Below are 126492 nucleotides of genomic sequence, written 5' to 3'. Positions count from 1 at the left end.
GGCATGGAGGCTCTAATCCCCTGTTGGGCTGCCTCTAGCTTAGATATAAGATGTGATACAGGCGGGCATGGAGGCTCTAGTACCCTGTTGTACCGCCTCTAGCTTGAATACAAGATGTGACACAGGTGGAGATGGACGGTCTAGTACCCTGTTGGGCCACATCCAGATTGGCTGCAAGATATGATACGGGCAGGAATTGGGGCATACAACTTCCGTATGGTACCCTGTAGCAAACAGTTCCACATTTTCTGTAACTGAGCCTCTAAATTGTGCAAACTCATTGGCTGTCGAAGTTTCTGTTCCAGATGGTCCCATACAGGGGTGTAACTATAGAGGATGCAGCGGATGCGGTTGCATCCGGGCCCAGGAGCCTTGGGGGCCCATAAGGCCTCTCTTCTCCATATAGGAAGCCCAGTACTATGAATAAAGCATTATAGTTGGGGGCCCCGTTCCAGGTTTTGCATTGGGGCCCTGGAGCTTCAAGTTACGCCTCTGGTCCCATACATGTTCTATTGGCAATTAATCTGCCAAACATGCATGGCTATGGAAGTGCGGTAATGTTGTGGAGACATTCCTGTGACACTCTTGTGTGTGCGGCCAAGCATTTCCCTGAACACGAGGCTTCAGGATGTCCTGAACATACCACTAAACTGTCATTGCCTCTCGTACCACTACTAGGGGTGACCGACTGCCATATGCGATGCCCCCCCCCCCAGACCATCACACCAGCAGGGGGCAGTGTGCCACTCCACAGCAAAGGAATATATTCAGTTATAAAAATCCTGCGCTCACAGGGCCCACCATTCCCATGGAATAATATAGTCAATAATGCTTTCAAGTAATAATGCTTACTTTGGAGGAGGGGGTTACGATGTCCACAAAGCCACCTCCTATTCCTGGTTATCTCAACAGAAGTTAGGCGTCAGGTCGCTAGGTTTGGATAAACGTCTTCTTTATTCAATCTAAAAAGCACTTGACACAGCAAGGCAACGCGTTTCGGTGCTACAAGCACCTTTTTCAAGCCATGATAACACATACAGGTTACAAGTATATATAGTATTTACCTGCTTCTAGATATCGCGATGTCTCTCACTCTTCCCGGTCCCCAGGAGGGGGGAGTGGTTTTTGGCGTGCGCTTCATCGCGTCGCTCACGTGTGACGTTTAGGAAGTCATCACGTTGTTGACGCGATTGACACGTTGTGTCAAGTGCTTTTTAGATTGAATAAAGAAGAAGTTTATCCAAACCTAGCAACCTGACGCCTAACTTCTGTTGAGATAACCAGGAATAGGAGGGGGCTTTGTGGACATTGTAACCCCCTCCTACAAAGTAAGTCATTATTACTTGAAAGCATTATCGACTATATTATTCCATCGGAATGGTGGGCCCTGGGAGCGCAGGATTTTTATAACTGAACATAATCCTTTCTTTGTACGGGGGCACCCTCCATGTGGTGGACCCCTGTAATCCCTGCAGCTATCCCCTGAATAAGTGGATGCCATAAGACTACACCGAAAGTAATCTCCAGGTGAGACGGCTGGTACTCTAGGGTGCCAGCTGTCTATGCCAGGTGAGACTTCTTCAAATTTATCCTATATCTGGCGCTTCCCTGACGGCATATACTCCACAGCAAAGGCAGCCTTGAGATGCTCACAACTAGGTCTGCAGACATAAACACGGCCGTCATCAGTGCCCAAACTAAGCCTGGATTGATCACTGAAGACAACCCAGTTCCACTCCGTAGCAGTCCAGTTTCATCGTTCACAACACCACTGCAAATGGAGGCAACGGTGGATGGATGTTAAAGGCAGTACATGTAATGGGCTCCATGAGACCAAATGGCCTTCAGCCAAGCACCTGGAAATGGTTCTGACAGACACAGGGGCCTGCAATGATGGTGTCCCCTGTCTTTGGATGGTGAACAACAAAACAGTTAGAGCTGCTAGTGCTTGTCGGACAATTAGGTAATCCTCTCTACTGGTGGTCTGTCAGGAGTCCTAAGCCTGGTCGCGTTGTGTGTCCTCATGCATCCACTGGTCCCAACAACTCCTAACAATCTGATCAGAACGGTCCAGTTGTTGGACAATTTGTCCACCATCCAGCTAATTACATCCCAATAATGCGCCCCTCTCAGACTCTGGTAACGGGGTGACATCTCTTCTCTGCGTCGTAGACCCGTCTAGTGATCAACAAGCTCTATACAAGTGGAAAAAGAGGTCACACAAGTAGCATCCGAGGGCCTTTTTATAGGCCAAGCATGGAACTACTTTTATGTTTAAAGGTGGCAAGATCGTTCATCGAATCACCCCACAGCTCTAATCATTTGTATATCTGCCTGAGATGTAACTGTATGACGAATTTTACAGCAAAATTATGTGCTTGTTTTTTGTTGTTTTTGTTTTTTTTTACAAATAGTGTCTTCTAAAAGCAGAACTCACAACATAGTAGGTCAGGAAGGACAGCAGTTAACTAGACTGCTTCACCCCATATTTTTTTTTGCACTGTTCCAGGAAGCCAAGATATGAGGAGTTGTTTGGTCTATGCCTGCCTGTGATATGGAGGGAACATAGTGGTCCCAGTGATATTATTGTTCTTAGTAACTCGGTGAATCCGCAGGAATCTTGTTTTGATTCTTTGACCCTGCAAATCTGCCCTTTTAATAAAAAGAATTGATCAAAGTGTTCCCTCAATATCACAAGCAGACGTAAGGACAAGAACATCTGCTCTGCAGTGTGAGGACCCCATCAAACTCCTCATTTGTCAGAGTACTGGTGTCTGGGAGTGTGGCATAGAGGGAAGGGGGATTTAAATCCTATAAGCTCTGCCATACATTTACAGCACTGGAAATAAGTTAGGGCCCATTTAGACACAACGATTATCGCTCACAATTCGCTCATCTTCCATCTTTTGAGCGATAATCGTTGTGTGCATTTACAAGGCAAGATGATCGCTCAAAGTCCACTCAAACAGCAGTTTTGAGCGTTCGTTTTGCATAAGCTGTTAAGTAGCTAATTAGCTATTTAACAGCTTATTAGTGTGTATATGAAGGCTCACGCTGTATACAGAAGAGAAGCGGGTCCGCTATCTTCTATATCCAGCTGTTCTCTTCTCAGAGTGCTCAGCTGTTATACAGCTAAGCGCTCCGAGCGGGGTATACAGAAGACAAGCGGGGCCGCTTGTCTTCCGTATACAGCTGTTTTCTTCTCAGAGCTCACAGCTGGTATACAGCTGAGCACTCCGAGCGGGGTAGGCAGAAGACAAGTGGGGCCGCTTGTCTTCTGCATATTTGTGATTTGTTCTCAGAGCGGGATACCAGCTGAAACAATAATATCAGCTGTATCTCGCTGGGAACTCAGCGTGCGGCACTGATAAGGCTGATTGCTGACTTTTAGCAAGCTAAAAGTCAGCGATCAGCGAAAAGTGTACGAAGTGTTTAGACACAACAATTATCGCTCAAAAGATGGAAGATGAGCGAATTTTGAGTGATAATCGTTGTGTCTAAATGGGCTTTTACCAGCAACTGGCAGTATATGGCAGAAGAGTCACTTGCCCTCCCACTGCATCAGCCAAGATATAACTATGAACTTAGCCGTTTAACACCTCATATGTTGTGGTTCTAAAGTTTATACAGGTTCAAAATTCTTTTTTCTTTAAAAGAATGTTTATTGGGCAAATTACGCAGTACAGAAAAAGAATAGGGAATATGCAAATAGAAAAGCAACAATCTAGAAAATTTCCACAATACCAGAAAATTGCTGCAGAACAATAGAGGCATACACATAATCCTCTACAATACAGAAGCCCTTTTTATGTTTAGTATGAAGAAAAAAAATAAAAAGATACTAGTGATTCCCAAGTGGGGAACCATAACAAACAACCCCCCACCACCACCACCACCACCACCACACAACTGCTAATCAAAACAAGTAATTGGTATCTTTGGGATAAGGTTTCCACCGTTTCTGAACAGGACACATTAGTCAGATGCACTTGGTACTGTATTGGGACAATCAACCCATCGGCATCACACCTTATCAAATTTGTCAGGATAACCTCAAGCCATATATGTCAGTATGTACATGGATAGAATATTGTTAATTTCATATATCTAGGCAGCTCTGGTACGTTTCTTAGGATGCTTCCAATTAAGCAGTATTCTATAGAACATGGGTTACTACGTTAACCAGAACATCTTCAAGGCCAAAGATGCATGGCGCTCCCAGATAAGACTCCATGGACTCAAGGTCGTCACGCCAGTAGTCCCGCTAAAGAAGGCACTCCAAGAACATGTGCATGACCGTACCCATGAAGCATCTCAGACAATGCACACTAGGGGACAAACCTATAGTATACAGTTGAGAACGAGTGTAATAGATCCTATGTATAAATTTAGCTTGTATTCGTTTATCCCTGGTACTAATTAATGGAGGACCAGAACCAGCTAGCAAATCTCTCTGATCATTCAAGTCCTGTTCCCTCAATGGGACAAAGTTTTGTGTCAATATCTATAAAAGCTATAGAGAGAGAGAGAATGGTCTCAGAAGACTCTCCATCTGAGCCAATCCCTCCAACATTGTCAGAGTAAGGGGGACAGCCAAATGTTGATCTGGGCCCTAATGGTATGACAAAGTTGAAAATATCTAAAGAATGAGTTAACGGGCAAGTTAAAGGTAAATGTAGTTGTGAAAAGGTACAGACGTTACTTCCTTCCACAAGATGTAAGAGGATAGTAACACCACAGCATCGCCAGAACGTGGAGTCTGAAAAGTACTGCAAATTTGAAAGACATGGATTGTACCACAGGGGAGTATGGAGGGACCATTTATTTGCCTCATCAGGAGGGCAGTATTCCAGATTTGTAATGTAACCCTCATCAGTATGGGCACAATAACCACTTGGGAAGCAGAATCCCTCCACAACAGGCCACTCGGACTCTGGTTAGGGCCCAGCACTCTGAGCTCCAGGCCCACCCCTTGGGTAAACTCTGAGGAAGATAGCCACTAATCAGCATACATTAGATGGCTAGCAAGATAATTACAGTTGAAGTGGGGAAGGACCAATCCTCCGTTCTCCGTTGGCAATCAGAGAACTTATTTAGTTCCTGAAGTAGAGTCTATCCACGTTATAATCACATTTCCGCGGCCTACTATTATCAATGGGAGGGAATCCCAGTGAGTCTGTAATTCATCCGCCTAATGTAAAAGTGGAGCAAGTCATCATTCTAAAAATTTTCAGCAGAGCTGCATGCAATTATCCCCAAATAGGTCACCTTATCCGCCAGCACAGGGGAGCAGGTAAGACCAAAAAGAGGCCACAGACGGGTCATCTGCCAACAGGAGAGTCTTATCCCAATTACCTTATATTCCAGAATATATTCAAAATGAATGGAAAGTACCAAGATCAAGGAAGACTCAGAATCTTGTAAGAACAGAAGAGTATCATCAGCATATAATGCTATATATTCTTCATAAGTCTGTAACTTAAACCTAACCACTGACAGGGACATACACGTTCAAAATGCTTTATAAGGACCAGAGCTCCGTTTATTTCTCATATAGACCTCAAATATCCTGCTTTTACTTCACAAATCTATTGAGTTGAATTATCATTTTTTTCTGCCTGTAGCTGCCACTAGGGGGAGCTCACTGCATGAAGATTTATACAGCACCCACTCAATTCAGTAATAGGTCCATATGCAATGAGCTTCCACTAATGGCAGCTAAAACAACTTTACAATTTTACAACATCTCAAAATAAACATAAAATGCAATAAAACAGATATAACAAAATAATGGCTCAGACAGAGGTGTCTGCGTGCTGAGATCCCCAAACTCCTGCTTGGACCTCTTCGTTGAGGCATCCCAGTTCCCAGATCATTGAGCTGATAGAATTTTCTGACAATATGGTCTTAAAAAAAAATTAATTAAAACCTTTAAATACTTTTCAGCTTATACATCACATACCCCTCTGTGTAGATTGTAGAAGATTGCACAGACTTCCCCATCAGAACTTTTTTTTTTTTGCATATTTTGTAAATGACATCTCATGTGGAATTTGCGGAACACCCTAAACTGGATTCCCTTTAGTCCTTGCTCATTGAAATTTTGCATTTATCAAATACATTATTAAGCTGTTGACTGGAAGAACATTTCTTTGGAAGCTCTTTATTGTGACGTAACCACCACTGATGATACTGACAGAATGAAACGCGGCGCGTCAAGGATAAGTGCAGAGAGGGTGGAGGGCTCGTGTGTTGAATATCTTCATATTACCCCTCCCAAACTAATTGTGACACCTCAGTCAGTCACCTCTGATGGGGACATTATTTCGCGATGATAAAAGATTGTGTAAAGTCATCATCTACTCATTCTGTGGAGGTTCATTTATATTAATTAAGGGACTAAATGATGAAAAGCAGGCAAAACAGTCTGGAATATGACTTGCATAAACCGCAAAATGGTCATTACATTCTGAAACGGTCACTGACCTTTCAAACAACTTGCACTTATGGATAGTCAATGTGATGAATATCAATACTGCGGTGTTCTATAAGAGCATAAAACGTGGGACAACAAGTATAGATTTCTCATTGAAATGGTGTTTAATTTGTTACAAATGTGAAAACTCTAGCTTCTGAGGTGTACTGCTGGTACCAGTGGGCCCCCAACATCTATCCTGTCTGTGTGTACCCGAGTGGGAAATCTGGTAGTTAGCAGCGCGGTTATCAATAAGTGATAATATTTGGAAAGCCATTGGAATTAGACATATAAGAATTGTTATTACTTATCGGTATATTACGACTTGGATTATTTAATAGAGATGAGCGAGCATACTCGCTAAGGACAATTACTCGATCGAGCATTGCCCTTAGCGAGTACCTGCCCACTCGGAAGAAAAGGATTGGCTGCCGGCGCAGGTGAGAGGTGGGTTGTGGCAGTAAGCAGGGGGAAGCGGGAGGGGAGAGAGAGATCTCCCCTCCGTTCCTCCCCGCTCTCCCCCGCCACTCCCTGTCGGACGCCGGCAGCCGAATCTTTTCTTCCGAGCGGGCAGGTACTCGCTAAGGGCAATGCTCGATCGAGTAATTGCCCTTAGCAAGTATGCTCGCTCATCTCTATTATTTAACCATGCATAGGTGGTGACTTCTGATTCAGGATATCCTAACATTAATTATTTTAGTAGGTATTCAATAAAGTGAGATTTTAGTATAATCTTTGAGTGTCTTTATATACCTCCACTTTTTTGGTGGTAATGTTTTTGATATCCTTTCTTCTCTCTGGTTTCAAAACACATGTCCATGCATCCGGTGTTTGTTTCGGTTTTGTTTTGCTTTATTCGATGTATGTTTTACTCTCTAACAAAACAAGTAGTTTTTTATTATTTTTTTTAAAAAGGGCATTTTACCAGAAATTTGGGGGTCTGTCTTCCCAGGTAGAATGGAGTTGTACAATTTAGGATTTCAATTTTGGCAAGTGGGAAATTGCAGATCTGCCTAATAATGCATTCATTCATACTCCCCTCTCATATTGCCTCACAGGACTGGTTTTAGAGGATGGCAACCACACAATTGCTCAGGGCTCCCACAGATAAAGGCCCATTTAGGCACAATGATTATCATTCAAAATTTGCTCAAAAATAGAGATGAGCGAGCGTACTCGGAAAAGCACTACTCGCTCGAGTAATGTGCTTTATCCGAGTATCGCTGTGCTCGGGTCTGAAGATTCGGGTGCCGCTGCGGCTGACAGGTGAGTCGCAGCGGGGAGCAGGGGAGAGCGGGCAGGAGAGAGGGAGAGAAAGATCTTACCTCCGTTCCTCCCCGCTCTCCCCTGCAGCTCCCCGCTCCGTGCCGGCACCCGAATCTTCAGACCCAAGCACAGCGATACTCGGATAAAGCAAATTACTCGAGCGAGTAGTGCTTTTCCGAGTACGCTTGCTCATCTCTACTCAAAAACCATCTTTTGAGCGACAATCGTTGCGTGTAAATGTGACCACTTTCACTTTTGCCACGAACGATGTATTTCAGTTTGGCATGAAATCCATGGTTCAGCAGAACAACTGATAAGCGGACCGCAAGCTGTGTTCTGCCCGGGGAGCGCTTATAACAACTGATTACATTGTCTCAGCTGTGAGCCCCACCAGCAGAACAAAGGGAAAGTAATCAGGGAACAACAGGTAGTCTGTTCTCTGAATATAGCTCCCAGCGGCTCACATGCTACTAATTGGTACTAATAGGCATTAGTACCAAGTAGTAGCTTATGCAAAAATCTTTGTGTCTAAATGCACCTTAAAGGGGTTGTCCCGCGCCGAAACGGGTTTTTTTTTTTTTTAAACCCCCCCCCCCCGTTCGGCGCGAGACAACCCCGATGCAGGGGTTAAAAAAACCACCCGCACAGCGCTTACCTGAATCCCGGCGGTCCGGCGTCTTCATACTCACCTGCTGAAGATGGCCGCCGGGATCCTCTGTCTTCATGGACCGCAGGGCTTCTGTGCGGTCCATTGCCGATTCCAGCCTCCTGATTGGCTGGAATCGGCACGTGACGGGGCGGAGCTACGCGGAGCTACACGGAGCCCCATTCAGAAAAGAAGAAGACCCGGACTGCGCAAGCGCGGCTAATTTGGCCATCGGAGGGCGAAAATTAGTCGGCACCATGGAGACGAGGACGCTAGCAACGGAGCAGGTAAGTATAAAACTTTTTATAACTTCTGTATGGCTCATAATTAATGCACAATGTACATTACAAAGTGCATTATTATGGCCATACAGAAGTGTATAGACCCACTTGCTGCCTCGGGACAACCCCTTTAAGTGAAAATTGTGTTGGAGTCTGATGAAGATGAAGCAGGAGAGGTCATTACTATGTACAATTCAGCCCAACATAATGGGTCGTCTAAGAGACACTGATTCCCATGACGTCTATGATGTCAGGCAACCGGTAAGTAAATGACACAGCTCCAACGGAGAGTAAGGGGTCAGTCAAAACATGTAATAACCAATGTCAGGCATGATGAAGGAAGGGCTGTAAATGATGCACCTTGCTGCCGTCATTCGGAAGAAATGATTAGGAGATGTAAATGCCAGTGTGGAAAAACGGATAAATTAGTAGACATATAATGGTTGAACGTAATTGACTACTGTCTCTTTAAGGGTTTATGCCATGAGTTATCTTGAAGCAACGTTCAATTATAGATACCTGCTTATGGGGCAAAATGTCATTTATAGTACCAAGTATTTTTGTCCCCAGTACACCATAGTACTGCCAATGACCTTGCTACAATTGCATCTAAATAAAATAACCCTTTCAATCAGTAACATATACCGTATGCTTAACGTATTCAATAGAGTTCGTGAAATGTTCTCATAAGTGGACTAGCATGTATATTCTGCTCAGGCCACGTGGGGAGTTAGTCATAGTAATTGTTGGCCGATACACCAAATTGTCTACAATAATAGCATGAAAAGTACTTAAAACTTTCTCATGGCCAAATGTATGCATATTACATCATAGGACAAAGCCTCCTCCAGTGTATACTGTAAATGATTTTATAAAGCTATTTAGGATATACAACTCCGCTTTATATTCCTAAACAGTCATCATTATTGTTCGTATGTAGGAAAACTGGATTATACAGTCATTTTCTGTTCTCCAAGTGGCGTAGATCTGGCACAATGCCTGTAAATTAGGAAATCAGAAGTCAGAGCAGTAGCTAACTTTTAGCAATTGAATAGAGCAGTTTAACCCATGCCACAAATTTCTCACCAAACCCCTCCTATGAAGAACAGCCCACAAAGAGTTCCACTCAACACTGTCAAAAGTTTTGGCAGACTAGAGTGAAAAATCAGCCCTACTCCAACAAACTCAATGATCCGCCTGAAGATTCAGACATAACCTCCCTAAATTAATAGCAGCTGATTTGTTTGGTATGAATCTGGACTGATCTTCATGTATTAAATGAGTCATTACTAAGAGTAATCTATTCGCAAGCGTCTTCGCCAAGATTTTATCAGCGGTGGTCAACAGAGATGATGGACTATAGGAGTCAGAAGGTGACACAGCCTTTCCCAGTTTAGGAGTTGAGACAATCACAGCCTCACTCACTGATGGTGGAAGTATACCTTCATGCAATGGCTCATTAAACACAGTCAATAAATGTGGGAACAGCATATCCTGGTAGGGCTTAAAAAAATTCATTTGGAAGACCATCCAACCCAGATGACTTTTCCTTAGGAAGTTTTGCTACTGCATCCCTTAACTCATTCAGTGTCAAATGAGTCTCTAATATCAATCTCTGATCAGACAAAGTTGACAATTGCACCAGAGCCAAATATTCAGGAAGATTTTCCCAATCCACACTTAATTTAGAAGCATCCAGGTTTTTAAAATAGAAAAAGGTCTTCAAAATTTCATCCTCCTTTATAACCAAACAATTATCAGGCCTTCTCAAACCTTTTTCACGGCCAGCTGATGTACGCTGTGATCTGATGCATTGGATTCTAAGGCATCAGGTCACATGGGCGTATTTCTGAGACGTAAAGCCGCCAGGCAAGGCCAATATAGCACCGGGCGTTTTTACGTCGGGCCCAAAAGATAGTCCTGGAACTACCTTTTGTGCCGGAATACGTCTGCCGCTGCAAGGGCTCCTATGGGAGCCTATAGCAGCGGCCGTAGGTGGGAGGGAGTTTAGCATCGTGGCTGCTAAACTCCCTCCCTCTGCTCTTCTCCTGCCCCTCCCATGCAGGCTTACCTCTCGTCTCGTCCCCGCTCGTTCTGTACAATGCAAGGGGGCAAGATGGGGGCAGAGCTAAGCGCCATCCCGTCTCGCCTCCTCCAATTGAAGGCTATGGACAAGGGGCAATACATGGGTGGAGCTAAGCTCTATAAAAAGATGCTAGTTTTTACAACACCTCTCAGATGATCTGCATGTTGAGACTGTGCCTCTTTCCAATTAATTTCCACCTGGCTAGAGGGAGAATAGAATGAAGTTCTTTTAGCAGACGGGAATTTAAAATCCCCGCCTGCTGAAAGGGCTGCATCTGATTAGCTGAGCGCTCATTGAGTTCAACAAATGGCCGAGCGCTGCCTATGATTGGCTGAACGCTCGGCCAATCAGATACAGCCCTTTCAGCAGGCGAGGATTTTAAATCCCCGGCTGCTGAAAGAACTTCATTACACTGCCGGGAACAGAGCAGAGAAGACGTGCCGAGCTCCGACAGTGCAGGAACGGTGAGTATTTATTTATTTTTTTCATTTTTTACACCAGCTAGGGATAATTTTCAGGGAAGGGCTTATATTTAAAGCACTTCCCTGAAAATCACTGCAGGGGTTGCCGGCAGACCATTGCTTTCAATGGGGCCACAGGCAGCACCCAAGCCCCCATTGAAAGCAATGCTGCACGGACCTGCATTTATGCATGTTAGTGCACATATGTGGGCACGCCGGTTAGTGCGCACCTATGTACGCATCAGCACACGCTCGTGTGAATGAGGCCTAATTATACTGTACACATAATATAAAGGTTGTGCCCATACAGTATGGTGAAGCAAGTGTACAGTATCTTTTGTTAATTGCATTAGAAGAATGATAAAAGATGCTGATATATTCAAGTCCCCTAGTACGGCAAAAATAAAAAGTTAAAGTATTAAAAAAAATAAAAAAATGTAACAAATTGCATATGTCGTTGTGCTGTGTTCATAACGACCCAGAGGAAAACATTAGTACATTATGTAACCCGCACAGTGTATGTCATGAATTTTTTTTTGCCTATAAAAAACGGAAGAAAGTGATCAAAAAGTCGCATGGATCAACAATCGGTGCTATGAAAAAGTACTTGCAAAAAAAACCAAAAAACTTTCACAGCACTGCTGACAAAAAAACAGGAAAATGTTAGGGGTGTTTGAATGCAGCGATAAGCAAAAAAAAAAAAATTTTTTTTAAAGTGTGAAAAAGTTGCCAAAACACCCTATGTCAAGTAGGTATTAACTAACTATATAATTTAACATATTATATATACTATATATAATCGCGATTGTGCCTGCCTTATGGCGATCGTGCCTATGGCGACCGTGTCTGCTTTGCAGACCTTCAGGTATTGTATTTTTGGCTTTTTCTGTGAATAAGTAGCTAATTAGCTACTAAAGAGTTAATGCAGGCGGAGCAGGATACTGCTGCAATAGCTCCGAGAACAATGCAACTGTTTTGTATATGCAAACAGCTGCTTTGTTCTCGGGGCTTTCAGCTGGTGTCCCTCTGCGATCAGCCAGCGGGATACCAACTAAAAAAAATACTATCAGCACTGCCCGCTGGGATATCAGTGGGTGGCGCTGATAAGGCTCATCACTAATTTCTAGCTCGCTAGATATCAGGAATAAACGAACAGTGCACGATGGCCGCGCTGTTTGACGCAACAATTATTGCTTAAAAGATGGCTTTTGAGCGATAAACATTGTGTCTAAATGGGCCTTAAAGGCAATTGTAATTAAACTAATAAAAACTTGCATTAATTTCATTACTAGTGCTTACAAGTAAGTATAAATAAAATAACAAAAAAAAATTTTTATCAGAAAAAATGAATTTCTGGGTGAAAATTTCAAAACTTCATGGTCAATGAGGGTCACATCGCTGTTGTCCGATTGAGCTAAAATTTTGCACAGAACGTTTTTTGTTGATTGGGGAGGGGGTAAGGGGAGCTAACCTTTTAGAAAGTTGAAAAATAAAGGCCAACCTACACCCCCCCTTCTGGAGGAACCTAAAAATTACCAGTGTGTTCCCTACTGTCTCCATATAGAAATCACTAATGACAGGGATCTAATGTTAACAGACCATTAGATCACTGAAAGTAGAGAGCTATATGCAAATGTAATGGATGAAGGAGGACAAGCAACAAAATCACTAAGGTGGTGGCTGCAGTCAACTGTTTCTTTGCTGTAGATTATGCAGCAACCAGTACAGTAGTGCAACATGCACAGTAATATTAAATTGAATGCAGATAGAATTTGACAGTCTCTGTATACTGCAAACTTTAAAATACGGCAATAGTCTTTTAAAAAGTTTGTTTTGGCTGTTTAACAGTAATATCAGCATCAGTTACTTCTTACACCAGGTGCTCTTGCTCTATTAGACTCTTATCACTGATCAAATCTCCAATATAAGGCCAGGCTTTTACTTGGGTTGCTGCTCTGTTTTACAGCTGTCTCTGTTTCAATTTCATCACTCCCATAAGTGAACAAGTTCCCCTTCTCAACATAAGTAGCTGCTTCTGCATTTGTGCACCTAGCACTCTATTTAAAGGGGTTGTCCCGCGCCGAAACGGTTTTTTTTTTTTTCAACAGCCCCCCCCCGTTCGGCGCGAGACAAACCCGATGCAGGGACTTAAAAAAAAAACCGCACAGCGCTTACCTGAATCCCCGCGCTCCGGTGACTTCTTACTTACCTGGTGAAGATGGCCGCCGGGATCTTCTCCCTCGGTGGACCGCAGGGCTTCTGTGCGGTCCATTGCCGATTCCAGCCTCCTGATTGGCTGGAATCGGCACGTGACGGGGCGGAGCTACACGGAGCCGCTCTTCGGCACAAGCGGCCCCATTCAGAAAAGAAGAAGACCGGACTGCGCAAGCGCGTCTAATCCGGCGATTAGACGCTGAAAATTAGACGGCACCATGGAGACGAGGACGCTAGCGCCGGAGGAGGTAAGTGAATAACTTCTGTATGGCTCATAATTAATGCACAATGTACATTACAAAGTGCATTAATATGGCCATACAGAAGTGTATAACCCCACTTGCTTTCGCGGGACAACCCCTTTAAGTGCCATGTTTAAGCCCAGGAACAGTAATACAGATTAATGGAGCTGAACTTATCCATTTTCTTTCGAGATACAGCAAAAAGGGATACCTTGGTGTTACTGCTATCTGCTATCCAGAACTGTTACATCCTCTCACATGAGGTGCTGCCCTCATGTTATAGCCCTGTTTTTACTAAAGTCTATGATTGGCTTTAGATACGCCAACTCAGCAGTAAAGTATCCATGGAAATTTATTGAACTAGATGCCAACTGTGCCAGTGACCAGAGACAGGATGTGAAACTGCTGTACCACCCACGTTGCTGCGAATTCTAAGCAATGTCTATAAAGTAAGCGTCTGTAACACGGCAGACATGAATATTTATAGCAAGGTAACGTCAATGCATGAATCAATTCACCTGCAACATGTTAATATTTTACATTGAGGTTTAAACCATAAATAGTGGAGCCTTGAAGGTGCTTAACTCAACGTTTTACTGTCTACTACATGCTGCTCCTCAAAATGTTGGGTCTGTTTGCATGACATCTTGGTAGAAGACGTCTGCATGTCCTAGGTGAAGGGATAAGTGGAAGGTGGTTGTCGTGGTCAAGTAGTGATTTACAGTGGTATTCACAGAAGAAGCGACTATGTCGGTACTGACGAGTTAGAAGGTAGCCAGTGACGTGTCTAGGGTCTTAAAGGATCAGGCGTACAAGCCCCAAGACATATGCCCACCCAAAAAATATATACATATATCTTGGAAAGAGCATATCTCTAAGACAACTTTTATAACACGTCAGGCTTAGATATAGCGGCTCTGCTCCAGTATATGTATTAAAAGTGCCAAAATTGGGGAAATTTTGAAAAAAGTTGTCATTTTTTCACATTTTCAACTGCAATATATATCAAATATATACAAACATGCTGCACAAATCTTTGATGAGATATATATTTCCATATGTTTACTTTATTCTAGAAGCACATTTGAAAAACTTTCTTTTTTTTTTTTTAAATCATTTTAGGAGACGTGAAAATTTAACATTAATTATTAAAACTTTGAGAAACATTTTGTTTTCCTACACCAAACCAAGTTTGCAAAGGCTCATAGGCGAGGTTGGGATGAGCACAGGGGGCAATAAAACCGGGTATCCCTCCTCCTCTCATGTCTGCTGCGAGCCTGACACTTTATTTTTTTGGGGGGAGGGGTATTTCTTGACCTCAGTGGCAGGGATGGGGTTTAATATCTGGTGCCCTGTTAGCCTTTGCACCTCCTCAGACTCGGAGGCTTGCTGAGCTGCGGTGGTCTCGCACAGAAGGCGCTCAACAAGCTGCAGGAAAGTAAGCACTCCAAGGGATGCTTTGTAAATTACGCAGGCGATCTGATCCATGAGGGGAGATGAAGCTTTAACTTTTTTAAAACTTTTATGCACACTGTGGCTCCCGATGACACTTCCAGGCTCTATGCTAGCCCATAGCAGGGAGCTGTCACACTACTAAAAAGGGCAGGCATCTTTTTACACATATGGGTGGTCACTAAGGTGTTAAGTTGTTTGGGTGGGGTAATGATATGTTTTATATATATTATGCTTATGGCCGCCTGCAGACGAGCGGGTCGGATCCGGCAGCGAGAAATCTCGCCGCGCGATCCGACCCCAGAGCCTGCAGGGGCGAGCGCGTACTCACCCGCGCCTGGCGGCCCCGGCTCTTTCATGTGCCGGCTGCCGCGCAGCCGGCGCATGCGCAGACCGGAGCCGGCGGCCAGGTGAGTGCGTGCCCCGCAGAAAATTAGAACATGCCGCGGTTTGTTTGCCGCGCGAGATTTCGCGCGGCCAAACCGCGGCTGTCTGAATAGGAGTGCGTATTGTAATGCACTCCTATGCAGACTTTCAGCGGCGGAAATCCCGCGGGAAATCCCGCGGCGGGATTTCCGCTCGTCTGCAGGCGGCCTATGTATGTATAAAAGTGTAGAAGTTAAGGGGTAATTGTATTCAAAAATATAATCTCAATAAAAATAATCGGATTTAACAAATATAGATATATCATAAACTGCACTGAACTGAAGCTGGTGCGACTGCAAGCAATCTTATCAGGGATTTGCCTCTGAAGGCTCTGGTCCGAAATCTCACTTAATTTGTTTGGATGAATTCTAGGTCACCCATACACAAGCCTTCATATTCTTTTTTATATTGTAATAGTCTTCTTGTAATACATCATCATTGTATTAAATGTTAGTGGACTGGAACGGGCTGCAGTGAAGTAGGGCTATTTAGTAGCAGTAATGAATATCCAATTACACCCCATGAGGTAGTGTAAGGTCAAAGCACTATAAGAAACCACTTACTAACTAAGAAGCGAACATATTGTGTCTCTTACTATTGTCTTACAAGTGGTTAATTGACGTTCTTAATAATTCTTTACACTGGCTATCTCATCGATACAGTGTATTCCGGCCAAGCACTCTTAATTCTCCTAAGTATGGCTACTTACTTGGAAGAAATACAGTGTCCATACTGTTATACTTTATGGTTTTAAAGAAGGTCTCACCACTAAACAGGAACATGCTGAAATTATAGAGGAATGTAGGTCCATGGCCAAACAAAACAAGCTAAAGTGAAGGAACGCTGCAGAACTCAGCGGCAATGATGGGATCTAGACTTTAAACCTCCCCACACATTTTAATTACTTTAGTCCCTTTTCCATGGCTGCCAATAATACAGGTATTGTGGCAAAACATCAGAAAGGTCCTCTGCATGTTTCACTCTTGGGTGAAGTCTCCATTATTACTTTCAAGACTACAATTTTCTAGTTGGCTCTTTTTCTAAATATGGTTCTTGCTTAGTATAAAGCTCCCTATAAGGGATGCAAATCAAGCATGTTACATTTCAGCAGACCCAACTTTATATTAGAGGGTTTCCAGGACCATACTATCTGTTGGCACGCCCCTATGTGGGCATTGTCATACCATGCCCAAATAATGGTGGTGTATATTGGCCACATAACATTTACATACAGCTGCCTAACTAATAATGCTATACCGTGTCGTCACCATCATGTGCTGCAAAAATATTAGTAAGTACCGCACAGTGATCAACTAATGCAGACAAAGAGAGAATACATAAAAGCTTCACACATAAATATATCTAATAATGGTGCTACACAATCATTAATTCCACTAGCCATGCTAAGATTTGTGGTGATCAGAAGACTCCTGCCAAGATGCACAGTCCCTTCCAGAATGTGGGGCCTAGTGCGAACAGTGATCCTGCACTCGGCGATCAGCAGATTTAGCTAAGAGAAACCACAGCCTGCTACACATTTCCCTACAGCGGCCGCTGCAGGGGAAATGTAATACTACAAGGTTGACTTTCACATGAATGGCTGTCCTGTAATATTAGAACAGCAGAAAGTCCCATAGAATGAGAGCTCCTCTTACTAAGTGGCACTTAGTCATAGAGGAGGGTCCCAAGTGGGGGTTACTGCTCCATGGCCTTCATATATCCTAATAGGGCACATAAATAGGAATATTGCTTTAGGCACAACCCCTTTAAAGAAGCTTTCTAGGACAAGAATACTGATTGTCCTGAGGCCGTGGCACTCCTGGAAGCATGGTGTCCCCCTTCGTTGTTTACCATTCACATCATAATAATAATCACCTTTATATAGTGCATACATATTATACAGCACTTCATATCACTAGATATTGGGCTCTGTCACAATCTATACTCCTCAACATTGGATTTTTTTTCTAGGCTTAGTACTGCTCTAATAAGTCTGTTTGGAAACAGTACAGTGCAGAGAAAAAGTTAAAATGGTAATGATGACCCCTCACAATCTACACTCCTCAACACTGAACTTGCAACACCAAAAACGAAAAGCCATGGAATTATGGAAATTGATAGTCCGGTTTTAGTCGTGGTATAGAATGGATCACTTCTAATCTGATGATCCATCAATGAAAAAGATTTAGCTTTGTGCACCTCTTGCTGTCATTCAAATTTATTGTTGTCCTCCCAACCCCTAGGACAAGCAACTTTGAACAGTATTGACATCTCTGTATACACACTGAAGGGGTGCATTACAACAGAATGATCTGTAGAGGGTGATAGACAGGCATTCTGACACCTGAGGTGAGAGAAAACACGTAGGGGTGAGGGAGGAACTAAATGAAAGATCAGTTCCTGTCACACTCAGGGGGAACAGACAGTGCAGCAGAGCTGAGGTGCGGCAGGCTGGTGGTCCAAGGTGGACTAGCAAAGGCCTGAGTCCAACAGGAGCAACAGCCCTGGACTCTCACCCTGGCGGGTTGCATAACAAACTTTATGAATGCTTTATTTTATGTTTGATGTGGAATGTTTGCTGTATATGCTAAACCTATAATGTATTGATATTAGAGATGAGCGAGCATCGCTCTTCTCAAGTAACTGCTTAGTGATCCAAGCAGGCTCGGGTGGGCTGCAGGGGTGAGCGGGGGGAAGCGGAGCGGAGCAGGGGGAAAAAGAGAGAGAGATCCCCGCCCACCGCAGCCCACCCGAGCCTGCTCGGATCACCAAGCAGTTACTCGAGAAGAGCGATGCTCGCTCAAGTAACTGCCTTACCAAGTAGGCTCGCTCATCTCTAGTGGAAATGTTCTCCTAGCCACAGCAAGTCTATACCTGAGATGTCAGAGTAATAAACCAAGGTCTCTTAGTTCAAAGATTCTGTTCCTCTCAGTTTGCAACAAGGGGTGATAACGGTCACATCAACGATCAGAAGGCATCACACAATCGTACCACAAAAGTTTATCTGATTTTAGGGTCTCATGTGGCTGAAAAAAAATGGCTTTTAGAGATGAGCGAGCACGCTCGGTTAAGGCAGTTACTCTAGCGAGCATCGCTCTTCTTGAGTAACTACATACTGGTCCAAGCAGATTCGGGGGGGGGGGGGGCAGCGGGGGTGAGAGAGATCTCTCTCACTCTCCACCCCGCTACACCCCGCTCCCCCCCGCCACCCCCAAATCTGCTCAGACCAGTATGCAGTTACTCGAGAAGAGTGATGCTCGCTTAATTAACTGCCTTAACTGTGCTCGCTCATCTCTGATGGCTTTCAATCTGGCTTTGGTATCACTGAAGTCTCTTCCACATGCCATAGATTGCAAATTTGAACATTTCCATATCTTAACAACACCTTCTACCGCCTCAATTTGCATAACTTTACATTTTGTCCTTTTTGGTGTTGCAATTTCAATGTTGAGGAGTGTATATTCACCTATGTTTATGTATGTTTGTGGAGTGTTAGGGGAAACCCATGCAAACACAGGAAGAACATACAAACTCTATACAGAGATTGTGCTTAGCCAAATTTGAACCTGGGAACCCAGCACTGCAAGGCAACAATACTAGCCACCATACATCATGTAAATACCTATAGCATTTTCTCCACTCCCCTGTCAACTCCATATAGGGTCCTGAGTAGAGATGAGCGAACGTACTCGGTAAGGGCGATTTCGCAATCGAGCACCGCGATTTTCGAGTACTTCACTACTCGGGTGAAAAGTACTCGGGTGCGCCGGGGGGCGGGGGTCGCCGTGGCGGCGTGGGGGGTAGCAGCGGGGAACAGGGGGGAGCCTCTCTCTCCCTCTCCCCCCACTCCCCGCTGCAACCCCCCGCGCCGCCACGGCGACCCCCAAATTTTTTCGCCCGAGTACGGAAGTACTCGAAAATCGCGGTATTCGGGCGAAAAAGGGGCGTGGCCGAGCACGTTCGCTCATCTCTAGTCCTGAGTTACATTTTACAGTTTACTCATAAATGACTATAGACACAGTTTAGGGCTGGGTTCACATCTGCATTAGAACCTCTGGTTGGAAGTTCCATCGTAGATCTGGAACAAAATGCTAGAAGAAAAAGTGCTTTCTCTTCTGGCAAAATGCAAGGCAGCTGAGCAGAATCCGAATGGACTCCATTATAGTCAATGGGGTCTGTTCAGTGCTATTCGGTTGTTATAACACAGCCCCCTTTGACCAGGGGGTTCCCCTTTCCTTCTCCCATAACGGAGCAGGAAAACAGAACCTCTGATGCAGATATGAATGCAGCCTAACTGGTTCTCCAAAACATCACTTTCCATCAGATATATTATGTGTTTGGTTACGTCCCCCCATGGACCTGATAAGTGCTTCGGTCACCTCCTGATTATCTTGTAGCCACAACCCTTGTTGTCTAATATATTCTCTCATAATCAACAAAAGTATATCAAAGTTTTCAAAAATTGTAAAAGTTATACTGTATATACAGTAAGTCACTACACCTTAGCTACACTTACAGTAGCTGTTATTAATTTCCTTTAGCTTTGACTATCCACCGGTACAAAGTAAAAATAAGAATATTAATACTAAAACCTGCACTGGAATGTTTTTTGTCACTATTTTTGCTGAAATAAAAAAATTAAAGGCTAATGTATTTGTACCAAAATATGGCATCTACATAATGTATAAGTCACCCTACAAAAAAAGAAAGCATCAGAAGTCAAACAACAAATTAAAAAGTTATAACCAACAGAATGTAAAGAGGAGCAAAACTTGTTTATGGCTCCACGGGGTTAAGAAGCACTAGCAATAAAACAGACAACATTTGGACCACGTTGTGATTCCTCCTCATAATTTAAGATAACAATTTAAAACATGTATTCCTATTTTGAGAGACAAGAGCTAAGAACAATTGTAAATGAATCTGCCCAGAGATCAAGTCTCCTGCCAGGGGCGCAATTTATGTCAAGAAAGGACAAAATTGTTTATAAGACATTTAATGGGCACACGATATTTTCCATTCCAGGCAGTGCGTGGTAATTACCGGGTCCAGGTTTCGGAGATAGATGTCCTTACGGCGAAAATGTTGTACTGATCTGTATCAGATAAGTGTTAGGGTTGTACCGTGTCTTGCTAGTTCCATGCTGTTCCTGGTGGTGTATTGTACTGTGCAATCCGGGACCAAAACGTCTAAAAAATATTCTATATAAACTGTACCTGCAGGCTTGTCACTTCCCTTCTTCTAGATGGATGTTTGTATGAGCAGCTCTGCACTCTAATATAGGCTGGCCCATACTAGGAACCCCCTGATTAGCCAAAGTGGAGAGCCACCACAGCGAACGTCTCCCACATCATAGCACATTAATTACAATGGATGCAATAATAGATGTATCATTTTATGGCCACTGCTGGGGAAATTTGCATTGATTGCAGTTTCTATTGACTGAAAAGCTGGGACTTCCACTAATCCACAAGATAAAGGGATCATTATCATTTAGACTTTTTCTCTGCACTATACTGTTTCCATACAGACTCTATGTAGAGAAGTACTAAGCCCAGAAAAAATTCCAAAGAGCTCTGTTTCTGCTTACAGCTAAGGCCCAACTTAGCCAATGACCACTGATTTCCATTAAATAGACACCCACTATCACATCCATGCAGAACACAAGCACCACGCTCAGCACGGATGCAGGGTGACATTCGCAATCACTGCAGTTGACAATACCATGCACTGTAGAACAGTGCGCACAACGCTATGCTGAATAGTAGCACCACTCCAGGGAGAAGGAAGCCTGGCCCTAACCTAGCAGGGGGTGAAGGGTCCCTGCCTAGAACCGGAGTAATTGTCTTGATAGAGGCGGGCCCACGGTCTTCTTCCTGGGCCCTGATTGTCTCTATAGAGACCCCTGGAGATATAAACCAAACAGCGAAGCAAAACAGAAATGAAAACAGAAATACAATCTGAAAAATAAACTGCAGTAACTTATCTGGACATAGCAGTACACCCAGCACAGAGGAACTCCAAACTCCAATACTCCTCTATCAAGCTGAATAAGCAGCATTGAGCAAAGGGAGGGGTGAAAATATAAAGCTCCTCTACACCTGACGACTGGCAGAGCAATTAGAGAACCCCACCTCTAACCTTCTCCCAAGCATGACTAATCCAGCATGCATCCACGCAGCAAAGGGAGATTGCCCCCGACAGTTTCTGCACATGGTGCATTAACCCTTGTCCTGCATAACAAGGTGACAGGTCTTGGCCTGTGTTGAGGCCACCATGCCACTACACTGTCGCGACCGACAAGCAGCGACACCCACCAATCAGTAAGTGGCATATCGTAGTATTAGGCAATTAATGACTATAGTGAAAAATCCCATCTATGTTGTAGGTTAATTTCTTTATTTAGATTTTGCATTTACAAGAAAGGAAAAAAAACATTGCATCAAATATCAACTATGTGGAAAGTAACAGAACAAGTAACAGCTCACCCGAAAACAAGAGCAAAAACTAAATGAGGAATGGATCATATTGTAAATGAGGGAAGGAAAAGAGAAAAAAAAAGGAAAGGGGGAGGGGAACCTCCTCTCTCAGAGCCAAGAACCTGGACAAGTAGTACAACAAATGCCATGACTCCAAAAGGCAGAGGCCCCATTACAGAGAAGCTAGAGACCTGCTGTTTTGGAAGGGAAAGATGTCTTCTAACTGTTGGTTCTAGATTCTTAGGAATTTGTTATATCTATCAGCTATAATGGATGGTAGCTTCTCATGAATCATGTACTAATTTGGGCGTATTTTTACCTCGGAAAGGTCCAGTGACGTTACCATCACGTCAGAGCAAGGACTTGTTTAGTAGCAAGAAAAAAGAAAGAAATCAATCGCCGAGAGTCTGGAGGGCGAAATTTGGTTTATTGTGAGCAGAGACCAATATACACTATTTCAAATTCTTGCAGACCGCCACAGATTATAACGGTCTGAGTGGTCTTTATTTCAATTTATACACCTCTGTTTACATTCCCAGGAAAAAAATCTGTACATAACTAGTTCTGAAGTATGTACAATTGTGTCCAGTCTAGACATTGCTCTGTGAGCTAAACATCCTGAACTCTAGACTGATACATAGTAACAAACTAATTGAGAGATTTGTGCAGCTGCTGCTGATGTGTTTAGCTCTCAGAGCATTGTCTAGGCTGTATATAGTTGTACGCACACACTGGCATAGCAATAGGGGTTGCAGGGGTCACAATTCCGACCCAGCCCCTAAGCTAGGGGGACCCCAAGGCTCTCCTCACTCCTTATATCTCTGTGACGCTCCCCTGCACCTCCATCTGGCCAAACAATTGATGCACAGTAATATATCCGCTTCACACACACTCACGCTGCTTGTCGCTCGACTCCTCCGGGTGCAGTACTACACATCCTTATTATGCCAAATGTATAATACTTTATCAGTATTAAACCATATTAAATTGCAAGAGCAGGACTTTGAGTAAGAAATAGACCTACAAGTGAGAGTTCTACCTAGTGTCTGGCAGGAGCATAGGGTGCAGGTCTGTTATTATAATCAGAAGTTTTACTAAACATATGTATTAATTAGGACATTAGAGGGTTAACTATTCAATGCTTCCTTTCACTAAAATATAGGCAAAGCTGGGAGCCAGTGGCATAAAGACTAGGTACTTTATGTGAAATGCGGGCAAATGCATAAAGTCCATCCCTGCTTATTTTAAAATACAGCCCTAGAAAATAGAGATGAGCGAGTATACTCGCTAAAGGCAATTGCTCGAGCGGGCATTGCCTTTAGCAAGTATCTCCCCGCTCGAGACAGAAGGTTTGGGTGCCGGCAGTGGGCAGGGAGCTGCGGGGGAGAGCGGGGCGGAGGGGAGATCTCTCTCTCCCTCTCTCCCCCCGCTCCCTCCTGCTGACTGCCGCTACTCACCGCTCCCCCGCGCCGGCACCCGAACCTACCATCTAGAGCGGGGAGATACTCGCTAAAGGCAATGCTCGCTCGAGCAATTGCCTTTAGCGAGTATACTCACTCATCTCTACTAGAAAACCTTTCAATGTTTGCACGTAGTAGAGTTGGTGCGGAGTTTCCACAGTGGAAAATGTGCACAAAAAAGCATCAAAATCCACACCAAACACAAAATCCACCCTATTGGTGTGGATTTTGATGCGGACCTGCAGCAGACTTCAAACCTTCAATTCAAAGGGTGAAATCTGCTAGGGTTCCACATCAAAAACCCACGTCTCCACCAAATGGTGCCGATTTTGATGTAAATTTGCACCAAAATCCACAGCACAAAATATGCTGCAGATTGACACATATCTGTACCAAAATAAGTACGTGTGAAGCACTTTAACAGGAAATCAATGGGGAGTATGTTGTGTTCACCTTGGTGTATAGGAAGTATGAATATGTGCTACCAGGAGTAGATTATAGGGAGGGCACACAAGAGCAGACATCCATCACTTTTAGTAGTTAAGGGGCTTCTGCCGCCCACCTTCCATGCCAAGGCTTGTTCTTCAGATGCCCTTATTAAGATCACAACCAGACTGCAAGAATCATTTTGCTGGATGCCAATCTGACTAAAACAGGGAAAATCAGGTCCCAAAAGTGAGATGGGGGCCTAACTTTTTGCCCATTGGTCTTCAGAATGTGGATATCTGGAGTTTTCCTTAATACAGTAACTAAGCTTCCAGTATTTAATCACTTAACAGAAACCTGTAGAAGTATTCACTGTGAGCTCTGGGCCTTGAAATCCCTTGCAGATGTCACCATTTCATGACACAATAAACACTGGGAGTGAACTCCAACTGTATCTAACGCTAAATATTCCAAGCATTCATGTGTTTTCTACATCATGGCACCAATTAGGAGGCTCGTGTGCCTCATCCATGTAGCCGAGTACAGAGCAAGTAAGAAAGTTTACTGAGCATGGAAAGAATGAGTCACTCCCCACTGCCCCGCGGATGAAGAAATCAGAAGGTTCAGTTCATCTGGTTGGAGGCTGCAGGGTTTTATAAGGCTTTAATTCTGCGAAGAACCAAGAGTGCATTTCAGGTTCAATCTACAAACATAAACTTCCTAAAGATATCACAGATCCAGTACTACATAATATATCATGGCCTATAGTCATAGTCTGGCTGCGGGCTCCCTATGGAAGCACAAGTTACAATAAGACACACTGGTGTAACTATAGGGGATGCGATTGCTCCTGGGCTCAGGAGCCATAGGGGTCCATAAGGCCTCTCTTCTCCATATAGGGAGCCCAGTACTATGAATTAAGCATTATAGTTGGGGGCCCCGTTACAGATTTTGCATTGGGGCCCCGAAGCTTCAAGTTATGCCTCTGTGTTAAGGGGTTAAGAGAAGTTGGGGGGCCCCAAGATAAACTTTTGCACCCGGGCCCATGAGCCTTTAGCTATGCCCCTGATAAGACACCAACTAGTACACAGACAGGCAGGGCAATATTGTCCTTATTTCACAGCATGTTCTGCTGTAGTTGGGCATGGATAATAATTCTACATATGGCCGCCTGCAGACGAGCGGGTCGGATCCGGCAGCGAGAATTCTTGCCGCGGGACCCAACCCGAGAGCCTGCAGTGACGAGCGCGTGCTCACCCGCGCCTGGCGGCCCCGGCTCTTTCATGTGCCGTCCGTATTTTAATGCACTCCTATGCAAACTTTCAGCGGCGGAAATCCCGCGGGAAATCCCGCGGCGGGATTTCCGCTCGTGTGCAGGCGGCCTATGTCAAGTGGGTCAGCAATATAATTTTCTTATCTTGAGACAACTCACAAACACACAGGAAAGACATGCAACCACTATACAGATGTTATCCTAATTGGATTGAAACCGATTCATATTCCTATAGGGGTGCAGAGATGGAGGGGGTATCAGGCTGAGGTGTACCCCTATCCTCTAGAGGAGGTTGGGCTGGTAAGTTGGTCTGAGCTTTTCTGGGAGCACGAGGCTTACCTGCATTTGCATTACAGACTGAGTCATTATGGTGCCAGGCTCTCATCAGGCCACTCCAGCTCAGGACTAGGCCAAACATATTGGTGACAAAAATAGGCCCAGGCACAGCAATATACCGGGGGCTTCAAGGCTGGGTCACAAGCATTTTCTCACTGCACATGATGCTTAAACAATTTTAATAATAAAACAAAAAACAGTACAACAAAGGCCGTATCCGGGCCGAAAACCTAACTAGCGTTCCTGGGGAATCACATAGATAAAGTTCAGTCTCTCAGTCCTAAGCCCGTCAATCAGAGACAACAGAAAGTACTTTAACGTCCTACTTTTCAATAGTCAACAGTCTAAAATCTGCTCAGGTTCAGGGTATTAACACAATTTCTAATACAGTCTTCCAAGGCCGAGTGAAGCAGGTTACTCTCTGGCAGCAGGTAGAGCAACAATGGAGGATCCGCAGAGGCAGCTGACTCTGGCTGTGATGCAGAAACATTTTCCTCTGCACAGAGGGCATCTATATTAACTTTCTGTACCAACGCTCATAGAGCAAAAGACACTCTCCGGTCTTCTCCTTCGTGGAACTTTTTTGCACACGTCTCTACTTGCTCACTTCCACCATGCTCTGCTCACTTATGGTTTCTGGTCTATGGTGTCCCGCCAGAGCCAGCGACTCCCTGAGCCTCCCCTATCATCATTAAGGACACAGGAACATATACCTATACAAAATACTATGTATAACTGTAGTGGCCCAGAGTTTGGGGTCCCCTCCAGCACCTCAGAATGCATGATTTATGTCTGTCTAGTGTCCCTATCTTAAACGTAGAATGCATCAGGTTTATGTGTACTGGAATTTTGCAGGCATAAAAGGGTTAATGTCTGGTCATGTCCAGTGTTGTCTGGAAAAAGTATTGTTTTGTCTTATGTGGTATAAAAGCAGGTTCACGAGTCAGTCAGAAGGAGAGAAGAGAAAAAAAGGAGAGAGAGCAGTCAGTGAGTTGGTCGGTCGGTCTGTGAGTTGGTGAGACAGAGCAAGTTGGTCTGAGAGACAAGCTCAGAACTCCAGAGAGAATGGAGACAGACAGCAAGAGCCAATAATAGAGCAAGCAGAAAGGCGGCCTGCAGGTCGTATCAGGAACCCTCCCTGTTGATCTGGAGAGAATGAAGGCCCGGACATGTTGGGAAACACATGGGAGTATGCTGCCAGTACTGCATGTATTGAGAGAGACTAAAACCGCTACTCAGCGGATAGTACAAGTGAGTGCATGTCGGTAGAGAGAGTTTTGCCGGGAGAAAAGACCTGCAGATAACTTTGACTGTAGGGGTACGGATGCCCCGCGAATCTTCACTGCTAAACCATTGTACAAATGGTGATTTGTTACGTGCTGAATCATTAAAGTAAATAGACAGGACCGAACATTCCTGGTTCTTGTCCTTAAAAAGTACTCTGTGTGTGGACTACATTAGTGCACCTGGGAGATCTGCCGCAGAGGAAGGAACGTTGGCATCACGAGTGACAAACAGGACTACAGGTAACCACGGTTACTAATTTGTGATCTCCCCCTGTTGCTAACGAGGTCGGGTCCCGATCTACCCTGAGGGAGGAGATGGCAGAGCCCCTGTAAAAAGGCATTTCTCTGCCCCACTGTCTCCTCGGCTGAGAGCCTGCTCCTCGGATTCTGCATAACTACATGAGAATGACCAAACAATCCCTTATACAGGTTTATGAATGACACAAGGGAGGGGTCTCTCTATTAACCAGAGTGGAGAACCACTACATAGTGTCCTCTGCTAAGATGTCATCATGACTATATAGGACATGATTGCCCATTTATTTTAAGTGCTATATTATACCACATTACCCCTATAGGGGCCGCTGTAGCTGCAATCACTGGGATCACAAATTACAACATTCAACAGTCAAAACTAGATAAAACGTTCAGTAATTTTGTAAATACTTTATTTATCTTGTACTAAGTTTGAAGTGATACTAAGTCCTCCATTCATGCCCAACCAGAATTCTGCTGGTCTCCTACTAAAGAACACTGTGTAATAATTAGTTAATAGAATGTTAATTTTAACAGCAAATATAATCATTTTATTGTATTTCTATTTTGTTATAATTAAAGGAGTTAAAGGAAAATAGAATATCTACCAAATGATATTGCAGTGTACTACGTCCAGCCTGCAGCCGCGTCGTTACCTCATGCTTACTACACCCTCACTCCCATTTCCTGTATGAAGTTAGTTTGACTTCAGATGCAATGATTGACAATAATGACTGAAATGTTGTATTTTCCTCCTCGTATTTGTCTTGGCTGCTATATTATCATAGTTTAGGCTCTACTGGTGCGTATCTGAGGGTGTGGACCGCAGCTGTAAAAAAAAAAACAGGAAAAAACAACTATGCGATTACACTACAGACTCATTTTTCAAAACTGTCTAAGGGAAAAACAAGCTTTGCTTCCCAGAGCGACCAACCAAAATGCAGCTTACTGTGCTTTCGAAAAGTTTATTTGAAACATGTTGGACTCACACTTTCCGCCGCGGACTCTGAGGGGTCCCATGTGGAAAATGTGGCACAAAAAAATTCACTTTTGGTCAGAAGACCATAAACTTGCAGTATGAATGCCTCGGTGGGTCTTGATGGTAGTCAATCACTACTCACATCCTATCCAAAGGCAGGGGTTCTACACCTCCATCCCTGGGCATGCTGTGAATTCTTGGTATGTACAGTGCATCCAACTTCTACAGTGGCTCATCTCTAGCTTTCATGGATACTAATCTCATTTTCAGTCATTAACTTGTGTGAACAACTCATGATTTATAACCCACGGCACATGGAAACAGTCACAGGTTATTGTAAATGTAACTGTAGTTGAAGATTAGGATCCTGTGCCGCCTCCTTGAACCATACCCTGCCAGCACCATACACTTATATGACTCGGTTAAACAGCAGGAACATAATGTAAGGGACTCATCCAAAATGGGTTAATGCTGCCTCTGAAAGAACTGGCCGTGGGGCAATGACTAGGGTGTACTGGGCTGCTCTAAAATGAGCTAAGCATGTCCACTGGACTCCTACTGGTTGGCTGATGCTGTGACTATAAAAATTTTAATTTGTGATGAGTAGAGAGTAAAACAGGACAGAGCAGAGCTGAATTGAAGTGTGCTTATGCAGGAAGGGAGGCTGAGGAGACTGGAGCACAGAGAAGCAGTTACTCCACTGGCCTGAGTGAGCAGAATGCAACAGCTGCAACAAGTGCTGCCAACCCCTGACAACACTGTGGAAGAGATTGAGTTAGTAGAAACTGCAACTACTGAGCGTTGAACTGTAAGTGAGCCCGGCTTCATCAAAGATATAAGTTGTGCACAGCAATGGAGTTGAAATATCCAGCAGGCCTGCTGCAGGGAGCGACAAAGACTACACTGGAAAATAGGTCTGCTGCTAAATTTCCATAGATCAAGTCTGAGATGTTTGTTTTGCTATCTGGGGTGAGCATTACATAGAAGGGCACCTAAAGAGAAATTCTGCATTATTTTTTGTGATATGTATTTAAGAAAAATGGTACCGATGTTAATGAAGAGTTATTTAAATTGTTTACTAGGTATTACCATAAGGCCAGGCTCACACGGGTGAACTGGATTCTGCATGCGGGAGGCCCGCAAGGGATCCCTAGTTGGCGACCCTGCGTACCTCATTTTCCTGTACAGTAGATGACCACAGAGTCCCACAGGCAGTCATGTGCAATACTGTTTTTTTCTGAATATTTGTATTTCCCACGCCATTACTAAGTGATGGTGTGGGTACCCGCAGCCCATATGTAGTGTTAATTACGCATGGGCTGCAGGTCAGTCGGCCTCTAATTACTTCAATAGACGCTGTCCGCACAGAGTCCATGACAAAATAGAGCATGCTGCGATTTTTCCTCCGTGAGTGTGAGCAAAAAAGTGAAAGTACATGATTTTCATTGCCTGCGTTTTGCCGCAGATCCTCTGCGTGGACATTGATAGTGGATTCTGCAATTGGAATCTGCCAGTGTAAGCCCAGCCTTACTGTGCTCACAAAATATTGCCAATTGTACGTTTTAGTTAGCAGTAGATAGCAGCTTGGAATTCAAGGGTAAAAGTTCAACTGTTATTATTATATGGTTCACCTTTTATTGCTTCATTCTTAAATATGGTATATTTTGGTTACTCGTATCGTACCCTGAACCCTAAGTCGTTTCACCTCCACCCGTGACAATAACATGCACTCAATATGAGCTTGTCGTGAGCAGCACAATAATCTTTTCTCAGAACTTGGAAAATCTTGTCAAAAACTGCATCACTTCCACATCAAAATCCACATAAAAATCCGTACTATTGGTGCGGATCCACAGCGGACTTCACCCCTTTTATTGAAAGGGCAAAAGCAGCAGCGGATCCGCACCACAATCCAGGATTATGGACCCCAGGAATCTATTATAAGTGCAACTTCTGAGGAAAAATCACAGAAGGGGAATATTCAAAACAGTCATAGAAAGCAACCCTATACTTACTGATAAACTAATCCAAAAGAGCAGCTGTGTAACCCCCAACATATATACCTGCTGTTTTGAATCAGTTTATCGGTGAGTATAGGTCTGCTTTCTGTGAATCTTTGAATATTCCCTTCTGTGATTTTAAATAATGTTATTGTATGGACCCACACTATGCGAGGTCCCTTGAAGCAAGTTGTGGGCTCACGTATTTTGGCCAAAATATGAGCTTATACCTCATACTTTCTAATATTTATCAATAACATGCAGAGCGGCTTTGAATGCTAGGGAAGCCCAGGGTGCCAGTGCTGGTGTGGTTCACCTTTGGGGTGCAGGGAAACCTGATGGCGTCATTAATAGGCTGTAAGCCTGCATGGTGCACTACACGTATCATGTGACCTGACACCCTGTATCTTCTTTTCCATGCAGGAATTATTATTAAGTAGCCACCCCCTGCAGTATAAGGAGAGCTTGTGAGTGGCTGTTAATCTGTGTCTAGCACATGTGTTTGCTGTTCCTTCAAGTAGCATTCTGTCCGTCTGCATGTTGGGGGTTACATAGTTTATATACCTGCCCTCTTGCATCAGTTTATCAGTAAGTATGTGGCCACTTTCAGTGACTTTTTTTGAATATCCCCTTTCTGTGATTTTTCCTCAGAAGTTGCACTTATAATAGATTCCTGGGGTCCATAATCCTGGGTTGTGGTGCAGATCCACTGCTGCTTTCAACCTTTTAATAGAAGGGGTGAAGTCAGCTATGGATCTGCACCAATAATACAGATTTTGACGTGGTTTTTGATGTAGAAGTGATGCAGATTTTGACAAGATTTTCCACTGTGGAAAATCTACTGCTATTTGCATTCTTATAAACAGTGAAATAAAGGATTTGTAACAGTTCTTCAGTTGACCTAACAGAGTCCTTGTTCAGGATCTTTATCTTCTCATCAGAGTTGCAAGGAGCGTCTCTTTCTCTGGAGGACCTGTCCTGTCCTGCATTATATAGGCAGCCCATTTATAAGACTAGGCACTGTGTTATGCTTAATTTCCTCTGTGGAGGCGCTGCAGGGAAATCGAACATCTCCTGCCAAATTCCCCCATAGATTACAGCTGGTTGCTAGGGGTCCCAGTATTGAGACACCATATGATTTTTGCCCCAATGGCAGCTATGTCTCCAGCCACCTGACACACTTCTCCCTGTTGCGGCGACACTTTGTACTGCAGCAGCAGCTTTGCCGGTCCTGGCCACAGCTCTGCCACTCTCCATTCCCAACTGTTTTCAGGTTACAAGTGCAACCAAAAGCCCATTGAGGACACCAATATGTCTGCCTATATTAAGGTACATTCTTAGCCTGGTTCATCTTTCTGATAACTATTCATTCGGATCCTAACCATGGCTTTTTACTGGATTCGACTTCCCCCTTGGATCTCTTGCCTGGTATCTGTTCTTGGATTCCTAGTTCCGACCTATGGCGCATCTTTTGACTATAGCTCCCTCTTATTCCCCTGGCTTTTGACATCCTGACCACTTTCCTGATGACTTTTATCTTAAGGGGGAAGCCCAGACGGGGTGGATTTGCCACGGAATTTCCGCTTGGACCTTCCGCAAAGGAATTCTGCAGCATAGCCAGCCTAAACCAATTGTGGCTTAGAGGGTCTGCATCTCTGGTACCAAACATAACAGTGGTTATTATCAGGAGACCCTTCTACATTCTATATTGCTGTGGAATTTTGGCATGAAATGCCAAACGTGTGAACGTACCCTAAGGCCAGTCTCACACAGGCATTTGTAAAACGCCACATTTTTAAATACAGCAGCTTTTTCAAACAGTGTTTTCAAACGTGTTGGATAGCGTTTTTATCGCACCCCATCATTGCAATGGGTGATGATGTGCGTTAATTAATTGCTGAAATGCAGTAAAATAGAATAGACAGTGTTCGAAACGTGCGGCGTTAGAAATGCAGCACTCAAATGCTCATCTGAGAAGCCCCATTGAAATCAATGGAGGCGTTTTACAGTGTTTTTAGCCGACATTACAAACACCACTCTGCACGCTGTGTGAGAGCGGCCTATGACACTTGCAGGCTGTTTGCACTATTGTTCATCATATAATTGTATATTATGTAAAGAATTAGGTTTGTGGAACTTTTTAAAAGTTACATAATCATATATATTGGGACATAGGAATGACAAGAAAAGCACGAAATACACCAACATCTTCCATTAGTTCTGCCAAATCTGTGAGCATAAGGGCTTCTCCCAATTAGCGTTTTTTTTTAACGCTGCGATATCGCAACGTTTTTTTTAAAAAGGAAATGAAAATGGGACTTTCTAATGTTAAAATCGTATCGCACAAAAATCGCAAGTTTGTGCGATGAGTTTTTTACATTAGAAAGTCTCATTGACATTTTGCATTTAAAAACACAGCGATTGCTAAAATTGCAGCGTTACAAAAACGCTAGTGGGTAGAAGCCCTAAGGGTGGTTTCACATTTCAGTTGGGGATTTCGCTTTTCTGCTCCATTTCGGGAGCAAGAAAAGGGAATCCCAGCAGCCGTATGGCTCCGTCTCAGGACAGAACTGAACAGCGCCGAATGGACCCCATTTACTACTGTTTCAATGAAAATAAGACACGATCTTATATTCATTTTTGCCTCAAAAGAGGCACAGGGTTTTATTTTCGAGGGGTGTTTTATAATACTCACCTAGTAAACGGCGTGCTGGTTTCTGTCGCTGCTGCAGGCTTCCGTGTCCTCCTGCATGCCAACAAAGCAATTCTTTCTGGTAGCGGGGCTTGAATACCCCGCCTCCAGCAAGCTAATAATCTGATTGGTTAATCGAGTGCCGCATCAGCCAATGAAAGCCGGCACTCGATTAACCCCTTAGTGACGAAGCCTGTTTGCGCCTTAGTGACAGAGCCAAATTTTGGAAATCTGACGTGTCACTTAACTTAGCATAACTCTGTAAAGGCTTTACATATCCAAGTGATTCTGACATTGTTTTTCCGCCACATGTTGTACTTCATTTAGGTGGTAAAAATAGACCAATAGAACCTGTGTATATTTATTAAAAGTGTCAATATTGGGGGGAAAATTTGGAAACATTTTCATTTTTTCACATTTTCAACTGTAATATTGTAATATCAGTCTCAAGTATTTTGAACCCACAGATTTTTTTCAGGATTTATTGCAATTTAGAGGAGAAAAAATAAAATTTCATATTTTTGCAAATACGTCATTATAAAGACCTATTTGTTTTCTATAGTAGACATGGAAATGAGGATTGACACCACAAAATAGATACCCCTGTTTCTCCTGTGTTCAGAGACATACCCATTGTGGCCCTAATATTATGTCGGGATGCACAACGGGGCCCAAAATGAAAGGAGTAGTCTGTGGCTTTCAGAACAGAAATTTTGCTTGAAGGCCTTTTAGGCCCCATAGTACACTTGTAGAGCTCTTGAGTAGCCAAAACCACAGAAAACCCCCCAAATGACCCCATTTTGAAAACTACACCCCTTAACGAATTTATCTAGGGGTGTAGTACCCATTTTGACCCCACAGTTTTTGAATGAATTTAAGCAAAGCAGAAGGAAAAAATTATGATTTTCGTTTTTTTGGCAGTTCTGTCATTTTAAAAACAGCTTTTTTTGTACAGCACACACAAAAATGAGGACCTGCACCCTCACACCCGTGTTCACAGACATACCAATTGTGGCCCTAATCTTATGTCTGGATGCACAAAGGGGCCCAAAAGGAAAGGAGTAATCGGTGGCTTTCAGAACAGAAATTTTGCATGAAGGTGATTTAGGCCCCATTGCACACTTGTAGAGCCCTTGAGCTGCCAAAACCATAGAGAACCCCCACAAATGATCCCATTTTTAAAACTAGACCCCTTAACGAATTTATCTAGTGGTGTACTGTGTAGTTTACCCTACATTTTTTTGAATAAATCTAAGCAAAGCAGTAGGAAAAAATTACGATTTTCATTTTTTTTGGCAATTGTGTCAATTTAAAAACTGTTTTCTTTGTACAGCACACATATAAATAAAGACTTTCACCAAAAAAGGGATCCCCCTGTTTGTGCCGTATTCAGAAACATACCTATTGTGACCCCAATCTGCTTACAAGACACATGGCTAGGCCTATAATGGAAGGAACACCCATTGGATTTCAGGGTAGAACTGAATTAATTCCAGGCAATTTTTTGGCAATTGTGTCAATTTAAAAACTGTTTTTTTGTACAGTGTACATAGGAATGAAGATGTTCACCCCAAAATGGATACCCCCGTTTGTCCTGTGTTCAGAAGCATACCCATTGTGGCCCTAATCTACTTAAAGGACACATGGCTAGGCCTATAATTTGGGGGAAAAAATTGACTCCTTAAAAATAATCCCCCCCCCCCCACACACACACACTCCACGCCCTTTTTGACCTTCCCCAAATCTTAGATAAAAGTAATAATGTAAACTGTGTGGGTTTTTTTGAAGACAGGGGTAATTATGGAGGCCGGGTTGGGATGGGTACATGGGGCAATAAAATCTGGTATCCCCCCTCCCCTTATCCTTTTAGGGGGATATCTCTTGACCTCAGCGTCAGGGACGGGGTGTAAAGTGGCGCACTGTGAGTCTCCGTAAGCTTGATGAGGTGCAGCGGTCTCACACAGAAGGCGTTCAGCAAGCAGCTCCTGGAACTGCAGGAAGCCGAGCGTTCCCGGGGCTTCATGTACATTACGTATTACAGGTAGCGATCTGAATAACGCCGGGCTCACATGGTCGTATGTGGAATCCACTTGCGGACGCCTGCAGCGGATCCCAGCTGTGAGCCTGGCCGTGGCGCTGCATATGGCCGCGTAATGTACTGCACATAACTGCCTACTCACACAGGCGGTCATGCGCAGTATACCTTTTTTTTGTTTGTATTTCCCGCGCCGTCGCTTACTTGTAGTTGTGTATGGTCTGCAGGTATATCCGCAACCATGGAGCACAATGGGCTCTGTGTTACTGATATCCACAGTAAAATAGAACCTGCTGCTTTCTCTTTTTTGCGAGTGAATTACGCAATTCCAACCCGCTAATGTGAGCGGAATTGTGTAATCCAATGCGATTGATCTGCATATTACCGTGAATCAGACGAATACGGGATCCGTAATTCCTATACGGTCATGGGAGACCGGCCTAAGGTAGATCGCTTTTTTTTTATCATGTGACCAGGGACCGCTCACTACTCTAGGCTCTCGGCGACCGTTGGGCGCCAGGAGCAAGGAGATTTTAAGGTTCCTAGGCTCCCTGCCTCCTGCGCATGTGTCCGGCATTTTGCCGGCGGTTGCATGCACAGAATTTCGGGAAGGTCTGCGGAGGAGGAACGCGTCGGGGTTCAAATACGGAGGGCTCCGGTAAAAAGTTTCATCTCCTCTCACTGATCGCATCGGTAAGGGGAGATGAAACTTCAACTTTTAAAAAACTTTTATGTGATCGCCATTATCCATTGGATAACGGCGAACACGTGATCAGGAACCGCTCACGGCGGCCCCCTGTGAAATCTCCAGGCTCTCGGCTAAGTTTTGTAGCCAAGAGCAGGGAGATTTTAAATTACCCTGGCAATCAATGGTTTTGCGCATGCGTCTGCTGTTTTGGCGACGGGCGTGTGCGCAAAATGTGTGGTAAGGTTCGTGGATAAATCCAGGGGCCTTAGGTACATAATTTAATCCTCCCTCACGGATATGATCCGTGAGGGGAGATGAAACGTAAGCTTTTTAAACTTTTTTTTAAACTTTTTCAAACTTTTGACATTTTTTTACTTTTTTAGACTTTTTTTTAACTTTAAATGATCACTGTTATCCATTGGATAACAGTGATCATGTCCCCAGTGACATCTCTCTGCTCCTGGTTACACATGGTAGCCAGAAGCAGAGGGATTGTGAATTTCCCGCCGCCTGAGCCCCTCTGTGCGCATGCGCAGAAGGTTGACTTCAGGTCCCAGGGGATCGCAACACCGCTGAGGACCAGGGGTGAGTATTTTTACCTCCTCTCATGGATCCGATCCATAAGGGGAGGTGAAACTAACTTTTTGTAACCTTTTTTTTTTAAACTTTTTCGTGATTGCCGCTATCCATTCGATAGCGGCGATCATGGACTCGGGGACCGGTCCCTGGTGACATCTCCTAGTTCCCGGCTACGTTCAGGAGCCGGGAATCAGGAGATCTTAAAATATCTGCGGCTCCCGTCCTTCTCCCGGAGGACCCCTTCACCCAACACACTTCGGGGAATGGGGGGGGGGGGGGGAAGTAATTTCAGCTGCCCTGATGGATCCGATCCATCAGGGCAGCTGAATCTTTAACTTTTTAAACTTTTTTTCACTTTATTGCAATTGTTGCTATCCATTGGATAGCGCCGATCGCATTGCCCGGAGAGACTGCCTGCTGCCCAGGATGACAGCTCCATGCTGTCGGCTACCCACGGGCACTGACAGCATGGAGCTGTCACGTCCTGAGCCAAGAGAGCCTTAATCCAAAGAGGATGTATGTTTTTACGTCCTCTAGGATTAAAGCCCACTTAGCTAGGACGTAAAAAGGCAATGGGCTGGCAAAGGGGTTAACCAATCACAGCCATTCATTGCGCATGGGACGCAAATGTGGGCTGCTAGGTGAGTGTTGTTGTTTTTACATGTAGTGTGGCTAGGGCTTATTTTGGGGGTGGGCTTTTATTTCAAGCCCCCTGAAAATCATGGTAGGGCTTATTATCAGGGAAACACATTATAATAGTGGGCCTTTCAGTTTCCGCTCAGCTGCCCGGCTTATAGATGAAAAAAAAAAGTGCAGCACGCAGGACTTTTTCTTTCATTATTTTGAGCCAGATCTGTGGGATAACCTCTGACCGGAGGTACCAACGCAGATGTAAGACCGGTCTTACTGTTTCTAATTGTTCAGGTATGTGTTTAATTCAATGAGTTGAAACAGTTTCAAATAGGAATGATATCTGAATAATTGTATTTTAATTTCATCATAAAGTTACACATGATGATTATTTACGTGCCAAAAACCTTAAAACCACCACTGCCCCCTAGAGGTTGAAAAATGTAATTATAATGTAGTAACCGTGACGGACTGAGGTGCTGAGGGCCTACCAGTAAAATTAATTCTGGGGTCCCCTGTACAGCAACATGCAAATATTACCCGATCCCTGTTCACAAATACCAACATGTGCAGATTGTGTGCAGCTCATGTAGGGTTGTGGGGGGTCCTTCCTGGCTCAGGGTCCACCAGGGAAGTCACCCGTTTCCTTGTTGGCCAGTCCGAGCATGTGCAGTAATACTGATGTGTGCAAGTGGTCTTTCTTATCTTGGTTTCACACAAGCGTATCACAGACCCAATTCTGCATCCATACTGTATGTCCTAGCCAGACTGTGGAGTTTACTGACCCCAATTTATTGTAGGGTCCGATGATGCTTGGAGTTCAGCTCAGTAAACCCCGCGATCAGGCCGAACACACGTTCGAAATACAGATGCAGAAATGCAACCATAATACTCTCGTGCAAGGCCAGCCTTAGGCCAGTTTGACATAAGTGTATTATGGCCGCTTGGATGAATCTATGATGGTGACAGTTGGGGTCAGTAAACCCTGCAGTCTGGCCAGGACACATCCGTATTATGGATGCAGAAATGGGTCTCTGATACGCTTGTGTGAAATTGTCCATATACTGATCTTGGGTTATATACTGTTCTTCTCAAATCATATCCAAATGTGAATGACAGATTCTGCCTTCTTCAGACCCCGAGGTGCACAACATCTCACTGTAACCCCTGCTGGTTCAGGGTCTTTGATGTCCATGCTATGGTTTACTATTAGAATCAGGGCCGATTTTAGATAAAGTGTGGCCATGGGCAAAGTAATAAGTTGGGCCCCAAATTCTAGGTGGATTCAATACCAGAACTAAGCTTACTACAGCAATATCTACAGAGAATCCACACCAAAATTTATGACAAATCCAAATCTAACATCTGTGGACTCGTTGTGTAATCACAGCAAATTCTGTGTTTGAGAGTCGACACAGTGGACAATGCATCCTATGTGGACGTATCCTAAAAGTATATTCACACTTAGCAGATTTTAGTGCACATCCACACCTAAATCCGGGTCAAAATCTGTAACACTGATGTAGATTTTGACATGGTTTTTGAGGTAAATCCACAGCTGTTTTCAACCTTTCAGTTGCTGTGGATTCACATCAAACTCAACATGGTTTTTGATGCAGATTTTGGTGCAGGTTGTCCACAGCAGAAAGCCCGCACCAATCCTGCTACATATGAAAGTACACTTATACACATATAGGCATAGTTTTATATATACTACGCAGTCATACTCTTACATACATACACACACATGTATGTATATATTGTAGGAAGACAGTACCAAAGGTGGCCTTTAGGGGGCTTCCTAAGGACGTATTTGGCAGGTACAGGGTTGGTTTCACCTGTTGATCAGCAGTCACAGGTGTCGGTGTGGGTGCAGGAGAGAAATCTTTCAGAACTTTCTATGGATAAATGTGTTGCAATAAAGAGCCAGGATGGCTGAAAATTGAATTCTACATGTGAAAAGTCTTGTGATGGGCATTACAGAGCTTTAAAGGGCCGGAAGCCCAAAATTTCATAGACTGTCCTTACTGTGGATACAAGACAGCCACTGCTGTGGGGGTGAGCTATGGAGAGACTCCTACAGACATTGCTGCAGCAGATGGTTAAGCAAAAAGAGGTCAATGAAAAATTCTGGGCATGGTTGGAAGCTGACAGCGTGTCTATGAGGGCACAACAGGAGGGGGACCCACCAAAAGGATTATGACAAAGGTCCAAGATGCTGTTCCTCTGGAGGTCAAGTGGAACAGAGTGCTGTTGCTATGGGAGACAAGCGACAGGAGTGATGTTGGGGCTGTTTGCAAGTGGACATTTTTGGATGTCCAGTTGATGGGAAGCCAAGTCATTCCCACTGGAGTGTGCAGCAGTCTACAAAGCCCAGTGGACAGAAAAGGACGGTTGTGGTTGTGGAGGGTAACAAACATCAACAACAGCTAGCTGCCACAAAGAAGCAAAGAAACTTCTGTTGGAGGTGCCACAATGTGGAGGATTGTGCACCTGAGTGTCCTCTGGCCAAGGGGCTAGTGAAGCTAGAGACAAGGACATGTGGGTTGCTGATGGGTGGAATCCCACTGTTTGTATTCCAAACCAGGAGGTTTCCAGAGTCATGCCTGAAGTAATGCCATTCCTTAAGACAGGTTCTGAGACTGGTAAGACAGTGCTTATCAATTTTGGAACTGTATTATATGAACTCACTAAATGTGAAGATCAAAAAGTTGAGTTCGTTCTGGGCCAAAACTGTCCGTATTTTGTCGTGGGAGGGAGAGGATCATGTGCAACTGTACTGACGTGTCGCACCCCCCAGACCGGAGCAGAGAAGAGCAGGTTGAGTAAGGCTGCCTTCACATGTGCAAGAAAGTCGCAGGAGATGTATGCATTGCGAGATGCACAATATGAACCCTATTCTTTTGAAGGGGGTCATACACATGAGCGATGTTTTCCTGCATGGCATCACAATACTATGCAGGAAACAAAACATGGCATGTTCTATCTTTGTGTTCTTGCATCGCAGCCCTGTTGTTTTCAATGGGGTTGGCAGCAGCATTGCACCACGTGCTAGGTGCATGCGATTTGATGTTTCCCATTGAAAACCATGTCACAGTGCCTCACTGTTTTGTCGCCTCTTCGTGTGCCTCCTGCTGTGCTTTTCTGCTGCAACACTGCCCTCCTCTGGGTATAAGCAGTGCGGCAGTAGAACAGCAATGGCAGCGCAGAGGGTAGGGGCCCCTTCGGGGATGGGGGGGCCTGGGAAATTACCCAGTCTGCCCACCTCCATCTAACTGGAATATCATTTTTAAACCAGGCACTGTAATTAAAGGTGTTATCCAGGGCTTTTACTATTGATGACCGATCCTCAGGATAGGTTATCAAAGGTTTATCGTTGGGGGTCCAACCTAGCAACAAGGGTTCAATTTCTCTACACCGCCACCACAGGGGAAATAAAGCATTACACAGTGTTCATTTAAATCAATAGGCTGTCTATACACTGAACGATCACTGCAATAGTAACAGCTAGAGTGTGATATTCTCTGATCAGTAATGGGGTACCACGTGAAGGGTGCATCATAGTCTGCTCTCAGATAGGGTGCGGACCTCTCCTCTGCACAGCAGAAGGCAACATTTTGCAGTCATAGGTAACGGTGGTGACTTGAGTAACTTTGACCACGGGCAGATTGTTGGTGCCCAGAGGTGTGGTGCCAGTATTTCTGAAACAGTCTTGTTGGTTGTTCCCAAACCACAGTATGAAGACCGCACAAAGACTGCTTGTGCAGCGACCGAGACACGAGGCCCACGCTGAGGAGCTGATGGGGTAGAGGAAGCACTTGTCACGGTGGCTCTACCAGACTTCTCCCCGAAGGGACACAAGGACCCCCGGCCAAGGCACGGCTAGGCCTCTTCAAGGCAACGCTGGATCTGCAGTTATTTGAATATGTGCAGTGGACTTGAAGGTGTCACATTTGACGCCACCGTTCCTTTTCACACTGGCAAATCCTCGGCGGTAGAAATAATTAGAGTCCACACACTGATAAACTTGCAAACTTCAATCACTGGGAATTGGCAGTAGCTGGAAACGGGACTCTAAATAACTCCGGAGGGGGACACAACACTCCGCTGACACTCACTCAGAACTTGTTTGTAGAGCACTGCATGGCAAACTTCTTCACTCCTCAGAAGTGGTTCCTAGAATGGTGGTAATCTGGTTCTCTCTCCTCTTCCTCCATACTTCACCACATGATAATTGAAGGCACCCTCATGTGGCCGGCACTCTCCCTCCTTTCACTCCCGTTGAAGTAAATAGAAGACCACACCTTGCTCTCAATCACACATACTTATAGACATCACGTGAGGAGACAAACTTGTTACTTTTTCCAGACATATTCCAGCCACTTTCAGACATTAACCTCTCACATGCTGCAGCTGTGCAATACACATAACAGCAGGCAAGACACTTTGCACAGTGCATCCACATTAAAGACATGACATGTATCACAATTATGGAGGGGCCAAATATACAGACTTTGGGCCACTACAGTTGAATCATAGACAGACATCTGACAGAAGGTCAGACAGCAGCAGGCCGTCTGTTGTTGATCCTAGAGGTGAGTGTCGGGAGGCACGTCTGGTATCTCAGCAATCCATGTCACAGTGGTCCAACTGACCCAGCAGTGCAACAGCAGGGCAGTCAGACAAATGTCCGCAATGACCATGCGGTGTACCTTGTGTCAACTGGGGTTTAATAGCCAAAGGATGACAAGAGTGACGCTGATGAACCTGCATCATCACCAACAACACCTCATATGGAACCAGGAAAGACGTCATATGAAGCAAATGGGTCATACATGTACGGTGCGGGGGTGACAGACTGAGGAAGAGGAAACAACACTTTTTTAAATAACTGAACTTTTACTTAACAAAAGTAACTTTAGGCATGTTTTCACTCCAGGGGAAGGGAAGGGGTACTTGAACATTGCATAATAACATATTGTTTCATACTCTTAAAGCGACAGTCCACAAATGTCCAAAGTCACGTGACAAATATGTATATGTGAATGAAGCCATTGAATCAATGTGTTCTATTCACTGCATAAATACGTCCCTGTGAACGAGCCTTTAGATTTATTGTCAGTGGACAAAACTGAGGTGGTGTTTTAATTTTAGTGAAAATGTATGATCCCCAATCTCTCGGTTGGTGGTCTCAGACAGTCCGATGCAACCCTAAACCAACACAATGGATGCATCAATTGGCTTTAATACAATCAACAAAGTGCTCCTGTTTTTTTGCACATTTTAAAATGGGAAATTCTAAAAACCTTTTCATATAAAATATTGGCGCTGCCCGGTCAGTAGGTGTAAGTCCGCTCCTGGTTTTGGTGTTGCTGCCCAGGAGACAGGTTTATTCTTCGTACATTTAGTTCTGTGGCAAAGGTCCGGGCTTTCTGATAAAAGTAAAGTGACTTTTCTCTGTCAACTAGAAAATTATGGTAAATGACGGCAAGTCGGGTGTAAATCTTCAGCTGGGACTTCTTGTTGCCTAAATCCATGGCGGCGGCCAGGGCGAGATGATAGTATCCAGCGGCATCATAGGGATCCTACAATACATCACAGTGGCAATATGCATTACATCCCGACCCTCATAACCAGCTTGTAATACAAAGAATATTCTACATCTTTTATGGCCTTTCACACAGCCGTATATTGAGGCGCGTAACATCCGGGCCCTCCGCACCGCAATACCCTATAGGGCTCTTCAGGCAAACCATTGTTCACAAAGACAAATAATTGTCTGTGTGAAAAGGATCATTGCATGTCCCATTCTCATCCATCCTCACGGATAACAGAGGATGCAATGTGCAGGGTCCGTGGAGATCGGATGAGTTCTCCCAAGTCTGAAATGGCTGATAACAGAGCACAATAGCATGCATTAAATTGCACAGAACAATTATCATTCACTTTATTGCTGGATTGTGTGAAACTGAAAACGATAATTGCTCAGTGTAAACGCTGCCGGCGACTGAACAATGAATGATCATTTACTTATTGTTTGACATTCAGTTTGTGCAGGCATAATAAATAAATCAAACGATGATTGGCCCAGGTAAGCAGGCAGTTCATCATTTATGAACGACGGACTGTGAATGGAAGTGGGTGGTTGGAGTGATCCCTGAGGAGGGTGGTTGGAGTGATCCCCTGCCCGCTCCACCTCCATTCACTGAGCGAGCATCTTGTGTGCAAGCACAGGAGCAACAATCTGCGGGACAACTGGCAGGCACCTGGGGTACTTTTAAACGGAGATCTCTTCCAGCCCCTGGCCTCTCTTCATCTGAGTACTGCCCGCTCACTGTGAATGACTAAGAAGCTTGGTTGATAGTTAACTCGTGTAAAAGTACCCTTAGGGCTCATTCACATGTCCTTATGTAGTTTCGGTCTGTGTTGCTGCATGGGGTTTTAATGCATGTGCATGTTTTTTATGTTCATATTGCATCTGTCTTCACTGAATTTTTAACACACACACACACCAAAAAAATGCAAGTAGGCCCAACTAATGTCACTTCTTTTTACCCCACTGTCTCCTAGCAACATGCGTGACAAACCGAGTGAATTGAGAAGGGTTCTTCTGTCTTCAAGGAGAGCACTTAGGTGTGTGAAGACACCTAGAAAGTGAATGAGGAGGCTTATAAGGCCATGTATGCTCCTCTGGGAAATATATGCAAATAAGGCCGATTTCTCAGGGGACAAAATCATGTGATTTTTTTTTTCGTTTGTTTTTTTTTTCTTGCGATGTGACAGTGCTACGAATCGCATGTATATATAGCCTATACCTTCCTATGGGTTCCTTCATATTAGCGATGTTTTGTAGCCTGCGACATTGCGAGAGAAAAAAAATTGTGGATTACTAAATCTTACCGAGATTTGCGATGTTTTGTAGCCCATGTTTCCCTATATCGCATCACACGAAAATGCGTTTTTTGTGTGGTGCGGTACAACGTTTACAGTAGGAAATCCTACAGTAAAAGCTCTAAAATAAGCCCTAGCTGCATAAAAAAACAAATCCATCACCTAAGATCTGCTGTCAGCTCCACCACACTTCTTCTCTGCAGGTCCCCAGCACTTGTCTTCAGGCAATGCGTTCTGGTCAGGAGTTTGATAAACCTCGCCTCCAGGAAGCGCAGCCTCTGATTGGCTGAGCCACGGTGCTCGAGAATCAATCAGAGCCAGCGCTTAATTAACCAATCACAGCCATACAATGAACCAATCACACAAATATCTCTGTGATTTTCTTGCAGTGATATCGTGTTGCCCATGTTGAAAGAGGCCTTAGGAAGATGGAACAATACCTCTGCAGCGCCACCTATTGGATGGCAGCATACCTACAAATCAATACCAGACCCTCTAAACAAGTCTTTAAAACAATGATTGGTAATTGAAAATGCAGTGAGTACCATGCAACTCCACATTTGCAGCATTTTTAAGTGATCCCATAGACTTTAGGGCTTATTCAGACAGGCATATATCGGTCGGGTTTTCACACCCGGCCAATATACGCTGCCCCTCTCTGCAAGAGGAGGAGGCGGGATGGGAGTTAGTGGACTGAGCTCCCGTCCCTTCTCTGCCCCTTGCCACTGTTTGCAATGGGAGGGGCGGGATGGGTGCGGAGCTACGTTCTGCTTCCACCCTTACCCTCCCATTGCAAACAGTGGCGAGGGCTGGGAGCTCAGTGCACAAACTGATGTAATACGGACAGAAAATCCGCCTGTGTGAAAGGCCTTTAACCCTTTCCAATCCACTGTCTCACATCTAAAGACATTCTGATTCAAGGCTGTACAGCTCCAATGTCGGAAGACGTCCAGCAGGGTATTCTTACTGTATATTTCTGGCTGCTCTGTTGTCGGGGGCCTCTCCAGCATGTCACATACCACAGTACTAGCTCTAGCCAGCAGATGGCACCATTGTATAATGGCAGAAAGAGCAAGCCCCTAGGAAACCCTGAATCCAAAAATGGATCGCAAAGGGTTAATGTCCTCCACTTTGAACGCCGCGAGCTAACTAAGGAGGCGGCGCATGACTGGGAACAGGTATAGCAGGGGTTAAGTTGAGCGAGCAAAAGGGGGGTGGAGTTTAGACAGGAAGAGAAAGGGTGGGGGGGGAGCGGAAGGAGCTCAGTCGTGAGACAAGAAGAGACGGGAGAAGACTGGAGAAGAGACAGCAGCAGAAAGAAGATTGCAAAGGGCGAAAAGTGTTCCCAGAGAGAGGAGAAGAAGTGCGGAAAAGGGAAGGAGTATCTAGCAGAAGAGGAGAAGCGGCGAAGAAATACCTGCAAGCGGCGTGGAAGAAGAGAAGGCAACCGCGTTCGGCGATCCAGAAGTCCCAAGATCGGAGGATGGAGGAGCTGCGAGCCCAGATTCGGGAGGCGATCCAGACGGACGGCGCGGAATGGCTGGAGGAGATCATCGCAAGCTGCAGATCGGGGTCGGAGTCCGGAAGGCCAGTCGGGCCGGCGGCGGCTTTACCGGCGGCTGCCGAGGGAGCGGAACAGCCGGGGGATGCCGGGCGAGGCCGCCCGAGGAGAAGACGGAACCCCCCTGCGAGGCTCAGTCCGAGCCCCGCCGCCAAGAGGGTCGGCCGCAGGAGCGGCCGCAGCGGAGAGATGTTGCAGGGCGCGGGACGCGCCACGAGGGCGGAGGCGCGAAATTCGAATCGCGCGGCGGTTGGAGCGACCGCGGAGGAGCGGCGGGAACAGCCGGGCGGCAGTCCGCAAAACAGCAGAGGGGCACCGGCAGCATCAAACAGGGGCTCCGGGTCCAGGAGCCAGCGCGCAGTCGGGCGCACGGCAGCAGGAGACACCGGCAGCATGGAGCAGCCAAGGAGGCACGTGCCACGTGCAGACGCATGGCGGGAAGGCAGCCAAGATGGCGGCAGAGCAAGGCAGCAGCGCCAGGTACCGGGGAGGAGGGGGGGAGGAGCGTCCTCAGAGGGCCAGGTGGCCAGGCACTTAAATCCATTACCCGGGAGGTATAACCCTGGGGGGGGGAGGGATAGGGGTTACAGCCCGGCCACCAGCTCTACCGGCAGTGCAGCCACCAGGGCAGGGAGCGCTCAGGGAGTTAGGGAAAGTGGGGAGCTTATAGGAGAAGCGGGGATCCCATTTGTTTCCCTTGTCCCGGAGGGTCCATCGTCCGGGCCTTATGCGAGTCACCCTATCCATGAGCCACGACATAGCCGGTACGTAACTTACATCCCGCCCGCTGGCACCGGGTACGTAGTCGGCACCCAGACCCGTGAGCATAGCGGTCGCGCGGCTCACAGATATCACCTTCCACAGCAGCTAGCGATAGCGGCCCCTAGCTCACAGAGACTTTGTTATGTCAACCCACGTTTCGTGGTGGCAACATCGTCAGGTGGGGGGGATTCCTCACAGGGCTACGCCAGTCGCGCAAGCGGCAACAGGCAAGGTTTGGGTGCCAAGCGTAGACAACGCGAGAGAGCTAGGAGGGCAAGGTATCAGCAAAGGCGTGAGAGTGAGCTTGCGAGAGTAGGAGCGCAAGCAAGCGAGAGCATAAGGAGGCCGAGCGGAGAGTCTCTGGGCGACGGATCCAGGAGTCCAGGTGTACGGCACCACCAGGATACTTACCGCCATGCGGAACCTCCGCCAACACCTTCAACAAGCAGGCACAACATACGCCACAGGAGGCGGGATACACCCCCGGGACGGCCAGAGCGGGGCCACCTTATGATAGCGGGAGGATATGCGACAAACGACGCTCCGCATGTGAGTTCGCGGCAGCCATCGAGCAGCAGAGGCAGGAGCCCTGGGAGAAGGACGGCAGGGACCTCGCCCTTGGCGATGCCGGAGGACGGTCGTGCCGGTGAGTCAGACTGTTTAAATGCTTGGAAAAATGTAATGGATCCCGCCAAGGTGGCGGAGAAAAACGATTTGGTGTTGGTATTAAAATCGGTTTTGAGTAAAATGGATAAAAAAGAGGTTTTATCGGTGTCCTGTGGATCCCCGGGGGGCGCGGGCCCACCCGTGGGGCAGGAGGGTGGCTTAACAGCCGGAGGTGAAGTGGACCCGATGGAAGGGTTGAGATACGCAGACTCGTTGTTCTGCGGGGTTGCCCCCTTGGGGGTCGGTGTGTCGGATGATCTCCTCGAGAAGATCCGGAAAGGTGTGTATGTGGATATTTGGTCTCTGTTGTCTCCGGACCATGTGACGGTTGATAAAGAGAGGGTCTCAGATCGTGTGGATAAAAAATCGAAGGTCGCTAAGACTTTCTGTAATTGGGTTCAAGCGTTTACGATTTTGGCGTACGTGACATGTCAACAGTACCCTAGGAAAGGTCCCGAGATGTTGGTCTATCTTAACACCATTTTCAGTGCATATAAGTTGCACGGAGGCACCGCGTGGTGGCGCTATGACGAGGACTTTCGTCGGCGCGTGTCGGGTACGGCCGTGAGTTGGGCGACAAAAGCGACCGATGTATGGTTGCAACTCATTTTAGCCCAACGCCCACAGAAACCTACCTTTCAAGGGGGGGCCGCGGGGGGCGGGCAACAGCCCCCTGCGGCCTCTCCGCGACAAAACGGGTCATGCTGGCTCTATAATGAGGGCCACTGTCGGTTTTTCGCGACGTGCAAGTTTAGGCACGAATGTTCGGTCTGCGGAGGACAACACTCCGCGGTGCGCTGCTTCAGAAAACAGAGACAGCCAGTTGCCGGGGGCGGTGCCAGTGGAGCACCGAACCCCGGTGAAAAGCAAGTACCTCTTCCAGTGGCTCGACAGATACCACAGGAGGGAGGAAGCAAGAATCCTTAGGCAAGGTTTTACCGACGGTTTTTTAATCCCCTTTTCTTTTCAACCTGCTTCCACCTTGTGCGCAAATTTAAAGTCGGCCCTGGATAATATAGTATTGGTAAGAGAAAAGGTCAACAAAGAGGTGTCGGCGGGCCGCATGGCGGGCCCCTTCGACGAACCACCGTTCGCGAACTTGCGGGTCTCACCGTTGGGGCTAGTCCCTAAGAAAGAGGCGGGCAAGTTCCGATTGATCCATCATCTATCCTTCCCAAAAGGGGAGTCGGTAAATGATGGCATTACAAAGGAACAAGCATCGGTGGTTTATGCGTCATTTGATCAGGCGGTCGCTTTGGTCAGAGCAGCTGGTAAGCGGGCACAGTTAGCAAAAGCCGACATTGAGTCGGCTTTTCGGCTACTGCCAATTCACCCTGAGTGTTTCCACTTGTTGGGTTGCAAGGTAGATAACCAGTTCTTTTATGATATGTGTCTGCCGATGGGCTGCTCGATTTCATGCTATTACTTCGAGCTTTTCAGTTCATTCCTGGAATGGATGCTCAGGTTCGAAACGGGCATCACATCGGTGACGCACTACCTTGACGATTTTCTGTTTATCGGTACGGAGGCATCGGGCGCCTGCGAGTTTTTGTTACGCACATTTCGGTCATTGATGCAGGAGGCGGGAGTCCCGTTGTCTGAGGAAAAGACCATGGGCCCGGTGACAAGGTTAACTTTCCTAGGAATCGAGATCGACACCGAGGAAATGGTTTTTAGATTACCGATCGAAAAAATTGCCCGCCTCCGGCAGACGGTTAACGATGTCGTACGGAGTAAAAAAGTTACGCTGCGTCAAATACAGGTCCTCTTGGGTTTATTGAACTTTGCGTGCAAAGTGATACCCATGGGTCGCGTTTTTTCACGGAGGCTGTCGCTAGCGACGGTGGGTGTAAAGGAGCCGCATCATTTTATTAGAGTCACGCCCGGGATTCGAGGGGATTTACACACATGGAAAATCTTCTTGGAAGCGTTCAATGGGCAAGTGGTGTGCTCTAAGGAAGAGTGGTCGGGTACAGGTCTTAGCCTGTCCGCGGACGCTGCAGGGTCTACCGGATTTGGGGTTATTTTCCGGAACCACTGGTGCAGGGAACCATGGCCAGTATCCTGGATAACTAAGCGGTGGAATCAAAACATTACTTTATTGGAGTTTTTCCCGTTGGTGGTGGCTGTGGAACTATGGGGTGAGGAGTTACAAGATCACAAAGTGTGTTTCTGGTCTGATAATGCTGCGGTGGTGCACATTATTAATCGGCAGTCTTCATCTTCCCCACCGGTGTTGGCACTCGTGAGACATGTGGTCTTGAGATGTTTACAGCGTAATATATATTTACGGTCAAAGCATGTGCCGGGATATAAAAATGTGGCAGCTGACGCGCTCTCTCGTTCGCAGATGGAGCGGTTCAGAGAGCGGCACCCTCAGGCGGATGCGTTGGGAGTACGCTGCCCGCTTTTCTTATGGGATCTGGCAGAACAGAGCTGCTGAAGCTTGTCGAGTCATCCGTGACAGTGGGAACTTGGAAAAACTATAATGCGGTGTGGAAAAAATGGTTGTGTTGTACGGATGGCAGGGTAGCTGGGGGCGAGAGGGCCCGGTCAGCGACCCTGGATATGTTAGCGTCCCTACGGGCGGGACGGGCGTCGGTGGATGCGGCGAAAAAGCATCTTGCGGGCGTCGCTTTTTTGCTAAAGTTGCACGGGTTCAGAGACGTTACAAAAGAGTTCGTTTTTCGCCAGATAGTGCGCGGGTGGAAGAAAGAAAAGGCCGGCTCTGATGCCCGCCGCCCGATTACTTACCGGTTGTTGTGCAAGTTATTGGACACGTTGGAGGTCACGTGTTGCAACGGGTACGAGGTTTTACTGTTTAGGACGGCGTTTTTGCTGGCATTTTTTGCGGCGCTCAGGATCGGCGAGTTAGTCCCGAAGAGCAAGTTTATGCCGGGAGGTCTTATGTTTGACGATGTGGTACAGGTAGTCGACGGGCTACGGGTCAGGATTAAAAAATCAAAAACCGACGTTTTCGGTAGAGGTGAGTGGGTGCCGATCTCGCGGCTAGGCGCAGTGTGGTGCCCGGTAGATTCGGTAGCCAGTTACATGGCAACAAGGCCGGCGGGGGAGCAGTTTTTGGTTCACGCATCCGGCCTCCCCCTCACCAGGTTTCAGGTAACGGCGGGGTTAAAATCGGCTTTGAGGTCTGTGGGCCTCGATCCGAAGGAATTCGGAACCCACTCCTTCAGAATCGGTGCGGCCACGTCGGCAGATGCGGGTGGAATGAACGAAGACGGGTTAAAACGGCTTGGGAGATGGAAGTCCCAGGCATATAAGTCTTATGTGCGACCCGATCTGGCGGTGGGAGATTTAAGTTAGGGGCAAAAGCCTCCTCGTTTTTCTGTAAAGGTGAGGCAGTGTCCTTCAAGTTGGTTGCCCTTGTTTTGTTTTTTCTTGTTTTTTATTTTGCAGCAGCAGAACCGTGGAAGGTACACATAGTCGGGCATTCATATATTCACTGGGCACAAAGGAGGGCAGCAGTGCGCCCGTTGGGATCGGAGCTAGGCCTACCCGGAACATCCGTAACCTGGCACGGAGTCCGGGGGCTAAGATGGCCCGACATGTGGAAACTGGTGGTGGACATAGCCAGAAGTACCCCCCGGAAAGTGGTGTTGGTGGTTCACGCCGGGGGGAATGATCTCGGGAAAGCAAAGACACGAGACCTGTTGGTCATCATGAAGCAGGACTTACTGCGTTTTCGGGAATGTTTTAACGAATGCATCATTGTGTGGTCGGACATTGTCGCGAGGAGGCTCTGGAATGGAGCGAGGAGCCTGGAAGCGGTGGATAGAGCCAGGAGGCTGATTAACATGCGGATGTCGCAGTTCGTCCACTCTATCGGAGGGGTGGCGGTGCGCCATTGGGAGCTGGAAGAGAAGGAAAAGGGGGCATTGAGGAGGGACGGTGTTCACCTCAATGACGTAGGGTTGGATACGTTCCTATCCGGCTTGCAGGATGGGGTTGAGAAAGCTTTAGCTCGGGTTGGTGGGGTGGGGACGGAATGAGCCGTAGTAACGCGGCACATCCCGTGTGGCCCGGATTTTTTGTCCATGCTGGGAGGAAGTAGAGGAGGGTTTGCAAGCCGAAGGAACGGGGCTTACAAACGTCCTCAGTGGACTGTTTACGGACTTTAAAGTTTTAGCATACGGACAGCATGGACAGTTTTTCAATAAAGTTTTTCAAGAAAGTTTTTCAATAAAGTTTTGATATCCGTTAATAAATAAAAGCTGTGGCCTACCCCACAATTGGCAGAAACAAGAAGTTGTAAGTATTGGTTATTTAGTAGATAAGTGAGCGGGTAAAGGTTTGAGAGTGTTCCCAGTCTTGAATGCCGCGAGCTAACTAAGGAGGCGGCGCATGACTGGGAACAGGTATAGCAGGGGTTAAGTTGAGCGAGCAAAAGGGGGGTGGAGTTTAGACAGGAAGAGAAAGGGTGGGGGGGGGAGCGGAAGGAGCTCAGTCGTGAGACAAGAAGAGACGGGAGAAGACTGGAGAAGAGACACCCGCCCACCCGCCCTGGAGGGATAGGGGAGAGGTGGGACGGTTATGAAGGATTATCGTTGGAAGTTGTCACAGCTGTGTTGGCCCGGATTTTTTGTCCATGCTGGGAGGAAGTAGAGGAGGGTTTGCAAGCCGAAGGAACGGGGCTTACAAACGTCCTCAGTGGACTGTTTACGGACTTTAAAGTTTTAGCATACGGACAGCATGGACAGTTTTTCAATAAAGTTTTTCAAGAAAGTTTTTCAATAAAGTTTTGATATCCGTTAATAAATAAAAGCTGTGGCCTACCCCACAATTGGCAGAAACAAGAAGTTGTAAGTATTGGTTATTTAGTAGATAAGTGAGCGGGTAAAGGTTTGAGAGTGTTCCCAGTCTGTTTGTGCTCTCACCTTCAGGTCGTAGAATATGATGTCCCCCAGGACCTGGTAAACTTTCATGTAGTAAACTGACTCCTCTTCCAGTTCCAGGGGAGATGAACAGAGAGAAAGCGCCTTCAGGTAGAAATGCTCTGCGAGTTCTGACTGCTTCAGGTGGCTGTAAATCCCGCCTAATCTGTGATACGAGACCCGTTCATTCAGCTGATTTCCTGGAATGACAGACAGACCTCCCACTATTACCAAGGAGCTGACAATTAGGACACTACTTCTCCAGTGCTGTTAACACTTCCTATTCCCCCTTAATTGCCGGGCTGCCCCCAGACTAGTAACAGCAGCACTGCAATTATTGGTAAGTCACAAGCGTTAGTGGCAGCTACTTACACTCATGTAATAACAGCCTTATCAATCATGTCATTAGTTAATGGAACAGTGCGAATAGCATTAATCAGGAATCCTAGCTGGAGAGGAATATTACATGAAAACTATAACAGTAGTACCAGCCTTAGTGATTCAATAGAGAGTATTATAGCGCTGATTGTACAGCATATCACATGTCAGGAGAGATTTATTACTGCAACTAAAGAAGTATTCTGACGTGTCAAATTAACATAGTTTGAGTTAAACTTTGTAAAACGTTCAGTTTTGCGTCCACCTGAAGCTCAAGGTGGTTCCACTTAACAACCCTCTAAAAGTCTTCATTAGAGATGAGCGAACATACTTGTTTCGGGCGTTTTTGCACTCAAGCACCGCTTTTTCCGAGTAACTGACTACTCGGACGAAAAGATTCGGGGGGAGTCGGGGGTGAGCGGGGGAGTGGGGGGGGAGAGAGAGAGCTCCCCCCTGTTCCCCACTGCTACCCCCCGCTCCACCACACCGCCCCCCCGAATCTTTTCGTCCGAGTAGTCAGTTACTCGGAAAAAGTAGTGCTCGAGTGCAAAACCGCCCGAACAAAGTACATTCGCTCATCTCTAGTCTTCATCTTTTTTCTCCTTTTTCATTCTTGTAAAAAGAAAGAAAGAAAAGGAACAAAAAGAGAAAATCATTTTTTTTCCTTCTGTTAATTTTTTTTCATTTTTAGTTCCTTTTCCTTATTAGCTTTCCTTTTTCTTACGCTAAATTCACACGGGTGAGCGCAGCATCGGGCTGAGAAACTCTGCCTGATATCATGCTTGCCAACGTGCATTCTTCACGCAGCTGCGAGGAGCTTTTCATTCCAAAATGCCTTGCATCATTGATTTCAATGGGAAACCTCATATCGCACAGGATGCGAGTGCCACGCAATGTCTTTAAGGTCCCATTGAAAACAATGGGCAAGGCATTGCAAGGGAACACCAAAAAATAGAACATGCTGCAATTTTTATCCAAAGAATGAAGTTAATTAAAATTAACTTTGCCTTATAAACAACAACAATATATGCTACATTGGGGATGAAAAGTCTGGTGAACGGGCGCACAAATCAAAGGTTTGTGCACCCATTCATATGGCCTGGTGATTCCAGCGCAAATGCACAGAGCTCACCAGACAATTGCCCATTTCCCCTCCCTCCCCATCGCAGGCTCACCTCTCGTTCCTCCCCGCTCGTTCTGTGCAATGGGAGGGGGCGGGACAGGTGTGGAGCTTAGCTCCGATCGACACCGCCCCCTCCCATTGATGGCAAGGGGCAACCGCCCACATCCCACCCCTTGTCTATAGCCATCAATGGAAGGAGGTGGCGTGGGCTGGTGCTTAGCTCTGCCCCTGCCTCCACCCCCTCCCATTGAACAGAATGAGCAGGTAGAACGACAGGTGAGCCTGCATGGGGGGGATGCAGAACAGAGGGAGGGAGTTTAGTAGCCATGCTGCTAAACTCCCTCCCACCTACGCCCGCTGCCATGGGCTCCCATAGGAGCCCATGCAGCAGCAGTCATATTCCGGCCCAAAAGATTGTTCCAGGAGTATCTTTTGGCCTGACGTAAAAACACTCAGCGGTATATTGGCTTGGCTGGGCATTTTTACCTCTCAGAAATACGCCCAATGCATCAGATCACAGCACATATCGGCCGGCCGATATGCGCTCGTGTGAAAGAAGCTAAACTCCCTCTACCTCCCTGCCCCTTGTCGGCGGGGCAGAAGATTAGCACACTAGCTCCTGCTCCCTCCCCTTGCTGGAAGTCGGCAAGGGGCGGAAAGGGGGTGGTAGTTTAACAGAGCTAAACTCTCTACCCCTATCCAACGGTATTCGGGGCTGCAGCGTATATACGCCGCACCGGCCTGTCTGAACGGGCGTTAAAACGGGTGATGCAGCTGCGACTTGGTCTCGGCTGCCTCCTGTTCATGTGATTTCTGTTCGCATTGCAGCTGAAAATTGCATCGCTCGTGTGAAGGAGCCCTAAGGACGAGGTGTGGCACTGTTTCTGGAAAAGAGCAGCCATGTTTAACTAATCTTGCTCAGTCTCCTTAAATCTTCCCACCTAAGATTCAGGGTGGATTCAGACTGTCCGGCAGCTCTCGAGACTCCCATAGGAGTCTATGGGACCGGCCGACATACTTCAGCCAAAAGATAGATCCAGACCTATATTTTCTGGCCCGTGTAATATCGGCCGTCCGGAATGCGCATGTGTAGATAAGCCTACATGACTATTATGGGTCTGTGTGCTGTCTACTGGACACACAGACAGCACACGGATAATAAAGCGGTTATCACACTTCCAACTGTTTTGATGCAGGAAGCAGACAGCACCATACACTGTACAGTGGCCCAGGTTGGTACTGCAGGCTTTGTGCTATTGAAGTGAATGGGGCTCAATCTCCAGTACCAACCCAGGGCACTACGCAATGTACGGAGCTGTCTGCTTCCTGCAGAAAAACAGGTAGAAGTAGGACAACCCCTTTAATCACACACGTGTGAATAAACCATTTGGCTACATTCATACATAGCATAATGTGATACTATACACGTGACTTTAGTATATTCCCCCTTTAGGGTAGTTACAGAAAATGAATGGGGCTTATAGAATGGAGTATAGTAGTTCTGTTACTTGTCACTAGTAACTATTAGGCAGAAGTCTATAGCATTACTGTGACAGTACAGTCATGTCCTGTCTATTATCGTGGATGTTGCTATTTACATATTTGCAGAATTGTAAAAAAAAGTGTTGTTTTTTTTACCTAGATTGACGCTCAGGGCCAGCGCCATTTTGGCATGTTCCAGTGCTTCCTGGTAGTTTTCCATGCTCACCAATAGCTCTGCAAGTTTGTTGCATAGTCGCAGCTCGGCCGTCACATTCTCGGTCTTCACAGCAAGTGGCAGAGCACAGTCCTAAAGGGTAAGTCACATATCATATGTCAGATAATGCAGATTTAGGCTGCTTTCAGACAAGCGTAATCTTACTCCGTATTTGGCCGTGTTTTGCAGACCGTAACACAGAGCTAATGTAAACCTATTTAGGCCCCCTGCACATGGGTGGAAATTCCACGGCGGGATTTCCCACAGAATTTCCGCCCGTGGACGCTGCCATAGGATTACATTCGAAAACGCAATCCTAGGCAGACGGCCGCGATTTGTCCGCGTGAAATCACACGCGGAAAACAAATCGCAGCATGCTCTAGTTCTGTACGGGTCTTGCAGAGGCCCGCACAGAAATGTCACTCCCGGGGCGCCGGCTCCGCTCTGCGCATGCGCCGTCCAGCCAGCACGTCAGAGAGCCGCAGAAGCAGGTGAGAGCCACACTGTTCCCTGCAGGGGTGCAGGTCGGGGCCCGCTGCGAGAATTCTCACAGTGAGATCCGACCCGGACGTCTGCAGGCAGCCTTACTTACATGACCGTATGCTTCACGGCTGTGTTTTAAAAAAGGAGCATACACTATTTTTTGTCACTTTTTGCCTCTGTATTTGCATTTATTGGTATTATTTCCTATTGGCTAATTACGGATCTGTATGTACCGTGTTTCCCCGAAAATAAGACAGTGTCTTATATTAATTTTTGTTCAAAAAGGTTTAACTTTTTTACAGGTATAGCTGCCTGGACACTATTTAAATTGACTTTTTAAATTAACTGTTAGCAGGGCTTAATTTTGGAGTAGGGCTTATATTTCAAGCATCCTCAAAAAGCCTGAAAAATCATTTTGCATCCTCAAAAATTCTGGAAAATAATGCTATGTCTTATTTTCAGGGTATGTCTTATTTTCAGGGGAACAGGGTACTGAGTAGAAAATAAAACCAAGGACAGCAAACAAGAAGGCAAATACGGATCAAGCAATGATGACATCCATTTGCATTATATAGACGTGTTACTATACGCTCTTTTGAAACTAGTTTAATTCTGACATCCTCATCAATAGCACTTGAGCGAATCTTTTTCCCAGTTTGCTTTCCAGCAATGTATCAGACGGTTCACCATTCATTAGGTGAATTGATTTTGCATGTTATATATTACTTCTTGATGATTTTGGGAGAACAGTATGTGAATCATTTCTCCCATTCTATCCTATGGCTGGAAAATATTATACTGTTTTGCAAATTATGCAAAAAAAATGTGCTCTCCTACTAATATTAATAGAAACCATGGTAAAGTATCGTAATACAGAGATCATATACTAAAGGTTCTATCTCCCCCTGCTGGACGGAGACCTTAATTACTAGAAAATACATGTCTTAGATGATAACCAGTCTCATGAACCACCATTTAAGATTATTACACGATTTGCAGCAAATATACCTCGTGGGTGCGGTCCTCTTTTGCATATCTGCTCCATAACTCTCATAGGCTTCAGTTGAGAACACCAGCTCAATACATGTCCACTTCTCCAATATGTGGCTGCTATATGAGGTCAATAGTGGTCCTGGTCATGGTTTAATGCAATTACTCTATAACTTATCTCCAAATATCGTTCTGGGAAGGAAATATCCCAGTTGTCCAGTACATCATGCAATAACGAAGAAAATTATTTTATACACACCCTGTAGAAGGTTGTTGCCTTATTTCTGTCACTGGCTCCATTGAAGAATATATCTCCACTAGCTTCATACAGTTGCATGCCTAGTTGTGGATCACCCGTACACAGAGCGGCATTCTGAGCTACCTGAAAATGAGATTATTCTTCATTAATATGTTGCATCATATATACATAATAGCCATCATGGAAAGCAAGGGATGATGTCCTACATAAATCTGCAGGTGGGTCACAATTTTCCACAGACCCCACTACATAGGTCCATATAGAAATAATGGGAAAAGTTAAATCTATAGGGAAGTGTTCATTAGAAGAAAGATTGAAGTATCTGACCTATAAAAAATATCTTGTATCTATGGAGAACTACTTAAAGCAAGCCTCCGGTACTGGACAAACAAAGATGGCTCCACTGCTCCTGTGACTACCTGATGTACACTCTGTATAGTATGCATCTAAGACACTGCACGCTACTCTGCTGGCAGCACTACTTATGTGGGTGGCATTGGACAACCAAAGCCGGTGTAGTGTCTTATACTAATGATGCATGCTAATACAGTCTGTGTCATGGAGTCAAAGAAGCTACGCGGCCATCTTTGATTCTTCAGGTGCGGAGGGTCGCTTTACTGGCCAATGAGACAATTGAGCGTTCAAAATGGCATGTCAAGAAGGTAAGATGGTGATGAAGTCATGTTTCAAAGGAGAAAAAGAGTAGTGCAGAAAAGACAAGGACAAATCTTAAGGGAGTATGATCAGGCTCAGACTGGCCTACAGGTGAATCCCCGGTGGGTCCTGAGTCAGGAGTGGGGCCGCAGTCCCTCACCCTCTGCACAAGTCGTACACACAGATAGGCAGCATATCAGCCAACCCATACATCCATATAAGAAACTGACTAGTTTGTTTATATAGGTTGGCTGAGATGACATCTAGGTGCATCGGGAAGCCGGCCACTATCCTCCCTTCCTAGGTCCTGCCTTTTCTTATCTGTACAGTTGGCCTCCATAATTAGGTTTACTGGTGCGCCCCGGGTACTCCAGTCTAACAAGGAGAACCAGAAGTGAAGAAAAAGTATAGAGAAGAGAACTTTTCCTTTCTCCATGTTCTATGTACAATAGATACCTGGATATACAGATCCACCAACTCATTCTGGCCCAGGATATGATAAATCTTCCCAGCCATTAACCAAGCGTAGGCTTCTCTCTCTTTAGATTGAAGATCGATAAAAATTCCCAGACTTCTTTTGGTATATTCCAGCGCTGATCTACAGGCTCTAGACCGATGTAAGAGGCAACAATCAGATATGTTGAAAAAAAATAAACTACCAAAGATCAATGGACTAAAATGTCAAAACAATGTAAGGGCAGACTTCTCATTTGGCTCATTAAGGAAGCATCTTTGTCAGCGTTATGGGAGATCGGCTTATGACTTATGTGTTGTTGTTTTTTTGGTTTGTTTTGTGTTTTTTAGAGGTTTCTCTGGATGAATAGGGTGGAAACTTGTCAGTGCCATGACTTCTGGGTTCTCTGTTGGGTCAAGGGCGATGTCAGCATGGCACTTCGGACCATGTGATGCGCCGGGTGGCTCATGTGTTGTCATTCAGCACTGGACACCGAGGGAGTAACAACTCCCTCTGATGCCAGCATTGATAGGCTGGCTAGGTTGTCTTTTAATCTAGTCATCCTATCATCTGTAACTGTAAAATAAATAAACCAGTCTCTGAGTTCTCAGGGCAGCAGTTATACTGTTTTTTTACTGGCCACACATTGTGCTTAAAGGGGTTGTCCCGAGGCAGCAAGTGGGTCTATACACTTCTGCATGGCCATAATAATGTACTTTGTAATGTACATTGTGCATTAATTATGAGCCATACAGAAGTTATCAAAAGTTTTATACTTACCTGCTCCGTTGCTAGCGTCCTCGTCTCCATGGTGCCGACTAATTTTCGCCCTCCGATGGCCAAATTAGCCGCGCTTGCGCAGTCCGGGTCTTCTCCTCTTCTCTATGGGGCTCCGTGTAGCTCCGTGTAGCTCCGCCCCGTCACGTGCCGATTCCAGCCAATCAGGAGGCTGGAATCGGCAATGGACCGCACAGAAGCCCTGCGGTCCATGAAGACAGAGGATCCCGGCGGCCATCTTCAGCAGGTGAGTATGAAGACGCCGGACCGCCGGGATTCAGGTAAGCGCTGTGCGGGTGGTTTTTTTAACCCCTGCATCGGGGTTGTCTCGCGCCGAACGGGGGGGGGGGTTTAAAAAAAAAAAAACCCGTTTCGGCGCGGGACATCTCCTTTAAGTTTTCTCTAGTATAATTTATGGTTATTCTAGTGTTCAAAAGTAGTTTTTTAGCAAGCTTTATACTTTTTGGTCCATTTAGTCTCTAATTTAGTGGTTAGTGCAGTAGTAGCCAGTTTAATCTCTGGTTTCTTTCATGTAGTGGGGTCACTCTTTTTAGGGCGGGTGCTCCACTTCACAAAACAATCCAATTAGGGCAGTTCTGATTAACTCACCCGTATAGTCTTCTGTACTTTACCATGCTTGGTACTAAAAGAGCCACATAACCTGTTACTGGTTTAGTTCTGTCTTCATATCTGAGACTTGTTACCCACAGTATTGCAAACTAGTCATATCTCATGTGACAAAATGAAGTTCTAGAAGTCTCCCCCACTCTACCGTTTACTTTATTTCATCCACATCCTCACCATTGTTAGAACTGGAATTTCCACTATTAGTTATGACATGTATGATAAATTAGAGGGAAATATATTTATTTGTACTTTTACAGCTCCACTTACCTTTCTGTACCTAGAGATAAATACAGCTGGCTAATTGTTTCGAGCACTTGACCCTCCAATACTTTGTCAGACGCGTTCTTGGCTAAGGACAGCTGGTATTCATTATAAATAATGCACTGGGCCTCATTAACTACAAGCGTGTTGTAAAAATGGCATAAGAGCTGGACGGCACGAAGCTGACCTGTCCAAAAAAGAGTTGGGTACACTTATACATCATCAAAATACTCAACATCTATTTCTTGGTGAGCAGGTTCTTCTTTGAAAGTATAACACAGGCTATTAATCCAGTTTATATCAAATATTGTGCATCCGTTCTAGTAAGAAACTCAATTTGAAGAAGAATATTGTAGGTGTCTCAGGATACAAGTCCTGAGAGCCACCAGTCAAACCTATCTACATGTGTAGAACATATTATAGTGCAGAAGAAGGGAGATTCCATTGATGTTTTTTGGGAAAAGATTCCAAATGTCTTGAAAATGTATTTATTTAAAGGGGTTGTATCAGAATTAACTTTTATTACCTATTCCTATGATTTAAGTCTGATCAGTGGGGATTTCGCCACCAACCCACAACCTGTGTCCCCCTCGACAGTGGGGTCATTTTTCTGTCACACTGAATGGAGCAATGGCCGCGATGACCCTCATTCTTAGGATCGGCGGGGGTTTCAGTTGTGCGATCTCCGCCGATCAGACTTTTATCATCTATCCCATGAATAGGTGATAAAAGTTAATTCTGGTACAACCCCTTTAAATCCCTGCTGAGCGCTATCCTCGAAGATCTCATTGACATGAATAAAGAGACCGTGGGCATGTGTAATTGTCACTGCTTTTATTGTGGATCCCCCTGGCCCACCATTCTTAGGATCATTGTGGACCCCAATGGTTGGAACCCCACAATTCAGCAAGTCATCCCTTATGGTGTAGATAGGGATAACTTTCTTTTGTGGGACAGCCCCTTTGGGGGTTGCAAGGTTAGTAATCTTTTTTTTTTTTAGCTGTGATCTCATGTAAGATGGTTGTATTCTTCTGTAGACCTGTGTTTTAGGATTAAATGGAAAGTGTCCTAATAAGATTTGGTCAGTAAAACGACCTTCTGGTTTCAAGACAAAATTATGTCCTGGGACAGGAGAGGGAGAGGGTATATTACCTACACTTGTTCTCGGCCACCCCTTCAATTTGCCAATTTTGGGCGCTGATTTTAGCTGTCCAAGATGGTTGCAGCATTTTTCTAACTACAAAATGACCACTGTGCACAGCTTTCTGATTGATCAGTGCTGGTCACATGAGCAGCTCTGGCCAATCTGTGAGCAGGTATAGTCTATTGGTAGTCTAACACGATCAATGAACTATGAGGATTAAGTAGTCAGAAGATTGTGTCTGTAATCTTGCACTGTCAAAAGCAGGACCAAGAACTGGGGCATCGGAGGGACAGCAGAGAAGAGCTGCAGATTATATACCCCCTCTTCCACTCCAGTCTCAGGACAGCATTTTGTCTAGAACTGGAGGATTATTTGCATGACTTAACATCATTGTTAAATCACATTATTATAACTTACCTTCCAAATGATTTGTTGCCATTGCAATAAGAAGCGCCCATTCATAATACGATCTTCCCTCTTCTTTAAGACCTCCTGTGATACAGTAGTTTCCAAGCATTAATAAGACATATATAAAATTAGCACCATTTTCCATCATTGGAAGTCCAGAATAAAGAGTCACAGATTTAACCAAGAACACTTCTGCCAGAATCCGAGCATTTAAGTGCAAGAATAACATGCCAAAGTTAGCCAGCACTGCTGCCTGATTCTGCAAATTGTCCATCTCCCGTGAGATCTGCAAAGCTATGCAGTAGTGTCTAGCAGCTTCTTGAATTTTGCCTCCTCCTCTTAGAGCAATACCAACAAGGTTGTGTGCAATCCCAAGCTGGTGTTGTGTACAGTTAGGTAATACTACCACTCTATTCAATATATCAAGAGCAACACTGTTCTCTCCTTCAAGCATGTAGAGCCAAGCAAGTGATACCAAGAAGTCTACCCTGTGCTTCATATCCATAGGTACAGTGTCCATTGCCTTCATGATATATGACTGAGCCTCTTTGTACAGCCGGTGACTTGAGCACATGTCCGATAAGCTCAGATATATGAAGCAGCAGAGCTCCTGGTTTTCCTCGGTGACCACTGATTTAAGGGCATGCTTTAGATGATATGCAACTTGAGATGGAAATATCTGCCTCTGCCTTTTCACTCCACAAGGCTTAGAAGAATTTTCTATGATGTAGCTAATCCTTCTCAAAGAGTCCATGATGCTACAAGATGTCTGAGAAGCAACTTTAACGCAGCTTAAAGTCAAGTGTGGCAAACACTTTTTAGTATAAATATCAGCCAACTGGAAGTAATACCCTGATGAAAAACTCTCACTAGAGTCCATTGAGTTGTCCAAGGCTTGTAACCTCTCCATGAATGGCAAAGCCTCGTTGTGTTTTCTCAAGTCAATGAAAGTCTTGGCCAGAAGTTGACACACTTTTATTTCACTCTTAAGATCTTGACTCAATATTGCTTTTTTCATGGCATATTTCAGAATTGTGCATTCCATGTCTGTGCTGCTTACATAGTTTTGTAGTCCGAGGAGTAAGGATGAAGACTTGTCGATCATTTGACAACTTTTGTCCTTCAATTTTTGTTTTAAGTAAATGGCATTGAGGTTCATGTGGACAGTGGCCAAAAGGAAAATATCAGAGAAATCCCCATTAATAACTCCCATGGCTTCTTCAAAGTAAACACGAGCTTGGGAAAACTTGTTTTTCTTGGTGCAGAGCCTGCCCAGAAGAAAGCAAATTCTTGCCAGAGCCCATTTCATACAAGACTTCTTAGCTGTTCCTCTTGCTATACTAAGGTAGCGAACCAGCTCTTCTTCTTCGTTGTATCCATGAAATGAGGTTTGTAAGAATGCATATGAGACATGATAAAGCTTTTTGAAGCTTGGTTGATACTGTTCACTGTTTAGAAATATGAGCAAAGGTTGTAATGAGTCGTGATTCTCCTCTTCTACACAAATACAGAAGTTTGGGTCCTCCTCTTCATCAAGAGTGGTCTGGATTTGGGAAGGAATAGAACTCGTATCTTGTAAGTCACTGGAGGTAACCAAGCAATGTGCAGACATGGCGGGCACGCTCAGAAATGTCTCCAACTTTTCTTTTAGATCATTGGTATCGTTACTTGATGTTGCATGTAAATTTTCTAAAATGTAAGCAGCAAAATCTTAATTAGTATTACAAATATGTAAAATGTGTTGCCTATATTAAGACTTTCCTCTAAAGTACGCAGAAAGCATTTTATAATTGAAACAAGGTAGAACAATATTTATTTCTGTGTATGCGATTCAACATGTTTGGTGTCCAGGATAAGGCTTGCAACGGCCTTGGGCTGTATTCACATGGACAATTATTCTGTGCAATTTCTGTCTGAGTCCGAGAAGCACAGAATTTGCACGGTAAACAACCAGCTTATTTGAATGGGTTCATTCACACAACCAATAGTCTGAGTTTGAAAAATCGCTGCATGCCCTACTCTTGTCTGATTCTTCGATGAGATAATAACATGTAAAAGTGCAATATCCCGCATTGGGTGTCCATGCAATGTCCGACGGTAGTTGTGCCTGAGAACTTTGGGTGTAACTTGCTCTCTGGTATGTAAATACAGAATATAAGGGATTTTTCTTGGTGGGTTGTGCATGAGGCTGATTTTTGCTGGGAGCAGACAGCTCCGTTCTATTGCAATGGCCAGGCTTGGTGTTGCAGACAAAGTTCCAGTTGAAGTGAATGGGAACTTTGCTTGCAATACCACATTAGGCCACTCCTGTGGGAACGGAGCGGTCTGCATCTGACAGCAATCGGTTCCATACCCAAGAACACCAACCTGGTGAATAGCCCCAGTTTTTGGCTCCTCCCTGCCGTGACGTGCCTGTTTTGGCTCCTCCCCGCCGCAACGCAGTGCGTGCATCAATGGCAAATTTTTTGGCGGGCAGGGGAGACCGAGATCAAGGAGAAAAAAAAAAAAAGCTCAGGACCCGGCGTCCCACATACAAAATGCTCGAGTCTCCCATTGTAGCCAATGGGGTTCGTTACTCGAGTAGAGCTCTCAAATTTTACGAAAAGCTCAACTCGAATAATGCGGACCCGAGCATTTGGGTGCTCGCTCATCTCTACTTAGTATCCACCTGCTGAGACCATATTTACATGTCTGAGCAGTGTACAAGATGTATATCTGTAATGACCCAGAATGGTCGCTACATAATAAGAATATAGTTCTGGGGAAAACTGGGTATGTGTCTTTTAATATCTGCATTTAATTGTATTATATATTGTAAGGATGCTGCTTTAGTTGTGCTATATCCTGTAATTGCCTTATTTTCATGGTGTAATATATATTGTATTAATAGTCATACTTAAAGCTGGTAGTTTGAAGATAATAGAGTACTTTTAGAAGGGACAGAACAACCCAGTGACTCAGTTCTTCCTAGACTTAAATCCAAGTCTGGATTTGGAAACTGGATTGGGGGTATCTCACCACACTACATTAACATCACACCAGGGAGCAGAGACCAGCACCTCACCATCAACCCTCACATTTCATTGTAGTGTAGCAGAGTTGAAGACAACTAGTCAATGTGACCCTAACCTCCTACTTTGCACACTACATATCCAACGTATTATCACTTTGCATATTGAAGTACATGCTGTATTGATGAAGGCAGTAAAGCTCCTGAATTCTTATGACAATTTGGTTAATTGGACTATATTTTATAATACCAGAGGCGTAACTTAGAGCTCCCAATGCAAAATATGAAACAGGGCTCTAACTATTATGCATAGTTTACAATACTGGTCTCCTCATATGGGGCAGAGGGGCTGTAGAGCTCACGCAGGCGGCAAGTCCAGGGGCAATAGCTAATCTTGCACTCCATATAACTAGACCTCTGGATAAGACATTAACAGTCTCTCTCTGCATCAAAAACATTTGATATGTGAAATAACATTTTTGGAAACTTACCTTTACTTCTGCAAATCTGTATTTCCTCAAATTGATCTGTTATGAAATACAAGAGTGGAGTTATTAATTTCAGCACATTATTTTCAGAGCTTCCTACACAATTCCCAGACTCAGTTTTTCATTAACTTATTTGTTACATTTTATTAGTAAAGGTAAAGTGAAAAACTGTTCTTTTTTTCCCCCCTGTTTCACCCTCTGTGTCACTTATGGAAGCTGTAATACTACAATGGAGAAAGCCATACACAGGCGCACTCTCCTTGTGTCCAGAGTGCCAAATTGGAGAGCAGGGAATCCCGATTGTCTCAACACATGGAAGTAGAAACTTCATGTATCAGACATTTAAGGAAAAAATATGTCATCAATGTGTCAGAGGGCAATACCCCATCAATGCACCACTTCCATACATACAAAATGAGGCTATGGGTATTAGCAACCAATGGATATGCTGAGATATTTTGTTGTTGCTGCATTTCTAATTCAGAATTGGTCATATTATAAAATCCCATTAAGGAGGATGAATAATAAGTATAGGAGATGTGCCAGCTACAGAAGGGCATTAGTTGTCTATACTGCCTATGACACATATGTAATCAATAAAAAGGACAGTTGGACTGACCCACCCTCTTGCTGGGGCCTACTGTATTACCAAGGCTTACCAAGTTTGTACAAATGGCAGACATCAGATTGTGAGATCCTTTGCAGTAAAGTCTTTGCTGCTTCAAAGTCATAGTCGTCTTCTGTGTTTTTTCTCCTCAGTTCATTGTCATCTATGGCAAAGTATGTGCTCTTCTGTCTGGGTAATGAGAGGGAGGAAATACTGTCAGGAAAATGTAATTAGAAATAGATCCAGCATAGTCACCTAGTAAATATACTAAGAGACCCTCTGGTTTTGGGAACCAAATTCTGTCCCAGGACCGGAAGGGTAAGGGGGTATATCACCTGTTATTGGTCTTCTCTGACAGCCCTCTGATCCGCCTTTTCCGGGTCCTGTTTTTGGGCTGTCCAAGCTGGCCAATGCAATCTTCAGGCTACCTAATTTCCACAGTGCATTGATAGCGTTAGACTACCAGTGCCCTATACCTGCTCTCTGATTGGCCACAGCTGCTCATGTAAGTAGTGCTGGTCAATCAGAAAGCAGTGCACCATGTGCGTTAGGTAGTTAGAAAAATGTGGTGGGCGCATTGGATGCTGAAAACGGGACCCGTAAGCAGTCGATCGGAGGGTTAGCAGAGAAGAACTACAAGTAATATTCTTCCCTTCGGTCTCAGGACAGAATTTTGACCTAAGACCGGAGGTTTGCTTTAAAGAGGACCTTTTCAGCCCTCTTGACATGTCCGTTTTAGTCCATAATTTTGTTCCACATGAAATAATTCTGGGGCATCTTTTCTTATCACTCTATGCTTTGCCATTTCTCTCTTATTCCTCCTGGAAATGTAGTGAATAAGTTAACAACTCCATGTTACCATTTGGGGGTGTTATCCTACAGTCTGACATTGTTCATAACTACATTCAAAATGGACCCCTCTCCTGGTGGGATGTTGTCATCAGGCCATCTCCTCCTCCTCCAACCTGACTCGGTCCTGATGAGTATTTGCCCCTGTTTCCCCTCCATGATGACCCTTGAGGCCAGTTCCTTCCTCTCCTGTATGCCACCATTCCACTGACTGTGTAGAATAGGATTGCTGCAGAGGTTGACTCTGCCCATTGGGAATGGTAACAGCCCCCATACAGACCCAATAACATCCACATGGACTTCCACCATAGGCCATACTCCCATGGGAGGCAGTATCTGGAGCGGAAACCTCCATAAAATTGTGGTCTCATCTTGATTAAATCATGATGTCTCTATCATTTGGACGCACTGGGAGAATGCAATAAGTGTCAGTGGATCATACTAAGTGTTCAATAAGTGCTCTTGTGTGTTTTGGTGAAGCCCATAGTATAGCTGTTGGCATGTATGTAGGCAATCTGTCGCCTTATACCAGGATCACACATAAAGTTTTATAGTTCTTCTATGAAAGGGTACACTATATTTTTGCCATATTTCTTACCCTTTGTCCGGTATAACAGGTTTCATATTACAGGATTTTACAAATCCAACCCTTCCAGTGGTTAAATTTCTTCCCACGAACCACTCCATGCATTCAATATAAGTGGTGATTATTTCTATCATGTCTCCACTGTGGTAGCTGATCTCATCTGGGACTTCACTTTCATGATTCTCTATGGCCTCCACCCAACCTGTAGATACTAACAGATATATAAAGATCATGTGCATGACTAATATTTCCATTTCCAGTATATACAATTCATGACGTTTATTCAGCACCGTACAAATGTAGAGGACAATCATAATAAGTGATTTATGGAGAAAATATAATTAGCTACAGCAAATAACTTATGACTTATGCTCATACCCCAGAGTTGTTCTAGCCTTGTAACTAAATACTCCGGACAAGACAGAATGACTTGTTGGTACCCCCTGGCACCCTAGATCAATGCTGTAGTAACTCCTCTTTCACTGTGCCCCTGTCATATGCTATATATACAGTATATTGCTCCATTTTTAGCAAGAGGTAACCATGGCAGGCCAACCCGTGCAGTCACACAGGGCACTGGCAACTAGCTTGTAGGTGAAGCACAAGGCGGATGTAGCATGGGGGCGAATGCCCCCTCAGGTCCTCCCAGCCAAGTGATCTTCTTCTTCCATGCAGCAGCGTCTTGTGGAACTACATGAATCATGGTTCTGTTTCTCCCCCTCCAATATTCAGAGGTACTGCTGTTAGCCCATCTGTGCCCTAACACAATTGTTTAAGCCTGGTAATGTATTAATGTACTTAGCTTGGTTCTGGTGCTGTATGTATGTTATGGGCTTGGTTCAGGTATTGTATGTATGTACTGAGTTTGGTTCATGTGCTATTTATATTATGAGCTTGGGTCTACTGCTGCATTTATTGTATGAGCTTGGTTCTGCTACAGTATTTATTCACTGAGCTGTTCTGGTGTAGATATGCTGTTTCTGCACAAGCAGAATACTGGCAGATCACGAGAGGGGTGGGGGATTTTGCACTGGGTACTATCTAACTTCAGTTCTGCACTGGTAGTAACAGGGGCACTTGACATACTGTAGAGGAATCAATGATATCAGCTCTTTTTATATAGCACCGAAAGTGCTTCCTCCCAAGAAGACATATTCTGGTAATTGAGCTGGATACAAGAAAGTATCAGCACAGTAACACCAGACGATTGGGTCTTTGACCCATGTATTCCCTGCAAGAAATAGGAAAATGATTCAGCACAGATGCAAGCCCAATGGTTCAGAGGTCTATTCCAATATCACATAGGGGGAAAAAGCAGCCGTATGAATGTTTCCAAAAACATGAGGATTTTTTGCACCCGTAATGGCACAGTTTTAGCCCAAATAAATCCCTTTACATTTTTGGTAGACCTAGTAAATAAACCTTCATTAAGCCATACCCTTTGGCCAGTATTGTGTAAGTGCCTGGGCACAAAACAGTAAGTAATGTTTCATGATGACTAGAGATGAGCGAACGTACTCGTCCGAGCTTGATACTCGTTCGAGTATTAGCGTGTTCGAGATGCTCGTTACTCGTAACGGATACCACGCGATGTTCGGGTTACTTTCACTTTCATCTCTGAGACATTAGCGCGCTTTTCTGGCCAATAGAAAGACAGGGAAGGCATTACAACTTCCCCCTGCGACGTTCAAGCCCTATACCACCCCCTGCAGTGAGTGGCTGGCGAGATCAGGTGTCACCAGAGTATATAAATCGCCCCCTCCCGCGGCTCGCCACAGATGCGTTCTGACAGAGATTAGGGAAAGTGCTGTCTTGCTGGAGTTGCTATAGGGAGAGTGTTGGGGTTCTTGAAGCCTAAAATACTCCTAACGGTCCTTCTTAGGGCCACATCTAACCGTGTGCAGTAGTGTGGAGGCTGCTTTTTGCAGTGTTGCACATTTTTTTTTTTTTGTATATCGGCCGTGCAGAGCATTGCGCCCTGCAGTAATTATACATAGTCCAGGGCCAGTAGTGGTGGTGAGGCAGGGACAGAAGACATATTTATTGAATATAGGCAGTGGGCCTTTCCAAAAACATTTGGGAAAAAAAATCTATTTGGGCTGCCTGTGACTGTCCTCAGTGTACTGGGTCTGTGCTGGGGGTAGTTGTCCTCCTAATTCATACGCAGCCAGCTAAGTGTTACAGCAGGCTTGCGCAAAATTATTTCCTGGCTCTGCTGTGCGTTCCGTAGGCGAAGTCAGCCTCCAACCACAGGCCAATAAGTGGCACATTTAATTACAGTGTTCTGTTTCTGCACTACTGGTAATACAGCATGCTGAGGGGTAGGGGTAGGCCTAGAGGACGTGGACGCGGGTGAGGACGCGGAGGCCAAAGTCAGGGTGTGGGCACAGGCCGAGTCAGTGCGGTGGCCAGGGGTAGAGGCAGGGCCAGACCGAATAATCCACCAACTGTTTCCCAAAGCGCCCCCTCGCGCCATGCCACCCTGCAGAGGTCAAGGTGCTCTACGGTGTGGCAGTTTTTCACAGAGACGCCTGACGACCGACGAACAGTGGTGTGCAACCTTTGTCGCGCCAAGATCAGCCGGGGAGCCACCACCACCAGCATGCGCAGGCATATGATGGCCAAGCACCCCACAAGGTGGGACGAAGGCCGTTCACCGCCTCCGGTTTGCACCACTGCCTCTCCCACTGTGCCCCAACCTGCCACTGAGATCCAACCCCCTTCTGAGGACACAGGCACTACCGTCTCCTGGCCTGCACCCACACCCTCACCTCCGCTGTCCTCGGCCCCATGCAGCAATGTCTCTCAGCGCAGCGTCCAGACATCGCTAGCGCCAGTGTTTGAGCGCAAGCGCAAGTACGCCGCCACGCACCCGCACGCTCAAGCGTTAAACGTGCACATTGCCAAATTCATCAGCCTGGAGATGCTGCTGTATAGGCTTGTGGAAACGGAGGCTTTCAAAAGCATGATGGCGGCGGCGGCCCCACGCTACTCGGTTCCCAGTTGCCACTACTTTTCCCGATGTGCCGTCCCAGCCCTGCACGACCACGTCTCCCGCAACATTGTACGCGCCCTCACCAACGCGGTTACTGCCAAGGTCCACTTAACAACGGACACGTGGACAAGCACAGGCGGGCAGGGCCACTATATCTCCCTGACGGCACATTGGCTGAATTTAGTGGAGGCTGGGACAGAGTCAGAGCCTGGGACCGCTCACGTCCTACCCACCCCCAGAATTGCGGGCCCCAGCTCGGTGCTGGTATCTGCGGCGGTGTATGCTTCCTCCACTAAACCACCCTCCTCCTCCTCCTCCTCCAACGCAACCTCTGTCTCGCAATCAAGATGTGTCAGCAGCAGCACGTCGCCAGCAGTCGGTGTCGCGCGGCGTGGAAGCACAGCGGTGGGCAAGCGTCAGCAGGCCGTGCTGAAACTACTTAGCTTAGGAGAGAAGAGGCACACGGCCCACGAACTGCTGCAGGGTCTGACAGAGGCTCTGCAGCTCGGCAGCCTCATGCACGTGCCATGCCTGGCCCATGTCTTTAATTTGGTGGTTCAGCACTTTCTGAAAAGCTACCCACACTTGTCATACCTGCTCGGAAAGGTGCGCCGGGTCAGCGCACTTTTCCGCAACTCCAAGACGGACGCTGCCACCCTGCGGACCCTGCAACATCGGTTTAATCTGCCAGTGCACCGACTGCTGTGTGACGTGCCCACACGGTGGAACTCTACACTCCACATGTTGGCCAGGCTCTATGAGCAGCGTAGAGCTATAGTGGAATACCAACTCCAACATGGGCGGCGTAGTGGGAGTCAGCCTCCTCAATTCTTTACAGAAGAGTGGGCCTGGTTGGCAGACATCTGCCAGGTCATTGGAAACTTTGAGGAGTCTACCCAGATGGTGAGCGGGGATGGTGCAATCATTAGCGTCACCATTCCTCTGCTATGCCTCTTGAGAAGTTCCCTGCAAAGCATAAAGGCAGACGCTTTGCACTCGGAAACGGAGGCGTGGGAAGACAGCATGTCGCTGGATAGTCAGAGCACCCTCATGTCTATATCTCAGCGCATTGAGGAGGAGGAGGAGGGGGAGGAGCATGAGGAGGAGGGGGAAGAGACAGCTTGGCCCACTGCTGAGGGTACCCATGCTGCTTGCCTGTCATCCTTTCAGCGTGTATGGCCGGAGGAGGAGGAGAAGGAGGATCCTGAAAGTGATCTTCCTAGTGAGGACAGCCATGTGTTGCGTACAAGGTACCCTGGCACACATGGCTGACTTCATGTTAGGATGCCTTTCTCGTGACCCTCGCGTTACACGCATTCTGGCCACTATGGATTACTGGGTGTACACACTGCTCGACCCACGGTATAAGGAGAAGCTTTCCACTCTCATACCCGAAGAGGAAAGGGGTTCGAGAATGATGCTATACCACAGGGCGCTGGTGGACAAACTGATGGTAAACTTCCCATCCGACAGCGCTAGTGGCAGAAAGCGCAGTTCCGAGGGCCAGGTAGCAGGGGAGGCGCAGAGATCAGGCAGCATGTACAGCGCAGGCAGGGGAACATTCTCCAAGGCCTTTGCCAGCTTTATGGCTCCCCAGCAAAACTGTGTCACCGCTCCCCAGTCACGGCTGAGTCGGCGGGAGCACTGTAAAAGGATGGTGAGGGAGTACGTAGCCGATCGCACGACCGTCCTCGGTGACGCCTCTGCCCCCTACAACTACTGGGTGTCGAAGCTGGACATGTGGCCTGAACTCGCGCTGTATGCCCTGGAGGTGTTTGCTTGTCCTGCGGCTAGCGTCTTGTCAGAGAGGGTGTTTAGTGCGGCTGGGGGAATCATCACGGATAAGCGTACCCGCCTGTCAACCGACAGTGCCGACAGGCTAACACTCATCAAGATGAACAAAGCCTGGATTTCCCCAGACTTCTCTTCTTCACCAGCGGACAGCAGCAATACCTAAGCAATACGTAGGCTGCACCCGCGGATGGAAGCATCGTTCTCTATCACCATCAAAAACTGGGACATTTTTGCTTCATCAATCTGTGTATAATATTCCTCCTCCTCCTCCTGCTCCTCCTCCTGAAACCTCACGAAATCACGCCGAACGGGCAATTTTTCTTAGGCCCACAAGGCTCAGTCATATAATTTTTCTAAACAATTTTTATAGTTTCAATACTCATTAAAGCGTTGAAACTTTCACCTCCAACAATTTTTATTTTAACTGGGCTGCCTCCAGGCCTAGTTACCAATTAAGCCACATTAACCAAAGCGATTAATGCGGTGGCACAGGATTATATTTTTCATTGCTTCTGTACAGCATTGTGGGCTATCGCCCCGCCCCTTTTAAAGAGGGTCGCTGCCTAGCCGTGCCAACCCTCTGCAGTTTGTGCCTGCGGTTCCTCCTCATGGCAGACGCACTTATAAATAGACATGAGTGTGGCGTGGCATGAGGGCAGCTGAAGGCTGCGCAGGGACAATTTGGTGTGCGCTGTGGACACTGGGTCGTGCAGGGGGGGGGGGGGTTGGGCAGCATGTAACCCAGGAGAAGCGGCAGCGGAGTGTCATGCAGGCAGTGATTGTGCTTTGTTGGAGGTAGTGTGGTGCTTAGCTAAGGTATGCATTGCTAATGAGGGCTTTTCAGAAGTAAAAGTTGTTGGGAGGGGGGGGGGCACTCTTGCCGCTATTGTGGCTTAATAGTGGGACCTGTGAACTTGAGATGCAGCCCAACATGTAGCCCCTCGCCTGCCCTATCCGTTGCTGTGTCGTTCCCATCACTTTCTTGAATTGCCCAGATTTTCACAAATGGAAACCTTAGCGAGCATCGGCGATATACAAAAATGCTCGGGTCGCCCATTGACTTCAATGGGGTTCGTTACTCGAAATGAAACCTCGAGCATCGCGAAAATTTCATCCCGAGTAACGAGCACCCGAGCATTTTGGTGCTCGCTCATCTCTAATGATGACCATTTTGCAAAATTCCAAGTATCCGTTTTCATTTTAGATGTATTGGGAGCATTAAAAAATGGTTGCCATGGAGGAAGTAGCCTGTAAGTACTGTATGTTACAATGAGGAAGTAATAAGCGGAAGATGATGTCCTGAACTTACCAATCTGATTTCCCCGTCCAGACTTAGCTGTGCCTATGATATCAAAAGCAAAACTTGTTTTCAGAAACCACCTAAAAAATACAAAAGTAGGACATTAAGCAGAGTTGTGGATGGGCTTCCCTTCACCCAGGGCAAAACTTCAGTTTGCAGTCTGTCACATATAAATACACTTGCAGGTGCAACGGAAGACAATTAATTCCAAAGCTAAGCATGGCGTCAGACAGGTGGACTGATGAACGAGATATCTATGGCCAAACGTAGGTGACTAGAATGGACTACTACAACAAACTGTTACAATGGTGACAAGATGTCATCTGAACCCAAACCAGATTAAACCAGACTGGTCGTTCCAGCAGAGCACTCGCCCCAAAAAGGGTAACCCTGCTGCAGGAGAGAAGCCGACTCCAGATCTGATATGAACAAGTGACACGGACCATGGAAGAGAAGTGGAGCACTAAGGCACAAAACTCAGGGAAACTGAGCACTAAACTAATTTATACAGAATCTCTGCGCACAGGTCCACTGGGTACAGAACCACGTAACACGGGTCCGCAGAACACTGGCCAGTATAACCAGCATCCTTTGCACAATGGAGGCAGTTTAAAGGGAACCTATCATAACTTTTGAGCCATGTAAATAAAGGTATTGGGTTTCGAAAGTTCAGGGAAAGGGGAGTCTGGAAAGAGCAGTTTTATACTCACCGGGCACCTCGTTCCTGCGCTGTGTCCGACTGAAACCCGCGTGTGGCAGTAGTGTGACTCCTTTCAGTCCACTCTGTGCATGCGGTCTATCATAGAGATGAATCACAAGGGGCATATAATCAAGTAAAATAGAAAAGAAACCACAGTCACTTTTCTAATTACCTCCGCCATCCAGCACTGCCGCTTTAACTCCTCCCCATCCAATTCTAGAGCTGACAGCAGTGGGCATGTGGCATTCATTGCTCACGTGCCTGCTCAGCCAATCACAGTCCTTAGCAATCACATGCCATCCAAGCACAGATGTCCCCCGAGGTCAGTGATTGCTGAGGGCTGTGATTGGCTGTGCAGTCACGTGAGAAATGAACGCCACATGACCACTGCTGTCAGCTCTGGAATTGGATCGGTGGACAGCGCTTATACAGAGCGGGCTGAAAAGAGTCACACTGCTGGTGTATGCAAGTATAAAACCGCTCTTCCAGGACTCCCTGTTCCCTCCCTTAGTATATAGTACTCAAAGATCGTGAGAGGTTCCCTTTAAATACCCTCACATACAAATTGATAGGTTGACTGGGCTGAAAGACAACTTAAAGGAGATCCCTCAATTTCCAGCACTAAATGACATTGCACAGATGCCACCCAGCGCATCATGTTGACTTTTTGCATCCACTGCCCGTTACCTAGCACTTGGGCACAAGTGCTCAGAGTAGAAAATTTAACAATATAGATACATATAATTCCATACTGAGGAATGCTTAAGAATGAAATAAAATGAATCAATGGATGAAAGAAGCAGCTACCTACTGATGGAATGGACATAGCGGCTCAGTGATAGTCCTTGGGCTTAATGTTGTATCATCACTTGTGGACGGATCTGTCTCTGTCCATTGAGTATTCAGACCCTCAGCAGCACCACTGGACTGTATTATCTGCACAGTACCATCGACAACCATAGCCTGCTGTATAGAGTTGTCAGAACACAGGACAAGGTACATCCCTACAGAAAAAAAGCATTGCATGCAATATCAGATAATTTATGCTGGGCAGATTTACAGTAGTTAGCGCTTGTGTAGTAAACACTACTAATTTTGGATATGAGAAGTGACAACTATGTGAGCTACAACAAAGTTCAAAGCAGATGATACTTCCCATTTCCTTTTAGCTGCTTGTACAATGTATATTCAAATCCTTTGACATGGTTCTAGGATTGTGTGCAAACATTCACTTGAGCGTTTTTCGGCTCAGTTCTAATAATCAGCCCATCTAATATGCTAACGATCAGCCAGTGTCAAGCAAACACTCATTCGGCGGCTGATTGGATCTTTCATGCCAGAATAAAAATGATTTGATGTTCGGCAGCATATTTCACCTTGCAAACAGAAAGATATGTTTCAGAGTATGGGGATAAACTGTCATGCTAGCGCTCATTCGTGCTCATATCAGCAATTCTCTGTCAGTTTGAACGGCAATATGCTATTTATTCATTGGCGCTCATTATAATACGCCAATTCTCGGTGGGGACAACAATGAGCACAGGGGAAAACTCCTACCAAAACAGATAATTAGAGATAATTAAATCTGCCTACTGAGTAATCCCTTGGCCCGTTGTTTGCTAAGTGACAGCACAAATATGTTCTGGCTAAAGCAAGTCATGACCACATTCATGACCCATCCAGATCTCCACTTTTGATGTAAAGAGTTTTTCCCTTAAAAGTTTTCAGAACTTCAATGTTGTCCATTCTTCTCATAGAGCCTCAGCAACCGGCAGTGATGTAGCATCTAATTCTTTACTGATAGGAGTTGGGGTGGTTTCACATCTGCAGCAGGAATTCCATTTTCCTGCATCGTTTGGGGAGCAGGAAAGGGAAATCCCGATTGCCAAATGGGTCCGTCCTATGATGGAACTAAACAGTGTTGAAGGGACCCCAAGGTTTCCGCTCAGCTGCCTGACATTTTACTGGAAGAAAAAGCGCTGTATGCAGCACTTTTTCTCCTGGTATTTTGTGCCGGATCTGCGACGGAACCTCTGACCAAAGGTCCCAACTCCGATGTGAAACTGGCCTCACTTGACCCATTATAGTATCTTGAGGTACTTTTATGGAGAGTCTTACCAACCTTCCTCCATTAAAAGACTCTTGTAAATGTGACTGAGTGAGCCTTCATTCAACAGGACTTGAATCCCTGCATCTTCGTCGTCCCAAGAAGTCAGCCAAAAAGACTGGTCTAAAAATATGTTCTCCATGCAGTGATTCAGGAACCCTGTGTGTAAAGACAATTTAACAATGAGATATTACACTAGTGATAATTCTTAAAAAATAAAAATAGTAGAAAATGTTCTGAAATAACAAAGAATAGCTCTCTGATTTCCCTCTAATTCAGCGGTAGGTTCTGGTGGTCCCCAGTGGCCAACACATGACCAACACAGCCAATCAATGCTCCCAGCTGTCATGCGCTTTACTACTGGCATCACCGCTCATGCTTGGGATAATGAGTACCTATAAAATATACCCTAATGTGCGTACAGTATATCTGCTAGAGTACATTATATTAAGAACTCAATATTAGGGCTCCTTCATACGGCATATTTTTCCTCAGTATTTTGTGAGCGAAAACCAGAAGCGGTACAAAATACGGAAGAAACACAAGTCTTTCCATTATTCTTTTTCTCTGTACGTTCCACTTCTGGTTTTGGCTCACAACATACTGATAAAAAATACACCCATATGAAGGAGCCCTTAGGGCTCCTGCACACTTGTGTTTTTCTTGCGCATTTTTTTCACGCGATATCGCTGCGTTTTTTTCACGAGATTGTCAATGGGACTTTCTAATGTTAAAAACGCATCGCACAAAAATCGCAAAGCACAAACTTGCGATGTGTTTTTAACATTAGAAAGTCCCATTGACAATTGTGTTAAAAAAACGCAAGTAGGTGTGAGCCCTTAGAGAGATATTCTCTCCTTAAAAGGATTTCAACCATTAAAACAAATCACAGGGCAGATAATTGTGTAAAATAGAAAATAAGCCATACACACTTTTCTAACTGCCTCTACCATCAGCGCTGCTACTTCAGTCCCTTCCCATCCAATCCTGGAGCTGACGGTAGTGGTCATGTGACATTCATCACTCATGTGACTGCTCAACCAATCACAGTCCTCAGCAGTCACGTGCCGTCCAAGCACTGATGCCCCCTGAGGTCAGTGATTAGTATGCAGTCACATGACCAAAGAAACGCAGATGACAGTCTGATACAGTCTCTTTTGGGATCGGAAAGACAAGGACCAGAGAGGATAGTGGATAGCGGAAGCCTGAATTTTTAAAAAACATTTTACACCATTATCTGCCGCATGTGATTTATTTTATAATGTCAGAAGATTCTTTAAAAACAATACTTCTAGGGGACACAACATTTGTAATCCAGTATGCCGGGCAGGCACATTTTCCTGTTGGATTCATACAGAATCTGAAATTTCTGCCATTATAGAAGTAAAGGCAGACATTTCTATACTGTAGGGAACATATTATGTAGGTATGGTACTGTAGGGACCATATTACAACTAGAGCTGTAATACATGAACCCAAAGGATCATATAATATAAATACAAAGCCATTTTGACTCTCTTTACATAATAAAAAAATCCTAAAAATTGTTCACTTACCAAGGGAATAGTAGGTAGAAAATTTCCATATCTCTTCAAATGTTCTGAAGGTCACAGTTATTAAGTCCTTATCACTCTCAATAGACAGCAGTCGAGCTGACAGCTCCTAAAAACAGCAACAGACAATATTTTCTGGTCCTTCTTTAAGAAACTGAGTAAATTAGAAACCAAACTGTTTATTAAAGGGGTTTTCTAAACTTATAAAAATACAGAAAAGTGCCTAAAAACACTGGATGCTCACCAGAAAACGCCAGCCTCAGCTTGAGGGCAGCTTCACACGGCCGTATGCACAACTGCGCTCGCCTCTATGCATCATAGCGCGTTTTTGAAGAAAACAGCAGGAAGATGGGTCCTGCCTTATCTTTCCCACACGTAGTTAATACTACATGTGGCAAACAATAGGGTAAGTCCTATCTTTTCTTGCTCGTACTATTAACGGGCGAGAGCCGAGATAGTGAAAACGAAATGGTTTTCTTTGTTCCATTATGCGGCTGTGATTATCACCTGTGAAAGGATGCACTGTATTTACATAATATGGGTGCTTCGAATTGGCCAAAGGATCATTAATACTTCCACCGTTTGCTAATCATAGCCCAAATATGATGGGCACCTAATGAAGGAAGCTGCTGATAACTCTAGAACACATTTCTCTGGTGCATTCACATTTCCTACTCTGAAGTAGGTGAGGTGACATGTCTTAAAGGGATCCTTCCACCAGGTTCGTGAAGTTTGACTCTGAGCTGAGCCCCGAGTCATGGAGGCGGGCCATGACAGCCTGAAGTATTCAGGGTGACAACTCTCTCCCTATGCACAAAAGTGGAGAGAGCTGTCAGTCTGCATGATGCGGGCGGGTAGAAGCAGCCCGCCTTTCTGACTTGGAGCTCAACTCAGGGTCTAACTTTATGAACCTGGCGACAGAATCCCGTCAATGATGCACCATTAACTGGTGGCTTACATCTGGGCACAAGTGAAGACTGGAAGAATGTATGTTGTCTCCTTGCTGGAGTTTGCCTTCTACTTTAAGAGTATTGAGAGGGAGTACATAAGAGGCTTCATCCTAGATATGTTGGAACTCACGCAGAAGACTGCAGCCACTTCCTTGTTGTCATTCTCCAGTAGACGGAGTCTGTTCCTAAGCTCTGCTTGGAGCTGGGGATCGGGAGTGCCTCCTCGGACCATAACTAGATGGATTTGTAAATCTAAGGAACAAGAACATTGGTTGCATTATCTATAAGTTAGGTTTAGAACAATTCCATAGATCACATAGGTTCAGATGGAGAGTGGGGTGCAGAGCCGGCCTTTGGACAGATGGCACCCTATTTGAAATATTCTTTTGGAGCCCCCTTCCTCCATAATAAAAAAAAAAAAAAATAGGAAAAACTAGGTAAAAAACCTAGTGCAACTCTAAGGTTAATTAAATTTGCAGCAAAACGAAAGAAAATCTGCATGGATTTGGTTTGGATTTTTTTCAGATTCAATAAATGCTGCTTCATTTTTGCACAGAAAATCCGCTGCAAATTTCTGCACCTCGTTAATAGATTTTTTTTCGTGTTTGCTTCTTTTATTCATGTTTTGCTGCGCTGTATGTCTAGGCATAATACTGTTATATTGAGGTCCGTAATGTCAAATTTCAAAATCCAAACCTTACTAAGATAAGATGAAAATACGATACCTATATAATTCCCAATACATTTGTCAACATCCAGCATGTAAGGAAAAGACATAATTGTTACGTGTGCAACGCCAAAGCACATGTATGGAAAGGGTTAAACTATAATGCAGCCATAAGAAGGTAACCTACGCCAAAAAATACTACAGTGACGATAAAGGTGATGAGAATGATGGATCCTACCGCTCCTGTAGACCCATCCACGTATCTAGACACTATTCTTCATGAACATTGCTGGCTGTCAATAAGAGATTCCTCTTTAGAGCAACCGCACATTAGCATAATTCCCTGCAGGCTGCCCACATTTGGCCATTGCGTGGCACGCAGAAAGTACATGATGATATTGCGTAGTTGCGACGGGCCAACGATTGCCATGCACTATCTTGGCATGTATGCTCGTATTACTCTCCAAGATAGAACATGCTGTGATCTATTGTGTGAATGTGTAGGAGTGGCAATATGGGAGCCTATGACAGATTAGTACAGCATATTCCGTGTGGAATACGCTGTAACAATACATTCGTGTGAAGAAACCCTAAGGGTGAGCTTATAGGGAATGGACAAACTGTCCCTGAATATGCCTAGAAATTAAATCATCCAATGCAGCAACATGCGAGGCGATCGCCCTGAAAACAGTGTCTCACCCTAAAAACTAGAAAACCCTGTTATGGCCCAATGTAGAGTATGTAAACCGAGAATACAAATCGGGACAACATTGAGAGAAGGAGAAATCCGCAGTTAATGGCAGAAGGTCCCAATGCATTTAATCCTACTCACAGACTCATCTGGAGACCAATAGAGGGAGAAAAACAGCACCAAGGCACTGAGTAGCAGAGAAAAAAGTTTCTAAAAAAAAATTCCAAAAAAGATCAAGGGTATTTCTTAGCTGGTTTTCCCATCCACTGGTTAGCTCACATAAACAACTAAGGTAAAATAAACAAGGGAAGCTCAAATCCACCATCAGTGATTTTACACACCACACTAATAGTTCAATCTGTCATTTAAGCCCTTAGGTTCTATAGTATGTAATGTGTAAATCCAATGTGTCTCTCTATGCAGTAATAGACAATCCCAATCACTTTCATGCATGTGGGAAGGAAGATCACATCAATACCCATAAAACTGATATAATTAGTTTAGTCTGTGTAGTGGCCCAGAGTTAACGGGGCCCCTCCATAAGTGTGAATGCATTTGTCTTGTGCCTACGTGTTGTCGGTGTCTTCTATGTTGCATGAATATGATGTGTATTGCATAGCTGCAGCAGTGAGTGGGTTAACGTCTGGGTTATGTCTGAAAAATGTATCATGTTGTATGTCACGTGATCGTGCTTGGTATATATGTCTTTGCAAGGTGTCTGGAGTGAGTGTTCTGTTCTGGACTTGCAAAAGAGAGGACAGGAGAGTGCTGTTCTGCAAGTGAGCCACACAGACACCATCTGCTCTGTGCGGTCCGGAGTGGAAGAGGCTGAAAGGTATCCACCAGCCTGCCCTGGGCCTGCTTTACCCAGGAGATACCCCTAAACATAGAGCGAGACTGGGGAGCGGCTATACAGCGTGAAGTGCCTGTCTGCCAAATGTGAGTGTTGACCGGTAGAGAGCTGGAGAGAGTGAAGGAGAGTGGCCGGGAACAGAACCCCACAGATAACTTGGACTGTGGACTCATCTGTCATCCTGTGACTCCTCCCTGTCACACCACTTTGTGTTCTGCACCATTTTCCTGCTTCATGTGTATTCTACTGAAAGACTATAAATAGTTTTACTCATGTAAACGAGCACTGCTGACCGTTCCTGGCCTTGCTTTTGGAAACATTTCCCTGTGTGTGTGGACTACCTATTTCAACATTCTGACATTCACTGCAGAGGAAGGAACGGTGGCGTCACGAGTGACAAAGGACATTCATGTAAACCACTACTTGGGTTATCCCCGTGAAAACCCCCCAGCAGTAACTTGGATGGGTCCCATGCTACCCCCAGGGGAGGAGATGATAGAGCCCCGTGACAAGGTCTCAAACTACTCCGCTGTTTCCTCGACTGTGGGCCCGCTCCTCGGACGCTGCACTTGCATGTTTAGCATTAATATGGTGAGGTATTGTAGTATCTCTATTATGTTGTTTATCATTAATGTTTGCTAGCACTTCTCTATACACTCTAAGGGCTAATTCCCACGGGTGGATTTCCGCTGCTCATCACTGCAGCTATTAGGTTCTATTGAACCTAATAGCGCAATGCTCACGGTGCGGAATTCCACTGTGGAATTCTGTAGCACAGCGGAAGATAGAGTGAAACCGCTTCCCCGCCTACCACGTCATATGACGCGGCCGGTGCGTCATGTGACACTGTGGGCGTGTCATATGACGCTGCCGGCGCGTAACATGACACTGCCGGCACGTCATGCGCTCTACTGTGCATGCACGCCGGAGCATCATGTGGGACGTCGGGCGGCAGATCCGGAGGTAAGTATGGGGTCTCTGGGGGAGCGCCGTGACGGGCTCCGCTGCGGTATTCCGCTTCGGGAGCCTGTCACGGCCATGAGCAATAGGCCTATCTGTCTTACCCACATACTGCTTCTCTGCGCTCTTATTTCATAATGATGTAAAAGGTACCTGTCCTTCCTCCATATCATCGCTTGCCATCTGGAAGAATATCAGTAGAATTACCTAATTCGTGACTGTTTGCCAGCCAAAATACATGATACTGGCACCAACGTAATTTGCAGGCAAAAAGTTGTATATCCTTCATATAAAACACATTAAATTTAGTTGTAAGAACAAATGAACGACCCCTTTGAATAATTGATATCTGTCTTGTTGAGAGGTCTAGATGATATATTAATCTGTTGGCTAGTATTTAGTTTTGCGCCAGGGAGAGCTCTATTGTATTATGGGTAAGATGTTCGTAAAAAATTGCCATTTGAGTCAATGAAACCCGCCTGAGAGTAGTTTCGTCGTGGGAGAAATAGAAGTAGGGAGGATATAGGGGCAGAGGTAGTATAGTACACTACCTTCTAAAGATCCCTTGGGATTTATTATATACTATCAAGGCACTAGATTTGTCAGCAAGTTACACTGTAAACCATTCTGACTATTGTGTCATATGAGAACCTGTGAAAGGCTTTCATATCCTGGCCGGTTTCCTTCCCTTAAAGGTAAGCCACAAAAACACTTCCTTTTCTGTACAAATTACTACCCCGTATCTCATGGGATGTAGCTGTGCAGATCTGTTATCATAGGCAAGTCAAACATGAATTTTCACTAGCTCCCATCGGGGATGAAAAGGTAGTAGCAACATCAGAGACCCGGAGCCGGAGAGGGGCCAAAGAAAGTGCCATTCGATTTTTTTTAATTAATCGACAGTAGTGATACAGATCCACTGTAGCAAACGTTAGATTGACATTTGTGTGTTACAATCATTTAACTACAATGTAGTACAATGCCGTAAATCGAGTTATGATGACCAACCAGTCATGGTAACGATTGCTACATCGGCATGTAAGGAGGTGGAGGAGCAAGTCCCCTCTTTTACCATTCTGACAGAGCAGCTGCTGTTGTTCGGATGGCCGCCGGAGTTGGCCCCACCGCTGCCTGGGAGGTAAATGACTTAGGTGGGCTTTGTGGAATGGGCCCCCAGTCCAGAATGAACTCAGGGTGCTGTGCAGAGACCACAGGCAGCGTTGGTTTTTGCATAGTAGACCCCAGTAGTGTAACCTCAGGCCTTGCCCACTGCCGATTTGACTGGGCATCCTGCTGGCTGTAATCGGACCTGTCGCAGTATACATATCGAGTATCCAATGCACTGTATCTTCCAACTTTTATTCAACTGAATGTATTAAATCAGCAATAGGCTAGTCTGGATTGGAGAGGTATGTAGGAGTTCAAGGCTGTTTGTCCAGGAATCGGGTAATGTTCTTCTTCTCCTTGACTCCCCATGCATGTGTAAGGATGCCAGCTTCTGGCTCTCAATCATGGCAGACCCACCAACTGCATGGCAACGATGTCTTAAGCGACTGCTCCTATCACACTCTACCTTTCATATCCATGTTACTAACCCCCTGCATACTGACTCAACGCATCATGGGCCATACGTCGGAATTAAAGCAAAATACACACATTTTTAGCTTTTCATAACACAAAAATGGAAGGCACAAAAACATAAAAAAAGGTTGCAGAAACATACAAATACTTCAAATCACACAACCTCCTCTCTACAGTGACGTAGCAGGAAGAAGAGAGAGAGAGAAGAGGCATTGCAAGCACTGAAGAAGGATACCCCAACTCCTAATGCCCCTGCATTACAGACAATGAAAAGGCACTAAGCCCCACACACCCCATTATGCGGCGGAGCGTCAGATTGCATATAAATGGGCAGGTGCCACCTTGGCAGAGAGGATTGTATGACACGGCACAAAGTGAGGCAGAGAAGAAACGGCCAATGAAGTGGCAGAGGGCAGTTGCCCTAGACGCAAGAGTAATGTGTAGGTCGCAGAGAAGCGCCAGCAGAAAATGAACGGTGTCCAATGCTACTGCGCTGGGGAGTGGTAGGGGGCTCAGATAGTAGTTGCGGGCCAAGGAACTGGAGGCTCGAGTCCTGAGAGGACCGGAGTTAAAGTTCTGTGCAGCAGGCATTGTGCAGGTGAAAAAGGAGGCAAGCAAAGACTGCGTGTGTATATGGGCGGAGAGGGAGACTCACTACCCGCTGTTTATGGGCGCACAGACAGAGCGGGCATTGTAAAGATCTGTGCAGTTGGGTGCAAGCAAGTGTATGTTGGTGGACACCTCGGAAAAAAAAGTCATGACAGCCACTGGTTGGTGTATGGTATACCGATGTGGGCAGCGGGAGAGAACTGAAGGGTCTTGTACAGTTCTGCACACACTACACACATACAAGTGAGGCATGGAAAGCAAATAGAAGGGAGGGCACTCCTGTATGTTATGGAGGGAGTAGTGCAGTACGATGATGCATACCTTAAGTGATGATAGCCTGACTCCCAATACATGCCTCGCCGCACCCACCTCCAGCTATGCCCCTCACCTGCTATCTACTGTATTTTCTTCAGTGTTGATGCTTGTCTATCGTTTAGCTCTGCTGCATTAAACTACTTCCTGGTTTAATAGCAGTTCAGGCTGCTGCTGTCCCTCCTTCATGCTTTACACTGCATCTTCAATTGCTGTTTAGGCACCAATTCACCCAGGGGCCAGTTCATGAAGAAATTATTTGTACTACATTACAGAAAGTATACAATTATTCTAAGTTTTGAGCTGAGACCAGACTCTTTACCTGACACAAAGGCTTCCGTATGATCAGGGTTTATTTCCGAGCTTTCTTTAAAGCAGTCATTAATTTGAATGAAATCTGGAACTGAAGAGGCAGCTGTAAAGAAATAGGTTAGACTTGGTTAGACGCCCTCAAAGACGGTGGAATTCATATCAGGCACTATAGCTGCTGGGACACATGGTATTCAAGGGGTCTTCCAGCACTAAGCTATTGTTGGGTCTTCAGGATAGGTCATCAATTGTTGATCAGCAGAGGTTACCGCTTGGTGTCCCCAACGCTCAGCTCATAGGAGAGGCTATGGCGCTCAGTTGAGCACGGCAGCCTCTTCTTATTACAAATGATGTCACCTTCATTGGTCACATGGTCTGGGAGCAGCTCTGTTCCATTTAATTGAATAGGACTGAGCTGCAGTACCAGGCACAACCACTATACATTGTATGGCGCTGTACCTGGTATGGACTGAAGTGACAGTTGTCACTTCAATCAGTTGATTGGCCGGCATCCAGAACGATCAGCTATTGATTACCTAGGTCTTCAGTAAGGGCGCTGTTACACAGAATGATTCTCGTTCAAAAATGTAGTTGCATTGTGGGAATCTGAATGATGATTGTTCAGTGTAAACAGGTCAATGATTGAACGAGAATACACTCGCCGTTTATTTTATGCAGATCTAAAAATCATCAATCAGTCGTTAGTTGTAAAAAGCGATCGTTCAGTCGCTGACAGTCACTGGTACGGTGCCTTGAGCCACTAACGATTGAGTGAATGAGAGAATGAAGAAACATTTTTAATGATTATCTACCCGTGTAAACAGACTGTATTTCAAAGCAAAACACACTGTCGTTCGCATGTTTGAATAATTTTTCGCTGTGTTTAAGAGGGCCCTCAGGACTTAAACAGTGTGTTATGATTTCAATGGGTTCATTCAAACTTTTTTTTTTTTTTTTTTTAGCGCCCGCTGTTTTCGTGGATGAAAAACTCGTTCACTACGCACTGTACTGTTCTTTTTGCGCATGCAGGGCTTGTTCATATGCGCGCGCGATATCCTCCTTCCCTGATTTAATACAACTTACTTGTGCAGTGAACGAGTTTGATTTGCGCACGTATTGGCGCATAGTACTGTACATTTGCGCACGCAGGATCTGTTTACATGTGCCACAAAACCCTCCCACCCTAATTTAAAAGGCCATTTAGCCTAATGATTTCTTGATGTGTTCTGTTTTTCACAGAATTGCGCATGTTCTTGCGTTTTGCGTGCGTACATGCACCTCCCCCATAGAGCTCTATGGGGCCCTTGGGGCACAAATACATAGGAAAACAGAACAGGTCCTATTATTTTTCCGCACGCGCCAAATACGGAAGTGAGAAGGAACCCGTTAAAATCAATGGGTTCTATTCTCTGCGTATTGAGGGCGCAAATAGGTTCGTGCTTTATATGCTGTAATCAAATTACGCTTAGTAGTTTCTAGGCAGAGCTTGCTCCTCCAAGTCCCGGAGTTAGATTTTCTTATCAACAAGAAGTAGTGTGAGTTAATCTGAAGCGAAGCAGACGTCCGTAGAGTCTGGCAGCCATGCACCATATGCTGTTACTATAGGACTGCAGCCAATATAATCCATCCTATCTGCACAGCCCATACACACATTTACATCCAATCTCCCGGTCCGCTAATCATGAACACATCACCCTCATTGTTCATTGTAAGAATATAGTAGCCAAAAAACACATTCCCACAATGTACCCCAACCGAAGATGGAAGTCTGGACTGAAAACCGCAGTAAAGCAAGTGCCATTGTCATATATCCACGAAAGCCCACCACTGTCAATGTCCAACTAGTGTTGGCAATAGAGAGCTGACCAGGGAAGATCTTGAGGGATTATACTATGGGGTACGACTGGGCATCCCAAGAACCCCCAGCAATCGGCATAATGGCAGAACTGGGCACCGTGACATCCGGTATTGTAGCTCCATCCGGCGGTGCAAAAGTTTAGCCCCACCTAGACATGTGAAAATTGTGCACGCAACACACAGTGACAGTTCACCTGTATGGGACCGGACGGAAGCCAATTTTTGCACGCGCCAGACACTATGCCAGTAGCCCATTGATTTGTTTTGGGCCACTTATACCTATGTTTTTTTCATGCGCGTATTACTTGCGTGAAAAGAATCGCAGCATGTCCTATCTTGGCGTTTACTATGCGCACATACATGCCAAGAGAGTGTATGGAGACTGGCGGCATGCAGCAAGCATAAATGTCACTGCGTATTTGCTGCATGCTCACATGCAAGAGATAGGCACGTGGCCCGCAGGTGTACATAGTCATGTGATCCCCGCCTAAATCAGTGGTTACCAGATGCCTCGTAACCAAGAATCAAAAAACACAGGGTAAGGGCTGCTTCTCACAGGCGCATGTGTAAAACACTCGCCACAGCACAACGTATGAACAAGGAAGGATGAGGTACATTTCCAATGTGTCTGCGCATAGTATTGTACTTTTTATGTACAGAGGGACAGTTCACACACGTGTGCAACACGCCCTTCCCGAAGCGTAAAAGGCTAATTCGTATAATGAGGTGCAGTTGTGTTCTTTTTCCAAGCGGTTTGCACTGTGTTTCCCGCTTTCCCCCGCGCACCTCTTGTAGACTTCTATAGGGGACTTTGCTGCGCAAAATAGAGCAAGTTTTACTTTTTTCCTGCGCGCAAGAAGTGCAATTGTGCTCATGAGAACAAGCCCATCGGAATAAATCGATTCTATTCTCTGTGTTTAGCGCGTGTATATAATTTACTCACGGAATGCATTTCACCCCACCATAAACCTGACATTAAGGGGTTGTCTCATGAAAGCAAGTGGGGTTATACACTTCTGTATGGCCATATTAATGTACTTTGTAATATACATCGTGCATTAAATATGAGCCATACAGAAGTTATTCACTTACCTGCTCCGTTGCTAGCGTCCCCATCGCCATGGATCCGTTTAAAATCGCCGTCTTCTGGCGATTTTAGACGCGCTTGCGCTGTGCGGTCTTCTCCGTGGTGAATGGGGCCGCTCGTGCCGGAGAGCTGGTCCTCATAGCTCCGCCCCGTCACGTGTGCCGATTCCAGCCAATCAGGAGGCTGGAATCGGCAATGGACCGCACAGAGCCCACGGTGCACCATGGGAGAATACCCACGGTGCATCGTGGGTGAAGATCCCGGCGGCCATCTTAGTAAGGTAAGGAAGAAGTCGCCGGGGATTCGGGTAAGTAATAAACTTTTTTTTTTTTAACACATGCATTGGGGTTTGTCTCGCGCCGAACGGGGGGCCTATTGAAAAAAAACAAAAACCGTTTCGGCGTGAGACAACCCCTTTAAGCTACTCATATACCGAAATCAACTTATTGGACACCACCATAAAGATTTTAAACAACTCAATACAGCCATCTGCACCAAAAACTTATTAAATCGGCCTACATACCTCAGATAGGACAGCTTCCACCCTAAACACATCAAAAAGTCCATTGTCTACAGCCAGGCCATCAGATGCAACCAGATCTGCTCCAACCCAACAGACAGAGAGGAACATTTGTACCATCTTAAAAGGAGATTTTTAAATCAGGACTACCATCCCACCTCAATTGATGACCAAATCAACAGAGCCACCAGGATACCCAGGAATCAACTACTCCAATACAAGGAGAAAGAGAAAAAAATGGATGCGTACCTCTAGTAGTGACCTACAATCCCAGCAAGAGGTACTAAGAAAAACCGCAAAGAAACTCCACCATACCCTACACAAGGATGACTGCTTGAAAATGATATTCCCAGACCCTCCCCTTCTGTGGTACAGGCAACCTCCAAATTTGAGGAACTTTGTAATTAGGAGTGCATTGCTTATTGACACCCAACAGGGCACTTATCCCTGCAATGTAAGGAGCTGCAAGACCTGCTCACATGTTCTAACTGCGAACAGGATACACATCCCCAACACACAGCAGGACTATAAGATCCCGGGGACATTCACATGTTCCACATCCAATGTTGTGTACCTGATCCTGTGCAGTAAATGTCCTGTTAGTGGTCTTTATGTTGGAGAAACGGGGAAAAAAACTGAGGGCCAGGATGAGATCTCATCGCCACACAATTAGAGCAGGAAAGACAGAATTCCCTGTGGCCGAGTACTTTTTTAGTTACGGACACAACATAGAACATATGAAAGTTACTATATTAAAAGGCAACTTCAAATCTCTACTTCATAGAAGAATTTGGGAATACAAGTTTATAACCACCTTTGACACAGTCATCAACATTTCAAAAGGTTTCATAGTAGAATGGAGAATATAAGAAATCTGAAGCACAGATAACACACAGGTGACCTAGAGATGCTAAAACTTTCACATCCTTATCAGTGGACTAATTAAGTATTTACTCTGCTACACCCATGTGTCTAATGAACCAAACAAAAGAACATAATAAAACTAAATGCGAGTCCATGACCTGTCTTTCAGGACATGGAGAAAAATCTACACACAAGTAAATGCAAATCATTATGTAGCTCAGCTGCTTACCATTGGGCCCTAGGGATGATATAACCTTCTTCATAGAAGCAACAATGGATCTTGAGCTGTGGATAGCTGCTGTAAGTCCAGACATTTGACTTTCCCCATTGGCGTTCTCCAATTTCCGTTCTTCTAAATGTTCTTGACTCTTATCTTCTGATAGTAGTTGGTCTGCAGGTACCACCGTTGGCTCATTGCCCTCTGAGACATCTTCTTCAATTGGATGAAGTCTATGAACCTTAATAGAGGTAGGAATAGCTTCTACATCATTGGGTTCCATCATCTAGTCTGGCCTTATGATATCTGCATCGTAATAATGGACTGATCTGACCTGTAAAATGAAAATCATTTTGTCTGTTAACTAAGGTATCATGAACTATTTCTGAAAAAATGAGCAATGCGATGGATCAAGTTTTACTTTATAGAAATGCGTAGATACTGGAGACATTGTTTGGATACCAATCAATAGCATTCTGCTTACCAAGTTACTGATAACCTCTGGTCAGTACTGGAAAAGTGGCCTCTGGGTCTGCCATAGCAAAAATTGGACAGGAAACCAGATAATACACTGCAGTATTTCTGTACTGCAGTGCATTATCTAAGCAATCTTAGAATCACAGGTTCAAGTCCCCTATAGGGACATTTAAAAAAATAAAAGGTAAAAAAAGATAATTGTAAAAAAAAATCCACATTAAAAAAAATTAAAAGATCTTTTTATGCACTTATCTTTTATTTTTCCCCCAAAATAATTTTAAAAAATGTTTAGTATTGCCACCTTTGCATCTACATTAAATTGAACACCCTTTTTATTACACATTGCAAACAGTATAAAAATAAAATAGAGCCAAAACCTAGCTGGCTTCCCAAAAAAACGCTATACAAGTGAACAAAAAAGCCATATGTACCCCAAATGGCATTAATATAAACTACAGCTCGCTACTCAAAAAACAAGCCCTTACACAGCTCCGTCTATTAAACAAATAAAATTTAAGGGTCTTCCAAAGCAGCAATGCTGAAAAAATGACTTTCCAAAAGGGTTTTTATTGTGGAAAAAGTAAAAAAATATAACATTTTGATGTCATTTATTGTACCAAACCGAACACCAAAAAAGAAATCCAAAAACAATGGCAGGATTGATGTGTTCTTTCGCTATGCCTCCACCCGCCTAAGTTAATAATAGTTATACAATACATTATATGTACTCTAAAATGGTACAAATTAAAACTACAGCTCACTACTCCATGAACAAGATTTCATGTGGCTATGCAGATGGAAAAATAAAGTTGTGGCCTTTTGAAAAGAGAAGAAGAAAATACTCTAAAATACTTGTGTCCTGTGACCCTCCAGTTTAAGGACAAAATTTCGTCCCTGGACTGGAGAGAGAAAGGGATACATTTCCTGTAGTTCTTCTTCTTTGTCATTCCTCCAAGCTGCCAGTTTCATGTCTCGTTTTCAGCCTTGCCAGATAGCCCACTCAATCTACACACTACTTAATCCCCACAGTGCATTGGTAGTCTTAGATTACCAATGCACTATACTAGTTATCAGATTGCCAAGTGCTCCTCATGTGATCAGCACTGGCCAATCCATGAGCAGTGCAGTTTGTAGTATATAGTTAGAAAATTTCTGCAGCCAGCTTGCATGGCTAAAAACAGAGCTCAGAACTGGTGTATCTGGTGGATGTCTAATAGAATCAATGGTTTCCTATAGAAACATTCAGATGAAGGAATTTTGGACACGTCAAAAACTTGCACCTTCAAAAGATAAGACATGCATGGCTACAATGCCCGCATCTAAGGTCCGTGCTGCGAGAAAAGATAGGACCTGACCTATCTTTGGTGAGTGATGTACAGGAGTTTCCATAGACTCCTATGGGAGCTGGACAAAAAGGGAGGGGGGAGGGAGTTTAGCTGTGAACTACACTTGGAAAAGAAGACCTTTTTCCAGCAACACGCAGCTCCAGATGTGTGAATGGGCAATTTCGCCACTAATTAAGCTTGGGACTTGATAGCTGGTTATCGCCCGTTCACACTATTTTTCATGTATCGCCCGTTCACACTATTTTTCATGTATCGCCCGTTCACACTATTTTTTATGTATCGCCCGTTCACACTACTTTTCATGCAGTTAACTTCTTTTTTTTTTCTTTTCTTTTTTTTCATGCACCTATTCTGCACGAAAATGCCACCCATGTGAAAGAGCCCTAATGGTAGCTTTCCCTCTGCTCTCCGTCCTCCTCTGGCACTCTCATATAGCCCTCCATAATAACATGGTGGAAAGGCAGTGAATACATGCTTACAACAGGGAGCATGCTGAGAAGAAGCAGACTGTTTACTGACTGACTGAATTTGCTAAGATTTCACTTGTATTGCAAAACAATACAACCATAGACATTAACCAGTGTTTTAATGAAAACCAATTACAAAAAGTCTTCATTTCAGGCTCTTTCACATGGGCGCTGCGATTCTTGGCCTGAAATCGCACAAACGAGAAGCAGCAACGACCAAGTCACGGCTGCATCTCTCTTTTTGTCGCCAGTTCAGACAGCCATGGCTGCGGCGCATATACGCTGCAGCTCGGAATACCATCGGGCAGGGGGGGAGGGAGCTCTGCTAAACTCCCTCCCCCTCTCCACGCCTTGCCGGCTGCCAGCAAAACGACTGGGCAGGAGCTAGCGCATTAAACTCTTGCCCCCTCTCTGCCTCTTGCCGGCTGCCAGCAAGGGGAGGGTGTGGAACAGGGCAGGAGCTAGTGTGTTAACTTCCTGCCCTGTCCCGCCCCCTCCCTTTGCCGGCAGCCAACAAGGGGTGGAGAGGGGGAGAGAGTTTAGCAGAGCCGCTGCTAAACTTCCTCCCACCTCCCTTTTCTGGCAGCTCCCATAGGGCTGCCACACACTTGCGTTTGCGTTTTTTGTTAACGCGATTGTCAATGGGACTTTCTAATGTTAAAAACGCAATGCAGTGAAACTTGCGTTTTTGGTGCACTGCGTTTTTAACATTAGAAAGTCCCATTGACAATCGCGTTAACAAAAAACGCAAACGCAAGTGTGTGGGAGCCCTTAGGCTCCCATAGGAGTCTGCGCGACCGGCCGGTGTATTCCAGCCAAAGATAGGTCAAGACCTATCTTTTCCGCCCGGGCCTAAAAATGGTCATTCGGAATGCGCACTATGTGCCCTATCTTTTCCGTCCAGCTGTTTTTACACATCGGAAAATTGCCCATCTGAACTAGTGCAGTGGAATCCAATGCAACAGATGGTTGCGATTTTTGGCGAGTGTTTTATTACGGCAATATTGCGGTGATTACAATGCTCGTGTGAAGGAAGCCTCAAGGCGTATGCAGCCTTTTAAGGAGAAAATATCTTTATAGCTTTTTTCTCACTGTTGTTGATTTCAATGCGGAGAACAGTATTGCAGTAAGAGCAGACTACAGCGGCAGGCACGGTCTGCAACCTGTCTGATGTAAGCCGGCTTCACTCTGGATGCGTATTTGTGCGAGCATGAGCAGCGCCTTTTTGCAGAAGAATGTTACTTTTTTTGAGCGCACATCAATGTATTTCACTCTACCTTTTGCATACGCAAATCATGTGCATTTGCAAGTGCCCCAAAAAAATGCACTGATGCCCCCAGCCATTGAAATGGCTAATAAGTCTCATGAGTTCTTTTTCATGTGCCATTAAAGTGTTTCACGCCTCTCCTAGCTTATTATGTACGCATTTCCGCTTCCCCATTGACTTCTCTGAGGACTTTTGTAGCACAAATACACAGGAATATAGAGCACACTGCATTTTTTTTTTTTGGCGCAATTGAATTTTTTGTGCATTGCACACGCCAATTTTCCGTGTGCGAATATGCCCGTGTTACGCCAGTACAACAGTGCTGCCTTAATCAGGTGTAGTAAAGCTGAATTGTGTCAGGCACAGTAGGCGTCTAGTATGATTGAGTTTGTAAGTTGTAGCAGAGCCCTTAGCCTGGGCTCACACAGGGCAGATTTGCTGCGGTTTTGCCGCGGTTTACCGTTGCATATCCGCACTGCGGCAAAACCGCTGCGTTTGCAGTGCAATGCAGCACAAATGTGTTTGGGCAAAAAGCTATTCTCACAGGACGGATTTTTTCTGCACAGTCGCAGTGCGGAAATGCAACTGCGGCGCGGTTTTTGAAGACGCAGCATGTCCATTCTTCTGTCTTTTCCGCAGCGCTTTTTTGTCCATAGACCTCTATGGACGCAGCAAAATCCGCACCAAAAAGTAAAAAAGCGTTGCGGAAAAAAACGCCTGTGGATTTTTCCGCAAGAAAATCCGCAAGACAAAAATAACCTTTGAAGCGGTTTTGCCGCAGAAGCAGTTCTTCTGAAGCAAAACCGCAATGGTAAAAACGCAGCAAAACCGCAACAAATCCGCCTTTTTGTGAACCCAGCCTTAAGGTGCAGCAAACATAAGTTCATCATTTTACTCGCTGTGATATTACAGGGTGTTGGGGCTTAAACAGACAAACGTGTTTGCGCGCGTGAAAATCAGGCCTGCAAAACGTGATGAATGGAACCCATTGATTTCAATGAGTTTGTTCTCATGAGCGTGTTTCTTGTGCGCAATTACCTTGCTCAAGAAAAGATACGACCTGCCCTATCTATCTTGTATATAGTATTAACTATATGTGAAAAAGAGAAGTCCAGTCCTATCTTTTCTCACTTGCCCTCTCTATCAGTATCTTGCGCAGCAAGCTGCCATAGAGGTCTATGGCAGGTTAAAAAAAAGCTGTGGCGCGGAGTTTGAACCCGTTCTTGTGCAACTACGCTCCGTAGCGGCGGGTATAGTTGTAGACGCCCTTGTGTTTTTGCCCTCGATTGTAGCTTTCCATAAAAGCAGTCACCATACAACCAGGACAGTAAATCCCATGCAGCCTGTAGTTGGTGCCCCTTCCCCTGGCACTGGGCAGACTTCCCTGCATGCGTCCCAGTTGTGTCTGCAGCTTATTTTCTGAGCACATTCTGGCACTCAGTACAAAGTAAAGCAAATACAAAGAGCGGACACATATTAATCTCTCACTCCGGCAACTTGCTAATATTTTCTTCCTGCAGTTACTCTTTAACTTTAGTGTTTGCCTTTCAGTAACACCCTGCAGAGCGACTAATAATTCAGATTGTTACGACTTCTATGTTGTGACAGCAGATGGATTGTTAATGTGACAAGTGATTTGGGGAAATACATGCAGTTACTGGAGTCCCGTGATCCCACTGTAGTAAAAGCTAATTCTAGCATTACAGCCTAGCATTAGGATAAAGCACACAGGGACACGTTGCGGAAGACGTCCTCCTGCGGAATATTCAGCACCATGATGCGTACTGCTAACGCGCAGATTTTGGTACCGAATTGAAAATAGCCGAATTCTGCATCAAAATCTGCAATTAGCTGTGCGGACTTTGGTGTGCAATTCAGGGACCGTATATTCCAGATTACTGCTCACCATCTGATCTCCAAAATCTAAACGCAGAGAGTAGAACCAATAGATTTCAATGGGTTTGTTCTCATTAGCGCTCTTTGCACGCGCATTCATGCAAAAAAATAGGGCCTGCTCTATCTTTCACGCATGCAGGTAATAGTACAGGCGAGAAAGATAGGGCGGAACCTATTTCCTATTTTTTTTTTTGCAAACTTGTGCAGAGTTTGAAAAGTAAAAAATAAAGACAAAAAAAAAAGATTTTTGCCTTGTTCATGCGCAACTACGCTCCATAGGTGCCAGTGTAGTTGCGCATACGTCCGTGTGAAGAAACCGTCATACCTACGAATAGGCAGGGCTGATACATTACCGGTAGATAGTTGTCAGATCACAAACAACTTGGCATGTGCAGATTTTACACTAAATCTAATCATCTGTCAATGTACATGTGAGATAATGTAGCAGAGCTGAGTTTGCCATCTAATGACTAGTATTTGGTTGTTTTTCATAGAACTGTAAGTAAATCCATTGCATAGCTCTTCTCAATGGAGTGTCAAAGTGCATAAAAACAATTCTGATACATCTGTAGTAGTAAGATTTAAAATTCTTTTGGAAATATTTAACCCCTTACTCACACAGCCTTTATTAGTCCTAACACAGTAATGATTTTTTGGGATTTTCATCTCCACATTTCCAAAGCCATGACCTTCATTTTTTATTTTTCCATAGATGTGGCCATATGAGGCCTTGTAGTTTTTAGTGCTATCATGTTTGGGTACATATAATGTATTGTATAACTTCTATTAATTATTTTGGAGGGCAGGGAGAAAAAACACCTCAATTCTGCTATTAGGGCTTATTCACATGGACGTATATTGGCTGGGTTTTCACGCCTGGCTGATATATGCTGCCCCTCTCTGCAAGGGGAGGAGGCGGGACGGGAGCTAGTGTGCTGAGATCCCGCCCCCTCTCCGCCCTTCAGCACTGTTTGCAGTAGGAGGGATGAGCTCCACCCCGTCCCTCCCATTGCAAACAGTTGCTGGAGGCAGGAGCCCAGCACACTAGCTGATGGCCCGTCCTGCCTCCTCCCCTTGCAGAAAGGGGCAGTATATATCGGCCGGGCGTTAAAAACCAGGCCAATATACGTCCATGTGAATAAGTCCTTCTTATCTTTGCATCATAAATGACATGATACATTTTATCTACAGCTTGGTACAATTAGGACAATACCAAAATAATACATTTTTTTTACATTTTTTTTTCCACTTTTGCACAATTAAACCCCTCTTTTTGCAATTTTTTTGCATTGTTGCATTCAAAGTCCCATTAGTTTTTTTTAAATTTTTCCATAGACTGAGCTCTTCAAGGGCTTGTTTGTTGCGTGACAAGCTTTAGTTTTTATTGCTACAATTTGGGGGTATATATGGCTTATTTGAATACTTTAAGGGTGCATTCAGATGACCGTATATCGGCCAGGTATTCACGCCGGCCCATATATGGCGTCTCTCTCTGCAAGGGGAGGAAGCTGGAAGAGCCGGGAGCAGTGCTCTGAGCTCACACCCCCTCTCTGCCTCCTCTGCACCCCCTCTGCACTCCCTCTGCACTATTTGCAATGAGAGGAGGCGGGAAAGGGGCAGGGTTAAGTTCTGGGAATTAGCTCCGCCCCAGTCACGCCTCTCCTCATTGAAAATAGTGCAGGGGGTGGAGAGGAGGCAGAGAGTGGGCGGGAGCTCAGAGCACTGCTCCTGGCTCTTCCAGCCTCCTCCCCCTGCAGAGAGGGACGCCGTATATCGGCTGGGCGTGAAAAGCCAGCCGATATACGGTCGTCTGAATGCGTCCTAATTGTGTTTTTTTGGGGAGATGAAATGAACAAAAAAAGCATTTAACTCTATTTTTTATTTTTCCAACATTGTCATGCAGGGTAAAAAGTGCGTTTAATTTATTGTACGGGTCGTTATGGATGCAATACCAAAGTGGGTTTTTTGAATGTTTTATTAAGTGTGCAAAAGTTATATTTTTTTACTGTTTTTTTGTGTTCTTTTTCTACCATTTTTATTTATTTATTTGTTTTAGATTTTTCATTTCCCTGTAAGGGACTTGAACCTGTGAACTTATGATTGCTATGATAATACATTGCAGTAGTTCTGTACTGAAATGCATTATCGGTATTCATAGCGATCATAGACCACTGCAGATCCAAACACAATGTCTGGCATCCAGTTGACATGACAACCCACCGCCCCTTCGCGATTACGTTGCAGTGGGCCGATGACATCACAGAGGGAGCGCCCTCCCTCTGTCAACCCTTTACATACTGCAATCAACATTTATCATAGTATGTAAGGGATTAACAGCAGGAGGCTAGCTGTTAGTCACACCTCATTCCCTCTGCGGATGGCACGGGCTCAGCTTACATCCATTTGCAGGAACCCCCTCCCAGCCAGGACATAAACTTATGTACTGTGGCGGGAAGGAGTTAACGAGGAACTGCACTTTAGACAAACTTTTGACACGTCCGAGTGATATTCCCAAAGTTTTGATTAATGGAGGTCCCGCGTTGTGAACCTTCGGCTGTCATCATTGCTTGTTGGTTATTCTTGGCTGTTGAAAATTGATGCATAGCGGTCTATAAACCTCTTCTATAGACAGAATGAGCCAACAAGTAGCGAGAGCCAAAGGGGCACAGTGCCCGGGTCAGCGCTGCAGCCCCTTCGTTTCAGCAATCAGCGGGGTCATAGTAGTGCGACCTCCACTGATCAAAACTTTTGACGTGTCGAGACCTGTGTGTAGTTGGGAGTGGTGCTGACTGCTGAGACCCTTTCACTCTGCGTAACGCTCAGCCTGCTGCTCCTGGCCCTTTGCTCTATCGGTCATTGGGGGTCTTAGTACCCAGGTCCCTGCTGATCAAAGCTTTTGACATCTTCTTACACTTTGAAACCGAACAATAAACTATTGTTATATAATGCTTATAGTGGTTTCATTGTTCTGTATCATCTTTACGTATAGAGAGTTCAGTAAGTTTACCTGCAGTCCTATGTAAAACCACATCATATCACTCAGTGACAAAGCTAATTTTTGAAGGTACCAAACTTTTTGCAGTAAAGCTAATTCTGTTCCACCTGATAAACTCAGCCCTGCTGTATCTACAGTTCTGGCTTAGTATGAATATCTCTTACCTCTGCTGTTCTGCGCTGGTTCTCCGACTGACAAGCAGGTCCGCAAAACAGTGCTGTGTGCAGGACTGCAGGAACTGCCTCTGATACATCCCTTCCTGTGTGACCTCTTTACCTTTCCTGTTGACTGAACTACCCGGAGCTTAGCTTGGACTATCTGAACTAACAAAGAGTTGACCATTAACAGTTTACCCAATATGACCAGGGCATTCACACAATTCTAAAATATAGCAGTATGTAGTATAAATGATTGCAAGTTCAAGTCCCCTGTGGAGACTAAAAAAAAATATGCAAAAAGGTTTAAGGGCTTCTTCCCACGGACGTATTTGTGTGCGCAATACGCAGAGAATACAACTATTTGATTTCAATACATTTTGTTTAATTTCCTTTTTTTGCACGTACGAAAAATAATAGGATCCGGTCTATTTCTGGGCGCATTTGCGCAGCAATGGTCCCCTTAGAGGTTCATGGAAGGTGCGCAAATGTGCTCTGAATACACACACCATTGTGTAATATGCTGCACAGTTCCGAGGGAATAGTCACACAACAATATGTGAAGCACGATTTAAGCTCAAAGTGGCTTCAAAATTACATCACTTAATGTGCCAACTAATATTCAATGCCATGCCCAACCATTGAAGCAGCGATAAACATGTTCATTTTATGTCAATCTTGTTATACATTCCTAAACATGTAATATACTGTAAGTGTTTTATGTATTTTAGTCATTTTTGTTGTAACGCCAGTTGTCCGTTTAAAGTACCTTGTCCGTTTTTAGGTTTCTTTCAACTAAAGCGCAATTCCCCTTCTTTTCATGTGAAGTAGCCGGCCCTAGCCATCTGCATGCTTTTTCACAAGAATTATTTAAATTTTCTTGTTTTTCAGATTAACCCTTTCCAATCCAATTTGTATCCTGGTTTTCCTAGGGGGCTTACTCTTTATCTGCCATTATACAAGGGCGCTATATGCTGGCTAAAGCCAGTACTGCATGAGGTGACACATTGGATAGGCTCTGACAGCAGAGAGGCTGCCAATATACAGTAAGAGAACTCTGACGGATGTCTTCCAACATCGGAGCTGTACAGCCTTAAATCATAATGTCTTCAGAGGTCAGACAGTGGATTTGAAAGGGTTAAGGCCCCCTGCACACGGGCAGAAATTCTGCAGTGGGATTTCCCGCAGAATTTCCACCCGTGCCCGTATGCATAGGATTGCATTAAGGAATGCAATCCTATGCTCACAGCCGCGATTTGTCCGAGTGAAAACACACACAAATCACGGCATGTTCTATTTCTGTGCGGGTCTCGCAGAGGCCCGCACAGAAATGTCAGTAGTGCTGGGCTGGCTCCGCTCTGCAAATGCCAGCGCATAGCAGAAAACAGAAGACGCCGGTAGCGGGTGAGTCGCAGGCCTCTGCAGTGGCATGGGTCCGCATCCGGCCGTCTGCAGGCAGCCTAAGGCAAAAAAAGTCACACTGTGATGGTTTTGGTTGCTCAACATCTTCTGACTCAAAAGCCCCCAGCTGCTGCAATTTTGTGGAGGAGTGCATTTTGCACTCGGCTTATCTTCCTCTTTGCATATCCAAGTGAATCCCTTTGGCTGACCCGCTGAAATTTCAGAGAAGAGATCACAATCGATGTCAGACTGGAATTTAAATCTGCAGAAACATCCATTTTATACTGATCAGATTCTGAGGACAGCTGACAGTTGAATTCATTGAATGGCCAAGCGCTGCCTGTGATTGGCTGAGCGCTCAGCCAATCAGAAGCAGCCCTTTCAGCAGGCGAGGATTTTAAATCCCCGTCTGCTGAAAGAACTTCATTACAGTGCCGGGATGAAAAGCGGCTAGACGCACCAAGCCCCTGGCAGCAGCGGACAGGTGAGTATATATTTTTTTTAATTTTTTACTACAGCTAGGGATGATTTTTCAGGGAAGGGCTTATATTTAAAGCCCTTCTCCGAAAATCACTGCAGGGGTTGCCGGAAGACCATTGCTTTCAATGGGGTCACGGGCAGCAGCCGTGGCACCATTGAAAGCATTGGGAGAGCTTTGCGATCCTCTGCTACAGCTGTGACCACTGTGGCAGGGGATTCTGTGTTGGGAGTCCCTTGTCCTTTTCTATAAACCCGCCCTAGGCTTATACTCGATTCACTAAGTTTTTCCAGTTTTTTTGTGGTAAACTTAGGTGCCTCAGCTTATATTCGGGTTGGCTTATACTCGAGTATATATGGTAGTACGTGTGCTGTCACCTCTTGGCTTTAACAGGGTGGTGCCCTGCAAAGATGGTAGGAGTGGCTAGCCAGGTTATGGATAGCCGGCTTCGGTGTCGGGAGGTTGGCGACTAGAGGCTTGTTGGTGAGTGGTGGGCCTCCCGAGTCAGTCGGCTTGCGGTGGGAGGCGTGGTTAGGACAATAGTGTTACCCAAGTCGGTTAGTATGCAACTGGTGGCAGTTATAACTATTTCCCGATTTGGTGAGGTAGCAGCAGTTTTGGGGCTCCAAGGATCTCTGTAGGTTTTTTCTATTGGGTGAAATGTTTGAAAATGTTTAATGTTTTTCTGTTAATAAATATGGCTGCTGCAGCCACATTTAATCCAAATAAAAAGGTATCTGTGGTTACTTAGGTAAGATGGGGGTTGGGGGAAATGGCTACAGCGGAGACAACTCCGTTATACCTGGGTCACGGAACAGTTTAATTCTGTTTTTATTTTTCTACTCCTCTAATGGAAAAGAGAAGTGGAAATGATTAACTGACTCTAACGCCAGTGTAAACGAGTCCATATAGCGTTTTTGGTGCGTTGCGTTTTTGACAATAGAAAGTCCCATTGACAATCGTGTTAACAAAAAACGCATTTGCAAGTGTGTGGGAGCCCTCAGTCTTCATCATACATGAAGTAAAGTATTGTTTGTTCAACTGCATTGGTGCAAAAGCCTCTCCGTCACCGGCATCCTATTCCGCACCTGTTCCATCGGGTGTGACTGAGTATTCACCCTCTTGGAAGAAAACCTGAACTTAGATCTACCACCACTTATTCGGCAGGAAGGGTGAGAACAAGGGCAAGAAGGCTCGCTGTATGCCACCAGAACTATGGGTGCTCAACTTAACCAATCTGTTACCCTACTGAATAGATTTGGTGCATCTGTTATACTTTTCCTAAACCACAATTACCTATTGATTCTTAAAATGAGGCATAATATAATCAGGGCTATGCCATATATCTAGTGGGTCAATGGGGAAAAGGGAACATCATAATATTTCATTTGTGTGAACTGAAGAGCACCCTGTTGAGAACCCAGTTTCCACATCATTGCCTACCAAATAGGACCCTTTCATCTTGTAAGTTAAACTTTATAGCCCCCATGCAGTGACTGTTAAGTAGAAGTTCACAGGTGAGATTGGTCATCTTGTTTGCCTGGGCCCCTGGCAGTAGTACCACCTGTACAGCTCTGATGACTGCTCCATCTGCAGCGTCCGAGGAGTGGGCCCACAGCTGAGGAGATAGAGGGTAGATTGCGGCCTTGTCACGGGGCTCTACCATCTCCTCCCCTGGGGGTAGCACGGGACCCATACAAGTTGCTGCTGGGGGAGTTTCACGGGGGTAACCCAATACATGGTTTACCTTAAAGTCCTTGTCACTTGTGACACCACTGTTTCTTCCTCTGCGGTGAATTCCAGAACATTGAAATAAGTAGTCCACACACAGGGAAACATTTTAAAGCAAAGTCGGCAACAGTTGGCAGTGTTTGTCTACTTGAAGAAACTATTTACAGTCCAACAGTAGTGTACACACGCCAGCAGGAAAATGGTGCAGAACACAAAGTGGGGTGACAGGGAGGATTCACAGGATGACAGATGAATCCACAGTCCAAGTTATCTGAGCTGATATGAATCTCTCAGCCTCTTCCATTCTGGACCACACAGAGCAGACGGGGCCTGTGTGGCTCTTTTGCAGAACAGCACTCCACTCCTTACTTCTCTCATGCAAGCCCAGACTAGGCTTCCTCTTAGAATGACTTGCATACACTTTGCAATTATATGATTGCAAAGTGTATGCTATATTATATAGCACGATCACGTGACACACCACAAGATACATTTTTCAGACATCTCACATACCAGTTAACCCATTTAGTTCTGCAGCTATGCAATACACATCAAATGCATGCAACATAGAAGACACTGAGAATACAAAAGCACAAGACAAATGCATCCACACTTATGGAGGGGCCCCCTTAACTTGGGCCACTACACATGTCCACCACTAGTGACCAGTACAATTACCGAGTGAGCTAAATACACAAACACATACACAGTGCCATAACTATAGGAAATACCAAGGTGGCAGTCACACCTGGGTCATGGTACCTGAAGGGTTCAAGGGTACACAAATATGTTTCTTAGACAATATGTCCACCGATAAACACCATTTTACAATAAAGAATTATTCTACACAGAAAGCTGCGTGACTTTGCAAATACTTCACATTACTTATTCTGAGTATCACCCTGTATTATACTCCAGAGCAGCATTCACAGTTCTGCTCACCTTATCTATAGATATCACTTGATAGTGAGGGGACCCAGAAGCTTATGGTTGAAGAGGAGGGGGGCACAGGACACCTGTTCTCAGGTTCGGTGGGGTCTCAGCAGTAAGACCCCTACTTATCAGGCTTTTATCAACTATCCTCAAACTTAATTTTGGTACAACCCCTTTAATATGCCACTATCCACGTAGTATTGGCTTCTACACACAACTATGTGACCTGTCAACTTTAGTCACAAAGAAATTTGTCGCAGGTAGAGTGATGACAGAAAGTTTGTGAATACTTTAGAATTTTTTTGCATTTTTGCAGAAATCCACAATAAATGAAATCACACACAAACAGATCATTTCTTCCATTCTTCCCCATCAGCACAGCAACTTAGTCTTGTTTTTCTTCTCTTTTCTCTCAACTTTCTCTTCCTCAGTTTCATTCCTGTTCTTCCAATTCTCCTTTTTGCATTTTTCTCATTAGGACACATCAGAAGATTTTATCAGTGAATGTCTATGAATCGGGACACCCACTGATCATCCGAAGGAATGTACCTACCCCCGCCAGTAGGAGGAGTTTACTGAGTACAGATTCATAATGCTTCATTATATGCAATGATCTCCCTAATTCTGACTACAGTATAATAATGGTGACTCCGTATTAAAGTGACAAGTATGATTTGTAATGATAAAAATCAAGTATTATGTAACTGTACATAGAAGAGAGAGGGCCACGTAGCAAAGGTCAAAATTGCCTCCTCCCCACAATGGTGCCAGACGTTGCCACCCATAACAGTAGGTTCAGGGGTCTGTTTTCCCTTTACACCCTTTCATTAATTCTTGGACTAATTTCCCTAACTCTTGCTTGCTAACAGTGCAGTTCCTCTGGGGCGGGCACAGGTTTTCACCACCCAGTAGCTAAGGGAATAGGACGTCTTGTTCCATGGGCCCCACAGCAATAGGATTGTCTGCCTCTATGGTATGTCTACCTCGTTCTGGTTTTAATGCCATCTTATCCTCAGCAGTGGAGCCTTTTTAAAGGAATTTCTTGACTATCAGATGCCACACTACAGGAATTTAATTGAAGATGAATAAATATTTAAAGTAATTTTTCCAGTTATTTGTTTTATATATTTTTGGGTTCCCCGTGCACAAAAATAAATATACTTACTGCAGCACCAGACTGCGACTTTGGCAGTCCAGCACCTCAGCATCTGACAGGTGACATCAGCCAGCCAAAAAGCCTAGTGATGTTCTGTAAATCTATGACGTGGGCTTCTAATGTAGAAGCCCCCAGCAGGTTTATGGACATCATCATTAAAGTCCCTGTTGGAGCTTCTATTGGCTTCAGTGTTCAGGTGGATTAACAACCCAAGTGACTGGTGCATCGCTTGTAAACAGAAGACCGGAGGGGCAGTGGGAGCAGGTGGCAGGGAGCATCATGGCAGTGGGAGGTGAGTATTGTTTTTTGTTTTGTAGGCTGCATCCCCCAACTGCCACCAATGACCTCGGAAAGCCCTTAAAATATCTCATGCATCCCTTGCAATGCCCTGAGAAATTTTGCAAAATCATGACTTTTTATTACTTATCACTAGTCTTCAAACCCTGTACATCCAGACATTGTTCTCAAAGCTCCAAACTCAGCAAATAAACCGTGTAGTTCCTGAACGAGCTTTAGAATCCTGGAAATGTCTTTGTCCTTCGATAAACAGGAAAGGAAGTCATCCCTGTCACATTCCTCTGCAGATACCTTCATCAGCAATGTACACCACATAACCTATAGAGCTATCTGCCAGCAGGGGAGAATACTGAAGGGTGTGTTCACATGTAGCTGATTTGGTGCAGATTTTGTAGAGCAAATCGGCTATGTGTAAACATACCTTTAGGCTGCCTGTCCACGGGTGTTGCTCCGCCACGGGAGCCGCCGGCTGGGAGCAGAAGCCAGCTGACTGCTCTCTGCGGTGAGACTATCTGACAAATAGGCTGACTGCGTAGAATCGTGGCAATTCGCAGCATGGGGAGATTTGCCGCCTGTGAGCGGAGAATCGCTATGATTCTCCGCTCGTGGACGGGGGGGCTGCACTTTTCATAGCAACGCTATGGAAAGAGTGCATTGCGTTTCCCGTGGCCGAATTATCGCCGCAGCGAACGCAATGCGAAAATGCCCGTGGACAGGCAGCCTTAGACATGAAATGAGGACATTGATGTGGATGGTGATTTTATACCTATAGAATGACCCTATGATGCTGTGATAATAATATTAATCTTTATATAGCGCCAGCATATTCCGCAGTGCTTACAAAACTGGGGGATACTGAGTTACAAAAGTACAATAATACAAAAACCACAGTTACATAGTAATCAGTTGATGGAAACAATAGGGGTGCGGGTCCTGCTCCAACGAGCTTACAAATATTGTGGTGATGATACAGAAGGTAAAGGGGCTGGAGATGTGCATGGTATGGGGAGGGGGAGAGTCAATGATGCGATACTCAGACAACGGTCAGGCTTAAGCTGTACAGTGGCTGAATTGGTATGACTGCAGCCGGTGGTTGATTGCGACTGGCAGGGATTGTAGTCGGTAGGAGGCGGAGTACAGAGGGGTTTGGTTTAGAGGATGTGGTATGCCCTGAAGAGGTGCGTTTTTAGGGCATGCCTGAAATTGTGTGTGTCAGGGATTGCCCGGATAGTTTGGGGTAGCGCGTTCCAGAGGACTGGTGCTGCTCTGGAGAAGTCTTTGAGGCAGGAATGAGAGCTTTGAATTAAAGGGGCACTCAGTCTGATTTCTTTAGCGGAGCAGAAGGCGCGGACTGGATGGTGAATTGAGAGGAGGGAGGCAATGTAGGGTGGCACGGTGCTGTGGAGGGCTTTATGGATGAAGGTAGCGAGTTTAAATTCAATTCTATATTTTATGGACAGCCAGTGCAGTGACTGGCACAGGGCAGAGGCATCCAAGTAGCGGCTGGACAGGAAAAGGAGCCTGGCTGCTTCATTCAGGATGGATTGGAGAGGGTAGAGTCTGGAGCAGGGGAGGCCGATCAGCAGCAAGTTGCAATAATCGAGCCGAGAGTGGATGAGGACAACGGTGAGCGTTTTTAACGTGTCCACAGTGAGAAAAGAGCGGATTCTTGCGATGTTCTTGAGGTGCAGCTGACATGTTCGGGCCAGAGATTAGATGTAGGGGGTAAAGGAGAGATCAGAGTCGAATATAACCCCAAGGCATCGGGCATGCTGTCTGGGAGTTATAGTGGCGCCACACACTGAGATGAAGATTTTAGGATGAGGTTGGTTAGTGGAGGGTGGAAACAGGAGTAGGTCAGTGTTTGAGAGGTTCAGTTTTATGTAGAAAGAGGACATAGTGTTAGAGACAGCGGACAGACAGTCGGTGATGTTTTGGAGGAAAGGTGCAGAGATGTCACAGGAAGAGGTATATAACTGCATGTCATCAGCGTAGAGGTGGTATTGAAGGCCAAATCTCTTGATGGTTTGTCCAATAGGGGCTGTGTAGATGAAGTGTGGGGGTGGGGGCTGAGGACCGGGCCCTGGGGGACCCCAACAGCAAGGGGAAGAGGAGGGAAGGTAGAGCATACAAAGGAGACGCTGAAGGAGTGGGCAGATAGTTAGGAGGAGAACCAGGAGAGAGCAGTGTCCTTTAGGCCAATAGAGCAAAGCGTACTGAGGAGCAGTTTGTGATCAACAGTGTCAAATGCTGCGGAGAGGTCGAAGAGGGTCAGTAGTCACCCCTCAATTTAGCCATCAGGAGGTTGTTTGACACCTTTGTAAGGACGGTTTCTGTCAAGTATAGGGGGCGGAAGCCGGACTGTAGGGGGTCGAGAAGAGTGTTTTCTGATGAATAGCTAATAAGACGGGAGTAAACCAGGCATTCTAGTAGTTTGGAGATGAAGGGGAGGTTTGAGATGGGTCAGTAGTTGGCAGCATCGCACGAGTCAAGAGTCGGTCTCTTTAGCAGTGGGGATATGATAGCATGTTTAAAAGAGGAGGGGAAAATGCCAGAGGTCAGAGAGAGATTGAATGTAGTGGTGAGATAGGAGATAACCACCGGGGAGAGGGACCGAAGGAAGTGTGAGGGGAGAGGGTCTTTAGCGCAGGTGGTAGGGTGAGCAGAGGAGAGCAATCTGGAGACTTCTTCCTCTGTCATTGGACTGCGTACAGACAGTGATCAGGAGCTAGATGTAGTATTGAAGAGACTAGGGTCAGGGCTAGTCTGGGACTGGGAGGTTATTTCCTGCCGAATGTCGTTGATTTTCTTTTTGAAGTAAGCACCCAGCTCTTCAGCGCTGAGATCCGTCATCAGGGGCTGCAGTTTAGGGCTGAAAAGGGAGTCAAAAGTATCAGAGTTGTTTAGGGTTGTAAGATAGTGAGGAGACGAGACAGGGGAAGTAGACTTGTTTGGCATAGTGGAGGGCGAGGTTGTAGGTTCTGAGCATGAATTTAAAGTGGAGAAGGTCTGTGAGCATTTGTGACTTTCTCCACAGCCATTCAGCACATCTAGAGCACCTCCGGAGGAAGCGCGTCTGAGAAGTGAGCCATGGTTGCTGAAGTCTGCCTCGGTCGGCTTGGGTCATAGGGGGGTGCCGCTTCATCCAGGACATGTTTGAGAGTGGTGTTGTAGTGTGCAGCTGCCAAGTTGGGGCAGGAGAGGAGAGAGATAGGGGACAGAGAATACTGTAGAAACTCAGTAAAGTTTTGGGTGTGAACGGCCTGAATGTTCCTGTAATTACGGTAGGTAAGGGGGGCTGGAGAGATCCTAGGGTGCTTGACAGAGAAAAAGAGGAGGTTATGGTCTGAGAGTGGGAGAGGGGAATTAGTGAAGTGGGAGGCAGAGCAGAATAGGAGGAAGACCAGATCCAGAGTATTGCCATCCCTACGAGTGGGTGAGGCTGTGAGTTGTGAGAGACCAAGGGAGGTGGTGAGCGAAAGAAGCTGAGAGGCTGATTGGGTCATTTGTGGGGATGTTAAAATCACCTTAGATGAGGGTTGAAATATCGCAGGCTAGGAAGTGGGAGAGCCGGCCAACAATGAACCACGAGATTGTGGGGCTAAAAGTGTTGTCATCAGGTTAAGATTTGTGCAGGTCTTTTGACGAAAAAAAAAATCTGGGGGGGGGGGTTGACCAAGATTTCATTTTTTAGTAAAGGCGAAAGTAAGGCCAGATTCACACGACTGTGTTTGCGCACCTTTTTGAGCGTGCAATATGCAGAAAATAGAACTCATTGATTTCAATGTGTTCGTTCCCATGTGCGTATTTTGCATGCACATTTCTGTCATTGCTGCACATTTGCATATAAAAAGTGGAACACATTGATCTAATCACATTAAGGTCTTTGACAGACGAGTGTGTTACACAATACGCTCGCTCCTGCTCACTTTTTTTGGGCAGTGAATGAGTGTATTTTGCACTCGTGCCTGCGTAAATGCTGAACGTTTTTGCGCAGACACCACTCGTTCACATAGGTGGCAGAATCACCCTGCCCTAATTTAAAAGGCTAATTAGCCTAAAACCGGTGCCAGTGATCGCGGGCATGCTTGCGGGCAGATGTGCGTGTTTGCGCATCTCCCAATGACCTCTATGGGGCTCTTCGGTGTGCAAATATGCACAAGATAGAGCTGGTCCTATTTTTTTGCACCCATGAAAACATCGGGAGCAAAAAAAGAAGTGAAAATGAACCAATTGAAATCAAAGGGTTCTATTCTCCACATCATGCATAAAAGTACGGCGTACCACATTTGTATGTTTAAGCCCTAAAGCCAGATTCACACATATGTATTTGCGCACCCAATATAGAGAATAGACCCATTGATTTCAAGGGGTTCATCACATGTATTTTACCTGCACATTTTGGTCCTGAAAAAAACGCAGCATACTATATTTTCCTGCGCATCGAATGTCCCCATGGGACAAGCCGTGCAGAAACTGACATGCAGCGCAGAATTCAAATCCGCTATATGTAAATTGTATTGCCATTTCTGCTGTGGCCTCTTCTCTCTATGACAAGAGATTTCCAGTGGAATACAGGTGGACAAGCCGCTTCAAACCAGCGCCCAATCACATGGGTTTCAAAGCAGAGTTTCCATGCGGTCCTTCTGCAGACATTCCGCCCTATGTGTACCCAGTCTAAGGCTGCCTTCACACCTGCCAGAAAATTGCACAATCTTGCGCAATGCATGAGTGCTAGAAAATGCAGAATTATGAAACCTATGCTTTTAAATGATTTAATTTCTATCTGCAATGTTTTTTTCTTGCCCATGTTTCCCTATGGAGCCTCCACTTTATCGCATTGCAGCGTATGAACTTGCGATGTTCGTGCGATGCATTTTTACGTGGGTGTGACAACATATCCAAAATTAGCTTCACAGACTGGTTTTCGCCTCTTAGCCTCTCCGAGATCACATGATTGGCCTGAAACCTCATCAATTTGTGACAAGTCTTCACCATGTGGCATTCTCTCTGCATGCTCGTACTGGTGCGGGCGGCTCCAGTACAGATATGTAGATCTAGCAGAGCATCTTCATGATCTTTATTTTACTATTTTTGGGGGTAACATCCTGATAAGTTACATTGTGACCACAATAGTTCTTAGCTGTAGATGGACTTTCCATACTTGTAATTCTCTCATTTCAAAGCAAGATGGCAGTCAACTACTTCCAGTGGTGGTTAATGTGTGCAGGAGCCTTGGTAGTCCTGATGATAGTCAGTGGCTTCAAGTATTTGGAGTTCAGAGACGCTCTGGTGTCTGGAAACCAATATAACATGTCTTGTCCTCAGACACAATTGGTACCGCTAAGGAAAGACAAAAGACACTGCTCCTAAGGCCGGGCTCACACGGCCGTATGTAAAAGGAGCGCGCAAAAAAAGAGCAGTAGGAAGGAACCCAAAATCTGTGTTTTACTGCTGTGGAGCCGCTGGTGTTCCGGCCTATCGGTGTATATGGCAGTGAAATTGTACTGCACATGATGGCGTATCTCACGTACGATGTCATACGTGGTCTTATTGGTATTTTTTTTGTCTCAATTTCCCGCAGTGTCGCTTCACTACGCCACCGATATGCAATGATAGAGGGCAATGGGCTCCCTCGTGCATAATATGCCACAATTACGCAATTCCTACACACAAATGTAAGCAGAACTGTGTAAGGCAATGTATTACCGCGTATTGCATGCATGCGTAATTCGCGGTAATCATGTGAACCCAGCCTCAGGACAACTCCAGACAAGCGTAAGCGCAAAAACGCACACTCCTGCGCAACGTACTTGCACTGTGAAAGAGTTTTTTTTTGTGCATGTGCCTGCACAAATAATGTGCACATTTATGCAGACATCGCTCATGGACATGCCCTAATTTTAATGGCCAAATTAGGTACCGATGTTTGCAGTTTTGTGCATACCCGTACGTACATCTGTGCACATTTGCACACCCCCATAGACTCCATTGGGGACCTTTTGGTGCGCAAAAATAGAGCATGTTGCATTTTTTTTCGCACAAGCGAAATGAGCTCCCAAAAAAGAACAATGAAAAGGAACCTAAAATCTGTGTGTGCAATGCACAGAGAATAGAACCCGTTGATTTCAATTGGTTTATTGTCACCATTCGTTTTTTTGCACATTTGCGCAATAAAGACCTCAAAAGTCTTGGGGAGGTGCGCACTCAATACCTGCAGGATTGCGCAATATGCTGTGCATTTCCGCTGGAAAAAGAACATAGGAAATTATTGCGAGTGCAAAAAGTACAGTAATATGTGCAAAAACATGTTCGAAAGTGCCTTGGGAGATGCACAAAAGCGCACATATATACCTGTGAGTTTGTGCAAAATGCTGTCAAAACCGCGCACACGGGCACCTTGTTTGGCTTAATAGCCATTAAAATCAATAAGTGGGTCTTGCACAACTATGCACAATATCGTGCGCAGGCACGCACATGAAGTACCCTCGTTCACTGCGCAAAAACATTCCCTTTCTGAATCATCAGCCTGTAGGAATATACTCAAGATCAGCAAAAAAATGAGTAAACGCTTGTTCATCGGCTGCTTGCATAGTTTATATTCGCACTAGAATGCTTTTTTCCGTCAACCACACATGTCCCCTGTAAACTGTGAAATGAGCTGCCGAGGACCACAATATGTCTGGGGATTAATGATTGCAATAATGATTGTTCGTCCACATCCTAGCAATTATCTGCAATGTACAATCACCTTAGGGTGGCTTCAGACGAGCGCATGCGCAAATACGCTCACGTCAGTGCAACGTATTTGTGCAGACAACCAGGTGGGTTTGTACGTGTTTCGGAGCAGAGTACTGTACCTTTAGCGCCTGTAGGGCCTGTTCACATCTGTGCACCAAAGAACAGTACTATGCACCGACACACGCACAAACCAACCTTGTTCTCTGCTGGGAATCAGTACATATAAAAGGACCCTTAGGCTGGCTTCAGTAGGCAGTGACTGACAGAAGGGTATTTAACAAGGAGAAATGCAAAGTCCTACATCTGAGCAAGAAAAATGAAAAAAAGCACATGTATAATGGGAGGAATTGGGCTAAGCAGCAGCACATGTGAAAAAGATATGGGTATACTAAGAGATCCTAGACTGAACATGAGTCAACAATGTGATGCAGCAGCCAAAAAGGCAAACACAATTCTGGGATGTATTAAGAGAAGCATAGAGTCTAGATCACGTGAGGTTATTATCCATCCCTACTCTTCCTTAGGCCGGCTTCACACGAGCGTGACGGGCTCCGCTGCGGAATATTCCGCAGTGAAGCCCGTCACGGCGCCCCCCAGAGACCCCATACTTACCAGCGGAAGATAGCGTGAAGACGCTTCCCCGCCCACCGCCATCGCGTCATGTGACACGCCCACCGCGTCACATGACGCGGCCGGCCGTGTCACGTGACGCGCCGGCCACGTCATATGACGCGGCGGTAGGCGGGGAAGCGTTTTTACGCTATCTTCCGCTGTGTTACAGCGGGAGATAGCGTGAACGGACGGCTTCCATTGACTGCAATGGAAGCCGTCAGCGCGTACACCCGCGGCAAATAGAGCACGCTGCGGGTGAGGACGAGAGATTTCACGATGCGGAATTCCACCGCGGAATTCCGCACCGTGAGCATTGAGCTATTAGGTTCAATAGAACCTAATAGCAAGGGGCAACGCAGCAGATTTTTGCCGCGAATTTACACGGCATAAATCCGTTCATGGGAAGGAGGCCTTAGTCAGACCTCATCTGGAATACTGTGTCCAGTTCTGGGCACCCCACTTTAAAAAAGACATAGACAAACTGGAGCAAGTTCAGAGAAGAGTTACCAAGATTGTGAGCAGTCTAAAAATCAAGTCCTATGAGAAACGGTTAAAGGATCTGGGAATGTCTAGCTTGCAAAAAGGAAGGCTGAGTGGAGACTTAATAACTGTCTACAAATATCTGAAGGGCTGTCACAGTGCAGAGGGAGCAGCGCTATTATCATTTGTACAAGGAAAGACTAGAAGCAATGGGATGAAACTGAAAGGGAGGAGACACAAATTAGATATTAGAAAAAAACTTTCTGGCAGTGAGGGTGATCAATGAGTGGAACAGGTTACCACGGGAGGTGGTGAGTCCTCCTCAATGGAAGTGTTCAAACAAAGGCTGGACAGACATCCTTCTGGAATGACTTAGTGAATCCTTCATTGAGAATGGGGTTGGACCCGATGACCCTGGAGGTCCCTTCCAACCATTCTATGATTTTATGTTACACCCTTTCACCTTCTTTTTTTTTAACCTGCCATAGACTCATGTGGCAGCTTTCTGCGTAACATGCAGAAAGATTGGGCAAGTCGTATATTTTCCTGTGCACAGGAAATGTGTGCGGGAGACATGTTCATGAGAATAAATGAACTGAATGGGTTCGCTCCCTCATGTTTTGCAGGCGTGAGTTTCACAGGCGCAAAACATGTGCTAACACGTTTGTCTGTTTAAGCCCTTAATCAGTAAATAATTAAAGGAATCTTTCACTGGGTTCATTCTGTCTGAATCACGGGCAGCGTTACCCCAGTACAGATCTGCACTGTACTATAGTAAATAGTAGCATATTGGCAAGTAAGCAATTACTTTTTACTGACCTGAGCTATAGCTAACTAAAGCCTAAGATTACTAACACATGCACAATGCAGAATAATACCGCCAGAACATTATCAATACTACTATACAAGAATTAGCCCTGCAGAACAGACCTGCAAATCACATAATGTAATACACAGTTCGTTGTGAAAAAGGGTTTACACTTATTATCAATGCACTATATTACAAACAGCATTGGAACTCCAGTCAAGTGTCTCTATTATGAATGCTTGTCATCCTCTATCCTATCTCATACCGTAGCAGCGAGCAGTGAAACTTTACGAAAGCACTCCAATGCAACAGGCCTGTTGACTACTAACTGTGTCTCTATTGGTTTACATACTGTAACAGTCCTTCAGGGGGTGGGGGCGACACAGACACTTTGGACTAGACAGTTCATAAACGTACATCAGTTTATTTCAGAAAGCAAATAGAAAAAGTCCATTTCAACGTAATAAATTAAAAGGTGCACCACGCAGGGTGCTCAGGTCCCCACAGAAGATGTTGCTCTCTCCTCAGCTTGTCAGACACTGACTCCCTGGAGCTGCAGTCTTTTATGCTCCAGTAACAGAGGTCAGTGCCTACAGTTGAGAACTAGGGTGAAGTTGTGGACTGGACTGCCACCCTGTCCAGACTAAGAGCCTGGGAGGGAGATATACTCCATCCACAACTTCACCCTTTAACTGCCTACAATACCTAGTATTGGGGTTGAGGCCAGCCTCACTTACGGTTGTGTTGTGTGGGACTTCTCAGCTTCCACTGACCTATGTCGCTTTAGGTCAAGAGTGCAACTGCACCACTCTTGTCCTCTTTGCTCCTGATTGCGTCTAGATACCTCACTGGATTGGAATAACAGCGTGGCCACTTTCTGCTCTTGGGCTTCAGGCAGCAAGCTGTCTCCATTTCCTTGTTTCAGAGTCCACTATTTTTTCCAAACAGCCCCTGTTCTCTCACAATCTCTATGTTCCTGCTGTTTCTCCTCTGCTGCTCCCTGCAGTCTCCAGCAGCTCTGTAGCAGGACCTTCAGCTCAACATATCACCCAAGCGTTCGTTCTGAGGGGCAGCAGAAATTTCTTTTATATCCCAGGCACCACAGTTCTAGGTCACACAGCATGCCCAGTTCTAGTGTACCAAAATATGGCGCACTATCATTTTGGCTCAGATTTTGTCACATCCCATAGTTTATCACCATAGAGATATTTTAACCCTTATGGGTAGCCCCTTATAGTGCCCACAAGTGTTATTCTGAAACGCAGTGGAGTTTCACAATAAACACACTGGTTGGGGCAACATGAGCCTGGTGATAGGTTCCCTTTAAAGAACTTAATTTGTATAGTTTTTTATTTTTCCCCTCCACTTTCTAAAAATCATAGCTCTTATTTTCCCATCAACGTAATTGTATGAGGGCTTGCTTATTGTGGGCCAAGTTTTATTTTTCAATGGTACTATTTAATATACTATATCATTTAATGAAAAACTGTTAAAAATTCTAAGTAGAATGAAATGACAAAAAACTGCAATTTTGCTATCTTTGGGGGGGGGGGGGGGGGTTTATGGCGTACCTATTGCGAATTTAAAGAACAAAAAAACCTGTATAAATTGTATGACCACGAATACAAGAAGTCTGATCGGTAAAGTGGGTGAGCTTGAAGCGAGAATAGCCGATGAAAACTATGATATAGTCAGAATAACGGAAACATGGCTTGATGATAAGTGCAATTGGGCGGCAAATTTACAGGGGTACAATCTCTTCAGAAGAGGCCGAAGGAACCAGAAAGGGGGAGGGGTATGTCTGTACGTTAAATCGTACTTATTGCTGAGACTACGGGAGGATATAGGAATAGGAGATGAACAGGTGGAATCTCTGTGGGTGGAAATACAGGGAGAAAAAAATAAGAATCCTGATAGGGGTTTTCTATAGACCACCAACAGCAACAGAAGAAACTGAAAATTTACTACTAAGGCAGATAGAAGAGGTGTCAAACCGCAATGAAGTAATTATCATGGGGGACTTTAATTATCCGGATATAACATGGGAGAACAAAACCTGCAAATTTCAGAGGGGTGATAAGTTCTTGAGATCAATTAAAGATAATTACCTTATCCAACTTGTTCAGGAGCCAACTAGAGGGAGGGCCACTCTGGACTTAGTACTAACTAACAAACCGGACTGAATAACGGGGGTGCAGGTTGAGGGGCACTTGGGGAACAGTGAGCACAATATAATCAACTTCCAGCTGTCATTCAATAGGAAGCCTTATCAGGGAGCGACAAAGAAACTAAACTTTAGTAAAGCAAAATTTGATCAGCTCAGAGCTACTATCGGTAACATTAAATGGGACAATATCTTCAAAAATATCAGTACAGAGGACAAATGGCAAAAGTTTAAGAGATTCCTAATCACCTCATGTGAGCAGTTCATTTCCTTTAAAAATAAAAGAACTTCAAGTAAAAGGAAACCAATGTGGCTCGACAAGATGGTAAGGGGGGCAATAAATGAAAAAAAGAAAGCGTTCAAACTACTAAAGCAAGAAGGCAGCGAAGAAGCGCTAAAATCATACAGGGAAAAAAACAAAATATGCAAAGATACGATCAAAATTGCCAAGGAGGAAGCAGAAAGACTGATCGCCAAAGAGAGCAAAAACAACCCAGAACTATTTTTTAACTATATTAACAGCAAAAGGATTTTCACCGGGAGCACTGGCCCTTTAACAAATAATGCAGGGGAAATCATTCAAAAGTACATTAAAAGAGGCATAGGGGCGAGGGACGAGAACATTATCCTCCCACTATATAAGGCACTTGTCAGACCTCACAAGAAATACTGCTCACAGTTCTGGTCACCGGTGCTCAGGAAAGATGTTACAGTGCTGGAGGGGGTACAAAGAAGGGCAACTAAACTAATACATGGAACGACGGGACTGGAATACCCAGAGAGGCTATCAAAATTGGGACTATTTACTCTAGAAAAAAGAAGGCTAAGGGGTGATCAAATAACTATGTATAAATACATGAGGGGACAATACAAGGATCTCTCCCATGATCTGTTTATACCCAGGACTGCGACGGTAACAAGAGGGCATTCGCTACATCTAGAAGAAAGCAGGTTTCATCCCCAACACAGAAAAGGGTTCTTTACTGTAAGAGCAGTTAGACGGTGGAACTCTCTGCCTGAGGATGGCAAAATCCATGGAAGAGTTTAAAAGGGGACTAGATGTCTTTCTTGAGCAGAAGGATATTATAGGTTATAAACCTTAGGTTAATTGTTAATCCGGGTATACAGACAGGTAGGAACTATTAGGGGTTGATCCAGGGATTAGTCTGATTGCCATTAGGGAGTCAGGAAGGAATTTTTCCCCCAAAAGGGCTAATTGGCTTCTGCTCTTGTTTTTTTTTTTGCCTTCCTCTGGATCAACAACATAGGAGGATAAAGCAGGCTGGACTAGATGGACACTGTCTTCATTCGGCCTTACAAACTATGTTACTGCGGCAGAAATTACATAACTTTATTCTGTAAGTCAGTATAATTATAATGATACAAAATTTATTTAGTTTTTTATTTGCTGTACTATATTTAAAACAATTTTTATTTAAAGATATATGTTGCCGTCTTCTGACTGCCAGAGTTAGCAGGTCCTCCCGCAGTGTATCCTTTACTGTGCCTGTGCGGATACTGTGTGCCGATTAGCTAATACAGGCACAAATTGTTTCTTCCTTGCATGAACTGCGTCTTCTATGGACTGAGTGTGTGATCTCTATTGGCCTCTGCTATTTCAGGCACTACATTGGTCCCGGGGGCTAATGTGTCTTAGGTAGGACACTGACTACTATACTTTACGTAGAGATCCTGACTGCAGCTCGTTCCCCTAATGTGGAGTGTCCTTGTGTCATTGGGGATACATCTAGATCTTTGTTTAGTATACATGCCTGTTTGGTAGTATATAGGGACAACTTATACAACGTTGGCATGAGACAGAGCGGGGAATTTAGAAAAAAAAAGTCACACTGTGTGATCAATGCAGCGTTTTACGCTCGTGTGAATGAACCTTAAGGAAAAAGGTTGCATCTGTAAGCGAAACTCATCTGGCCATCCACTAGTAAGAGTGGAAACCGTAGAGCGTGTACGTGCAAGTTTAACACAAAGTCCTCAGAAATGCACCACCAGAGCAAGCAGAGATTTGGACGTCCCACTGACGACTGTGTGGAAAATTCTGTGCATACATTTGTGATGTTATCCCTACTGGTTACAATTGTTATTGACCCTCAGACTGGCCGATAAAGCACGGTGACGTTCTTCCTGTGAGAGCCTGTTGACTATTGGAAACCAATGGTTTCATGGGATCTTTAGTGTTTGCTGATGAAGCCGCCTTCCAAAAACATAATGTCAGCATCTGGTGGAGGGAAAACCCACATGTCTACATGGAGCGTATACGTGACTCCGCCAAGGTGAATGCGTTTTGCACTATAACTTGTAGGAAAATGTACGGCCCCTTCTTTTCCCACGAGGAAACAATTTTGTACCTGGATGTTACAGATATGGCTTCTGCTGCAGTTGTAACAGGGAATCCCTGGTTTCATCTTCCAACAAGATTGGGCACCCCATCCCCACCCATTTTCACAATGAAGTCAGAAGTGAGCTTACTAGGCAACTAACAAACTAATGGATTGGCCGTGCAGGTGGTGATAATACTGAACTTCTTCCTTGGCCTCCATGTTTCCCGAACCTTATACCTTGTGATTTTTTTGTTTGTCGCTGGGGGAGTGGTAAGGATAGCGTCTGTATGCCCCCCTTAACACCCACCATACATGATCTGTGAGGACGCATCACAGAAGCCGTTGCATCAGTCAATCGTGATACAGTACAATGTGTATGGTACGAACTTGACTACAGTCTCGATGTGTATCAACTGACAAAGGAGGCTCACATTGATCACCTCTGCAAGGGGAGGAAGCAGGACAGGCCGGGAGCTAGTGCATTCAGCTCCCACCCCCTCTCCGCTCCTAGCCACTGTTTGCAAAGAGAGGGCCGGATGGGGGCGGAGCTAAGCTCTGATCTGTCCTGCCCACTTCCATTGCTGGCTATGGACAAGGGGCGGGGCGGGAACTTAGCTTTGCCCCCTTCCCGCCCACTCCCATTGCAAACCGCTTGTAGGAGAGAAGCGGAGAGCCGGTGAGGGGGAGGGAAGGGCGGAACTGCTTAGATGGAAGCGTATATCGTCCGGCCGTGAAAACGCCAGCTGATATACGGTCATGGGAATAAGCCCTCAGAGAGTTCTGCTTTACAGATTTGTATTACAGATTCACAAACTTTACAGCCGAGGGACTATATCTGAAACCACCATGGAGGAGGACATATCATTTAACAATGACCAAGACCAGACACCAGCTAGGGTCTTCAGAGTCCTCATCACCCTGACCACAGAACAGAGGACACCAGAAGTGAGTGAGGACAGACCTCTATAAAAACCGAGAGTGCGCACACAAACAACTGGTGTTAAATAGCAAGCAGGCCTGCTAGTCAGGGACATACTGTGTTATTTAATGACACGTTCACAGTTTTGTTAGCTCATGCACGTAATAATGTACTTTCACAGAACTAGAGGACTTTGTGTGAAAATCCTATCTGCTCAACTTAATTATACAGGTTCTTCAGTCAGCCTCTTTGTTAACAAAAGACTGTGTGTGTGGAATTTTGCCCTAGTTGAGTTCATACCGCCTTCAGAGACTTCAATTGCCCATACTTAATTATATTTGTGCGTACCAGTAGTAGAGTGTGAAATCTATTTCTATGTGTCATCATAGCTAGTTAGCATAGTCAAAGTCGACTTTCTAGCCTTAAAGTCATATAATATCTTCTACTGTTCCTTTTTCCATACCTGCCGAACCAATTTTCCTCTAAGGTTCGTTGTTATAATAAAAGTATATGTTTCTGTAAGCCTGTTGTCTGCACCAGTGCAATGGAGTAGCAAACGCTCATTTGTTATGTGAAGAATTTGGCATATGAGACGTACAGAGCAGAGTTGTAACATCACAAGTCTGTTTAGAAGGTTTGAGGTAACCGGCAGTGTGCGTGATGCCAAAAGATCAGAAAGACAAGTTTTAGCGACTACACAAGAGAAGGCTGCCAAATTACAGGCATTGTTGTTACAAAGTCCTCAAACATTCAAGGAGATTTGGTATAGATTACCAGCTTATAAAAAAGAGGTGTTACTTTTGCTAGACCCTGTAGATATGAAGAGCTCCACCAAGTGGTTGATGCGGGCAGAAAATGTTTAGTATTTTAGTAATTTATGGTTGCTTCCATGGGCATAGCTAAAGGCTCATGGGCCCGGGTGCAAAAGTTTATCTTGGGGCCCCCCAACCACTCTTAACCCCTAGCAGAGGAGTAACTTGAAGCTTCTGGGCGCCAATGCAAAACCTGTAACAGGGCCACCAACTATAATGCTTTATTAATAGTACTAGCCCCCTGTATGGAGAAGAGAGGCCTTATCGGTCCCCTAAGGCTCCTGGGCCCGGGTGCAACCACATCCCCCTATAGTGACGCCAATAGATAGATGAGAGATAAGCAGACAGCTAGAGAGAGAGAGAGAGAGATTAGATTAGAGAGACAGGCAGAAAGACAGATACATATATACCCCGGACCACTTCTCTGTGTGAAGAGAGCAGCAGGGTAGGGGCCGCCGTACCCTGTCTCTCTATTAGCAGCAGGGTGATGACATCACCCTGCTCAGCTCCCTGCCTTGCCATGCATCTGCCTTCTGCCCCCCCTCCTCCCTCTCCTGTGCTTCGGCTGGTCACTCTGTCTGCTGCACCACAGCAATCACGTGGCCGGCCAGCCGTGCGACCAGCCGGGAATGCACTGCATGTGCACTTATATAGCAAAGGGCGGCCTCCTGGCCCCCTCAGCGCAGGAGCTGGGTCACCATTGCGACCACTGGCGGTACACCTATGGTTGCTTCTCCAGATAGAGAGGGTATATCCAGGTACTTGAAAACCCTACCAAGTTTGCCCCTGCCATGGTTCCTTAAAAATGAGGAACTTTTTTACATTGTCCATGAAAACAAAATAAACAGATGTGTCCATGATTATTTTGAAGCTGCAGGAGCTTGTTCAAGGTGTTGTAATTATTATAATCTTACTGCTCACAGTGAATACCACTAATGTGTTCTTATCAGCATTTGGACCGTAGACACCTATCACTCATAATCTTAATGATTATGATAATCATGATTTACTATGGTTTTCCAATGTGTCCATAAAAAGTGTTGGCTGTCCATCATTTTTGGATAAGAAAAATTACAAAATCAGGTTGGCAAACCTTGTGTTGTGGCGTGCTGGCCATGTCCCAGGGTCGCTTCACGGTGTCAGCCCTGGCCCATGTGATCCTCATGCCAGTGCATGCTCAGGGTTATTTCAGTACTGAACAGCAACAGGGACACTTCTCTGCTAGTATGTGGACTGATTGGTTGGCTAAGGAGGTGTGTCTATGCAAATCTATTTGAGCTCCTCCTCATAGAGGATGCCGGTTATACTCTCAGTCAGAAGGTGTTTCTGGTCCAGTTGGCGGTTCCTGGCCCTGACCTGCATTACTGTTAAGATAAGTCTGCTGGTTTATTAGGTATTCATGTGGAGTGTTTGTACATTATATCCCTGTACCCTGGTGGTATTACATTGTGTATCATCTAACATTTACCACTATTCCCCGTCACCATGTAGGGAATGTCATGGTCACCCCAGTTTCCTGACATGGGGTCTCCCTAAACAGGGCGAGTGTTCTGCTGGTAGGTAGAGTCTTCCCCATTTTGTGTTTCCTTCTTAAATTCTTTTGTTCGTTTATACTAAAGTGTATATTTATTTGTCCTTTTAGGACGCAACCAAAATGTCTGAGTTGGACATAACACCTGGTTCCTGCCCTGTTGGAAAATATAGACTGGTTGGTTGATCTAATTCACCCTCATACATTTGCAGCTGCCCTTTAACTGACACAAAGTGTGTTGTAAATGCACCAGTCCTAGACTCGGCCATGTTTCTGGGAAGCTGGATGATATTAGATACGGAGGTCGTTGGGTCTACAACTTGGCTGAATAGCAAATTTGCCAAACCCAAAGTATTAGCCATGACTGACGGCTGACTCCTCAGATACTCCTTTTTGCAGCTAGGTGTTAATGTAGATTGCACTTTCCCAGGTTGTTCTGTTGTGTAAGAGAACTTATTTTTACTTCAGTGACCTAAGTTATTTGTGATATTGTACAAGTGCCCAGCCCAGCTGTGGCATCTTACAGCTCGCCATTTGAAATTCTTGGCATGTGAGGATGAATTTACTGCATGAAATGGATATCCATAGTGACATGAAGTGGTATGAACTGCAATTAGATACTACTTGCTTATAATTATGTAGCAGAGGGGCCTTAGCATCCCTTTAAGCTCCAAGGACCTGGTTGTGACTGCTACCCCTGCACCCCCTAGAAACACTGCTCCCCACTGCTCCCCATGCCCAAAACTATATAAAAGAAGTATACTCACCGCAGTCCGGGACTGCCATTTCGTCAGCCTTGTACTGCGGCATCTGACAGGTGATGTCATCTTGCCAGCAGGCCTGGTGATGTCCTGTAGACCTGCAATGTGGGCTTCTACTATGGAAGTCACGAAGCAGGTCGCTGATGGCGTTCCTGCCAGACATCCATTGGCTGCAGTTGCCACTTGGGTAAGCAACCCACGTGACCGCTGCCGCCAAGTAAGAGTGGCCAGCAGCGGGAGGTGAGTATTTTTTTTATTTTACACACAACTCGTCCCTCCCAGTGCCACTAGTAATATGTAATGTCAGAAAACCCCTTTGAGGTCCAGTGGATATTATACCCACATTAGTTTCTATTTTGTACGATCACTGGCATAAATGAAGATGAAACCCAATGACTTTAATGGACTCTATGAAATGATTCATTTTCCTTGCAGTGATGCATTTCATTTTTAGCTGTCATACTTAAGACAGCGGATCGAGAGAGAGCGTCCGCCACAGGACCCAATGACTACATTGTAAATCTGTAATATTAATGCACGTTCTCACTCCAGTACATTCCAGTGCATTCCACCATGCAGTTCTAAAACTTGTCTTCACATTGCGGTTGAGCGCGTCAGAAATGACACTAAATATACTGAATCTATTTTTGCAACTTGCTTAAAATAGAACAGTGAACTGACTCAACTTAAGCCCAGCATCAGCTTTCAAATACTAAGTATCAAGTATATCTGCATTAACGGGAATTACGCTGCATCGTATCCTGACATCATTCCTGTCTCAAATATTTGCCACAGCAGACAACTGAAGCTCCGTGTGCTCCTCATAGTGGATACATCATGGAATCAGCCTTAAACCCTCAAGGTTCAAGATCATTTTCCCATTGAGGGCAGCAATCAGTTTTCAGTTGTTGCCTCCAAGCATTTGGTTGGCAGTAGTATTGACATTTTTATGACTGTTGTATTTGAGATCTCAGTTGTTGTGGGATGAGTTGTGGGATCGCTGTGGGGTACACGTAAGTTTTGGTTCAATTTATATGAATTTTTCAAAAAGAAACTGCAATTCCAACATAATTGTGGTACATTGTTTGAGACTTAAAAGTTGTTTTCTGTATAACCCTTTTAATCATCTATAAGAGGTGATAAAAGGCTGATCGGTGTGTATCTCACCGCTGAGCTCCCCAGCGAACCCAAGAGCAAGGCCACTGTGTCCCCTTTTCTCATCGCTGTTCTATCCCCATATGACAGTTTATTATTATTGTTTCAATCATACATAATTTATTTTTAATAGCACTGTGCCCCTAATTTTTCCCACCCCCGGTCTGTTTTACTCCATTCCTGTCCCGCCCATACGCCGCTGTCCCTGGGCACCATGAAGAGAAGCCACTCTATTCTGCATATGGCTTCTCCCTCCGCAGCTCCTATCCCCCCACTGGACCCGATGCACTGACAGGGCTCAGTGCATTGAGTGTACACTACTATATGTCCCAACACGATGCACTGAGTCCTTGACAGTGCATCAAATCCGTCAGGGAGCGAGCACTGTGAGGGTAAAAGCTGTCCGCAGAATAGAACAGCTTCTCTTTACAGCGTCTGGGACGGCAGCATATTAGTAAAACGGTAGAGGGATAGGAGTTTAACACGGGGGTGGTGGGACAGATTGAAGGAATAGGGCGATTAATAATAAGTTATATGTAATAAAGACACTTAATAAACTATAATATGGAAACAGTTGTGTCTGCAGCTGTTCTATAGAGAATAGATGCAGACACATCTGGATGCATCACCCTGTTATAGGTGAAGATGGATTTCTCAGACCCGTCTTCACTAGCTTCAATAGCTCAAGAGGGGTTTTGTAAGAAAAATGTACAGGATACAATATATTGCAAAAATGCTTAGAATTGCCTATTCTGTACATTAAAAAGTGAAGGTACTCTTTAAATGTTTAAACTTTAACTTTTGTTTAGTATTTATTTACATTGTTTTAACTATAATTTAGTGTTATTTAAACATCAAATATTTTTGAAGAGTTCCATTAGGGATTTTCAGTTTTGTTTATTTATATTTTATTATGTCATACTGCTTTATAACATTACATTATTGACTGTCCATAAATAATGGGCAGTCTGTCTGTAGGAGCACAACTAGGTATACTCGGTCTAGCAGGCAGCAGCACTAAACAGACCTGTGGGCATTTGTTAAAGGGACTTTCCAGGACTAAATGATTGATGACCTATCTCTAAGATAGGTCATCAGTAGTTGATTGGCGTGGGTCAGCAGCTCGGGATCCCTGTCAATCAGCTGATTGAAGTGACAGCAGTGTTGGGGCACATGCTGTGGCCCATTCCGTCCGCACCAGGCACAGTGCCATACATTGTATAGCAGCTATGCTTGTTATAGCAACTCAGTCCCATTTCCTTGAATACTTCTGAGCTGCTATCAGGCCATGTAAACGATGAATGTGACCTGAGAAGAGGCTGTGATTTACACCCAAGTGCTGTGGCTCTTCAATCAACTGATTGGCTGGGAATCTAAGGAGTGGATCCCTACTGATCAACTACTGCTGACCTATCCTGAATAGAGCAAAAAGCAAAGAATAGGAGCAGCACTAGTATTCTCCATAAGAGTAAAACAGAAGCAGCAGTCCATCCAAGATGGAGAAGCCCCAATCCTACCAACGTGCAGCACAAATGCAAAAGTCCAAAAACGAAAATGTCCATTTCAGGCTAGACACCTGAAAAAGCCTCTATTGAAGAGTCAAGGTGTTGCTACCTGCTGATGTATGTTCTAATGGCGGAATGCGCTGCAGAATTTTCTGCCTTGTTTTTCGGCACAGATTTAAGCATGTCAGTGCGCAAAATCTGCAAGCAGAATACTGAAGAGTAAAAACACATTTCCTGCAGAAATTCACATGTTACTTCTTGACGTAGAAACTGGCTGAAAAACCAGAGCGCACACCAGCAGATAGCAAGGCCTTGATGCTGCCATAGAGGCTTTTTCAGATGTGTGTTCTAAAGTGAAATGAACACCTTGAAGTGCTGACATCCATGACAACCTTATTCTACTACGTAATTCTGCAGCATTTACAGTATAATGCATAATGAGGAGATTCTTACTCTCTTTCACATGCCGCAGGAAATTTCTGCAGCGAATCCGCAGTATTGTTGAAAAGTATTGTGGATTCTAAATCTGCTGCATGCCTTTTATGCTGCAGACTTAAACCCTTGTAATACAGCAGATCTTCAATTAAAAACGTGGACAAAACCACATCATTTAGGTGCGAATTTGGCCATTGCGGATTTACAGCCAAATTGTTGTTGTTGGTTTTCCGGTGCAGAATGCCCGAAGCGATTGCACACTGTATGAAGGCCCCCTTAGGCAGTTTTATTTTAATACTGCATATTATTTGGGGCATTATATGACAACCTGACCGTGGCAAAATATGGCGGTCTTACAGCATTATGAACGAAAACTATTAAAGACAAGTGAGAGGCTCTATTTTGTTTGCTACCGAGGACCCATTTTCTATAAAACCACCGTTGACCTCATGTCATGGTTAGCTGATGTTCATAGTAATGTCCCAGTGACTGGCAGCGATTTGTCACTACAGTCATATACCTTAACATCTGCGTAGCGATGCACTGTGGAAACCATAAGAACTCCAATGCAAGCAAAGCCTTAAGACATATTGTAAAGTTTATTATTCTACTGTATAGAAAAGATGCTAAATAATAAAAGAACTCTTCAAATCTCAGCTTTCTTGACTTCTGGGAATGTGACATGGTGGGATGTTATTGGTAGCTGCAGCCACACCTGGTTTCAGGCTTCTTAGTAATAACATTACAGTCACTATTACTATCATCCTCAGTCTCCATTCTAAATAATGCTGTCTCCAATTACCCCTCGAAGACTTCATCCTTCTTGGTCCTCCTTCTTTCCTAGTTGCATGCTATGATTTTGTATTAATTGCTTTGCAAAGTCAGAGGTTAAGTGATTTCCTTGCAGTATCTGCACAGCACCATCTAGTGTTCATTCGGTGCATTGCACTTTCCCTGCAAAGCACAATGGTCTGTGTAGTTTCCTGTCTTGACAGTTCATGTTGCAGAGCTCAGTGGTGTGATCTAAGAAGACTACACTTCCCATGATGCCTTTTGTCTTTCTTGCCTGCGCTATAGCTGTCCCAGAAACATTTATCAGCTCGGTGCTGAAGATAAGGAGGAGGGGATAGTGGAGGAGAAGAAGAGTATAGGACAGGCAGCATCTGCCTTTGGTCTCATTGCTTGCATTGCACTGGGTGTTGCAGATTGCCGGCTCCTTGGATTGCAATAGAAGAGGGGATTATATTGGCATGTTCATCCTGATACATGTGGCTGGGATGTCATTGCTGGGCTGATGTGTAACAGGTAAAAGGAGCAGCAGAAGGCTTGCCTGGAGCTACAGATTGCATACTACTGGATGGAAGCCAGGGGCTAGCGGCTACAGCATGAGTGCAGGTGAGTGCTATTCCCATCCTACCAATTCTAGCCTTATAATAGCCATTGCAATAGAAATACTGCACTGAGCATATTCTGCATGATCACCTATAATAATCTAACATGGTGGGGGAGGGGGCAGCTGGTCATATGACATGCTTGCCACCTACCCATTGCCCACCATTATAAGAAACAGTCCTGTTTATAGATATACAGGGTGCAGTCAAAAAGACTGATCCAGCACTATTACTCAATATTGGTGTCAAATACTGAAATAACTATAGCATACTTTCATAGGAAGGCATGGATGCGCTACATGATGTTATGACACAAGGGCCCCAGAACATTCTATTTCAGTTTTGTGATGTGGCCCCTGTAAGAGATGTATAGTAAAACCCATTTGCAAAGTAAAGAGTAGCATGTGAGAAGCAGAAATCTGCTTACGGCGTCTCTTTAAGCCCTGTAGGTCCGCTGCTATGACTGAAGTAAGGTAAGCATACTCAAAGTGGCCTTCTTTTGCTACAATACATGCATGGAGCCATTTGACAGTGCAGTCCAGGGTTGACGCTTTCATTGCGGGACTGAGTTAATGAACGGTGAAGCACCAGTACAGTGCAGATGTACTGCAAATGACTAGTAAAAGCATTACAGTCAGAGGACAATGCCAATTTCAGAATGTATGTGTGAGTTGGTATTTGGCGCCATTGCCTTGTTGGACCTGTGTTCATTCCAGAGACTACGCAGATTGGTACCTCAATCTCCTTTTGGGCGACGGTGGTTGACTTCCTGGATGATCTACCTCTATCGTAGCAGAAAGAGGCCACTTCAAGTACGCTTTCCTTACTTCAGTAATAGCAGCGGTCTCAAGGGACTCAGAGAGATGCGGAAAGCGGATTTCTGCTTCTCACATGTTACTCCTAAACTTTGCAATTTGGTTTTACTCTCTGTCTCTCACAGGGGCCACAACACAAAATTGAAATCCATATTCTGTGGCCCCCAGGGGCCCCATGCGCCATACCATTGTGTAGTGCATCCATGCCTTGCTATTAAAATACGCTATTGTTGTTTTAATATAGGACACCAGTATTGAGATATCGCGCTGGATCTGTCTTTTTGACTACACCCTGTATAGTAATAAGGCATCACCTCCAATAAGGATCACCTACAATAAGCTAGCTTTATGGAGGCTGGTCATGAGGCATGCCACTTAGCACAGTACCCACCATACCTTTAAAATGAGTACCAGTACTAATTTGCAAATATATAAAAAAAATATCCAATAGAGCCTCCTGCTTTATTCTCTTTTTATGGGCATTGATCTGTGTTATTAGCTATCTCTCTGGTCATGAAGGGGTTAATGCACCATGTGGTTAAACGTCTTGAAAAGGAGGATGCTCCTGTCAGTCAATGGCTAGCTGGACCTAGAGAGCTGGGATGGGAATTCTCCTGTGCCTTTACACAGTGAGCTCTGTTCATCTTCCTCATCATCATGGATTGCAGGGGGACAGAACATTGATACATTTATTTATAAACATAGTGATACATAGTAGCAGATGAGTCATATGTGGCGTACAAATAACAAGTGGCAGGTGGAAGGGTTGTCCAGGTTGTTAAGCTTAATGTAACTCTGTCCATGCTCTTGAGGAGCAGCCAGGAATACATGGCCCACTTTATACAGCACCACCCATTGCAGAACAGAGGAAATCCAATTATCTGTTCAGTACATTTGTCTGCTGAGTGTACTTTTACACGGGTTTACTGTGTATAGGGTATTTCTGTCTGATGTATTGTTAAGGGTCTTCATTGTATCGTTATAACATAAGCAATGTGGTCAGCATTACAGCTCCCCCAGCATCCCCAGACTTATATACAAGGACTGATTTAGCCCCTGCTCTCATATCACTGCATACCGAGGCAGATTTTCCGTTCTAGAATTCTGGAAAGTTGAGTGATAATCCCTTTGTGGGCCACCATATTAGTTATCAAGCATTGTTTAAAATTGTTTAAAGCCATTTCATAGTTTGACCTGTTTCTAGGAAAGCTGAGTTACAACTAGATATGAGCGATTGTACTCGCTAAGGCAAACTACTCGAGCGAG

The 126492-nt window shown here is 45.1% G+C and overlaps 1 protein-coding gene across 2 annotated transcripts; it reads right to left on the bottom strand.

Annotated features, from left to right (window-relative positions):
- Positions 1-41564: 41564 nt before the first annotated feature.
- SH3TC1 (SH3 domain and tetratricopeptide repeats 1) lies at positions 41565-96792 on the bottom strand. 2 transcript variants are annotated; one of them, XM_066573332.1, is made up of 18 exons: positions 96772-96792; positions 88172-88493; positions 83628-83720; positions 77763-77884; positions 76686-76791; positions 75145-75288; positions 73834-74026; positions 72332-72402; positions 66246-66444; positions 64851-65011; positions 64195-64230; positions 60703-62382; positions 59148-59328; positions 57479-57629; positions 56369-56491; positions 54579-54729; positions 51443-51639; positions 41565-42252 (listed from the first exon to the last, which is right to left on the bottom strand). In XM_066573332.1, exons 2-18 carry the CDS (start codon positions 88443-88445, stop codon positions 42004-42006), a joined length of 4131 nt encoding a protein of 1376 aa, XP_066429429.1. In that variant the 5' UTR covers positions 88446-88493; positions 96772-96792; the 3' UTR covers positions 41565-42003. The 2 variants fall into 2 exon arrangements, with proteins under 2 accessions (XP_066429429.1, XP_066429430.1); XM_066573333.1 differs by having other exon boundaries at positions 64851-64987.
- Between the last annotated feature and the right edge of the window lie 29700 nt (positions 96793-126492).

The sequence above is a fragment of the Eleutherodactylus coqui genome, chromosome 7 (assembly GCF_035609145.1).
Source record: "Eleutherodactylus coqui strain aEleCoq1 chromosome 7, aEleCoq1.hap1, whole genome shotgun sequence".
Lineage (NCBI taxonomy): Eukaryota > Metazoa > Chordata > Amphibia > Anura > Eleutherodactylidae > Eleutherodactylus > Eleutherodactylus coqui.
The sequence above is the reverse complement of the archived record's forward strand: the minus strand, read 5'-3'. Positions and strand labels throughout refer to the sequence as shown.

Bases quoted from the DNA above. Each gene is read 5' to 3' on its own strand.
- SH3TC1 (XM_066573332.1), bottom strand. From the start codon at position 88,445: ATGATGGAACCCAATGATGTAGAAGCTATTCCTACCTCTATTAAGGTT. The intron at 74,027-75,144 runs GTTGGTAAGACT...TTTTTTCTGTAG, and splicing joins GAGTCTTTTAATGGAGGAAG to GGATGTACCTTGTCCTGTGT. The intron at 42,253-51,442 runs GTGAGAGCACAA...GATGTATTGTAG, and splicing joins TCATATTCTACGACCTGAAG to GATCCCTATGATGCCGCTGG.